Here is a 144,179-nt window from a genome sequence, read left to right as displayed (position 1 = left end):
CCCTCTTTCCTTTCCTCTTTTTCTCTCTCTTTCTGAGAAGAGTTTCACTTTCAGTTAACATTCAGAATGAATCTTGGTGGCTCAGGTCTGGTTTACCCATGCTGGCTGTGAGGTTCATACAGCAGCAGTAATACTCCTTAAAAATATTGCAGGATAATGAGAGGATCAAGTGAACATGAAAGCTGTACTGTCAGGCACTGATGAGCCAAGGTGATAACCTAACTTGAACATTTTAAAAATATGTGCTCCTCATCTGGAAAACATATCTAGCAGGTTTAATGTTATTGGTTATATGTTGGAAGATTTAATGCTTCTTACATATTCTGCTGAGGGAGAATGAAAACCCAAACCAAGTGAAAAGAATAAAAAAATCCGCACTGAATGGGAGAAATGCAGTCTATGCCTATGATCTTTCAACAGAAGCATTTAAGAAGCTATTTCCGAGCTGCATTTTTTTTTTTTAACCCTGACCACTATAATTAAGAGAAAAGTGACATAAAGTGAAAGTGTTAGATTCTCGGTCATGTTCAACTCTTTGCAACTTCATGGACTGCAGCCCGCCAGGCTTCTCTGTCCACGGAATTCTCCATGCAAGAATGCTGGAGTAGGTAGCCATTCTCAGCTCCAGGGGATCTTTCCAACTCAGGAATCGAACCTGGGTCTCCCACATTGCAGCCAGGTTCTTTACCATCTGCACCATCAGCGGCCCCATACTTAAGAGAACCATTCCACAAAGCAGTAGGCCCCCATTTTTATCATATTTTTCACTCTCAGAAAACATCTTATGTTGTTTTAACTTCTTCAATGTCTACCTCCTTCATCTTCAAAGGAAGCTCTCTGAAAGCAGAGATGCTCTCACATTTTCTCCTGTATCCCTGGCACCTAGCACAGGACCTGGCCTGTGGTAGAGACAAACAAGTTAAGGGACTCCTCCAATACCCAATCTGATATCTTCTATCAGAAAACTGAATTGGATGGAGTTTGATATCATCCTTTTTAGGTCTTCAGGAGTGAATAAAGTGAATAGAAATGAGTGAATTAAGAACAACTTATGAGAGTTTTGAAAGTTCATCAGGAAGACATTTTTCATTCAACAGAAGTCAAGACCCAAGATGCTAATTATATATTTCCTGATAGACAAGATTTCAGGATTTAAGAAACTTTGTAAGTGGCAAATGTTTCTTTCCTATTCCTAAAAGCCACCAGATATGTCATAGAGATAAAAGTAAAAAAAAAAGAAAATCTTGACTTGTATATTTTCTGCAAAATCTTTGTAAAAATATTTTCTTCATTCTTAGATACCCAACAGTAGTTCTCATGATGTGTAAAGTACCATGTTAGACTGAGAGATGACACATAACCTCATCCTTCAAAAAGTATGATCTTTTGGAAACACTCATATATGCTTACCTTCTTTATATACATGAACAGTTGACTTCTGTTTGTAGAGGCCCAATAATTAATATGGTACTAAAGATATTCTTTGGAGAGGGAAATGGCAACTCACTCCAGTATTCTTGCCTGGAGAATCCCACGGATGGAGGAGCCTGGAAGGCTACAGTCCATTGGGTCACAAGAGTCAGACACAACTTCGTGACTAAACTGCTAAAGATATTCCTTAGGTTCCATCCATCTCTTTCACCCCATTTCACTCTTGTCAGTTTCTTAAACTCCAAATGCTTCTAATCACCATAGAGCTAGTCTCCCAGAAAGAATATTCTTCCTTTTAATCTCTGCTAGTTAATTCTTGCTCTTTATTCAGATGCTAAATACTCATAAATACCCTGGAGAAGGGATGGCTACCCACTCCAGTATTCTTGCCTGGAGAATTCCATGGACACAGTCTATGGGGTCATAAGAATTGGACATGACTGAGCGACTAACACTAATACTCATAAATTCTTGAGGACAACATTACATGTTCTCCCTTTCAGATCAAAAATGTTCTAAAGTGCTCTTACTTCTCCACACAAATTCTTATTCTAAACACAAAAGCTCTCTTATATTTATTTCTGTGATGATTTGATTAATGTCTTTCTTCACCACTAGTCTGAAAGCTCCATGTGGATATTAAGAGTACTGAAAAATATGTTAAAAGAACGTGTAAATGCAAACCCAACAGGTTATATCTCCTGATTATAAATCTTTTGAATGCTACTGGTTTTTAAATTATAGATTTAGTTTATTTAATAGAAACAATTCAAAGGCAAGCAGAACAAAAACTGAGAACAAATAGATCTTTTATGATAGACACTTCAAATTATATTAATAATCTGACAGTGGACTGTATTTTAATTTAATCATGAATGCTTCATAGTATACACATATGGTGATGATTATTTCGTACGTCCATTATTCAGGTTATCTTTTTTAAAAAAAACTTTTTTTTCCTCTAAATTTGGCCCATTCTTTCCTTTAGTTATGCTAACACCCAGGAATGGAAATTGCAGAAATCAATAATGAGGCATAATTCACTTCTAATATTCAGTTAAAGTCCTTAATTCAATCATTTATTCATCCACAAAACATTCAAAAATCAAATATTTAACACCTAGAATACAAGATACCATATGGGCAACAAGAATGTCTTGATATACCAAATGCATAAAAAGTTCCTTTTCTCCAGCTGTCCTGGATTTAATTTAGAAGTTAAGATAATTGCATAAATAGCTGCAACAAAGGCCAATATGATAAGTCATCCCAGTTGCTTAAACTAAGCATAAGGGAATTTCAGGAAAAGGGTTCATTTTTTTGTAGGGGCTGTGGGGAAAGGAGGGATGTCAAGTGGTAGCACTGTGCCTTAAAAGGAACTGGAAGAATTTTGTTTGATTAAAAGAAAAAATTCAGGCAGAGAGAATGACATTAATGAAAATGAGGAGGTCAGAGGTCTCAGGAGGGAACACAAGGAATCCAGTTAGATATGAAGAACAGGAGAAGGTAAAGCTGGAGAGGAAGAATGAGCTCCTTTGTCAAAAATCTTGAATGAAGGTGACTAAACATTCCATCTTGCCCATGAGATGTTTTCTGTAGCAGCCTCCTATCTAGTTCGTATTTGAAAACAGCATTTCCTAAATAGCTATAAATACAACCACTTTATATGTCTACCAAATGTTAGAACCAATATATTAGTCTGTAAGTTAATACTTTAAAGTGTATTTAATTTTAAAGCTTTGATATCCCGTTTTGTTCATAAACATATCTCAGGTTGGATGATAAATTATATAAAACCCCCAAAAGCAAAGGTGTTCCTATAGTTACATATTAGAAGTGAGACACTGAGAAAATAACCTCTCTAAGCCTCATTTCCGTCATGAATAATATTCTAAAACATATTCTACAGTGTTGGAAATTAAATGTAAAATGTATAGAACATAGCTATACCCAACAAAGGGTAGTTTTCTGATTTCTTTCCATAATTGAAGTAACCTAAATTTCTTATTATCAAATATAATTATTTCAAATTCAAAAATATAATCATTTAATATATACCTTATTTTTCTAAATAACATATACTTGTATTAATAAAGTTGGAATTCCATGGTCAAATAAATTTGGATAAAAACTCATTCTATAACCTTCTTTGCTATAGACTGAATGCTGTGTTCCTATCAATTCATGGGCTTCCTTGGTGGCTCAGATGGTAAACAATCTGCCTGCAATGTGGGAGACCCAGGTTTAATCCCTAGGTTGGGAAGATTCCCTGGAGAAGGGAATGGCAGCCCACTCCAGTATTCTTGCCTGGAGAATTCCATGGACAGAGGAGCTTGGCAAGCTACCATCCATGGAGCTGCAAAGAGTTGGACACAACTAAGTAACTAACACACACACACAGACACACACACACATACACCCCAAATTCATATATTGGAACTTTAACCCCTAGTGCAATGGTACTTGGAGGGAGGGCCTTTGAGAGGTAACTAGGACTAGATGGGGTTCTTCAGGATGGGATCCTCATGATGGACTCTGCCTATGTCCTCACATAGGCAGAGAGGGGAGACATACCCAGAGGAAAAGCATGTGAGCAAATAGTGAGAAGGTAGTTGGCTGTCTATAAGTCAGGAATCTGCCGTCACCTTGACCTTGGATTTCCAAGCCATGAAAACTGTGGGAAATAAATGTCTGCTGCTTAAAACCACTGAGCACAGTCAATGGTATTTTGTTACAGCAGGTAGAGCTGACTAAGACACTTTTGGATAAAGTCTTGGATAAACTTATTAGAATGAATAGTACTCTATTAAAGGCTTTGAGATATTCCTCAGGAAACACATTTATTTAATCTTTTATATCCTTATTTACCAAGTCTTTTGGAGCATAGGACATCCCTTTTTTCCAAGTAATATAAGAAAACATTATGTAGACATCCCAAATTATTGTGGAAACTAGGAAACTATTGGGGATCTTACTTCAGTGTTGATTTCTATTAATGTAAATAAACATTTAATTGGATAAATTAGTAGGTGTCATGAATGTCATTAGCATTTTATTTGTCTACATTCTAAGTAGTTTAGTTTTGGTGGGGGGATGGGATAGATGATCTAATTCACCTCTGGACTTTAGAGATCACAAAACAATGAAGCCAAAATGCATTCAAAGTACATTTTATAACACTTCTTGCTGTCAAGAAGTGAATACCTAAAAATCATCCAGAACTAATAATTCTTTTAATTCCTCTTAGCTATTTAAAGAGACTAAATTTCCAGTTGCCCATTTCAGCCTGTTCTGGTGAATTCAGGGCAGCCCTTGATTGAGATGTTTTTGCTAAAGGTCCAACCCAACTCTGCTGCTTCTCTTTGAGTGTATTCCTTTGTGTTTGGTCTGTCACAGACACTCAGAACAACTGCTGAGCATCCTTCTCATAAATGTTTCATATACTTGACGACAGTATTTATCCCTTGGTTTCCGCATGTTTGGATTTTATTCAATATCTTTTTGGTTAATGTGGAGGAAGGGAGATGGCACTTATGTTTCATATTCCACATTGCTGCCAGCTCTATCTAAAACACAAATTGATAATGTCAGTCCCTGCTGAAAATCCTCTAGTGAGTCTCCACTGCCTCCAAAGTTAAACATAACCCCTATAACATAGGCCACGAGACCCTTCACTTTCTTGCTTCTGCCTGATATTCTTAACACTAATCTACTTCTACTTCAATCCCATCAGAGTAATTTGTGTAATATGCCATGCTGTTTGCAAAGCTATCCTTTTGTTTAGGCTGTTTTCTTTGCCTGCAATGTCCTTTCCTGCCTTCTTCAGGTTAATGCCTACTCATACTGTAAGACTTGGCTTAAATTACAATTAAATTAGATGTCTTTTGTGTCTATCAGGCATAGTTGATCACTATTCCTATGTTGTCCCATGTCTGTGCTGACTTCTTATGTTGATCCTATAACCTTGAAGTGTATTTGTATTTTCACCCACATGTTTCTTTTTTGCACTGTGATGGCATTGGAGATATGGTATGCTAAGTCATAAATTCAATAAATGATAACTTATATAGGTAAAGAGTTTATTTTTTTCATAAAAATAAAAAAAATCCAGGGATAGGTAGCCCAGAGTACATACTGAAGTTCGATGATACCAACTGGAACATGCTTATTCCCTGAGCCTGCAGGCCTCCACCCACATCCTGATCACCTAGAGGTCATAATACGGCTTCTCACCTCCAGTGTCACATCCACAGATGTAGCAAGAAGAAGGAAAGTGAAACAAAAGAAGGAGCTGTGTTTGGCAGCAAATTTTCTTAAAATACCTAGGACATTTCCACTTACATCTCATTGCCAGGATTGCATTACATATTTGTTCACTTTTTATAAGAGAATTTGGTATTTGGGACTGAACATATTTCCCCCTTAAAAAGATACAAGTGTTGGTAGCAAAGAAGAAAGGCAGATGATGTGAGCATCTAGCAGGGTTTGTTATAGAGACTCTCTTCAACACTTTATAATAGGTGTTCAGGAATTCATGTTAGATAAAAGAATGTCAAAATGATCAACATTGAGTCAATAAAACTACATATTTCTAACAATAATTTCTTAACTCATATTTCTGCTTCCTACTAAGGGTTCGTAGTATTGACATAATAGTTTTTGGCTTTTGTTTTTTCCTTTTTATAGAATTTGAGTGATATAAAAGGCATTTTTCTCTTTGTTGCCTTCTCCTTAACCTTTGCAGAGTGAAAGCCATTAAATATATTAAGCTTCTCATTGACAGGATTCATTATTATCACTTAATGAAACACCAATGACACTGTCATATGCATAGAAAACACTGAAGAATGTTGGGTAATAACATTAATTTATAGGATTCTAAGCCATTTTATGCAACATATTTTTCTTTTTTGTTTAATATCACTTATTTTTATCAAAATAAAATGAGAAACTATAGATATACTTTAACACATCCATTTAGTTAAAGCCAATATGGGGTTAGGCCAAAGAACACAGGTGAAGCTCATTTACTCTGTACCCCAGCTCCATTTTCTCTTGTAACTCTCCAAAATCTCATTTATTTAAAAATATATTTTCAAAAGTGTTTTATTATCTATTATGTGACAGATATTATTCTAATTGGAATGCATTAGGATATTTATGAATAAAATATATAAGGTAAAGCTGTATTTTGGATAAACTTCATTTCAACAAACTCTTGTCTGGTTCACTGTGACATTCCCTATTACTTAATTCAAAATTCTGTCCTTATCTTATTTGAACTGTCAGGAATATCTTGACACAATGGTCGAGCACTACCTTCATCCTAAAACACCCTCTGCCTGTAGCTTCCTGGACCCTATTTACTCTTAAAGTCATCTACCTCACTGTCTGTATCTTCTCAGTCTCCTTTGCTATTTTTTTCTTGTCTCCCCAATGCCCTCCAATCCCACTCAAGGTACCTATTTGAGGCCTGCAAGTCTTAAGAGTAAGAGGTTGAGTAAAAGGTTTTTTCCTTTTTTTTTTTTAATGTTGCTTTTGCTTCATTTATTCATTTTTTTAGGTGAGTCCATCATTCAGATAAGTAGATTCCTCTAATTTTATGGCTTTACTCTCTATATGCTAACAATTCAACAAGTTATATTTACTCTCAACTTCAGTCTTATATATTGAACTTGCTATCTAGCATTTCTCTAGGTAGATTTTTAAAATCTAGTGTACATACTATTATAATTCTATCCCAAACCTGCTGTTTCCCTTGTGGCTTTCATGTCAATGAATGATAATTTAATTTTTTTCCAGCTGTTTTAACCTAAATGCATATACTCTTCCTTAATCCTTTATTTTTTTCATACTATTGATAATTTTCATCTACCAGAGAATCCTACTGGCTTTAAATTTAGATACTTCAAATTCCAATCATTTTTATTATGCCTATTACTACCATCCTGGTTAAGTCATGAACATCATTCACCTTCCTATGTGTAGAGGTTTTCCAATTGGTCTAGCTCACGCAAACTTTGCTCATAATAGCCTCATCTCCACAACACAGTAATAATAATCCTATTACTCAATATTTTAAAACAATTTACTTGTCACTCATAGAATAAGCCATAGTCCTTATAATGTCCTACGTTGTTTAATCCTGCTAAGTCTAACTTCACTTGCTGGGATGACTCCAGGGACACTGGTCCTTTTCTTGTTTCCTGGCCCTTGGAAGTCCAGGAGTTCTCACTTAAAGGCCTTTTCACATTTTGGTCCTTCTCCTGGAGTATTAGCTCTCTACCTGGCTCCCTCCTTCATTCTTTTTACAGTTCTCTGCTCAAACGTCATCTTCTCAGTGAGACCCTCTCTGATCATTCTTATAAAATGCTCAGTGACCACACCATGCCGAAGCTGGCACTTCCTATTCTTATTTTGGCTTATTCTTCTTCATTGCATGTATTAAAACCCAATCAACCAAACCAACATATATTTATGATTGCTGTTGTAGCTAAATGTAGATTTCACAATGACAGTAACTGTGTCTGTTTTGCTCACTGCTACATCCTCAGTATCTGAAACAGTGCTCGGCATATAGTAGAAACTCAGTAAACACATTTTGTTTAGCAAGAATAGATGAATAAGTAAAAACAAAATATATGGATAACATTATTGCATTCCTTAACAAACACTCTTCTAAGTTAATGAGTATGTGATTTTTGCCCATAAATAATTTGAATCAAAGATATTAAAAAGTCTTTGAATTAAAATTCTTCATAAAACAGAGTACCTTTCTCTTTTATTAATTCACTAGAACTCAGGTTCACAACAGCATACAAAAATAGAATCTGTATCTATTAACAATTGAAAGAGGACAAGAAAACATGTGCTGACTAAATATGTCTTTCCTCCTCAGAGTGTCTATCACAGCTTAAATACTACTTTAGTTTCAATGGTCTCACAGGTTATAATTTTCTTTTATCACAACAAGAATGTTTTAAATGGGTCCTTTTAAATGATGAGAAGGTATTTGCTGATCATTTAGAACTGCTTACAAAGATAAATATATGTTAAATAGTTTTCTATTTAAAACTTACAGAGAAGTAACCCACAAAGACCAGAAAATAATTACTCTTAATAACAAACTGAACTATTACCTGCTTATTTTCCATTTCTTAGTTCAAAAAAACATGAAAAACTCAGATAAAGCAATATCTTCAAAACTGCCAATTTGCATGTTTTGGTAAAGAGATGTCTTTTTTAACATTTGAGAAATGAAATTGCATTGAATGAAATGAAGTGAAAGTCCTTTATGTCTGTAGTTATTCTATTTAAAATATGGACAGATACCGGCAGTTCCATCTTTCACACAGAAACTTAAGCAAAGGGACAGAAGAACTGTATATGAGGAATTACAGATGACCCCCCCTTTTTTTTTAATTCTCAAATGTGCTTCTCTTCAAACAATTCAACTTACACAGAACTGTGAAAATATGAGTCCAAACCTTTGTCCATTTTTGTAAATTGTTTGCATTTTTGTAAATTTCTTTGGTTTTGTTTTACTTTTAAACTCCCTCCACATTTTTCTCATTGTTTATTGATCACCTTTGTAACACTCCCAATTAGCAGAACAAATGTGACAAGGAAAAAACAATTGTTAGTGCAATCCTACAACTTCCCTTTATGACTGGAGCTGAGTGTGCTAGTGCTGTGTGATTACAGCGTGCTCTCTGAAATGTTCTAAATTATGTTCTCTAATGCAACTAGCAATCACACTGATAACTAGATACATAGACAGATAAAGAGGAGATTCCAATAGTTAATTTATTCTGGATACAAAGTTCAGACATTTTAATAAGTGTTTTCTCTCTACTGCTTTCAACTCTTTCCAAAAATATATCTTGAGCTCATATATCTATAGGCAAAAAAGAATGATCAATTTCAATGTAATATGAACAAATTGTAGGAGATCTATCTGGCTGAAAGATTATTTTACATGAAGATATGAAGGATCTCATCATAATCATATTCCTTGATAGGGTCCCAGTGAGGTACACAGGGAAAGCTGGGAAAAGGGGCAGAAAGATTTATTGACATAGTGAGACCAATAAAGCAAAAGGTTTAAACCACTGAGAGTCCAAAGACCATGACCAACTTGGCTTTATGTGATTTGACAACTGAATTATCAAAATATACACAGACTTCCCCAAGTAGAAATGACCTCTCCTCCTTTCCATTTTAGAAATGAATAAAGCCCTTCCATCTTTGAGAGATGTAACAGTATCAAGCAATAGAAAGGCAAATATCTATTGTATATAAGGAGTCTGAAAGAGATGAGAAAATGTTACCTATGTTATCCATTTCTAAATACCTATACTTTGAGTGAGTGAGTGAGTGAGTGAAGTCACTCAATCGTGTCCGACTCTTTGTGACCCCATGGACTGTAGCCTACCAGGCTACTCGGTCCATGGAATTCTCCAGGCAAAAAACCTGAAGTGGATTTCCATTTCCTTCTCCAGGGGATCTTCCCGACCCAGGGATTGAACCCAGGTCTCCTGTATTGAAGGCAGACCCTTTACCATCTGAGCTACCAGGGAAACCCATACTTTAGAACTGAGTAAAATAAATACATATTGTGTGTGTGTGTTTGTGTGTTAAATTGCTTCAGTCATGTCTGACTCTTTGTGATCCTATGGACTGTAGCCTGCCAGGCTCCAATGTCCATGGGATTCTCCAGGAAAGAATACTAGAGTGGATTACCATGCCCTTCTCCAAGGGATCTTCCTGACCCAGGGATCAAACCCATGCTTCTTATGTCTCCAGCATTTGCATAGGGGTTCTTTACCACTAGCACCACGTGGGAAGATTCCCCCTCCCCCCCAACAGGTATTAGTTAAAATTATTTATTTTGAACATGCTGCTCATCATCGAACTGAGCTATAGTGTCAGGGGCCTTGATGAGTCTCTCAGCTACTGAAATGTATTAAATATAAAGCCAGCTGTGCTCCTTACAGCATTTTAAGCCCCTTTCTACTGTAAGTACACTTTTTTAGAAGGTTTTCCAACAGCTGTGTCTCCTTTACAGACAATATCTCCTACAATAGAGTGTGAATTTAGTCCTAAAAATGCACTCACCGAGACACCGAAAGTCCTGGAAAGTCTGACCTCCCCCATGTCAAAACTAGCCCTGAGAATTAAACTGTCAACTTTCTGAGAACAAGAGCTAAGTTTTATGTTTTACAACCTGTCCCCAATTTACACAGTATGCCACAAACATTCTTGAAAATTGTGATTGGGACCTAATTGACTCTAGGGTAGCCACATAAAACAAAGTTCTCCTAGGACATCCAGAAGACTAGGGTCTGATTTAGAACATATCGAAACCTCTGACATATTGGCACAAATGGAATAAAGCAGAGTCTTGTTTTGTTTTGTTTTGTTTCCAAGTAAGATCTACACCTGCAGAGCTGCAATCAAAAGTCTATAGGAAGTTGGAGTAGATGTTAGGTCTTTTTCTTACTCAAAGTTCTTGAATTTGGATTTACAGGCTGCCTAGAAAATTGATCTTGAACTTGGTATGATATCAAGGAGTCAGAAACACTTCTCAAACATTCTTTCTCCTCCACCTCTCTCTCTGGCTATCCTTTCATACCTAGAGCTATTTAACAAGGTGACACTTTCAGTGATTAAAGATGAGGCTTAAAATAAAAATGTAACTGGGAAAGACTAATGACCTAAAACCATTTTACTCTACAAAAGATACATTAAGCATGTCCTAGGAAAATATCCCCATGGGGGAGAGGGAAAGTCAGCATGTGGATTCTTCATAATGGGCATGTCACAGTATGTGTGGTGTTTTACAATTTTCTTTAACTCAACTGTTATTGCAGCCTTGAACCCCCACTGGATCTTGTTGAAATCACTTTGAATAACCTGCCATAAGAAGAGAGAAAACCCTATAGTCAACTCACTCCTTTAAATTTCAATTCTGTTTTCAAGATTGAGAATGATTTAAAATAATCCAATTCAATCATCTCAACAAATTGAGGGCTTTCTATTATGACTGTTTTGAGGATACAGCAAAATCAGACAGTCCCAATCTTTAAAGAATTTTACCTCTTGAATGGGAATAAGCATTTCAAAAAAGAGCAATCTGGATCATATAATGAGCATAACCTTAACTATGTTTAATTCAATTTTATTTATTTACACACATGGAAACTAAGACTTAGAAAGTTAAATGATTTCTTCAAGAAGCCAAAGAGTTGAGAGAACTCTTCCTAATAGCAGGTAGACCAGAAAGAAAAATACATGATGATGAATAGTGGATTATCTTATTTATTGTGAGCTATTAAAATGCATTTACATAGCCAGTATATTGTCCCTGTATCATAGTGCTTTGGTACAATCACTAAAGAATAATTAATATCTTACAAAATATTTTCTGTATTCTATGAGCTCTAGAAATATCTGTGCTGAATAAATGAATGCATAAATAAAATGAATAAACTTGGGAAAGGAAAGCCATTTTTCCAAACACCAGATCAAATAATTATTATTTTAAACACTGAGCTGCATAAAATGTATTTTAATGGCTAACAATATTGGGCAACAGGACTTGCATTCTCATCATTGTATACAATCTGTTTTGCATGTGCAATATGTTTTCGTGGTCTAAATTATGAAAAGAGTGTGAGTCTAACCTTTTTTATTGTGCGTTTATGCTAAAATGTGGAGAAAAAGCAAATATAATGTCCACTGGCAAATGACAGAATGTTACAAGATAAAGAGGTAAAGTAGTTTTCAGCTTTCTAAAACTATATATATGTATATGCATGCTGCATCACTTCAGTCATATTGGACTCTTTGAGACCCCATGGTCTGTAGCCCTCCAGGCTCCTCTGTCCATGGGATTTTCTAAGCAAGAATACTGGAATGGGTTGCCATTTCCTTCTCTAACCCTAAAAAGTATGTCAAGCTAATTTGTATTGTTTTGTGCTTTCTTCTCTTTAGTTTTACTATGTTGCTTATAAGTTTGATTTTGGATAGAAAAGGAAAAGCTTTCTTCCTAATTTTGAGAGGAAAATAGATGGGAAATAACAGAAGGGCATTTTTCTTTAGTGACTAGACATTCAGTGAACAAGCAGGTTGTTTTGACAGATGAGCTAAAGGTCTGTCCATCACAGACGTGGGAGGTCCTCACTCCTCTGACTGCTGAAAGGAAAAAGCTGAAAAACAGCCAATGTGTAGATTGATCAAGAAAAAAACATAGACAAACTGTTCAAGAAAGTAAAATCTAGGCTAGAGTCTGGTTTTGATAAAAGAAATGATATTATATGTGAATAAATGCATGCATGTGTGTGTGTGTGAGTCTCTCAGTCATGTCTGACTCTCTGCGACCCCATGGACTGTAGCCTGCCAGGCTCCTCTTTCCATGGGATTCTCCAGGCAAGAATACTGGAGTGGGTTGCCATTTCCTCTTCTAATGCACGCATATATAGTTCTATTCGCCTGATCCTTCTTTGGAGAATACTTAACTAAGTTGCTGTCTGCTTGTTCTCACATAAAACATGTTATCTGATAGTAAACTTGGCTGAAGGGTCATGATGATATCTCAAGCCCATGAGATTGTTCTGACCTTTCCTCTCTCTGTAACTTTGGCTACAGCCACTTCCCACACACTTCTGTAGCTTTCCCCATCCCCATACCGTTTTGCTCCAAGTTCTGCTTCTTCAATTCATTATTGAGGCTGAATAAGGCTGAATAATATTCCATTTTTTGTGTGTTTATATCTATATACACATACATATGCTACTTTTTATTGATCCATTCATTTCTCCCCAGAAACCTAAGCTGTTTCCATATCTTGGCTATTGTGAATAATGGTGCTATGAACACAGAAGTACAGCTATCTGTTTGAGATAATATCTCCATTTCCTTTGGATATATATCTAGAAGTGGGATTTCTGGATCATATTGTAGTTCTATTTTTAATTCCTTTAGGAACCTCAATACTGTTTTCTATAGTAGCTGTACCAGTTTGTAATCTCTTTCCTCCATTGCCTGCTAGCATTTGCTATATCTTGTCTCTTTTATAACAGATATTCTAACACTTGCATTCTAATGCACCAATGAAATATCAGAAAAAGAAATTAAGAAAATAATCCCATTTACAATTGCATCAAAATAATAAAATATTTAGGAGTAAATTTAATAACATAGATACAAAATCTGTACACTGAAACTGATCAAAGAATCTGAAGAAGACATAAATAAAGGGAAAGTATTCTGTGTTCATGGATTGGAAGAATTAATATTGAAAAAATGTCCCTATTACCCAAAGTAACCTATATGTTAATGCAAGCTCTATTAAAATTCCAATGGAGCTTTTCACAGAAATAGAACAAACAATGGTAAAATTTGTATGGAGTCACAAAAGATCCCAAATAGTCAAAGCAATCTTGAGAAAAAAGAATGAAGCTGGAGACATTACACATCCTGATTTCAAACTATATTACAAAGCTATGGCAATTAAAACAGTATGATATTGGCATAAAAACAGACATATAAATCAATAGAACAGACTACGGAGTCCAGAAATAAATAGATATTCAGTTAATTTATTATAATACTTATATGCTTAATTTACTACAAAGGAGCAAAGAATCAGCAATGGAGAAAGGATAGTTTCCTCAATAAATGGTACTGGGAAAACTGGACGTATTAAAAAAAAATGAAACTGGACCACTATCTTACATCATACACAAAACTTAACTCAAACTGGATCAAAAAATTGAACATAAAACCTGAAATCATAAAAGTACTAGAAGAAAACATAGGCAGTAAACTCCTTGACAAATAGGTCTTAGCAATGAGTTATTGGATTTTATTAAAAAAGCACAGGCAACAAAAATAAACAAGTAGAACTACATAAAACTAAAAAACTTTTCCACAGCAAAGGAAATAATCAACAAAATGAAAAAACAACCTATGGAATAGGGAGAAATATTTGCAAGCCACATATCTGGTAAGGGGTTAACATCCAAATATACAAGGAACTCACACAACTCAACAGCACACACACACAAAGTTAAAACCAAAAAAGAAATATTGAACAAAGGACCTGAAAGGACATTTATTTTTCCAAAGAAGATACCTAAACTGTCAACAGTCATATGAAAAGATACCCAACATCATTAATCATCAGGGCTTCCCTGGTGGCTCAGATGGTAAAGAATCTGCTTGTAATGCGGGAGACCTGGGTTCAATCTCTGGGTTGGGAAGATTCCCTGGAGAAGGGAAGGGTACTCACTCCAGTATTTTTGCCTGGAGAATTCTATGGACAGAGGAGTCTGGTGGGCTATAGTCCATGGGGTCGCAAAGAGTCAGACATGTCTGAGAGACTAACACTTTCACTTTCAGTCATCAGGGAAATGAAAATAAAAACTATGAGATATTTCACACTTGTAAGAATGTCTATTATCAAAAAGACAAGAAACTGTCTTAAATAACCAAATGTGAAATATCCTGTGGGTCTGGAGATTCCTATAAAAGAATACAGTATTATAGTATAAAAAATACTTGTTCACCTAGTTGGTTATGTAGTAATAGGAAAAGATTATACTGAATCACCATAGCAGATATTTTCAGGCTTATTAAAGTGAAATTTTGCTCTGTGTGAAATGAAGAATCAGAAGTGCAAGAAGTTGCTGGAGGAGAGGAAATGTAATAAGGTTGCACTATGTATCTAGAGTTTGTACTTACTGACTGAAGTGAAGTCGCTCAGTCATGTCCAACTCTTTGCAATCCCCTGGACTGTAGCCTACAAGGCTTCTCCATCCATGGGATTCTCCAGGCAAGAATACTGGAGTGGGTTACCATTTCCTTCTCCAGGGGATCTTCCTGACCCAGGGATCAAACCCGGGTCTCCCATGTTGTAGGCAGACACTTTAACCTCTGAGCCACCAGGGAAGTTCTAGTCAAATAAGTAAGTTGGCAATACAATAAAAGCATCATCAACACCTGTATTTTATGTATAATGTACCAAGAGTAGAGAAGTATGGTGACTTGCTCAAAATTACACAATTGTTTATGAAAGAACCATTATTGTTAAAGCATTTCACTGTGTGTATCATAACAAATTATGTTTGCATATTCAGTCGTGTCCAACTCTCTGCAACACCATGGACTGTAAACGGCCAGGCTCCTCTGTCCATGGGATTCTCCAGGCAAGAATACTGGGTGGGGCACCATTTCCTTCTCCATAACAAACCTTGGAAAGCTCTAAAAGAGATAGGAATACCTGATAATCTTTCAGGTCTTCTGAGAAACTTGTATGCGGGTCAAGAAGCAACTAATTGGTTCAAGATTGAGAAAGGAGTACAACAGGACTGTCTGCTGTCACCCTGTTTGTTAACCTATCCTCTGAGCACATCATGAGAAATGCCAGGCTAGATTAGTTACAACCTGGAATCAAGATAGGCAGGAGAAACATCAACCACCTCAGATATATGGATGTTACCACTCTAATGGCAGAAAGGGAAGAGGAATTAAAGAGCCTCTTGAGCATGAAGGAGGAGAGCAAAAGAACTGGCTTAAAACTAAATATGAAAAAAACTAAAATCATGGCATCCGGCCCCATTACTTCATGGGAAATAGAAAGGGAAAAGGTGAAAGTTGTGACAGATTTCCTCTTCTTGGGCTCTAAAATCACTGTGGATGATGACTGCAGCCATGAAATCAGAAGACAATTGATTCTTGGCAGGAAAGCTATGACAAATCTAGACAGTGTGTTGAAAAGCAGAGACATTACTCTCCTGACAAAAGTTCATGTAGTCAAGGCTATCACGAAAGGTTGTGAGAGCCAGATTGTAAAGAAGGCAGAGTGCCAAAAAATTGATGCCTTCAAACTGTGGTGCTGGAGAAGACTCCTGAAAGTCCCTTGGAGAGCAAGGAGATCAAACCAGTGAATCTTAAGGGAAATCAACCCTGAATACCCATTGGACTGATGCTGAAGCTGAAAGCTCCAGTATTTTGGTTATCTGATGTGAACTGCTGGCTCATTGGAAAAGTCCCTGGTGCTGGGAAAGATTGAGGGCAGAAAGAGGAGAGGGCATCAGAGGATAAGATGGTTGGATGGTATCACCAATGGATATCAACTTGGGCAAACTTTGGGAGATGGTGAAGGACAGAGAGTCCTGGAGTGCTACAGTCCATGGGATCACAAAAACTCAGATGTGACTGGGTGACTAAATGACATTATTGCTACAGAATACTCAAGGGAGTGAAGTGACTAGAAACTTCAATAATGTTTGAAAAGACATGAATGTTAGGCTTTTTTTTTTTTTTGCTGTTGCCCTTATTGGAAGTCCAATTAAAACTGACTTAATTTTTTTGAGGGGGAGGAGTTTGGCCCTTCTAACTGGGTGGTCCTCAAGGTGATTTTATCTAGGTCACTTTTTGTTCAAGGTTTATATTGTCTTATAGGCAACAAAACCTACAAGAAGTTTTAGAATTTGGTTTCCCTAGATAGTTTAGTCTGGATTCCCAGTAATGACTCCAATTGATTGGATTAGGTTATGTGCTCAGTCTTGGACTAATCATGGTGGTCAGGCAATGGCATATCCTGATTGGCTGAGCCAGATTTAAATGCCTATTTCTAGGCCTAGATAGTAAAGGTATCCCACATTAAACACAGAAACTGAGAAAGGGAGACTGGTCTTTCCTAGCAATCTGCTTATCCCTTGTTAACTGCCAAACTGATGACTCCCCAGCCCTTTCTACCACAAGCATCTTTAACTTCCAGGGACACTTCAGTGGAATTTTCATCCTGAAAAGAAGAAAGTAGTATTTAACTTGACCTTGGCGTTTTTCTACCTTGCTCAACAATACCTTTTTAATATTCTCTAATGAAGTCTACTCTATATGAATAAGGAAACCCCCTAAAAGCTGTGCAATTGATTATAAATTCTTTAAATATAAGTCAAAATAATTTAGATGTAATGGATGTTATTAGATACAGTTTCCAATGTGGTCTTTAACAACCCTTAGAACATTCATCCTAGGGTCATACACATAGTAGATATTCAATCAGGGCATGTTAAATTTGATGAGAACATTTTCTTGAGCCATATATCTGCTGGGGATTGTTAGAGCAATAGCTATATGTCTGCCTTATGATCCAGCAATCCCACTGCTGGGCATACACACTAAGGAAACCAGAAGGGAAAGAGACACGTGTACCCCAATGTTCATCACAGCACTGTTTATAACAGCCAGGACATGGAAGCAACCTAGATGCCCATCAGCAGACGAATGGATAAGAAAGCTGTGGTACATATACACAATGGAGTATTACTCAGCCATTAAAAAGAATACATTTGAATCAGTTCTAATGAGGTGGATGAAACTGGAACCTATTATACAGAATGAAGTAAGCTAGAAAGAAAAACACCAATACAGTATACTAACACATATATATGGAGTTTAGAAAGATGGTAACAATAACCCAGTGTACAAGACAGCAAAAGAGACACTGATTTATAGATCAGTCTTATGGACTCTGTGGGAGAGGGAGAGGGTGGGGAGATTTGGGAGAATGGCATTGAAACATGTATAATATCATGTATGAAACAAGTCGCCAGTCCAGGTTCGATGCACGATACTGGATGCTTGGGGCTGGTGCACTGGGACGACCCAGAGGGAGGGTATGGGAAGGGAGGAGGGAGGAGGGTTCAGGATGGGGAGCACGGGTATACCTGTGGCGGATTCATTTTGATGTTTGGCAAAACTAATACAAAATTGTAAAGTTTAAAAATAAAATTAAAAAAAGAAAAAAAAAATCAGTCCTGAATATTCATTGGAAGGACTGATGCTGAAGCTGAGCCTCCAGTACTTTGGTCACCTAATGCAAAGAACTGACTTACAGAAAAGACCCTGATGCTGGGAAACATTAAAGGCAGGAGGAAAAGGGGACGACAGAGGATGAGATGGTAGGATGGCATCACTAACCCAATGGACAATAGTTTGAGCACGCTCCAGGAGTCGGTGATGAACAGGGAAGCCTGGTGTGCTGCAGTCCATGGCGTCCCAAAGAGTTGAACACAAGTGAGTGAACAACAACAAAATGACTCCATGCCATTTGGTCATCATTAGTCACAGAAGCTTGTACTGTCCTAGTGTGCTCTTACTGCGGCTATTACCATAATGTATAGATATTGTAACTACAATTTTGAGCCATGTTGCTTTGTACTAATATGTACAAAGCAGTATGTTATGAAAATAAAATATTTTATAAATGTTTATTTTGAATAAACATTCCAAAAGCTAAAAAAAATAAAATAAAATAAATTAAGAAAAGATAGCTCTTTCCCCCCAAAATCCTATTTAGAAATGAAAGCTCATTCCAAAGGGTGAGAAAGTTTATATCATCCTAAGCCATGAAATTAAAAGATGCTTACTCCTTGGAAGAAAAGTTCTGACCAACCTAGATATCATATTGAAAAGCAGAGGCATTACTTTGCCAAAAAAGGTCTGTCTAGTCAAGGCTATGGTTTTTCCAGTGGTCATGTATGGATGTGAGAGTTGGACTGTGATAAAAGCTGAGCACCGAAGAATTGATGCTTTTGAACTGTGGTGTTGGAGAAGACTCTTGAAAGTCCGTTGGACTGCAAGGAGATCCAACCAGTCCATTCTGAAGGAGATCAGCCCTGGGATTTCTTTGGAAGGAATGATGCTAAAGCTGAAACTCCAGTACTTTGGCCACCTCATGCGAAGAGTTGACTCATTGGAAAAGACTCTGATGCTAGGAGGGACTGGGGGCAGGAGGAGAAGGGGACGACAGAGGATGAGATGGCTGGATGGCATCACTGACTCAATGGACGTGAGTCTCAGTGAACTCCAGGAGTTGGTGATGGACAGGGAAGCCTGGCGTGCTGCGATTCATGTTGTCGCAAAGAGTCAGACACAACTGAGCAACTGAACTGAACTGAACTGAACTGAAGCAGTATATATGTATTGCTGATTCATGTTGATGTTTGGCAGAAACCAACACAATTCTGTAAAGCAATGACCCTGCAATTAAAAAATAAATTTAAAAAATCCATTGCCATGACTCAGTAACATATTACAATTAATTTCACTGGTCATAATGGCAGTTATTAAAATATTTTTTAAAAAATCAATGGACTATAACAGAATAAAATAGAAAGGAGAGAATAAAGCTGAGCACATCAGTCACAACATGGATCAGAATTATTCCTGAGATTTTATTTCATTTGTTGTCTGTGTGTCTGTGCATGTGCTAGGCTGTACTGTAAAATGCGTTTCTTCCATTGCATCACAGCAAAAACAGTGAAAAACACTGCCCTCAGAGTGATGGTATGTGTTTACTTTGTCACTGTTCATGGTTTATGTTGTCAGCTGGTAGCAGAATCAGAGAGCGACATTGACACCTAACATATAACCATATTTGGCAGATGAAGACCTTGGAGAGCTTGTGCCACGTCTGAATCCAGCTTAGGCAGGCTTTCAGTTGGTCCATAATGCGCTCACTGGTTTGGAACTCTGTGGATGTACGTGTCCCTCAGTATGGATGAATTTGTGGGACTTCTTGTCAAATCAATGTTTATTGACAAAAATCTATTTTGTTGTTTTGTCCCAGAAATCTATATTGGCACTGTTCCCTGTGGATATTTGGCTAGTCAGTGGCAACCAGTGATGCCAGCTAGAGTTTTTACTGTTTTTATGGTGCCAGCTGCTTTCTTGGCTTGGGTTTCTTTTGTTCAGATTGTAAATGAGGGCAAGACACCCAAATCCACCCCAGTGTGCTCAGTGGCAAATGACAGGAGCCCAATAGCTTAAGGCTAAGCAGCAGGAGTTTTCATGAATGAGGGGTCAGACATAGTGGTAGCTATAAAAGCTGAACTGTGCTAATGGATGTGATGCATAGAAATACTGGGGAAGTGTGTACATGAAGGTGTGTGTATGCATATGAATGTGTGTGTATGTATATGAATGTGTGTGTGTATGTATATGAATGTGTGTGTGGTGTCTATGTTTGTATGTATCTTAAAAACATTTCTTTTTGTTTGGAATGTCCTTATTTTTAACTAAATGAGATGACTGACTTTGTTTAAATGCATAAGAAAGTAGTCAAAATATAGGAAAAAATCGCACAGTAAGGCTATACATATGTGATTAAAAAAAAAAAGTTCACAAACAGGTCACTCCATTGGTAGAATATTTAAGATTGTGTTCTTTTTCTTCAATTCTTAATGTATAGATTTGGGGCCATTCTAAGATTCTCTAGGATTTGTGCCAAAGATACAGGGGAAACAAAAACATAAAATTTAAATCTCTCAAATGATAGGATTTGTTTCCAGGCCCTTGTAAAATTTGAGGTAGGGTATTGAAGAGTGTGCCTACTATTAAGAGTTGAATTATCTATGTGCTAAATGATATGAGATTTTAAACTCTGATTATTATAAGTAACTGAGAGAGAGATGAATCACAAAGGGTGTCCCCTTGTACTAGAAGTGGTACAAGAAGGTTTCAGGCCATGCCTAAAGAATGGCACCAGAGAAAGGGAGGGTTTGCAGTGTGTCAGAGTGGACAGCCAGGGAGTACCTGCTTCCTCTGGGATGAATGACTAGTTTTCATTTGCAGAGAGTCTATTTACTACGATGCATGGAAAAGGAAGTGGGTTCAGGTTGAGGGGCCATTACAGAAGCCTTTTTTAAGGCCAGACCTTCCAGTGGGATAGAGACTGCAATCATACTACCTTTTAAGAAGAAAAGAAAAATAACAGAAAGAGGAAAAGATCATAATGGCAGTAATTAAATAAGGTCAGTATCTCGTTTTGGACTTATAAAGATATGACTTTCCAAATAAAGTTTTGATCTCTGGCACAGAAATGTTTTCAATTTCACAACTTCTGATAATGCGGCAATTTTGCTTCATACACATGCAAATGACACTAAATATCTCTAAATGTATACTTCTGCAAAAGTAAGTATGAAAAATGATGTATTGTTTCTATAAGGTATATTGCTGGTTAAGGAGGACAAAAAGCAAAATGTACTGGCTTCTGTCTTGATTTCTAAGCCACATTTCCTCTGTCAATGACTTGACCCCAACACCAACACTACCACATTGTTTTGTTTTACAAGCCCAAACTATTTTGGTTCTTGCTTATTCTGGCCACCCAGGTAGTCTATGCAAGAAATGAGTTGAAAGGTTAATGGAGTAGCATGGGGGTCCCCTGAAGTTGTGGCTCCACGTGTAGATATCTAGTGTTAATGCAGAGGCAACCAGACTGGTTCCACATTATCATCCCCTCCCTTCAAACCTCCCATTAAATCCTACCAACTAATACCTTTATTAGTGTCAATTGTGATCTCAAAATCCAGTCTGCCTCCTGAGTCTGACTCTAGAAAAGATTAAAAAAAGAATGTATGCTTGCTCAGGAAAAAAGTTCACAATACGCAAATAATCTCTTGGGTACTTTTTTCCTTGTCTATGTCTAATAAACAAACTTCCTCTGAAAAAAAAATCGACTCCACCAAAAACCAGAAGAGACAGAAGAGACACACCCTGAGCTCCACCCAGCCCTCACATCAGATGAGAACTTTCCATTTTTTTGTAAAAAAGAAATACCACAATAATTGCTTTTCTACTGCCTTGCATGAAATCATGAGACACAGAATGTTTGCCAAATAATTCTAAGCCTCTTAACGTGATCCACTACATGTGAGTAATGAAGAGGGATTCAGGAGGATTCTTTCAGTATTGAGTTCACAGATTTAAAGGAAACTAAGAAATCAGTCTGATACCTTTTAAGAAAACATTTCTAAGAAAATTGGCAAAGAGCAACAGCATGGATCCTTCTAACTTAAATATTTAGGGAAATGTACATTTATGTCCACAGAAACTTACGTAAAAGCAAAAGCGATGTAATATTTAGACAGTAACTAGGACAGGGACATTTGAATCTCTCTCTTTTCTTTTTTCTTTTTTTTTCTTAGCAAATGTCCTGTTTAGCTCATATTTGAATTAAGTGAACCATTCAGAAAAATCTCAAAATAGATGGTAAGGACAGGAATCTATATACAAAATCAGATCACTGGCGTTATTTAAGTGTTCACTACCCTTTCTATTTATCTACAGGCCAAAGTTTAAGCAACACTTGTATATATACGTAAACATACACTCACTCTCCATCTGAGGGCCAAAGGACACAGTGAATGGACACAACTAACGGGTCACAGTTAACCCTCCAATCTCCCCTCAACACCCTCCACATTTAATAAGAAATGGAGAAAGGGCTTATGTTACCATAAGGTCCATACACTGCGATCCAGGCTTCTAGAATTCTGGTTATTGGCCCTGTAAGATGTGAGGCACCAATGTATTATCACCTAGAGGGCAAAACTGGTTATATTGCTCTACATGGCAAGCAAGCCTGTAGCAGTCCCAGGGTACCTCCGAGGTGCATGTAAGACAAGAAGTCTGAACAACATTTCTGGGTCATTCCAATTCACTGGACAACCATGGGGGTCTCAGCTCTCTGGAGCACTCCACTCTCCTGCCTGTTTATTTGGAGAATATGCTTCTTTTAGCTAGGGCTAAGGATCTCTGATTTATCCTTGTTCTGGATCATTAGTAGAGAGAAAATGTATAACCAACACGGAAGGAAACATTTGTCCTGCAAGCATCGAACCAACACATTATGATGCCGTTTTTCTGGAAGTTTTGGGACTCTTTAGCAAACCCCCAAATCAGAGCAGAACTTGTTAGCTATAAACATCCTGAAGAAAAGGCCTGTCAGATTTGAGTGCATCTTGCCTTTTGTGAGTGTGAATTTAATATTAATGGAGACAACAGAGTGCAGTTCAGAAAATAGTGCCACTGAAATTGTCTAAGAAGAAACAGAAACACCAGGGTTACATAAATATACATATATTCCAGTGATACAGCATTTGTAAGAGGGAATTTCCTTCAGCAAGGGATGTGAGTAATGTAATATAAGAAAATGACTGGACAAGCAAAAAAAAAAAAAACTTCCCTGGAAACTGTGTTTAAAGTGACCACAATTTTCTGAAAGAAAAAAGTTGAATTCAGAGGTGATTGCTGTGTTTATATTGCTTCTAATTATAAAACGGTCAGGTAAGGTGTCTGATTTCCTTTTTCTTTCTGATAAAAAGAAGAAGTTAAAAAAATATATATTTTTTCTGTTTAGTAGCAGAGAACACACAAGGAAATCTGCCTGGATTTGAAACCTAATAATCTCTAATTTACACAATAAGTTTATATCAGAGTCCTCTCGACTTGCATTTAGAAATTACTAGTTTATTGTTAAATATTAATTTCCTATTTTTTTTTCTTTCAGAAAGCTGGCACTATACTAAATACAAGTGCTTTTGTATTCTGCTATCCTCTTTGAGTTGGGGAGAATTGCATAATTAAACCTGGCCTGAAATCAACCACATACAAGTTGAATAAACACCAAGTCCAACTGGGGAGGATTTAACATATGAATGTTACTTTCCTAAGACTAAAACACAGGTTAGATTTCCAAGTTTCAGAATGTTGCTCAATGAAAGAAACATGCTGCCCATGAGAAAAAAAATAAATAAATCAAATGGTGGTGTAATACATAATCAAAGGCACTGATGGTCACAAAGCGTTCAGAACAAAGGTTTGCTGAGCAAGCAAAGACATGTACACAGTTTGATACATAATCTCTTCTAAGTAAAAGGTCTTTATTACCTAAAAGAACAGGAATGCTTATTGGTAGTTTGGAGTGGTTTTTGTTATTTTTTTATTGTTGTTTTTGTTTTATTTTATATACCTCTAGACTACCATGAATAGATTAACTCTTTCTGTAAAAAGAATGAGTTCTTAGAATATGAACTCACTTGAGAGATAGGACAGCACCCAATATGCTATTTTTTTATTCTAATTTCACAACTGAAAATACATCATAAAGGGACTTTAAATAAGGTTTTCTTAAATTATCTTTATTTAGGGTGATTAAAACTTTTTGCTTCCCAGGGTGCTCTCATATAAAGAAACAAAAGTTCAACTCTGCTTGTTTGGTACTTGGAATAGCTCCTACATGAAACATTGTCAGAGGGCAAGAGGGTTGTGAAGGAACACAATATCAATATATGCTTATTCCAAACTCTCTACAGTAGGAAACAACAGTGTGTGAAGAAAGAAAAAGAAATGTTTTATATCGCCTTTTATTAACAGGTAGGAGACAAGTGATATTTATATGAAAGCAGATATCCTTGTTTTCATTCCATGGTAAAAACTTTGTTATTCAGCCCTAACACATTTTTTAAAAATGAAAGAAAAAAAAAAGTTAAAAAAAAAAGAAGTGTGTATGCACATGTGGCCTGCATACCAGCATTTGAGTGGGTGGTGAACAGTAAATCTGTGGTATTAACAGTTGGAAGAAAATGGCTAGCGTTCAGATTTAAGGAGGCAATTGAGAAAAGGATGGACAAATTACTGATTATTGTTGACCATGATAAAATCATGCGTATCATTTGTAAAAAAAAAAAAAAAATTCTCTAAGCAACAGAAACAATTAAGTTCCCTCAAAGGAAAACAACATTTTAAATTTTATAAATGGTTTAATATTATAACCCCCAAATCATATTTGACCTTCTAAAGTAGATACCTCAACAATAATACAAAATTTATTTATTCTGTTCTGCAATTTTTATTCCCACTCACATGTTCTACAATGACAAATAGGGCTTAGCAATTCTTCAGGGCAAGGTGTATTTTTATACCTATTTTTATCTAAAAGTTTCTACTCCCCAAATGAGAATTATGCTAAAATAATGATTACTTGAAATGCTCTGAAAATAAAGAGAGTCTGAGCTATTTTAATTTCTGATGTTATCCCTCAAATCCCTATTCTTGCAGTTTTTTTAAAAAAAATTTTTCCCAAGTATCTTTTATTTCCCAGTTAGACAGGGGTCTGTGTTCCAGTCCATGCCTGTTTTTATCCAGCATAGTAATATGAATCAACTAAAACCGCTTCTTCTGTAAAATGAAGGGTGATGATTACTGGAGCTTTAATAGTTTGATCAACTTTTAGAACAAACTATAAATATACTTCAGCATGGAAAATCTTTAGAAGAAAAAGGAATCCTTTGCTGGCAAGTGTGCACCTTGACCATTGCACATGCCTTTACCATGATCGTCAATTTCCTTGTGAAATTAACTGGTGTGATGGTAGAGAGTAGGAGGGATTACAGGGACTGTGTATTGACCCTGGCACCTTTTCAGACAGAGATATGTCTATAGTAAATGAGAGGGCACTTTGCTTCTACAAGCACAATTATCCAAAATAGAACTAATATAGGTATGGAAACACCCATAATAATTTTAGAAAACTGAAATTATGGCATTAAAAGATTTTTATAGTATAAAGTGAAAATGTCAAATATGACAAATAAATGAGTAGAAGCAGGTGGCGGTAAGAAAATCTTAATTTTGATGAGTTTGCTGTTGTTGCTGCTAAGTCGCTCAGTCGTGTCCGACTCTGTGCGACCCCATGGACTGCAGCCTACCAGACTCCTCCATCCATGGGATTTCCAGGCAAGAGTACTGGAGGGGGTTGCCATTGCCTTCTCCATTTGGTGACTTTAGTTCTGTTTATATAAGTAAAAATCTCAAGTATGTATCCAGAGGTGCATTTACAGTTGTTTAGTAAGGCATCTGTAAGGTCTGCTAAGAATGGTGCCAAGGAGCTAGAAGCTTACATCAAAACAGATTCCATATTGAACAATTTTTTTTTTTAATTAGTATTGTAAAAAATGAGCAGGAAATATAGTATGATAGAGCACTACTGTAAGAAACAAGAGATCAAAGTCTAATGTTAATTCAGCTTGTAAGTTTCTTTATCACCTGGACAATTTAATTTCATCTTTTAGAGTTTCAATAACATTGACTAGAAAGAATTCATAATGTCTAAGATTCTATTTCAATAGCCAGTATTTCTATATGTCTAAAGCTAATTCATTAAATGATTATTATAAATCCATAATGATATTAGCTTTGCATCTGTCTTCTCTTTGCATCTGTCTTTTCCACCAAGCAGATAGGAGTAGGGTAGGGGAATGCTTTAATTGATGGTTCAAGGACTCTGGCACAGTGATTTCCAGGTATTAGGGATTTAATGTTCTGTGCTATCTTGGGCTCACACTGGATGCTCTATACATGATGTTAAGTCATTCTTGATGGTGAGAAGAAGCAAACTGTGAATGAAGGCTAAAGATATGAGGTTGAGAAAGCAGAGACCAGGCCCTACAGTTCTTACAGTGGTAAGACTCAAAGCAATAAAACCAGGCATCAGAATGAGGGCAGATAACAGTCAGGGTGGCCATAGCCTGGTGGATTAAAGGTATTGACTTAAAGCAGAAAGGAGCCAGCAGTTTGAGTCACAATAAAGAAAACAAGAAAGAGATAAGACGGACCTCCAGAAATTAGCCTTGACTAGATACTAATTTAAACTTGTCTCACATCCATGATTTTTATATATTTTCTCTTAACATTCAAGGCTTGAACTAGGGTCTTAGGTCAGCAATTTAAATAAGTAGGTGAGGCTGAAGATAGTGTGTACAGAGAGAAGTACCACCTTTATTTACCAGGCTGATTCTGACAAGTGGTTGAGTTTTACTAGGTGGGCCCAGCCTAGTTTTGAACAAACCCAGCCTTAAATTTAGAGCTTCCCCAATGGCTCAGCCAGTAAAAGAATCTGCTTGCAATGCAGGAGACACAGGGGATGCAGGTTCAATCCCTGGGTCGGGATGATCCCCAGAGAAGGAAATGGCACCCCATTCCAGTATTATTGCCTGAAGAATTCCATGGACAGAGGAGCCTGGCAGGCTGCAGTCCATGGGATCACAGAGATAGATACAACTGAGCGCACGCACACACACACACACACAGCCCTAAACTTAGGGAAAGAAAGTAGTAGATTATATACATACAGGTAGTTGAAAAGACTTCACAGAAACCGATAATTTAATCCTAAAAAATAAATCAAATTCCTTCATTTGGAATAATTTCTTTTGGATGTGCAATCATTCTTTAAGGTACAACCTTTTGATAACTCAGCTGGTAAAGAATCTGCCTGAGATGCAGGAGACCCCTGGTTCAATTCCTGGGTTGAGAAGATCTGCTGGATCTCAGGAGTACCTACTCCAGCATTCTTGGGCTTCCCTTGTGGCTCAGCTGGTAAAGAATCAACTGTAATGTGGGAGACCTGGGTTCGATTCCTGGTTTGGGAAGATCCCCTGGAGAAGGGAAAGGCTACCCATTCCAGTATTCTGGCCTGGAGAATTCCATGGAATGTATAGTCTATGGGGTTGCAGAGAGTCAGACATGACTGAGTGATTTTCACTTCACGTCATTTTTTAAGAAACCTAACTACACATGGGATGAGCAGTATCCATCAAGAACACCTTAGTATAAGTGATTTCATTAGACTGTTCTGTGAGAAAGACAGCCTGAGAACACAGAGTACTTGATATTTTGGGGGAAAGAATGTGATAAACGGGAAGAAATGGAACAGAAATGGGGTGCCAGGGAATGTATTTCTAAAGGCAAAAATCTTCTCACTTCATACTTTCCCCTTAAGTGTAAAAATAATCAGGAGTGATTTGGCTTTTCTAAAATGTAATAATGGACACCTAGAGACTTAAGATTTCGTTTAGTTGCTTGCTCCATCCAAAGCCTGCCTGTGTGGCTTTAAACTCTAGAGGGCCTAGTAGTTCCTTTTACCGTCTAGAAGAAAACCAAGCACACCCTTCCCACGTGCTTTCCTTTGTGCTGGAGCAGCTCTCTGGGATCCTTGGAAGAAAGGTGCCGTGAAAACCAGGAGGGTGTGGACTTGGAGCACTGGGGCGGGGAGCCTGTGCGGTCTTGGATGGAGATTTGGTTTCTCCATGTGTATTCAATTTATGATTTTTTTTCACTTCTGGAACCAACTCAGGAGGCGGATGGTGTACGTTATAAGTCTGGAAAAGCACATGCACGAAACAAATAAATAAATAAATAGCTGTCCTCTGCCATAGATGTGTGCTCTTCCTCAGAAATGAGTCAGTGCAAGGCAGAATCACCCAGACTGTGGGTATGCCCCAGCATTCTTGCCTGATTCACCATCTCTCTCAGACTTGCTGGCAAAAGGGCTCACAGGAGAGTGTAAGGGAAGGAATGAAAAGAACGTTTCACTCTTCTGGGGAGGCTTGTGATATGCTGAAAGCTCCTCCAGCTGAAGAGAGGCAAACAGAACCTTCCTCACCTTACCCCAGGCTCATTGGCCCCAAGATTAAACAGTTTGGGGTTGCCTTTTCATTTACTTAGGATTTTGGTCAACCAAATAACCCTCATATTCTGGCTAGAGATTGTTATCTAGACCTGAAACTATTTACTCAATTGCCCTGTGCAATTGCTTGTGTGATTTGGGTTTAAAAAAAAAAAAAAAGAGTTTGGGTGTGTGTGTTTATTGTGATGGTTAAGAGCTCACTCAATGATGAAAATAAAAAACTCAGAATACCATCTGAAATTATCAGTCTTCAGAAGAAAGGGAAAACTTTTAAGATTGATATTTATTTCCTACAATTAAATGTTGTACAATCAGATGTATTTTACAGACATTTAATAGCAGGCTTTCTATTAAAAGATATCTTGAAAAGTTTGAGTCATATTACTAATATGTGTAGAAAGATACATAGAAATATAGAGAAGTGAGAAAAGACATGTATTTTAAAGCCTATATTTATTTTTTAAGGTCCATATTTCTTTAATTTGCAATTTTCACTCTTCATATGAAAAGCCTCAGGCAGAAAGTACACAAAAAGTCCCCGTTCGACCAAATTTAGAGAAATGAGATACAAAATATAAAGAAGAGAGTTGATAGAGAAGAGAGCGACTAATGGTCCACTGAACTGACTTTGGGTCAAATTGTAGTTAAGGCTACAAATTAAGATGACTAACTTTGCTTTTATAGAGGAACCTTAGAAACATTAAGAAGCTGACTATTGAAAATAGCTAAATTACAAAAAACTCTTAGATAACTAAACAGAATAAAAAGATAAACTAGGCATCCCTCTGACTTCAGGAAGACACCCTCAGTTAGAGTAGCTCCATATTCTTAGCCTGACTTGGATCACCTTGTAATCAAATTACGTTCTTACATAAGCACACTTTAGGAATGTTTTCTACTTTTTGCTTTCTAACCCCAAACCCCATGCCTCAGCTGGAAAGCCAGTTTACCTCTATTAAGCAGAAATGGAGAACTCTTACAGAATCCAGTTATGTCCAATGTTTCCCCAAAGTATGTTCTTCAGACTATCAGAATCAGAATCACCTGGCTGCTTGTGAAAATGCAGATTCCCAGAGACTAATCCATACTGTTTGATTCAGACCTTCTGGAATTTGCCTCAAGAATCTACAATTTTGTCAAACTCCATAAGGCAACTTTATGTAAGGCAACGTCTGAGAATCTCTGTTAAGCCAGCAATAGGATATTTGCAGAGAATGTCTCCAACTGTGTTTCCTTTCTTAGCCAAGTGACTGTAATGATTACATCTAAGGTAGAGAAATCCCTCTATTACGACATTTTCCCTGCTGTGAAGCAACCCTGATGCGCCTGGCTTTGGGGAATAAAAGGAGTCTGGGAGAGGAAATGCCATTGGGTTTCCAGACCCACAGAATAAACCCTCTGAGGGAGAAGAGGCCAGGAGGAAAAGTAAAGTTTTAGTGTTTATCACCAACACGTACTGTTGATCCTAGGAGCTTATGCCCTAGAACCTGCGGACACATTTTTTTTCTGTAAAGGACCAGATAGTAATATTTTAGGCTTTATGGGCCATTCAGTTATGGCCACAATGTTTCAGTTCTACAAGAGAAGCTGTGGACAATATGTGAACATGTAGGTTTAGCTGTATTCTAATAAAACTTTGTTTATTGACAGAATTCAAATTTCATAAAATGTGTATGTGTTGTGAAATATTTTTCTTTTAATCTAAAAAATTATTCGAAAAAGTAAAAAGTATTCTTAGCTTCTTGAGCTGTACTAAAGTAAACAGAGGGCAGGCTTTTAGTTTTCCAACCTCTGCCCTAAAACATTTCTCAGAATTTAAAATACCCTGGAAGGTTTAAACACAGATTACTAGGCTGACCTACAGAATTTCTGCTACTGAAAACCTGGGGTGATGTTTTGCATGGCAAAGAAACTCCAAGGTGGATTTAATCCTCTCCAAGTGGTAGTTTCACACGTGCCCCTCATTCTGCTAGCATGAGAATATTTTATTTTATATATTAAGTCTCATATTTGTAAAGAATAAGGATAACCCAAATAAAAAGTGAAGTTTAAAGTGAACACTCTTGTTCAGAGGTTGCTGAGAGATTGGTTTAGACTTAGCGGCAGCAGAGGTGGAGATGTGGACAATTTCTTGGCAAAAGAGACCTGGGAGGAGAAGAAAGTAGAAGAAAAAAGCAGGGTGGAGAGTTCTAGTTAGCATTACATTAAGAACAGGTTCCACTGATTCATGCTGACCTTAAAGTAATCTGAGAGGCTGAAAGTGTTCCATGTGAATCATTTTTTCTGAATCCTAAGACATTATTGTTATGTTTATTATTGAGGAAACAAAAATTATTTTGTGGTCGAGTAAGAACTTTGCTTCAGAGGCTTTAATCTGTGTCCGGAAGTCAAGAAATGAGGGGGAGGAAGTAAAATGAGTTTTCTCCATTCCCTTTGTGTTCTGTTTTATCCCCATTTCTTGCTTCTTCTTCTTTTGGGACCTAGCCCTCTCAAGTGTTCTCTGTATTTCTGTATCTTGCTTTCTCAATTTCTCTCTGTCTCCTCCTCTCTCCCTGTATGCAGTATTTACAATCTTTTCTTTCCATTGACTCCTGCATTTTTTCTTTCAAACAGAGTCCTAAAATTTAACCCTTTACTCAGACATGTTCTTTCCTTGGGTTTACATCCTCATTAATGCATCTCTTTCAATAAAAGCCGGTATGTACAAACATGGAAAGGAACAGTAATAACCCACCAAATGAAAAAGGCAAAGGTGGAGCTCAGTATAGCAAGGGAGTCAGGTACCATTATTTGCATTTTGACTCAAAGGCAGGCAGAGGAGTGGCAAAGCTTATTACTTAGTGGGAAAAAAGGGGAAGGCTTCATGTATGCCATGATAAGAGGCTAATGTCATGGGGAAGCTATAGGCAGGATAACCAGAAGCAGGGCATCCTGTATGATTGTTTAGAGGTATATACAGGTTTTCTCTGGTTGGTCCTAAGTTGGAAGTAGGGACAAAAATTAGGAAAGCTGTCAGCTAGAGAGCAAGTCCTGACCATTTGGGGGCAATTGCTATAGAAGTTATTGTTTAGTTTCCTGGATTGTCACCAGAGATAGTAATCAGGCTTACTGCAAGCCTGACTTATAGCAAGCTAGCTTCCTAGGTTGCTTATTATAGGTAAAGAGCTAATTTCCTGGGCAAGTGGACCATAGGCTGTTTGTATATTCAAGTCTCTCATAAATAAATAGTTCACACAATGAACTCTACTTCACCTTTCCTTCTAGTTTTCCCCTTTTAACTCTCCATAATCTGATTTCTGCGTTAATTATGCTAAGTAAACATTTCCTAAAGTGTGTTCCTTAACATTCTGGCCCCACAGGACACTCAATATAAAAAACAGAGTTCAGTGGCAAATAAGTTAGAGACAGAATTATGTTATTCATTCTGCTTTCTAGATTGTGAACTCCACAATCTATATTGGCATAGCAAAAGCTCTAAGAAAGAGTTCAGAGAGGATATTTTTAGTTTCTCTAAAGTGTTTGATCACTTACTTTGTTTTATACATTTAAGCAACATCAATTATACAGTTATATTTAGTATAGGTAACACTTGATTCACTTAATAAATATTATCCAGTTATAATACTTTTAGTACTTTTTAGAAAATGCTACTCCAGGAAAACTGCCAGTCAAAAGTTGCCATTACCTCTGAACTGTCATATTCAAAGGTCCAAATGTCGCTTCTTAGACTTCTTTCTCCTTCACGTCTGCATCTCATGTCACTGTGGCATAAGCCTCTTGCAGTGTTATCCTTCCCTGACTTCTGGGAACAACACTATACTTCTGCCCGATCACTGATTTCATTGTTGAAATATCTCTGATTTGCACTTACCAGTTTGAGAAACTCATGAAGGGTAAGCTCTCTTGGGCTTTCTCTATATGAGTTGTCTTTAGGGGAATTCAAGCCCCTCCTCACTCTCCCTCTTCTTCTATTCCCCAATGAAGGGGACAGAGGCTAGAGTTGAGAGAATCTACTGCCTTTTCTAGGGGTAAAATTTCCAGAAGGTCAGAATAATAAGGAATTACTTTTCAATGCATTTGAAATGGCAAAGTCTTAGGGCTTGATCTCTATCCCACCCCAAATGTGGACGCTCAGGTCAGCTCTGCCTTTGGCAATGTGGCTAAACTCTCGTATTCTGTGTCTTTGCTTCCCTTCCCTGCAGTTCAGTTCAGTCGCTCAGTTGTGTCCAACTCTTTGCAACCCCATGAACTGCAGCACACCAGGCCTCCCTGTCCATCACCAACTCCCAGAGTCCACCCAAACCCATGTCCATTGAGTCGGTGATCCACCCAACCTCTGTCATCCTCTGTCATCTCATCCTGTCAGCCCCTTGTCCTCCTACCCTCAATGTTTCCCAGCATCAGGGTCTTTTCCAGTGAGTCAGCTGTTCACATCAGGTGGCCAAAGTACTGGAGTTTCAGCTTCACCATCAGTTCTTCCAATGAACACCCAGAACTGATCTCCTTTAGGGTGGACTGGTTGGATCTCCTTGCAGTCCAAGGGACTCTTAAGAGTCTTCTCCAACACCACAGTTCAAAAGCATCAATCCTTTGGTGCTCAGTTTTCTTTATAGTCCAACTCCCATACATGACTACTGGAAAAACCATAGCCTTGACTAGACGGACCTTTGTTGACAAAATAATGTCTCTGCTTTTTAATATGCTGTCTAGGTTGGTCATAACTTTCCTTTGGTACAATAGTAAGACAAGAAGTTCCAGTTTAGAAGCCTAACAAATGGATTACTTAAGACTCTCTAAATCTAATTAACTCTGTTAATTAATGAATGTGTGTATTGGTGAGTGTAGGGGAGTAGGAAGGAACAGATAAAAGGCTAAGCAAAGGTTAGTTTAGGTAAAGTAAAGGTTAGATAAAGGTTTGTTTAAGTACAGTTGTATATTATGGATTCCATTCTAGCTTCTGCATTAGGGTTTGGATTGCAAGTTTCTGTTACTAAGAAAATGTCATTTCACTTTCTTTACCAGTAATCCCCATATATGTCTTCTCTTATATGGAAGAGGAGTGGGGCTAGGGTGAAGACATTACAAGTCTTTGGCCTGATTATATTAGCACCCAATTCCCACCAACAACCTCAATAATATTTACATTCTCTGTTCAACTCTCTAGAGGATACATCTACCAGTACACTCTTCAGGTTCATCTCATCAGACCTTCTTGTATTAAATGTACTATCTTTTTTCTCAAATTGGCTTCCATTCTTAATATACTTCCCTAGATATTTCTGTCGATCATAGTATATTTCCTGGCCAAAGGGCTTCAGCTCTCCATGTTAACTTGCTTCCTTTGTCCTATTCCCCTTCCCTCCCCTATATTTACCGTGTACCCTCATTTGGATCTCTTACAAAGTATAATGATCACTCTTTAATAAAATTATTAACATCCACTCTTCATTCCCCTTGTAAAAAGTCTTAAACCAGAACTCACATCCGAACCTGCATCATTATTAAAGTTTCACAGCAGGCTCCTTGCCTCCAGTTGGCATATGTGGAGATATACAACCTTTTACTGGAACATTTCCCTTTTGCACACATGTGCAATATCACAAATTAAACATGACTTTCAGCACTACAAATTCAAAACACAGCTGAAGAATATTTTTCAATACAATACCTGAGTTAGACAATCAGGACAGATATAATAGTCCATGAAACTTGAAAAAGTCAAGAGCATTTCACAGCAAAGTATGCAGAACTTGGGTGAATGGCTCATAAAAGAAAACCAAGAAGGCCTAGGTAGGACACAGAATTCTCTACAAAAGATTATTTTTACCCTAGTAGTATAGATGAGACAACTGAAAGTTAGAAAGAGTAAATAATTATTTAAAGGTCAGTCAATAAGTGTTTTTCCCTGAAGGCACGGACTTGATTTTTTTTTTTTAATATTTAAATCACTTATGTAACTTTTTTTTGTTGTTGTTTTGTTTTATTTTTAACTTTACAATATTGTTTGTTTGTTTGTTTTGTTTTTTTGCTGCTCTAACTCCAACTTCTAAAATATTCGGAGTATTAAAAAATATTTGTTGAATGACTGAATGAATCTACCTCCTCCCCCTTCACAAAATCGACTTAGCCTCTATGGATTTATCTGTATTCAATCTGTAATTTTCCAGTCAAAGCTCAAGTCTTGTCAACTCCTTTAAGTCTTGACCACTCCAGACATCTGTGATTTCCTATTCTGTTGAATTTGCACTGTGGTAAATTACAGAAATTTGCTCTCTTTTAGAAAAGGAAATGATTTCAAACAACTTCTTTAAAAAACTCGAGAAAAATACTGAAACTTTTGGATTCTCTCTCTTCGACCCAGAATAGTTTCAAGTTTCATTTCTAAAAATATTTCGTGTCAAAGAGCTAGACAAGTTTTGCTGAACACCGTCATGAGTGCTTTAGTAACAATAGTGTAGTATTAGTCGCTCAGGAAGATCATGAGTGTTTTAGGGAAAGCCATAGGCTTAAACAAGACCAGACTTCAAATTTTTAAATATATGGGGATTCATGATTTCCTAGAGTAGATAGTTCAATAAAAATAGACGATATCTTCATCTGAATACAGTCAATATATTGGGATTAGTTAACTGAACTATAAAATTATCATGATATATGGGTAAGAAACACATTATACATTGGAATTTCTAATCCAATGTATTAGTTCTATGGGGCACAGCCTCACCTCCATGTACAGTCATTTACACACACAGCTCCATTATTACAAGTAGGATTTACATGCAAATTCCTGTTAGTAGCAAAAGGAGAACCTAACTCAACAAGATTATTTCAAACTTTTAGACAGAAATCAAAGATTAGACTACCTTAAGCTACAGAATGTCAATATTTCACTTGTCAAGAGACAATGGTTATAGAATGTGTTTGTATCAGGATTTCTTATGTTTAATTCTTAGGGGGGAAAAAGGAAAGAAAGCAATGCAATGAAATAGCTTTATTGAAAATACTTTCTAAAGGCTCTGGTGACCTTCAGCTTATCTTAGGTAGAGTTTTCCTCTTGGTTCATGTGGGACATGCTCAGCCAAAACTTCAGCCAAGGTCATTATTGTTATAGTTTCTATTCAAACACATTTTTAGTCTTTTTACTTAGGAAAAAGACAGAAGGGATTTCTTAGAGGGAAACAACTTGGAAAATAAAGAGAGATCTATAATTTTAGTTTACACAGCTTACAGTAAAGCTTAAGGTTAAAGCAACAAAACATAGCAAAACCCAACTTGCATCAACAGAGGCAATTGCTTTAAGGTTTCATAAATGAAGAAAAAGAAATAATAGAGCTAGGTTTTAAAGTGATCCCAGAACATGCCTGAATCTATTTGTTGGTAGACTATAAAAGAGAAAATATGTAAAATAAAGATTAATTAAAACCTTTCATTTTCTTAAATGTTTGCGAGTCCTCTGTGCACCAGGAAGATCACAGTTCACCCTGAAATTGGCATCCGTGCAGATTCATAAGTGGGCTCCAGTTGGACAGACAGACTCATTAATTCTCTCTTTATCACAAACCCAGAACATCTGGGTATTGCCCTTTAAAACAACATCAGGTTAAGAAAACAAACCATTTCTCAGACCTGACAAAAGGTTTTGAGTTACAGGATAGACAGTCTTAGGGTGAATAAACTAATATGTTTGGGTATCATACACAGGCTATTTAGAAGTTGATTTACAACTTTATGAAATCTTAATCCCATTCTCTGCATTTCCCTGTTTCCATCCTTGTTCCTAGTTTTTGGCCAAAACTGAAAACGATTGTTGTCTCTCAGGAAACAAACAAATGTTGAATAAGTTAAGCTTGATCTCAGAATATTTGGGATAAAATTTAATGATCTCAAATACTTCATGCTGACTCATTCTTGGGGCAAAACTGACTTCTTAATAGAAGGAGGGCTTGATTTGTTCTTGCTGACATGGACTTCACAAGAAATTTTAAAATTTTGAACTATTGTATCTCAAAGATGCAACCAGAAGGTTTTTTATTTCTTTTCTTTTGAAAATTGAAAGATATGTCATGCTTCCTCTTAAAACATCATGGTTTTACAGAGCCAATGAGATGATTTGGCTGTCATACAAATGAACAAATTTGCTCTGAGTACTGTGTATAAGAAAGATGTGTTTTTCATTTAATGTTTATAGTAAAACAAACTTGAGAGACAATCAGTAGATACAATCTTAATGGAAATGCCAGACCTACTTTGTATCTCACATAGAAGTGATATTACTGGCCATAAGAGGGGGAAAATGGTATTATCAGATTTGAATCGACCAGGCTTCAGGAGGGGGTGTGTATCTCTGTATGAATGTGTGTGTTGTTGTTGTTCACTCCACATATGTGAGTTTGAATCAGCTTTCTAAAAGTATAACACACTTTTTAAACATTTTATATAAACAGACCTCCACTCATTACTTTGACAAGATTACAAATTAAAGCTTCCCTTCAGATTGTTAATGACAAGAAGAATCATTCCATTGGACATTTTTAGATTAAATTGTTACCTGAAGTCAATCCAAATTAAAAGCTCCTTGATTTTCCAAAGGTAAATGATGTGTAACAGGAGTTTATTAAAGCATCTATGATCTAAAGTTTTATATTATAGCGATATAATATATCCCTATTTTTGCAAAAAAAAAAAAAAAAATACATGAAATAAAGCCCAGAGTTGCTTTATTGTAAATGTGCTGGTATAAGCACTTTTAAATGCAAAAGGGATATTAATATACACATGTACATCCACATTTAATGTTTTCACTTCACCTCTTCCCATTTTATTCTTTTAATGGCAATGCTACAGAGAGGAACTTTAGATAAGTCTTACCAGCAAAGCCTGGTGTTGCAACAAAGTTAACTACCCCCAAGCTTCTATTTAAGGTTACCTGGCATAGTTAGCTCTGCCAGATGTAGTTTTGCTATTGGATAATTTGATTTGCTGACAATATCCACTGCCTTAAAATAGGAAGTGCCTAGGTGACTGGTGTCCAAATCACACATATTCTTTTGGTTAAAATGAAATGTGAGTCTGAATTTAGCCTTTAATTACATTTCCTTCTCTACCTCCAACAAACAAATTTTTATAACCTTCCCAATGAAAAAAGTCATATTTTGTGAATTACTACTTTGGAAGCAGCCCAGGACCAAACTTTATTTAGGAAATTTTCTATTATTTGTATTAATCAAAGATGTACATCCTCTGTGTTTTCAATGGCTTTCGGATCAGATCAGATCAGATCAGTTGCTCAGTCCTGTCCGACTCTTTGCGACCCCATGAATCACAGCACGCTAGGCCTCCCTGTCCAACACCAACTCCCAGAGTTCACCGAGACTCACGTCCATCGAGTCAGTGATGCCATCCAGCCATCTCATCCTCTGTCGTCCCCTTCTCCTCTTGCCCCCAATCCCTCCCAGCATCAGAGTCTTTTCCAATGAGTCAACTCTTCGCATGAGGTGGCTAAAGTACTGGAGTTTCAGCTTTAGCATCATTCCTTCCAAAGAAATCCCAGGGCTGATCTCCTTCAGAATGGACTGGTTGGATCTCCTTGCAGTCCAAGGGACTCTCAAGAGTCTTCTCCAACACCACAGTTCAAAAGCATCAATTCTTCGGTGCTCAGCCTTCTTCACAGTCCAACTCTCACATCCATACATGACCACAGGAAAAACCATAGCCTTGACTAGACGAACCTTTGTTGGCAAAGTAATGTCTCTGCTTTTGAACATGCTATCCAAGTTCAATGGCTTTATCAAATGGCTAATGCCTGCCTTGGAGGCATGGTTGGCCACAGAATTTAAGACTTCTATCTAAATTGCCAACTGGTAAGTTGAAATTGTTCTTGCAAGATTCTAATGCAGAAAAAAGCAAGCCAGTAAACAAGCAAAGTAATACCAGAGAGCTTCTGCAATATTTCAGGTACTTGAACTGACTCAAAAACATCTTCAGGATTAAGAATTTACTCAAAGCAGGTAAAAATTAAATTCACCATGGGTAAGGAAGGGAGCTTCATGTTAGAAGAGAAATAAAATAGTATTGCTTAAGAGAAGCATTAAAACTAGGCCTTCCTTAAATTATCTCTCCTAATAAGATGTGTCTGTCATTTTTTTCTTCTGGCGTTAGCCCTGTGGAAGCTGCATTGTTCCATCAGAATTGTTCTGTCAAATGAAAAACCTGTCTACATTTTACCATGTGCTTAAACAAGCAAGACTAAGTATTAAATCTGAGGGCTCTGTACTTTAAGAAACATTTTTACAAGTGGAAAGTTATTCAGCTTAGATAGTTCATCCATTTTCCAGAGGCTTTTAAACCTGCATAATATATTGAATGTCAAAAAGCTATAAAATCTCTTTAACTATTGATATCTATTTGTAGATAGCAATATAAATCCTGCCATAAATTCGAACAAGTAAATGACTTTATCTAAACACAGATTTGGAACATCACTCTACTGTTACAGATGCCTACCTTTCTTGTTATATTGTATACCAGCAAGCTTAAAAAATTTTTTTTTGATTACTGCTTTTAAATGATTGCCATAGGAGGTCAATATCAGGTGTTTTTTTTTTTTTTAACAAAAATTGGGTTAACTGTAATATAAAATATCTGCTGCACACTGTGTTTATGTACTTTAGGTATAGGTACCTATAGCTATAGAAATAATACAATAAAAATAAAAAAAAACACCATATCATGGTGGACCTTCTTCAGATATGAACTTATGTGAATTAAGGTATGGTTAGCTGCCTAAACTAACAAACCCAAAAGTTTACTTTTCACTGCTGCTGCTGCTGCTAAGTCGCTTCAGTCGTGTCCGACTCTGTGTGACCTCATAGACAGCAGCCCACCAGGCTCCCCTGTCCCTGGGATTCTCCAGGCAAGAACATGGAGTGGGTTGCCATTTCCTTCTCCAATGCATGAAAGTGAAAAGTGAAAGTGAAGTCACTCAGTCGTGTCCGACTCTTCACGACCCCATGGACTGCAGCCCACCAGGCTCCTCTATCCATGGGATTTTCCAGGCAAGAGTACTGGAGTGGGGTGCCATCGTAAAAAATGAATGTTTCTGATTTGGGGCAGTTCTTTCTCAACTGCTACTTCTGGGGCATAGACACTCTGTCCATCTTGTACTCTTGTGCCTCTTCAATGGTTTCAGTGTCACTTAGACAGTCTTTGTTGCCTCCGCAGGAGGAAAAACAACATGGAAGATACATGGGCTTGGCCTGGAAGGAACTAAAATCACTCTTCGTCAGCCCATTGGCTAGAATTCAGTATAGATTAGATCTCAATGGTCTTATGATTGGAAAGGGAAGAAATAGATTTTGTGACCAGATAGGAAGTCTCTGCTCCAGACCTATTTAGCGTGCCCTTGCATTTTATAACATCCATCTTCTTTATAGTCCTTTCTAGATGATCATTTTGACCATCAAATCCAGTGGTGATGGTGTTTCCATCCCAACTGCCATTGCTTTTGTTTTTGCTCTCTTCACAATAGCCTCTTAGCTAAGCAAGCTGCATCTGGTCTTCCTCTATTTCTAATTTATGCTTCACACAAAGGCTAACATTTAAAAACACCAATATCATCCTTGAATCCTTACCTTGGCCTTTGATGCCCATAATGATACAAGTCTTTTAAATTTTCCATATTCATCTTCTGCCAGTCCCTGCATTTCATTTTAGTGACACCAATCTACTCAAACCTCTTGAAACAAGCTGCATACTTACTTGCATTCATATGTATGCATATTCATTTATTCCATCTAAAGCCTCTCCTTCTTGTTCCATACGGGGAAATTCTGCTTATTCTTTAATATTCAACTCTTCACAAAACTTCTTCCCAGAAGACTTGGTGTTTTCTCTTTTATATATAATCTAAACATTGCACTATTCATAGCACTTACATAAACCGTGACTATTTATTCTTTATCCCTTCCCCAGGATTGGGAGATTCTCAAATTTATGGACTATAAGATATTCTTCTTTGATTTAAAGCATCCGTATAGAGTCTGGCATATACCAGGCTAAAAACTGAACAGAATCCAGTCTTTACCTAGAGTTGGCTAAATTATTTTGAATAAATGAATGACAGTCAAAAGTACAAGGAGGTAGGCTTTCATGTGAATATAAGTGTATTATACTGTGGGAATACAAATAAAAACTCCATAGTTCAGGATTTGAGCTATTTGGTCAAAACAGTTCTGTCTGCCTTGTAAAACCAATCTCAAGTAATTTTAAAGATAACCCCTATTATTTTCAATAACATACTGTCACTTACAAGGGCCTTTTGCCACAAACTTTTCTCTAATCAATAGCCAGCCCTGACAATTTTTCAGACTCAACATTTCTAAGGGGCATTCTCTATATCTGCCCTTACTTTGTATTTTCATTTTGATATTCACTAAAATTATGCTTTAGTGTTTCCTCTATATTATTTCTATTCCAGTGGAGTCATATAGACATGGTCATGAATAGAGAACCTTAACCCTCCCCACTAAAGATATCCTCAGTTTTACCTCACAAAGCCCACAAATAAATATAAAATCTAATTAAGAAACAAACACAGTATTTTTCTTGCTCTATGAGTAACTTTATAGTAAATTTGATTCCCACTTACAACCAAATTTCCATTTGAATAATTCCTATATAGACATTTGGAGCCAACAATGACAAGTTCAAAGACATTATTTATTAACTATTTAAAAGAGTGGAACTTATTTTGTACCCTTCAAAGAGCTTAGTACAAATGTAAGCAAAGGGAAATCAATAATAATAATAACTTATTAAATGATTTTTCAATTACTATAGCATGTATCTAGATATTAGATATTGTCATACTTTGTACTAAGGTTACAATACCAGTTTGTGAATCTGAAGCATTCAATCAGAGGGAAAACAGAAACAAATTTTGCCAATTAATTGACTGATATTACGTGTCATAATGGAGAAGGCAATGGCACTCCATTCCAGTACTCTTGCCTGGAAAATCCCATGGACACAGGAGCCTGGTAGGCTGCAGTCCATGGGGTCGCTAAGAGTCGGACATGACTGAGCGACTTTACTTTCACTTTTTACTTTCATGCATTGGAGAAGGAAATGGCAACCCACTTCAGTGTTCTCGCCTGGAGAATCCCAGGGACGGGGAAGCCTAGTGGGCTGCTGTCTGTGGGGTTGCACAGAGTCGGACACGACTGAAGAGACTTAGCAGCATGTATCATAAAGAGAAAGTTTTGTTTAAATGAACACTTCACATTTTAACCACTTTTGATTTGTTAGAAATTCTCAATTCAGAATAACTTTCCACTCTATGGGACAGTTGGCAGTATCTAAGACATTTGTGAAAACAGTGTCAGACTTTATCTTTTGGGGGCTCCAAAATCACTGCAGATGGTAACTGCAGCCATGAAATTAAAAGATGCTTACTCCTTGGAAGAAAAGTTATGACCAACCTAGATAGCATATTCAAAAGCAGAGACATTACTTTGCCAACAAAGGTCTGTCTAGTCAAGGCTATGGTTTTTTCAGTGGTCATGTATGGGTGTGAGTTGGACCGTGAAGAAAGCTGAGCGCCCAAGAATTGATGCTTTTGAACTGTGGTGTTGGAGAAGACTCCTGAGAGTCACTTGGACTGCAAGGAGATCCAAGGAGTCCATTCTAAAGGAGATCAGCCCTGGGTGTTCTTTGGAAGGAATGATGCTAAAGCTGAAACTCCAGTACTTTGGCCACCTCATGTGAAGAGTTGACTAATTGGAAAAGGCTCTGATGCTGGGAAGGATTGGGGGCATGAGGAAAAGGGGACAACAGAGGATGAGATGGTTGGATGGCATCACCGACTCAATGGACATGGGTTTGGGTGGACTCCGGGTGTTGGTGATGGACAGGGAGGCCTGGCGTGCTGCGATTCATGGGGTCGCAAAGAGTTGGACGTGACTGAGAGACTGAACTGAACTGAACTGACAACATTTTTAATATCACAACAAGTGAGGGGGCTTGTAGGTAGGAGGTGGGTAGGAGACAGAAATACTCTAAACATCCTACAATGCACAGCAGGTAAGTCCCTTACAGCAGAATCATCTGTTCCAAAATGTTAATAGCATCAAAGTTGAGAAACCCTAATATAGCCATAAAATGACATTTAATTTGAACAACATCACTTAAAAAAAAATTCTTCAATATTTCTCTGGGCTTGAATGTTTGCCTTAATATTTACCTTCTTTCACTCACTTAAACAATAAAATTTAAAACTTTAAGTTTTTTGATGAGCACAGAATTATATATATATATATATATATATATATATATTACTTTTTAACATCATATTTACATGCTCGGGCTGAAAACATTTCACATGCAGCTTGTCAAATGGAAACAATGTAAGCATTCCCCAACTCATCTTTAGCTGTTTGAGTTCTCTGCTAGGAAAAAAGATGCCATTGGTTTGTTTGCTTTTCATGAAGTAAAATAAACAAAACAAGAGTGTTTTTCATGGTCCAAAATATTTATGCTGGTTCATGCAATGCTTACTAAAAGATGTTCATAAGTTATCCCTGTTGCATTTGCTGTGTCTAACTCAAGAGGTTATTTTTGATACCTCTCATGTGCTCAAACACCAAATCCAACCAGGAAACAAGTATTAAGAATTCTATCCTTTAAAATCTCTACAGTAAGCTTCTTCCATGAAATTCCTGCTAGCACTGCCCTTGTGTTCAAGCTCTCAGCATATTTTGCCTGACCAAATTCTTCTCTTTTTATTTCCAGATGCAATCTCATGCCTATCACTTCCTTGTAACCCATCAGCTGTATTATTGCCATAGTGATTTTTCTAATCTTCAAAAATCTTTATGTACCTCTCTGTACTGGTTGTCATTTGATCTCCACTAATGGTCATCATTATAAATAGCTGTGAAAAGAAGAGAAGCCAAAAGCAAAGGAGAAAAGGAAAGATATACCCACTTGAATGCAGAGTTCCAAAGAATAGCAAGAAGAGATAAGAAAGCCTTCCTCAGTGATCAGTGCAAAGAAATAGAGGAAAAACAATAGAATGGGAAAGCCTAGAGATCTCTTCAAGAAAATTAGAGATACCAAGGGAACATTTCATGCAAAGATGGGCTCAATAAAGGACAGATATGGCATATGGACCTAACAGAAACAGAAGATATTAGAGGTCACAAGAATACACAGAAGAACTGTACAAAAAAGATCTTCATGACCCAGAAAATCATAATTGTGTGATCACTCACCAAGAGCCAGGCATCCTGGAGTGTGAGGTCAAGAGGGCCTTAGGAAGCATCACTATGAAAAAGCTAGTAGAGATGATGGAATTCCAGTTGAGCTGTTTCAGATCGTAAAAGATGATGCTGTGAAAGTGCTGTACTCTATATGCCAGCAAATCTGGGAAACTCAGCAGTAGCCACAGGACTGGAAAAGGTCAGTTTTCATTCCAATCCCTAAGAAAGGCAATGCCAAGGAATGCTCAAATTATCGCACAATTGCACTCATCTCACATGCTAGCAAAGTAATGCTCAAAATACTCCAACCAGGCTTTAGAAATTCATGGACCATGAACTTCCAGATGTTCAATCTGGTTGTGGAAAAGGCAGAGAAACCAGAGATCAAATTGCCAACATCTATTGGATCATAGAAAAAACAAGAGAATTCCAGAAAAACATCTATTTCTGCTTTACTGACTATGCCAAAGCCTTTGACTGTGTGGATCACAATAAACTGTGGAAAGTTCTGAAAGAGATGGGAATACCAGACCACGTGACTTGCCTCTTAAGAAATATGTATGCAGGTCAGGAAGCAACAGTTAGAACTGGACATAGAACAACAGACTGGTTCCAAATAGGAAAAGGAGTATGTCAAGGCTTTATATTGCCCCCATGCTTATTTAACTTATATGCAGAGTATATAACGAGAAATGCTGGGCTGGATGAAGCACAAGCTAGAATCAAGATTGCTGGGAGAAATATCAATAACCTCAGATATGCAGATGACACCACCCTTATAGTAGAAAGTGACAAAGAACTACAGAGCCTCTTGATGAAAGTGAAAGGGGAGAGTGAAAAATTTGGCTTAAAGCTCAACATTCAGAAAACAAAGATCATGGCATCTGATCCCATCACTTCGTGGCAGATAGATGGGGAAACAGTGGCTGACTTTATTTTCTTGGGCTCCAAAATCACTGGAGATGATGACTGCAGCCATGAAATAAAAAGATACTTACTCCTTGGAAGAAAAGTTATGACCAACCTAGACAGCATATTAAAAAGCAGAGAGATTACTTTGCCGACAAATGTCTGTCTAGTCAAGGCTTTTTCCAGTAGTCATGTATAGATGTGAGAGTTGGACTATAAAAAAAGCTGAGTGCCAAAGAATTGATGCTTTTGAACTGTGGTGTTGGAGAATACTCTTGAGAGTCCCTTGGACTGCAAAGAGATCCAACCAGTCCATTCTAAAGGAAATCAGTCCTAAATGTTCATTAGAAGGATTGATGTTGAAGCTGAAGGTCCAATACTTTGGCCACTTGATGTGAAGAACTGACTCATTTGAAAAGACCCTGATGCTGGTAAAGATTGAGGGCAGGAGGAGAAGGGGACGACAGAGAATGAGATGGTTTGATGACATCACCAACTGAATGGATATGAATGAGTAAACTCCGGGAATTGGTGATGGACAGGGAGGCCTGGCATGCTGCAGTCCATGGGGTTACAAAGAGTCGGATATGACTGAGTGACTGAATTGAACTGAACTGAATGGTCATCATTGAATAATTTTTATATTAAGGATTAGAAATCTAAATATATCTAGACACCTGTGCTCTTATATATGCTACCTACTTTTATTGGGATTGACTCATGGATTAAATTGATCTGAGTCTGAAAGTTTGAATTTACAGCATGACATTTCTCCACTGGGTAAAGCCCAAGCTCTTTAGCCCATAGAGTCCCTTGTGACCTGTTTCCTATGTAATTCTTTAGTATTCTCTCAGATCCCCCATATATGGGGCTTCCCTTGTGGCTCAGAAGGTAAAGAATCTACCTGCAATGCAGGATGAAGTGAAGTGAAGTAGCTCAGTCGTGTCTGACTCTTTGCCACCCTGTGGACTGTAGCTTAGCAGGCTCTTCCCTCCATGGGATTCTCCAGGCAAGAGTACTTGAGTGGGTTGCCATTTCCTTCTCCAGGGTATCTTCCCAACCCAGGGATCAAACCCGGGTCTCCTGCATTGTGGGCAGATGCTTTAACCTCTGAGCCACCAGGGAAGCAATGCAGGATACCAGGGTTCAATCCCTGGGTTGGGAGATCCCTTGGAGAAGGCAATGGCAACCCACTCCAGTATTCTTGCCTGGAAAATTTCATGGACAGAGGAGCCTGGTAGGCTACAGTCTATGGGGTTGCAAAGAGTTGGACATGACTGAGTGACTAACACTTTCACTCTTGATATATACATGTCCTTTGCTGTCACTGCATCAGACAGTCCCCAAGAGTACCATTTTGTGATGCTTTCTCATATTCATTCATGTCATTTTTATATCTCCTTTAGCTTATAAATAGCTACATCAAGAATTCACGTAGAATGTGGAATTATCATATCACCCAGAAATGCAATTCCTAGGAATCTACCCCAAAGAATTGGAAGCATGCATTGAAACAAATTCTAGTACAGTAAGTTAAAGTTTGAAGCAGTGCTATTCACTACAGCCAAAGTATGGAAAAATCCCCAAACACCCATCAATGGATGAATGGATTAAAAAATGTGGTATATCTAAAAAATAGAATCCCACTCAGCTATAAAAAATAAATGAAGTATTGATGCACGTTATACCATGAAGAATCTCAAAAATAAGTAAAAAGAAGCCAGACACAAAAGGTCACATATTATATTATTGCATTTATATAAAATATCCAAAATAGTTAAACCTGTAGAGACAGAGTAGATTAGTGATGACCAGGGGCTAGAAGAGGTGAAAGGGATGGCAGGGGCAGGAAGGGGGTCTGTTTAATAACTACCATGCTTCCTGTGGAAGTGATAAAATATTTTGAAACTAGGAAACTGTGACTTTAGGCTTCCCTGGTAGCTCAGCTGGTAAAGAATCTGCCTGCAATGCAGGAGATCCCAGCTTAATTGCTGGGTCTCTAATATCCCCTGGAGAAGGGATAGGCTACCCACTCCAGTATTCTTGGGTTTCCCTGTACTGGCTCAGACAGTAAAGAATCCACCTGCAGTATTGAAGATCTGGGTTTGATCCCTGATTTGGGAATATCCCCTAGAGGAGAGCATGACAACCCACTCCATTATTCTTGCCTGGAGAATCCCCATGGACAGAGAAGCCTGGTGGGCTACAGTCCATGGAGTCACAGAGAGTCAGACACGACTAAGCAACTAAGCACAGCACAGCACAGCTGTGACTTTTGCACCACATCCTGAACATTCTAAATGCCACTGGGTTATACACTTTAAATGGTTAATTTTATGATATATGAATTTTACTTCAATTAGTGCTTGCTTCGGCAACACATATACTAAAATGAATTTTACTTCAATTAGGAAAAGAAATTAATCTGGTCAACTCAGCCTTGACATTTGATGGAAAGTCACTGCCAACCTTAATTTGATATGAACCGCCCTTCTTGGTTCCAAGAGAAACATATCTCTCTGTGCTCAAATATCAGTCTCATAGAGACCTTCCCTAAAAATCTCATTTAAAAAGGTCCCAAATCCATCATGTAACACTCTATATCTGGACCACTTTTCCTATTTGAATCTGTATTATATAATAGTGCAATTGGCAAAGAATCTACCTGCCAATGCAGGAGCACAAGAGACATGGGTTTGATCCCTGGGTTGGGAAGACCCCTAGAGCAGGAAATGGTAATCCACTTCAGTATTCTTGCCTGGAAAACCCCATGGACAGAGGAGCCTACAGGTTACAGTCCATGAGGTCACAAAGGGTCAGACATGACTGAGTATGACTGAGTGCACACACATAATCTAAAGAACAGGTGTTCACCTTTCACAGTCAAATAGATAAAGAAGCACACAGTTTTTCTTAAGAATAATGAATTAACATTTAATTTCTTCATTGGGACATTATGTTACCTTCATGAGCTTCCAAATCTAAGTTAACACAGATGTCAGGGAAGTATTATTGGCATGTAATCTTAGGGGCCAGAGGTGCTAGAGATCCTAATCTTCAGTTCTGTTAACAAAGAACTGTCTAGTACAACATTAAAATAGCAACCCACTTCTCTTTGAGAAATACTTCTCTGTGAAAGAGTGTTCCATTTGTCAGTGACATTGAATTAACCATGATGGCTAAAAAATTTAAAAGTTAAGGTCGACCCTAGCTATTGCAGCTATGGAGTTACAATGATTTGCTTCACGTTGTCCATTGTTTCCTAATGTGATTGTTCCTTCAGACTTGCATTATAGTATCCCTGTTGGAAAATAAATTTCTCCTTAAATTCAAGCTTACTTGCTAGTGATCTTAGCATCTTTGTATCTGATCTTTGTTGCTGTGTTACAAATAATTTAAACATTTAGTAAGTGAAAATAACATCTATTTATTTAATTTACAATTGCAAAAGCCTATAGTTGAGGCTAGGCCTTGTTGCTCAGTTGTTCCAATCTCCACTGACTGCCTCAGTTATGTTTAGCTAGTGGCTTTGTTTCCAGGGTTGGTCGGGTACCTGTTTTTTTCCATTTATTTCTCACCCTCAAGTAGAGTAGCTCAGGCTGCAGCACATCATGTTGGCAGAGTTCTGGGAGACAGCATGGAAATTTGCACTGTACCAGCCAAAGTACGTCACCAGGCCAACTCAGATACAAACAATGGAACCACAGACTCTACTGTTCAATGAGAAAAGTCACAAAGTCACATTACAAAAGGTGTGGATACAAGGTAAGGTAAATAATGTTTGTGAGTGATCTACCACATTTTTGTGTAGCTCTTTTGAATCCAATAACAACACACACATAAACACACACACACACACTCATACACACTCTTGTCCGCCTTTGCTTATACTCCTACTCACAAATGCAAACTGAGAAGACTCAATATTCAGTTTAACAACTGGTTGGAGACTTCAATTGCCATACCTTATCTCAATATTTTATTACCTTGAATACAGGCAGTGACCAAGCATGGATTGATCCTTCAAGATACCTGGGTTGTGTGATCTCCATCAGAAGATAGTCAAGCTATAGGCGAGTTCTCATATTCCTGCATTCTTATACTTCCATCATCGCCTTCCCTTTCCTTTTCAAACTCTTGCCTGGAAAGCTTGGCAGTTGAACTCCCTCAAGTTACTAGAAGTAAAATTATATCCAAGTCATTAAGAAAATAATAAGAATGATAAAATAAGATTGATGAAAATACCTTGAAAATTCTCAGCTAATGATACTAAATTGCAGTGGTAAGAATTTCAATTAGATACTTGGAAATACTTCTTGATTATTATAATTTGAGATATTGCCAAGTGATTTAAAGGAAAACAATGTTCTCTCTAGAGATTTACAAAAAAATAGCAGACCACTTTATTGGTGAAATGCCTTTAATGAAATACTGCCAAGTTATATTGGGTTACATCAGGTGAATATTTGATAACATGTAGTTCAAAGAGAGAAAAGAAATTTGCCACATATAATATTCTACCTTAAGTAGAAAGACTGTACTTATAAACAAATTATACGATAATACAAAAAATACCTGTCATCATTCCTAATCTAGTGGTAGAAATGGAGCATCTTTAAGTTTACATTCTGGAAGGACATTTGTTAATATGGTCTTCTGACACATTTATGCTGCTACTGCTAAGTCGCTTCAGTCATGTCTGACCCTGTGCGACCCATAGACGGCAGTCCACCGGGCTCCCCAGTCCCTGGGATTCTCAAAGCAAGAACACTGGAGTGGGTTGCCATTTCCTTCTCCAATGCATGAAAGGGAAAAGTGAAAGTGAAGTCGCTCAGTCGTGTCCGGCTCTTAGCGACCCCATGGACTACAGCCTACCAGGCTCCTCCATCCATGGGATTTTCCAGGCAAGAGTACTGGAGTGGGGTGCCATTGCCTTCTCCGGACACGTTTATGGAAATACCTCAAATAACCACCATCAAGTTTATCCAGGTGGGGGGTAATTTCAGCTAAAAGGTTCAGATTTTTCCAACTTAAAATATGTCAGCTGTTCGGTAAGGCTAAAACCTAAATCCTCAAACTTTTTTCCTAACCTTAACATGTTTACTTGGGAACCCAATTTTCCTTTTTGTTCCTCTGTCCCTCATCTCATATCCTTCCCTTTCCCTGCTGAGAAGTGCAATGAACTCACTTATAAAAATAAATGCGAAAACTAAAGGAATGCCATACCATAATCCACTGGTCCAAACTGAACTAGAAAGAAAAAAATGAATTCATTATTTTAAATAACCAAGAGGAAAATTACCTGTAGAATTTCTGTATTTCCTTCATATGAGAACATAAAGGTTTATGTAGGGTTAAAATATAAAGGCTGCTTTTATTTTTATTTTTCTAATGTAAAATCAAACAGGTAAAGTAGACACAATATACCTATGACCCAGCCTTAATAGTTATCAACTCAAGACTACTTTCCTTCTCCTGTAATGGTTTGAAGCAAATCACAGTCATCGTATCATTTCTTTCTTTCTTTCTTTCTTTTTTTTAATTAGTAGTGATAAATTTTATTTATAATAAGGGGAAAATCAATGTGACTATGCCAGACTTAATGGACTTCCCTTTGCCAGTTAAAATTCAAGGCCGAATTACTGCATTTTGGTACCTGCAAAGCACTCTGAACGTAACTTTCCGCCATTGTTTGAAAGAGCAAATGGAAGTCATTTAAACCAGATGAGCAACAGGATGGAGTGTTGGCATACCTACAGCACAGGATACACAGTACCATGCACCTATTTCAAGGGAATGAAGAGTGGGTGGCCGGAAGAAAGAAAGTCTTTTCCCCATTTAACCTGTAATTTGACAACATCTGTGAAGAATTATCCCCAGTGTTGGCATCGTAATTGTTGTATCTACCATCAATCACTGGGGAGGGGAAATTACTTGAAATAGATGTTAACGGCATTATAGTTCAACAACACGAAAGTCAAAAATGAGAGGAATAAGATCTGTAAGACAGTGCCCAAATTAATCAAGGGGCTAGAGAGACAATAAATTGTTTAATGCAAAATGAGGTACTATATATGCTTATATAAGAAGAGCTTAGATTCTAAAAACCATTATGTATTCCATATCAGTGTTAAAAAGTTGAGTATTTTATATCTTTTTACACTACTGCTTCAGTAGTAAGAGCAATATCAATATGAACAATTAAATGTAATTTTTTAAAAAAGCAATGCAAGCAATGATCCTTTTCCAAATGAATATCACTGATAGAATGATATCCTGAACTTTCAACAACCCCAAGTACATAGCTTGTCTAAAATTTGGAACTAACAAATTGGTAGCCTCAAATTACCTACATGTAAAGTATTGAGAAAATATTTGTTAGTTTATTGGATTACTGCTTTACAATTAATTAGTCAAAATTGGTTGTCAATATTTACATTTTTAAGAATATTCTGTAGGTTGCATTTTGAAAAAAAAAAACTCATCTTTTCAAAACACTTTCTTCATTGCCTTTTAAGACATACCCCTTTCCTGGTTTTTCTCCTATCTCTTAGCATGCTTTTTTAAAAGGTGTATTTCTTATTCATCTTCATCCTTAGTACTCTTCAATGTAATAATGTCCCAAATGTGCGTTTCTCACTTTAGACCTATCCCTCAAACTTCATACATATGTACTCTGCTGCTAATGTGTCATCTCCACTCAAATTTAATGCCAAAACTGAGTTCCAGGTCAGTGTTTTCACAAAACCAAACTTTTACAGATACACTCTCAAAAGTGGCATCATCACCTTTCCAATTACTCAATCCCCAAATTTTGAGTAATTTCTGATTCTATTTCACCCATTGTTACAGAATATTCTGCTGGCTCTATCTTCAGAAATATACCCAAAATCTGACTACTTTTCAAAAATTCCACAGCTGTCATCATATTCTGCCCTATGACCTCTTAATTCAATTATTACACTAGCCTCCAAACTGATCTTCCTATTTCTGCCCTTGCCTTCCTGTCTATTCCCAGCGCAGCAATGTGTATATTGCTGCAATGTGTGATCCCTTTAAAACAAAATCAGATCTTGTTACTCCACTGCTCCAAATGACTTCATTTCACTGAGTAAAAGCCAAAGTTCTAATGCTTACAATTCTTCCCCACACTCATACTGTCTCTCCTCACTCCATTCTATACTATTCCTTGGATACAGGAATATACTTTCACTACATGCTCTTTTGTATTGCTATTCTATCTTCCTGAGACTTCCTCTTGATATCTGCAAAGACTACTTTGTCATCTCCTGCAGGTTTGCATCAAAATGATACATTCTTAAGGTAGTCATGTTCACCATTGAAAATTCCACCATGAAAAAAAAATCCCTATTTTTTTTCTTTGCTTAATTTTTTTATTGTAGGACTCATCATCAGCAACCACTACATGCAATCATGCCTTATATTTATTTACTTTATTTACTCTCTGTTTCTCTTCATTTGGCTATAACTTGAAACTCCAGTACTTTGGCCACCTCATGCGAAGAGTTGACTCACTGGAAAAGACTCTGATGCTGGGAGGGATTGGGGGCAGGAGGAGAAGGGGACAACAGAGGATGAGATGGCTGGATGGCATCACTGATTCGATGAACGTGAGTCTCAGTGAACTCAGGGAGTTGATGATGGACAGGGAGGCCTGGCGTGCTGTGATTCGTGGGGTCGCAAAGAGTCGGACATGACTGAGCGACTGATTTGATCTGATCTGTCTTCTTTTATAGCTACATGACTGGCAAAGACCTAAAAAATTTGTATAAAGAAACCATGTGGTACATATATACCATGCAATATTACTCAGCCGTAAAAAGAAATGCATTCGAGTCAGTCCTCATATGAGGTAGATGTACCTAGAGCCTATTATACAGACTGAAGTAAGTCAGAAAGAGAAAAACAATGATCATAAACTAACGCATATGTATGGAATCTAGAAAGATGGTACTGATGAACCTATTTGCAGAGCATCAATGGAGACACAGACATTCAGAACAGACTTATGGACACAGCTGTGGGGGGAAGGAGAGGGTGGGAGGTATGGAGAGAGTAACATGGAAACATACATTACCATATGTAAAATAGATAGCCAATAGGATTTGCTTTATGACTCAGGGTACTCAAACCAGGGCTGGTAACAACCTACAGTGGTGGGATGGGGAGGGAGGCAGGAGAGAGGTTCAGGTGGGAGGGAACGTGAGTAAACCTATGGCTGATTCATGCTGATGTTTGGTTGAAACCAATGCAATACTGTAAAGCAACTATCCATCAATTAAAAATAAAGAAAGAAAGAAAAGATTCAAGGTGGCTTATCATATGTGTGTGCTTTTTTTTAACAGTTAAAAGAGTGAACATTCTTCCTTTGTTACTACTTTTAAAAAATGATTAAGAGAAAGGAGGACTACAAGGCTTTCAAGCACATGCATCTGATAATCTTGTACTTATATATGGTTTCTTGGATATGGATGGAAGTTTATGGAGCTGTATGGGGATAATTACTTCTTTCTTTGTCATATTTATCTCACTTTTCTATGTGCATTACTTTCTTGATTATGCCTTTGGTGGAGCAAACAACATAAATTATTCTTATAATTCTTCCATCAGTCTCATAGCCAACATTTCTTAAAGAACAATTATTCAAACCGTTTTATAGTGATTTAATGCAATTCTCAAATTAACTTATATAAGCTATTTTTGGGCTTCCCTGGTGGCTCAGCTGGTAAAGAATTCACCTGCATTGCGGGAGACCTGGGTTTGATTCCTGGGTTGGGAAGATCCCCTGAAGAAGGGAAAGGCTACACACTCCAGTATTCTAGGCTGGAGAATTCCATGGACTGTTTAGTCCATGGAGTCACAAAGAGTTGGACACGACTGAGAGACTTTCAGTTTTACTTTACTCTATTTTTCGTAAATATATTATTTTAGGCTAGTGAATTTGGTACCTCACAGCCAATATCTTCCTTCTCACTTTAAGACTCAGCATTCTTTTCATTAATTTCCCAAGCTGCCTGGAGTTTTTCCTGATGGTGGATGAAAGCTGAGTCCCACCCCAGAAACTGGCCATCCAAGTACATGCTTTATCCTCAAGAGCTCCTCACATATAATGACTGGGCAGTAGTGTTGTGAGACTATAGAGGCTTGCAACTTTCCCCTCTATTTGGAGCAACTTTAGCTCTAGATATCCTAGCTCTAAGACTCCTCTAAAGATTGACAAAGGCTTTTATTACAAGTGGAAGTGAAAAGGTATTAGTCACTCAGTCATGTCCGACTCTTTGCAACCCCATGAACTGTTGCCTTCCAGGCTCCTCTGTCCATGGAATTCTCTAGGCAAGAACACTAGAATGGATGGTCATTCCCTTCTCCAGAGGATCTTCCCAACCCAGGGAGAGAACCCAGGTCTCTGATATTGCAGGCAAATTCTCTACCATCTGAACCACCAGGGAAGCCCTATTATAAGTCAACTATAGTTCCATGTCTCACTCTGCTCAAAGCTTCTTTCCTTATTCCCTGAATCTGTTGCTTCAGAAGACACTTAGACACAATTCTCTTACTGAACACAACTTTCTGCCTCACAGTCTGTTCCTGGGAACATGACCTAAGACTGTTGGTGAAAGAGGTGGTCCAAGACTCTAAAAAGGAGGTGAAAGAGGTGGTCCAGACTCTAAAAAGGAATTTGGATTTGGAATACCAGCCACCAGACTGGCATTGGGAGACTGGTATCAGACAGGCATCAGTGGTAGGAGATGCAGTACTGATAGTCCCTGGCTTATGGTATGTGCAAATGTTAAAACTTTTACTGAAGCTACACTGAAAGAAAACGTCAGGGGAAGGGAATAGATTAATAGGGTCGGTATTTTAGGTGACTGTAAAGTACAGAAAATGTAGCAATTTTAAAGACTATAGATGCATAAAATTATCACTGGAGACTATCAATGCATTGGAGAAAGACAATAAAGGATGAGATGACTAAGCACAGATTTAAGAGTAATTGTAGAAACAAGAAGGCCTTTAGTTGCTTAAAAAGAGGCTCTGATCTCCCACAGCCAGAATGAAGAAAATGCCAAAGATTACATGTAGGATTCGATGATTAGAATGGTAGAGCTCTAGAGAAGGTGAATTCTCCATGCTGACAAGGCTTTCATATCAAAATCAGAGCTCTAATTGGGTCAGTGAGGGACCTGAAATTTGGTACCAGATATCTGAATGGGTGCAGTCAATAATCTTGAAATCTCAGATTCCCTGAAACCTGTGGAGAATGCAGAAGTGGATCCCTCTTCTCTGCTAAAACTAGTGATAACCCCTTTATTTGAAGATGGTATAGACACTTCTGTCTTGCAAGACAATCTATGATCACTTATGGTGTATCCTTACTTCTCTTTCTAATAAGAGGACCAAGAACTAGAGTTAAGTCATGAAATCAACCAGCCAGCAGTATGGTAGGATACTAAGGGATGAATGAGACTTACCCAGGGGAAATTGCAGGACCTATTCAAAACATATGAGTAAGAGATAGGAGAGTATGCATGGGACTGGATCCTGAAGACCCTGAATCAAGGAGAGCAGAACATAGTTTGATAAAGGAGAGTATCAGTATGGGGGCACTTTCATGATCATAATACAGAACTAATGCCTTGATGGGCTTCTCTACAGGAGGTGCTATACTACTAAAATGAGCACTAGAAACTTGAAATCATAGCCCACTGTAAATGAAGAAAAATGCCAAAACAGTTCTAGAAGAGTGTAAGAAAAGATCAATAAACTTAGAGAAGCAAGTGTAATATACACTAAATATATTGCATGAGGCTGGAAAAACACACCACTGAATGATGTTGCATGGGAGGGAAGGGACTATAGGACACTCCAGCTACAAACACAATAAAGAACACATGGGTGAAAGAGACACAGAATCTCTATGGAACTCAGTAGTGGACGTCCTCTCTAAACCAGGGATGATAATAAAAGATGCATTTATAGTACTGGGCTTCCTTTTAGTAACTGGAATAATGGAATCTTGAAATAACTTAGACTATTATAATAATTGGATAATATTAATAATAATAATAATTGGATACTAACTGTCAGAAGAAAATATGTGGATTTTCATAATGAGCAATAATGTCAGAATGATTACTAGGTCATCCCTACACACAAGGAACTATGGACATGTTTAATAGCACACGGTACCCCTAGACAAAAGACAAATGGGCAGTTAACATGAATTTTGCTTAATTTATTCAATAACCTGTCATCATGGATGGAAGATAAGATTAAGGGTAACCATCCCAATAAGATGATTTTGCACCTTGTTTTCATACTTGAGTCAGTTTTCAGACATGGAAACCTCTAACTACCTAAGAGGTCCCCATAGAGAATGCTACAACAGCCCAAGTAAGAATTATAGTCATTCCTTCAGTCTTTCCTAAAAGAAATTCTTGAGTATTTGAAAATTGTACACTGGTGAAAGGAACTACCCAAAGTTACCAAGAATTGCATGACAACGTGTCTAAGTTGACACTGAAACCCAGAGATCTGCTTAAATGAGGATGTATGGAAGGCAGGTAAATGGAATCCTAGTCTAGTTCCAGCTCACTGTGGGTCCTCTGAGCAAACAGACAAACCTGGTAGTCACTATCAACAGACTGGAAACATAGTTGAAATGTACATAGCTAGCATAACCTTACCATTGTTTTCTTGGCAGGGGCAAAAATTCATCTCAATTAACATCAATAACTATTCTGTGTGTGGTTTGCCTTTAATGCTTGTGGGGCTTTAGCCAGCACTGCTATTGAGGGCCTTCAGATTGAAGGATTCACAGACAACGGATTCCATATAACATTACATCAGGCCAAGGAAACCACTTTACTGCAAAGAAGGTATAGCAGTGGACTTGTGGTCATGGGAGTAACCAAACCAGTAACATATTGTATAACTCAGAATCTACCTGTCTGTAAGAAAAGTGGAAGTCTTCAGAAGGTACAAGCAGATTGGAGATAATAATCTGATGTGATGAGGCACCATACTTCAGGATGTATTATAAATTCCAAGTCAGTTACCATTATATGGTGCTTTGTTCCCAATGGGCTTCCCTGGTGGCTCAGTCAGTATAGAATCCACCTGCAATGTGGGAGACCTGGGTTCGATCCCTGGGTTGGGAAGATCCCCTGGAGGAGGGCATGGTAACCCACTGCAGTATTGTTGCCTGGAGAATCCCTAAGGACAGAGGAGCCTGGCTGGCTACAGTCCATGGGGTCACAAAGAGTCAGGCACGAGTGACTAACAAAGCACAGCACAGAGCTGTTTCCAATAGATATATACATGGGTCCAGGAGCCAGACAGAAGTAAGACTGACTTCGCTTGTCATCATTGCTAGAAACCTACTTGGAGACTGTGATTTCTGCCCCTGTAATTCTGGGATTTGTAGGTTTACAGATGTTATTGCTCAGAAGAGAAATGTTTTCACTAAGGAACACAGCAAGAGTACATTAAACTTCATCTATGACTATTGTTGGAGAAGGCAATGGCACCCCACTCCAGTACTCTTGCCTGGAAAATCCCATGGACGGAGGAGCCTGGTGGGCTGTAGTCCATGGGGTGGCTAAGAGTCGGACACAACTGAGCGACTTCACTTTCATTTTTCACTTTCATGCATTGGAGAAGGAAATGGCAACCCACTCCAGTGTTCTGGCCTGGAGAATCCCAGGGATGGTGGAGCCTGGTGGGCTGCCATCTATGGGGTCGCACAGAGTCAGACACGACTGAAGCGACTTAGCAGCAGTAGCGGCAGTAGCATGACTACTGTAGAGTTACTTTCGGCTTCTCATGCCAACAGACCATGAGTTAAGGAAAGGATTCACCAAGCTGGCAGGGGTAACTTATGGACTCTGATCATCAGGAAAAGGTAGAGCTGGTATTTCTCACTGGAGTCTGGGGAGTATATATTTTGTGTTTAGTGATTCACTGGGTAATTTATTTTGACAAACAAGTATAGCAGTATTGGTCTAATAAGTTTGTGATGATCAGGCATTTGGACCTCTGAAGATGACAATCTAAATCATCCCATTATGTAAGCCTTCTAGATCAGCAGAGCTACCAGCCAGGGTGAGTAACATCTAGAATAGCAGAGTAATGTCAAATATTATTGTAGATCCGAGTCCAGTTGCATTAGCTAGGGCTGTATTTCATGACAGTAACCTTCTTTTTTTGTAAATGTCCACAAGAAAAGTGACTCACTAAAATCTTAACAGACCTGGCCTGTTGAGATGAACTTAAAAGCAGCAAGAGGTCTGACTGGTACAAAAACTGAACTGTGGTGGATACTGTGGTACACTGGCCAGATAAATCCTTAAAAACCAAAGTTCTTATTCCCTCAGAAGCATTGGTTTCTGGGGTCGCACAGTCAAGTCCCTTCCTTCAGGATTATAGTAGGTTTAAGGGAACTGTTCACATTAGGTCAACACGCCTCCTTGGGGACAAGGCCACATTTGATGACTAAGAGGTAATGGTATACAAAAGTCTGGTCTTTTTGCTTCAATTTGAGATAATACTGCAAGGGCATGTAAGGAAGATGGTGTTGATCTATTATCAATTCTTATTATAAATACTAATGTTAATGTATATTAGAAAACCCACAATATATATTAAAATATTTATATCATACATAAAAATACAAATTTATGTGTAACACATTCATTTATTCTAATATACATATATATGTGTTTATATATTCACACACATATACATACATTTACATAAATGTACACAAAAATTTTGCTAATATTGGCAATGGTTTTTATAGTGTTGGGGCTTCCCTGGTGGCTCAGACATTAAAGAATCCGCCTGCAATGCGGGAGACCCAGGTTCAATCCTTGGGCTGGGAAGATCCCTGGGAGAAGGGAATGACTACCCATTTAATATTCTTGCCTGGAGAATCCCATGGACAGAGGAGCCTAATGGGCTACAGTCCATGGAGTCACAAAGAGTTGGACACAACTGAGTGGCATACTTTAACTTTATCACTTTCAAAAAAAAGAGGGCAGTCAACTTTATTTTCTCCAAAAAGTATCCCCATCCAAACTCTCTTGTTACATAGTCAGGATGAGTCATATTTTTTTTAAAAATATGACATTATTATTACTTAGAATAATATTAGTTAACCTTTACCAATTGCTATATATCATGAAGTATACTGATGAATCGTAATGGTGGTAAAAAGGAGAGAACTGAAGCAAATCCCTGCTCCTAAGAGAACATTTTAAGAGAAAACATGACTCTGATCAGCAAAATATAGCTACATATACTCAGAAAATGTACACATACCCTGGGGTCCTATTACAATAAATAGCTTTAGAGTAAAATAAATTCAAATTTGATATTATTGATTTAATATCCAAAGTGTGTTCATGCTTGAAAAATGTGGCAAATATAAAATTCAAGCTCTATATAAAGTCATTTACTTGTAAGCTAATCAATCACACAAAGAAATGCCAAGTCTCAGATACATGAAATCTAAAACACAAAATATTAATTGACCAGATGAAAAAGATTTTGATGTAAAGATACAACATTCTCAAGAAGACCAATAGTCTACTCCACCAGCCTAGAAAAGATGGTGAAGAAAAATGCTAAAGATTCCCCAAAAAACGTCTGAGGAGCCTTTCTCTGATAGAAGTGTGGAAGTAAGAAGTGGTTGGGTTGTATAGGTGGTCTCTAGCAAGCTTTAATTAAATCGAGTAATAAAAAAGCACTGCCCTTTACGGTGAGAAAGAACTCATAAAATTTTTGTACAAATGCCAGGTAATGTTTGCCTTAGTGTCCATGAGGGGTTTCGTTTTTGCTGTTTTCAGCTCTATAAAAGTTCCACCTAAAAAAATAATGAATATCCTAGTCTTCCTTAAATGTTTTTGTGAATCAAAGCTACTTCACAATTCTGTCCACGGTAATTTTGGTAAACTAAATCTATTATATAGCAAAAAAAAGAAAAGTGGGTAACTTTAAAAAATCATACTATCTAGTTACTTTTTCCTTGAAATGAGCCACATTAAAACTTCAGTTGATTAGGGATATTCTAATCAACATTCTCTTTCATGAATGAGACACTCTAAGAAATTTGCTTGTTTTGTCTGTCCCTTCAAACATTCTTCCATCTCTTCAGCCAAATAGGTCCTTCACTAGACATCTGAGTTATTTCTCTGAAACACAAATTTGTCATGTTGCTCTCTCACATAAAACTATTTTCTGGATCCTTATAACTCTTGGCCAAAGTCTTACTCGCCTACCTCTTCTGGATGTTATCATCACCTAGAATTATTTACAGTTCTCCACTTGTTCTCTTTCACTCAGCCTGTTATTTGTATATAAATAACTCTCTACAAAGTGCAATGGGCTCCTGTTGTCCATTGGTATCCTTCTGTTTGTAAACTGTGAAATAAAGTGAAGAGCAAAAGTTTTGGAATTAAGAATTAAAGTCCCAATTTTCTAGAAGTGACCTTGAGGAAAAATTTAATATATCTTAGTCTTACTATTTTCATTGATAAAATGCCGATAAATATTACCTTATAAGATTGTGGAGATTGATGATTAATGTATTTAATGCATCAAGGTATCCTCAGTTCAGTTCAGTTCAGTCCAGTCACTCAGTTGTGTCCAACTTTTGCGAGCCCATGGACTGTGGCATGCCAGCCTTCCCTGTTCATCACCAATTCCCAGAGTCTACTCAAACTCATGTCCATCATGTCAGTGATGACATCCAACTGTCTCATCCTCTGTCATCCCCTTCTCCTCCTGCCTTCAATCTTTCCCAGCATCAGGATCTTTTCCAATGAGTTGATTCTTCACATCAAGTGCCCAAAGTGTTGGTTTCACCTTCAGCGTCAGTCCTTCCAATGAATATTTAGGACTAATTTCCTTTAGGATGGACTGGTTGGATCTCCTTTCAGTCCAAGGGACTCTCAAGAGTCTTCAACAACACAGTTCAAAAGCATCAATTCTTCTGCACTCAGCTTTCTTTATAGTCTAACTCTCACATCCATACATGACTACTGGAAAAACCATAGCTTTGATTAGATGGACCTTTGTTGGCAAAGAAATGTCTCTGCATTTTAATATGCTATCTAGGTTGGTCATGGCTGTTCTTCAAAGGAGCAAGCATCCTTTAATTTCATAGCTGAAGTCCCCATCTGCAGTGGTTTTGGGGTCCCCCAAAATAAAGTCTGTCACCATTTTCATTGTTTCCCCATCTATTTGCCATGAAACGATGGGACTGGATGCCATGGTCTTAATTTTTTGAATGTTGAGCTTTAAGCCAACTTTTTCACTCTCCTCTCTCACTTTTATCAAGAGACTCTCTGCATATCTGAGGTTATTGATATTTTTCCCAGCAATCTTGATTCCAGCTTGTGCTTCATTCAGCCCGGCATGTCACATGATATAATCTGCATATAGATTAAATAAGCAGTTTGACAATATACAGCCTTGACATACCCTTTATCTATTTGGAACCAGTCTGTTGTTCCATGTCCAGTTGTAACTGTTGCTTCTTGACCTGCATACAGATTTCTCAGGAGGGAGGTCAAGTGGTCTGGTGTTTCCATCTCTTTAAGAATTTTCCTGTTCGTTGTGATCTACACAGTCAAAGGCTTTGGCATAGTCAATAAAGCAGAAATAGATGTTTTTCTGGAACTCTCCTGCTTTTTTCATGATCCATCGGATGTTGGCAAATTGATCTCTGGTTCCTCTGCCTTTTCTGGATCCAGCTTGAACATCTGGAAGTTGATGGTTCATGTACTGTTGAAGCCTGGCTTGGAAAATTTTGAGCATTACTTTGCTAATGTGTGGGATGAGTGCAATTGTGTGGTAGTTTGAGCATTCTTTGGCATTGCTTTTCTTTGTGATTGGAATGAAAACTGTTCTGTGGCCACTGCTCAATTTCCCAGATTCGCTGGGATATAGAGAACAGCACTTTCACAGCATCATCTTTTAGGATTTGAAATAACCCAAGTGGAATTCCATCACCTCCACTAGCTTTGTTCATTGTGATGCTTCCTAAGGCCCACTTGACTTCACATTCCAGGATGTCTGGCTCTAGGTGAGTGATCACACCATCAATGGTTATCTGTGTCATTAAGATCTTTTTTGTACAGTTCTTCTGTGTATTCTTGCCATCTCTTCTTAATATCTTTTGTCTTTTGTTAGGTCCATACTGTTTCTGTCCTTTATTGTGCCCATCTTTGCATGAAATGTTCCCTTGGTATCTCTAATTTTCTTGAAGAGATCTGTAGTCTTTCCCATTCTATTGTTTTCCTCTATTTCTTTACATTGATCACTGAGGAAGGCTTTCTTATCTTTCCTTGCTATTCTTTGGAACTCTGCATTCAGATGGATATATCTTTCCTTTTCTCCTTTGCTTATTGCTTCTCTTCTTTTCACAGCTATTTGTAAGGCCTCCTCAGACAACCTTTTTACCTTTTTGCATTTCTTTTTCTTTGGAGTGGTCTTGAACATCTGCCTCCTGTGCAATGTCACAAATCTCCATCCATAGTTCTTCAGGCACTCTGTCTACCAGATCTAATCCCTTGAATCTATTTCTCACTACCACTGTATAATCGTAAGTGATTTGATTTAGGTCATACTTGAATGGTCTAGTGGTTTTCCCTACTTCCTTCAATTTCAGTCTGAATTTGGCAATAAGGAGTTCATGATCTGAGCCACAGTCAGTTCTCAGTCTTGTTTTTGCTGCCTGCATCTTAAACTTAGTATATGCTCAATAAATATTAGCTATTATTATTTCAATCATAAAAATGAAAACCCCTCTGTAAATATTTCCCTGATTCACCCATGCAAAGTTAGATACTCCCAATAGCCTATCAGTGTTCCATTAGCAAGTTATAGAAATTATTACTATGGAATTGGAATTTATTGTAACTTTTGCATGCTCTTCTCTTTTTACTTTGCAGAAAGTTTCTAGATCTGTAGAAATATTTAAATGATTTTCCCCTCCTTCCATTCTACCTTTGCCATAACTCTATTAGTTAAATCATTACATAATAGGCATAATTATCTTGTACATTTGTTTGCCTCAAATTAAGAACTTTGAAGGAAAAGTTTATGGCAGAGGTTGGTGATTGGTAGCCTAACCCTCTTCCTCTTATTCCTTGTCATAAAGCTAGACTGAGTTTTCCAGTCTCACCTACAGTTAAGTGTGGCTCCAGGAATAGGTTCCAGTTAACCCAGTTAACCCAGTTAACCCACTTTGAGCGGAGAAGGCGATGGCACCTAATCCAGTACTCTTGCCTGGAAAATCCCATGGATGGAGGAGCCTGGTGGGCTGCATTCCATGGGGTCATGAAATGACTGAGCACGCACGACTGAGCAGACTTCACTTTCACTTTCACTTTCATGCATTGGCGAAGGAAATGGCAACCCACTCCAGTGTTCTTGCCTGGAGAATCCCAGGGACGGGGAAGCCTGGTGGGCTGTTGTCTATAGAGTCGCACAGAGTTGGACACGACTGAAGCAACTTAGCAGTAGTAGTAGTAACCCACTTTGAGCTGGATCAGTGCATCAGGCCTGGTTCAAAGAAACGACTTATGCATTACATACATACTCTTGTCATTCCAGCATGTTGCAAATAAGCAGAACTCTAGAACATCATGTTAAATATGGCTCCCAGGGATCAGAAATGGAGGGATTCAGGGTCCCTGCATCACTACTTGGAGGTGAGATACTTACAAATCAGGGACAATCTATTAAGGACTCCAGGTTGTAAATCTTTTCAGTTTTGTGCGCCTTATGGTCTTTGTTGCAACTACTTTGTCATTGTAGAGCAAAAGCAGCTAAAGACAATTCATAAATGAATTACTGTGTTCCATTAAACCTTTATTTATGGCACTGAAATTTGAATTTTATATTACTTCCACGTATTATGAAATAGTGTTCTTGCTTTGATGTTTTTCAATTATTTAAAAAAGAAATAACCATTCTTAGCTCAAGGGGCTTAAAACCCAGGTAAGAACCCTTGGGCTGTAATGGGCCCATTCCTGTTAGGCCACTGAAACTTCAGAGCTTACTATTTACAAAAATAGTTAAGTTACAAATATAAGAGTGGTAATTCATTCATTTGTGTATTCCCAGGAAAAAATATGGCACATAGTAGGTAATCAGTACATTGTATAATCAATGAATTAATAAGTGAATGGGTGAGTCTAACTTGACTCCACTTTTGTCTTTGGAAATCATTTAGGGCAGAACATACAACTAAACAAATTGGCATAAATTCCACAGTTTCTCAACATTATGCTGTGTCAAGTACTCTCAATGTTTTACATAAGTATTTGAGAATAACAAAAATGTATTTAAACTTCAACGTATTTATGAAAAATGAGATTTAGATACATATAAAGGCCAAAGTACTGCATGAGTCAATATGAAAACGCTAATGATAAAAATTAGATTTTCCCATAATAACTAATGCACTAAGATAATATTACAATAAAAATTCATTGTCAGTGTTGATTTTAACATTATCTTAGAATCAAAAGCTTGAGAGAAAGTAAGGTTTAGTTAGGATTATTTTCTCTCATCTCATCTTGGCTCTTTCTTTGCAGTACTTATCTTCATTGTAAAACACTCATTATTTGTTTTGTTACTTATTTAATGCATTCTTTCCCAATTAGACTTTAAGCTATTTGGTGGCAAGACCTTGTCTATTTTACTCCTGTGTTCTCATCAATTAACCCAGTTCTTGGCACCTATGAGACATTAAGTACATATTTGTGAGGTGAATGGATAAACCACACATATGATTCCATTTAATTAAATAAAAGACAATAGTTGGAAGACTATTATGAGTGTACTTTACTTGGCATAGTGCCAAGGAACTCCAAAAAGAAAATAGATATCTTCCAATTCAGAAATAAAATCCCTAAGTTAAAAATAAAAAATTGTCATTATGAACAAAATGGTCCTTACATCTTTCTAGTAAAGAAGAAATGGAATTTGTGAGAAGCAATTGTGTGTGTGTGTGTGAGCATGTATGTGCACACACACTCAATTGTGTCTGACTCTTTGCAACCCCATGGACTATAGCCCGCCAGGCTCCTCTGTCCATGGAGTTTTCCAGGTAGGATACTGGAGTGCATTGCCATTTCCTTCTCCAGGGGATCTGACCTAGGGATCAAACTCATGTCTCTTGTGTCTCCTGCATTGGCAGGTGAGTTCTTTACCAGCTGAGCCATCGAGGAAGCTCAAAAAATAACTATGCCCTATTCATTATAAATAAGAGAAAGAAAAACAGCTGTTAATGAACTCACCTGAAGGAAGTGTGAAGCCTTATAACAAATGTAGTGGTCACAGTTGAGTTTGCTCCCTGTTAAGCATGCCAGGGCAATAGAACACATCAGAGGAACTTCAAAAGCCTGAATCACCTAAGCAGGTTGGCAAAGAATGTCATTTTTAATCACCTTAGGTCGTTTTATGAGCCTGGAATGCTCTCAAGCATCAGGCAATTCCCTAAGCTTAATTCAGGTACATATAGTTCCAAGCTCATAAGGTTTTAGACTTGGTGTCATAGAATCAGAACAGAAAATGAAAATACTGCCATATAAACAGAGCTAGTGTTTCAGCCACACATTTCCCTTTTAGGAGAGTATATGGGATGTAGAGAGGAGAACAATTCTCAGATATATAGCCCACCTAGGTAAAGCACTTTCAAATGTACTTCATTTATTTATTTTAGGCCATTTTTGGCTCAAAATTATGCAAAATTACTGTCTCTAGTTTCATTCTGCTCTTTTGAAATACTCCAGATTTTGTGCTAAGAGTTTAAAGCCACAGCAAAGAGCTAGGCCAAGAGGGAAAGCTTTTGAAGAGTTCTCACAGCTGTGAAAACACAGGCCTCAGGCTGTGTGTAGAGTTACTTCAAACAGCTGCTTCAGGTGACTAAACACCTTGAGTCTCATTCATCAAGTGTTGTTTATACTGGCTGACAGACCAGACTTGGAGAATTAACTCAGAGAAAAAAGATGTACTACATACCAAGTATGGGAAAGGAACCTCAGTTCTTTAAATCTGAAGCAAAGAAAAAAAATAATAACGAGTAATTTAAAACCAAGCAGAACAGGAATTATTTTATTTTATATTAATACTCCTTGTGATATCCTTTGCATCTTTACAATCAAAGGGGAAATAAAACCAATGGTTTGCCACTTTTTGATTCTGCAAATAAAACTGAGGAGGAGAGTCCTACACACTGGGAAACACCTTAAATATATGGCCACAAAACTTCTCATTAATTATCAGTGAGCACAATATTGAAAGAGTAGGTAGAAATAATGCATTTTCATTATTTTTAAAAAGGAAAATACGGCTTTCTTCTTGCCTATGTTCACTGCTTTATCGTATACATTGTCTCATGAAAACTTGGCCATAGGGTTCATCACCCAGTATTAAAATATTCTTTCATCTGATCTAGTCAAAAAGGTGACATGATAATATATTTTAAACCATGTAACTATTTGCATGGATCAAAAGAAGAATGAAATAAAATGACATGAGTTGGTGTCAGGCAAAGTGTTACTAGTTAAGTAAGCTTTAAATATTGAAAGCCAGTTTTAATATTTCCTTTTAATCTAGAAATATGTCACTCGGTAATTCTTTCTTTATAACATCAGGTGGTTATGAACAACATCTACCATGGCTCCATTTGGCACTAAGCTGGAAATTCTAGCCTAGCCTCTCTTTTGTCATGACCAATGTTGTTGACTGTCTCTTCTACTGGCAATTAGTCTGTCATTTATACCATGGCAGGTTGCAAAAGTTAGACCTCTTTTTCAGTCCCCCATTTACTAGTTTAAAAGTGATATTTAAATATTGTCTCTATTTTTCTGATTTTTAGTTCAAAAATGACTTTCAATTTTTTAAATCAATGTGCTTTAAAGCATTTCTTTAGCTTTACTGTACACAGAAAGGATCTGAGGAAAGGCAGATTCTGATTCACTACATCTAGGGAGGGCCTGAGATTCTGAATTTTTATAAGCTCTCCTGTGAATACACAAGCAAGGACCACACCCTGAATACTTAAGAAACATCAACAACCTTGGACATGCAGATGATACCACCATAGTGGCAGAAAGTGAAGAGAACTAAAAAGCCTCTTGATGAGAGTAAAAAGGCTAGAGTGAAAAAGATGGCTTAAAACTTATTCAAAAAATAAAGATCATGGCATCTAGTCTCATCACTTCATGGCAAATAGAAGGGGGGAAAGTGAAAAACTGAGACAGATTTCATTTTCTTCGGCTCCAAAATCACTGTGGATGGTGACTGCAGCCATGAAATTAGAAGATGCTTGCTCGTTGGAAGAAAAATTATAACAAACCTAGACAGCATGTTAAAAAGCAGAGACATCACTTTGCTGACAAAGGTCTGTATAGTCAAAGCTATGGTTTTTCCAGTAGTCATGTATGGATGTGAGAACTGGACCATAAAGAAGGCTGAGCACCAAAGAACTGATGCTTTCAAACTGTGGTGCTGGAGAAGATTCTTTAGAGTCCCTTGGACAGCAAGGAGATCAAACCAGTTAATCCTAAAGGAAATCAACCCTGAACATTCCTTGGAAGGACTGATGCTGAAGCTGAAGCTCCAATCCTTTGGCCACCTGATGCAAAGAGCTGACTCACTGGAAAATATTCTTCTACTGGGAAAGATTGAGGGCAGGAGGAGAAGGGGGCAGCAGAGGATGAGATGGTTAGATAGCATCACCAATTCTATAGACATGAATTTGAGCAAACAAACAACAAAGTCAAGAACTACAGAGCAAAAGAAGGTAGGGAAAGCATAAAAAGGGAACATTTACTGAAAATCTACCAATCTACAAATAGAATCCTTTGAGGCAGCCATTGCATCCATTTTATAGATGAAGACATGAGTCCCCATAGGATTAATGAATTATTTATGTAAATATAGGTAATAACTATCAGAGATTTAAATCTAGTACCAGCTAACTTTAAAATCTGTCTGTCTGTCTATCTACCATTGACCTGTCTCTTAAAAATCTGATAAAGGACAATGTAGGTGTTAAAGAAGTAGTTGATATTAACACTGCACTAAGAAAAACTGAGAAATCAAGTAATATTTGGATTTTGAGCAGGGTAACAGAAAGTCAATTTGAGAAGTGTAGTAGGAAATAAAGGTGATCAGGGAATAAGTGATGAGAAGTAGGAAATGGGTGCTGAATGGTAAATGTTCTGCAAAATGGATAACACACACTGGTTACTGAAAATTAATTATATAAGGTATGGTACTGGCTTTTCAGATCTGGGCCATTAGGTATGTTCCCATTTAATCTCAGCTGCTTTATATAAAATATCAGACCAGTCCATTCAAATTATTGAGTACTTATTATCCACCAGTTACTGTATCAGAGACTGAGTTAATGAAACTTTATATGGTTCATCAAAATATATTTGCAAGAAAAAATGGTTGGCAAAGAGATTCTTGATGATATTAAAACAGCTTCACAATGAATGCTTAAATTAATTGAATCATTCTTACAGATCAGTTTAAAGATAAGAGTGTTTCAGAATTACAAAAATACCATATTTCTCTTGCCACTGTCTTGTGAGACAAAGACATAAGTGTTTTATGTACAATACAGAAATACGATTTGTAGGATTAAATTGTAAAGAGAAAGCCATGTATATTTAAGAATGACCTAGACACCCTACATGAAATTTGTCTCCAGGGACATATCTCTTTCTGCCCAGTTACAGATATGAGTAAGTCAATAAAGCACCACAATAATCAGAGTTAATCAGCTTTGATGATTTCACCATATAAAGGTGGGGGTAGCACAGGACACCAAAACCAGACAGACACTTAAACTACTCCTCATTAAGCCATCTCAGGAAATGGCAACACTGCTGAATAGAGAATGCTAGTAGAGGGGTGCTTGCTGCCGCTACCGTGTGAGGCCAGTGGGGCCACCTGCCCGAGATGGCCTCTGCATTTCTGTACTTGTAACATACACAGTAGCCCATATACTTTGGTTCTCTTTGCCAGATGACAGAAAAATAAAATAAAAATCTGAATTGTACTATATCTAATTTCTTTTAAATAGCTCAGCTGGAATTCCATCACCTTAACTCAATGGACATGAGGTTGAGCAAGCTCTGGGAGATGGTGAAGGACAGGGAAGCCTGGCGTGCTGCTGTCCATGGGGTTGCAAAGAGTTGGACACAACTGAGCAACTGAACAACAAATATCTAATTTACTTCTTTAAGGTATGGGTTTCTCCTCTAGAAAAATGAGACTCGTTTTACAAAGTTAAAAAATAACCTTAAAATGAGGATATTCACAAAAATCCTCCTGAGGAGAGTTCCTGAGGATCAGAGGGTACTCAGCCATCATCCACTTTAGTGTACATTAAAAATATGTATACATATATATATATATACTTAAGTATAGTTGAGTTACAATGTTGTGTTAGTTTCAGGTGTAGAGCAAAGTGATTCAGTTAGATAAATATATATATATATATTTTTTTTCCCGATTCTTTTCCATTATAGGTTACTAGAAAATATTGAGTCTAGTTCCCCAGGCTATATAATAGGTCCATTTTGGTTATCTATATTATATATAGAAGTACGCATATGTTGATTCTAGTCTCCAAATTTACTCCCCTACTTTCTCCTTTGGTAGCTGAAAGTTTGTTTTCTGTGTCTGTGGATCTATTTTTGTTTTGTATATAGGTTCATTTGTATCACTTTTTAGACTCCGCATATAAGCAATATCATGGTATTTCTCTTTCTGAGTTACTTAGTATGATCATCTCTAGGTCCATCCATGTTGCTGAAAATTGCCTAATTTCTTTCCTTTTTAAGGTTGAGTAGTATTTCAATGTGTATATACATTTACCACATTTATGCATTCATCTATCAAAGGACATTTAAGTGGCTTCCATGCCTTGGATGTTGTAAATAGCGCTGCAGTGAACATTGGGGTACATCTATCTTTTTGAATTTGGTTTTCTCTAGAAAGATCCCCAGGAATGGGACTGTAGGATCATTTGGTAGCTCATTCTTTTTACCCTTGTTTCAGTTCAACACAGGATTTTCTTTCTGCTTTCCTAACCTTTATATGTGTGTCAGGAGGCAAATTTGAAGCCATGTATTCTTCTCCTCTCCTACTTAAATTCTTACCAAAGGTTAATTTGCTTGTAGAATTTATATTCCACAAGAGAGTAAGTCTCAAGAGAAGCTGTTACGATTACCTGCCATTGAAAATTTCAGGAATTATAGAATAAATAAAGTTAGGAAGGGATATTTCTGAGGGGAGGGAGGGTGTGTTTACATGACTCCTCCACCTAAAAACAACTGCTTAAATCATATGAAAATTTGTACTCAAATCTGCATGCCTACTTTTATTTTATGGCATTTCTTTTCTTTGTTTCATTCTCCCTATGTACATTTTCGTCTGCCTGTGTATCTAAGAATGCCCTGAGTATACCACTGAGTAAATCTTCAAGACTACTTTGAGTATCCTGTAGTCACTGCTTCACAGACAGACTGGCAGCCAGTAGCTTACATGTGCTTCTGATTATGTTAATGAATTAGAGGTCAGGCCCTTTGACTCTTCAGTTAAAGCAATCTGAATCCAGTTAAAGGTAAAATTAAACTAGAAAGAGTTTTGGTTACCTCATAATCTCACCAAAAATAGCTAGTTTAATATGTAGAGAAATCTGGCATAAATGAGAGTCTCTTCTTTGATCTATGCACAACAAAGCTAGAAAATATAATTTCCTCAACTCTAAGAATGATAATAAAATATATATTTTACTCACTGAAGCAAATGCAATTACTCACATTTTCCACCTAATGCATGGTGGTAAATTCCATCACAACTTCACAAGGTGAAAATAGTCAAATATGGACAAACTTGGCTCCAAGTTTCAATCTGCTCCTTTGAAAATTTGGAAAGACAGCTGCCGAGTATTCTAGCCACCTCCTGTTAACATAGAGCAATAAAGCATGGGGTAGAATACTACTTCCCAGAATGGGTTTCTGGGATAAATGGGCTCTACTCACACATCAGGAAGTCAACACTGGGATTATTGGTGGCTCCCAGACTCAATGGAAATATTTTATTTGTGAATATGTATGAATTCAACATAACAGAGAAAAAGAAATAGAATAGAAAATATAGTTTTTAAAAGCCATAGGCAACCAGTGATAAAAGCATTGGCCCCTCTCAATTCTCAGGGCCAAACCTACTTGTCCAAATCCATGAGCTATGGGAAGAGAAGAGGATCATAAGCATCTTAATTTCAGCCATGGGTTTGCAGGTTAAAACAGATGGGAAAGGCCATGTTCTTTAATAAAAGTCATTCTAGAAAGACTTGTCCCACGAGAAAAGAAATGATAAGGTATGGTATGGAAACAGAGATCCATATCCAACATAATATTTTCTTTCAAAGATCAGATTTAAAAAGACAAGGCAGATTAATTTTACTAATCATTAGGACTTGATAAAATATTGTACAACTGATTATTAATTCAAGTAGATTTGTGGTAAAATGTTATTAGTCAAGATTTATTAAGCATGGCAATGGCCTAAGCACTTTATATGTTTGAAATATTAATGCCCACACCTGATGAAGCAGTTCTATTATTATCTGCACTTCACAGATGAGAAACCTGGAGCAGAGAACTTAAGTAACTTTCCCCACAGCATGTAACTGGTAGGAAGAGGTGCCATAGATACACCTAGGCTGATCCGAGTCCACATTCTTAACCAGTGACCACACTCAACTCTAATTATTTCTTGAAACTGTGCTTTTTATATTACTACTACAGTAGAGGAGAATGAGATATTTAAATTAAATAAAATTAGATCCTGAAATTAGGTGCTGGTCTTGCTTTGACACTAACTAAATTTTGGTATCATTTAGGTTTCTATGAGCAGCTCACCAACTTGTCACAAAAAATAGCAGACCCTCTGAAGTCAAGGGAATAGGGAAATGAGACTACCTAAGCATTTCCCAATTTACATTAAGACATGAGAAACTTACTGAAACTATAGTTGCCTTTATCCTGTGTCAACTTAGTTTGAACTACATTTCCAGAATTTCTTTTCCTAAAAGTGACTGAGTTGGCCACAAGAGAAATCTGTGTGAGATTTGCAAGGCAGAAGCAAAGAAACAGGCATATTTATGATTTAAGACATGAACAGGGAAGACCCTATTAGCATTCACTTAAGTAACTGTTTTTTCTCTCACCCGTCTTGTTGGTAGAGACAGCAGCCAGGCGTATTGGATTCCTTCCTTCAATATCCCAGAAACATGGGCAAAGCGCATGTGCAGAAAGGGTGCCGGCACACCCTGCAAATCACCTGCATCATTGATGCTGGAGGCAGAGAGAGACTGATGTGATTCGGCGGTGCCCTCACAGGTTCCAATTATTCCTTGGTCTGTCCTACTTGATTTCTTTCTGCCCTTTGCAGCTGATGCCTTTGCTGATACTAGACCCATCAGCAGATGCGGGTGTGGCAAGCTGATATAGACTACTCTTCCAGACTTGGGTAACAATCACTTTACAAAATTTCTGATTCTGTGTCACTCCTGATGGATCTTCTTTTATTGAACCCTGAACAGTATACCAGTTGTTCCCTGTGGATTGGTCTTAGCCAACTTTTAGAATTTGTGGTTGCAGATGCCATCAGTGATGGCCTATTATGGGGAAAAAAGTCAAAGATCAGAAAAAGGTAACATTTCCTTAAAACTGGAGTGGGGAAAAAAGTACATTTGGGACAAAGAACATGCAATATACAAACAATTAAATAAAATATAGTATATAATATTTATCAAGTGAATTTTACTCCTCCCATCCTGTATCTAGTCATATGTCATATAATGTAAGCATGCCATCATGCTTCATGGCAACACAGCAACATGGAACTTCTGAAGTAGGAACTGTCTTGCTCATAGAAACATGGAGGTAACTCTGATGTTGTCAAGTCACTCAGTTGAGTCTGACTCTGAAACCCCATGGACTGCAGCAAAACAGGCTTCCCTATCCATCACCATCTTCCGAAGCTTGCTCAAACTCATGTCCATAGAGTCAGTGATGCCATCCAACCATCTCATCCTGTGTTATCCCCTTCTCCTTTTATCTTAAATTTGTCCCAGCACCAGGGTCTTTCTAATGAGTCAGCTCTTCTCATCAAGTGGCTGAAGTACTGGAGTTTCAGCATCAGTCTTACCACTGAATATTCAGGATTGATTTCCTTTACGATTGACTGCTTTGATCACCTTGCAGTCCAAGGGACTCTCAAGCATCTTATCCAACACCACAGTTCAAAAGTATCAATTCTTTGGCTCATCCCTCTTTATGGTCCAAATCTCACATCCATAACTGACTATAAGAAAACCATAGGTTTGACTATACAGACCTTTGTTGGCAAAGTAATGGCTCTGCTTTTTAATATGCTGGCTAGGTTGGTCATAGCTTTTCTTCCAAGGAGCAAGTGTCTTTTATTTCATGGCTACAGTTACCATCTGCAGTGATTTCAGAGCCCAAGAAAATAAAGTCTGTCACTGTTTCCACTGTTTTCCCATCTATTTGCCATGAAGTGATAGAACTAGATGTCATGATCTTCATTTTTTGAATGTTAAGCTTTAAGCCAGCTTTTTCACTCTCTTCTTTACTTTTATCAAGAGGCTCTTTAGTTCCTCTTCACTTTCTGCCATAAGGGTATGTCATGTGCATATCTGAGTCTATTGATAATTCTCCCAGCAATCTTGATTCAAGCTTGTGTTTCATCCAGCCCAGCGTTTTTCATGATGCACTCTGCATATAAGTTAAATAGGTGGGGCAACAATATACAGCTTTGATATACTCCTGTCCCAATTTGGAACCAGTCTGTTGTTCCATATCCAGTTTTAACTGTTGCTTCTTGACCTGCATACAGGTTTCTCAGGAGGTACATAAGGTGGTCAGGTAGTCCAATCTTTTTAAGAATTTTCCACAGTTTGTTCTGATCAACACATTCAAAGGCTTTAGTATAGTCAATGAAGCAGAAGTAGATGTTTCTCTGGAATTCTCTTGCTTTTTCTATGATCCAGCGAATGTTGGGAATTTGATCTCTACGTCCCCTGCCTTTCTAAATCCAGCTTGTACATTTAGAAGTTCTCAGTTCATGTAATAGGACCAATGCTGAAGGCTAGCTAGGAGAATTTTGAGCATTACTTTTCTAGTGTGTTAAATGAGTGCAATTGTACGGTAGTTTGAACATTCTTTGGTACTGCCTTTCTTTGGGAATGGACTGAAAACTGATCTTTTCTAGTCCTGTAGCCACTGCTGATCTTTCCAAGTTTGCTGGCATACTGAGTGTAGTACTTTAACAGCATCATCTTTTAGGATTTTAAATAGCTTAGCTGGGATTCCATTACCTCCACTAGCTTTATTCATGGTGATACTTCCTAAGGCCCACTTGACTTCACATTCCAGGATGTCTGGCTCCAGGTGAGTGATCACACCATCGTGGTTATCTGGGTCATGAAGATCTTTTTTGTATAGTTCTTCTGTGTATTCTTGCCCCCTCTTCTTAATATCTTCTGCTTCTGTTAGGTCCATACCATTTCTGTCCTTTACTGTGTCCATCTTTGCATGAAATTTTCCCCTGGTATCTCTAATTTTCTTAAAGAGATCTCTAGTCTTTCCCATTCTATTGTTTTCCTATATTTCTTTGCATTGTTCACTTAGGAAGGCTTTCTTATCTCTCCTTGCTATTCTTGGAACTCTGCACTCAGATGGGTATATCTTTCCTTTTCTCCTTTTCTCCTTTGCCTTTTATTTCTCTTTTTTCTCAGCTGTTTGTAAGACCTCCTCAGACAACCATTTTGCCTTTTTGCATTTCTTTTTCTTGGGGGTGGTTTTGATCACTGCCTCCTGTACAATGTTTCGAACCTCTGTCCATTGTTTTTCAGGCACTCTGTGTATCAGATCTAATCCCATGAATCTATTTGTCACTTCTCCTGTATAATAATAAGGGTCATATGTGAATGGCCCAATGGTTTTCCCTGCTTTCTTCATTTAAGTCTGAATTTTGCAATAAGGAGTTCATGATCTGAGCCACAGTCAGCTCCTGGTCTCCCCCATGCAAACACCCCCTAACCCCCCACCGTCCCGCTCGACTACATAGATAACTCAGTATAGCATTTATTCAGTGATTTTTACTTCGCTGCAGACCTGGCCTCCACATGAGTATAACTACATAATGAATAATGGCAGCAATAAATTGAATTTGATGTCATCAAACTAGCTAAATTCCATCTGAAGTGACCCTTAATAAAAATTAAATTTTCTCTACCACCATCTAAACACCACCTACCCACAAAAAATGAACAAAGACAGCCTAGGGCATTTGTGTCCATACTAGCTGCCAGAATCAAACTACATGTAATGACTAATACTAGTTGGGAAGAAAAAAACCTTCAAAGAGTTAAGAAACTTAATGAATTAAGCACATTCAACTCTGAAAGGTAAAAGGAAATCCACAGCAAATTTAAGTACATCTAGGTTAGCCATCAGAGAAAGCAATGGCACCCCACTCCAGTACTCTTGCCTGGAAAATCCCACGGACGGAGGAGCCTGGAAGGCTGCAGTCCATGGGGTCGCTACGAGTCAGACACGACTGAGCGACTTCCCTTTCACTTTTCACTTTCATGCATTGGAGAAGGAAATGGCAACCCACTCCAGTGTTCTTGCCTGGAGAATCCCAAGGACGGGGGAGCCTGGTGGGCTTCTGACTATGGGGTCGCACAGAGTCGGACACGACTGAAGCGACTTAGCAGCAGCGGTGGCAGGTTAGCCATATCTGCTTCCCTGGTGGCTCAGACGGTAAATATGGCTTGGTTTTCTCTGGACACCCAGGTCTATACTTGATTTACCAGAGAAAACATTTACAAACTTCTCTTTCATTCTCAAATATATCACAGTTTTGACAAAAATTATCTTTTACCCTAGTTTCAAGCCAATTGCATGGAGAGTGAAAATCAGGTGAAATAATAAAAGTAACTAACATGTATTGAGTCCTAGTATATGATAGGTATTGTCCTATGAAATTTAGCATATTCCTTATTTAGTCTTAGCAAAGCCCTCCACCATGAGGAAAGTATCATTAGCACTCTCTTTGTTAAGATGCCTGAGTCACATGGAAATAAGCAACTCATCAAAGCCCACGTGTTTTTTTTTAACCACTAATCATTTATTTATTATTATTATTATTATTTTTAAGGCCTTTGCTGTTATGACAAACTACAATAAGAAGTACAGGGGATGGAAATCTCCTAGGTCTGCATAAAGATGATCTCTCCAGTTTCTGCCCCTCCAAAGGCTTCAGTTTCCCCATACATTTGCTACTGTTCTACAACAAACATTTGATGGTTGATTTTATGTGTCAACCTGGCCAGGCTATGGTGCCCAGTTATTGGGTTACACACTACATGTTGCTCTGAAGGTATTTTGTAGATGTGATTTCAGTTGACTTTCAGTGAAGGAGATTATAGTCCATAAGTAGTTCCTTACTCTGAATAAGGGTAGGCCTTGTTCAATCCTTTGAAGACCTTAAGAGCAAAACCTGAGATTTCCCAGATAAAAAGGAATTTGGCCTCAGGATCATACCACAGACAACCTGCCTGAGTCTCCATTTTTCTGGACTGCCCTATAGACTTGGTGAAGACTGACTTCAGTTCTTGCCTGAGTTTCTAGCCAGTGCATCTGCTCTACAGATTTTGGATGTGCTGGCCTCCACAACTGTGTAAACCAATATCTCTTGAAAATATCTCTTTCACTTTCACATCAGGAGCAATACTACTCTTTTTCCCACTTTACAGGTGAGAAAACTGAGATGTTAAAGATACTGAGTAACTTAGTCAATGTTGCATAGTTACACAGTGATAAAGTGTAATGTTTACCCAAACCTATCTGACCTCAGAGATGTCATCAGTTCAGTTCAGTCACTCAGTCATGTCTGACTCTTTGCGACCCCATGGACTGCAGCATTTCAGGCTTCCCTGTCCATTACCAACTCCCAGAGCCTACTCAGACTCATGTCCATCATGTTGGTGATGCCATCCAACCATCTCATCCTCTGTCATCCCCCTTCTCCTCCTACCTTCAATCTTTCTCAGAATCAGGGTCTGTTACAGTGAGTCAGTTCTTCGCATCAGGTGGCCAAAGTATTGGAATTTCAGCTTCAGCATCAGTCCTTCCAATGAATATTCAGGACTGATTTCCTTTAGGATGGACTGGTTGGATCTCCTTGCAGTCCAAGGGACTCTAAGAGTCTTCTCCAACACCACAGTTCAAAAGTATCAATTCTTCAGTGCTCAGCTTTCTTTATAGTCCAACTCTCACATCCATACATGGCTACTGCCATGCTTAGTCACTAAATTATCTGCAACCAACCCCCAAAAGTCAACAAAACAGGGTGAGAAAAGTTATAACTTGAAGTCAAGGCTCCTAAACTTTAAGTCAAGTTTTAAAATCTACCAACAAAATGCTCTTGAATTCCGTCTTTATGCTCCAAAATTTCTGTCTATAATAGAGTAAAAAAGATGCCAGTAACTTTGATATAAAGATAACAATATGTCAATACATAAAACTTTAAGCATTGTTTGAATTTTATTTTCTAGGTAAGCATTGTATCCTGGACTCTTTCTCCCACTGACCACAAATGGCCTAGGATATTGAACATTAAAATAACTCTTGCCTCAGAAGTCCTAGAACATAGCACCCAGTGTCCACACAATCCATTTTAATTCATTGACATTAAGACAAAGAACACCAGAACATTTTATCAGCATAGAGCTTTTGACGCAGCACTGATTCTTTTCTTAACCCTTTAAATCAGTATGTATGTGTGCAAGTACATATCCAGTTAACATTTTAAAAAGGTAAACATTGAGGATTTTAATTTGTAAAAAGGAAATAAGTAAAAATAGTATGAAATAAGTAAATCAATTAAAGTGAAAAAAAAAACCTGAAAAAGCAATAAATATTAAAAGGTTGATAAAATGTTAGTGTTTGATGAAACAAAATGCCAATTAAAAATCAAAAAGAACACTATGTCAGACATTTTAACACAGCAGAGAAATGAGAAATCTTAACAAAATCAGAAAAAAAAGCCTCCTTAAAGAATAAATTTGCCAAATGTTGTTTTAAAAAATCTTTCATGATGTACTTACTTTATTCAGAATATTTCAAGTTCATGTGAAAGTCAATGTTCACGATACTGCATTTTCATTATTCTTAAAGATGTAATAGTTTCTTTACTTAAATAGTTCAAAGTATTTTTCTTTAAATGAGCAGCAGCAACAGACGTAAGGTGTGTTTATACTCAGCAGGAGGAAAGGTAAAAATCCAAAAGCAAGAATGACCATAGGAGAAATGGTCAAAAACATCAAAGAAAAAAAAAACATAGAGGAAGCCAAAACAATGAGAAGGCAATTTATTTTAGCAATATGGTGAACTGAGAAGAAAAAAATGGACAGTCTAATACGGCAACTTGCAAAGACAGATCCAAGTGAGTTTATTGGGTCATTTTATGTGTAAGTCAAATCGTAACTAGTAAGTTAAAGCACTGAAATCCATTTGGTATATTGTGTATGTTAAATGAAATTGCTTTGCTTCCCTAAGGTCAAGATACTTGGGAGAAGATCAGGTAAATGGCTACATATACCAAAGGGGTTGTTAATTTTTTTATTGGTACATTGAGCCAACGTAGCTAATTCTACAAATTCAGACTCCAGACCCCCTCAATGTATCCTCATTCACTGATGTTAATAGGTAAAGGGTCTGTAAGAGAGACAGATGAGAGTTAAGCTGGGAAAGAAAATTCAGCTGTCTGTCTTTGTTCTCAGGACGGGAGAGAATGATATACTAACTAGTTTCCTCAGCTCATTCTGTAGTCATGTTTTTCAGACCTTAGCTCTTTCCTCCCTTTTCTACTACAAAGAGAGCATATGGCACCACAGCCTTGCACACAGAAAAGGAAACATGGTAGTAAATTATCTTAAATACACCTGAACTTACGATGTCCAGAGTCAAGCTTCCCCTAAAAGGATTTGTTTTTCACATAATTCTAGATTCATTTTGCCATTTGAAAGTTTATTTTGGCTAGAGTCAAAATTTAATTTGTTCTTCAAAGAAACATAACAATGGACATACAAAGAGGAAGCCTTTGTTCACTCCCTGGGAGTTCTGAAAGGTAATAATTATAAAATGATAAGATTCTAAATGAAAATGTCACTTGGAAAGGCTGAGGTTGACAGCAGCACAGACCTATGTGAAAGGAAAAAAGTCACATTATATTCATGAACATAAATATAACCAGATGATGTAATTTTACATCTTTTGATGATTTATTATATAAATGTTTCATACGTTTGAAATAAAATCTTTTCTAAAAATAAATGTTCATTAGAAGTCACAGAAAATCCTTCTTTTGAAGAATAGTCCTTATGAGCTAATATTATTGTTAAGAGAATTAATAGTAGATTGATAAAATAGCATAAACTAAAGAAAATTGATACACACATACACATATTGATTCAGAGAATAAGGCGTTATGACAGATACTTTTACATATTTCCAGTCATGTCATTCAGTCTGTATTGAACAGACCTGATAGCCACTGCATTATGGTTTCACTTGTTCCTCAGAAAGACATACACACACACACACACACACACACACACACACACACATCACATACACACACATACACAACCACCACCATAATGACAGCAACTTTGGAATTAAAAAAAAAAATCAAATGTCTGTTTTATAATTATACACACTGATTAGAAATCAGAAACCAGCTTTGACCAAAGAATATGGCCTGAGGGTCATTATTCACAAGGAGTTTCTATGATATTTTCCGTGTGTGGTGAAGTTAGGCAGGGTTCAGGAGAATGACTAACTTATCAAGACACGTTTCAGTTTTACCTTTCTAGGTTTCTAAAATGTGTGTCACTTGAGTCATATGTTAGAAAACTGGATGATACATTCATCTACACATATGAATAGATGCACACATGTGGGTGCATACACAGATGTGTCTTAGCAACCAAACTGGTCAGTTCCCTGGACATACGAACCTCCACCAAAACTCTACTAAAGGATTTCTGTATGTTTCACAGAGTGCTAATCTGATGTGGAAGCAGCAGCAGGGCTGGTTTCCTAATACTGTCACTGTTTTTTGAGTTGTCACTTGATATCTCTGCATGAAATAACTGACACAGGGATGTTTCTTCCAGTCTGATTAGTGGATAGATTTCCTTATACCACAGAGAGACTCACGTCTCTGTATATTTCTATTGTTTCCCTCATCTGTATACACAGCCTTGACAAATCAAGTGTATATGTCACCGGCTCCATTTTGTCTGTGGCCCTCGGCTTTAATCAAACCCCTCAAACACGAGAGTTCCAGTTAACATTTATTGAAATTCAGTTCAGTTCAGTCATTCAGTCATGTCTGACTCTTTGCGACGCCATAGACTGCAGCATGCCAGGCTTCCCTGTCCATTACCAACTCTCAGAATCTACTCAAACTCATGTCCATTGAGTCAGTGATGTTGTCTAGCCATCTCATCCTCTGTTGTCCCCTTCTCCTCACACCTTTAATCTTTCCCAGCATCAGGGTCTTTTCCAAGGAGTCAGGTTTTCACATCAAGTGGCCAAAGTATTGGAGTTTCAGCTTTAGCATCAGTCTTTCCAATGAATATTCAGGACCCATTTTCTTTAGGATGTACTGGTTGGATCTCCTTGCGTCCAAGGGACTTGCAAGAATCTTCTCCAAAACCACAGTTCAAAAGCATCAATTCTTCAGCATTCAGCTTTCTTTATACTCCAAGTCTCACATCCGTACATGACTACTGGGAAAACCATAGCTTTGACTAGACAGAACTTTGTTGGTAAAGTAATGTCTCTGCTTTTTAATATGTTAGTTGGTATAACTTTCCTTCCAAGGAGTAAGCATCTTTTAATTTCATGGCTGCAGTCACCATCTGCAGTGATTTTGGAGCCCTAAAAAATAAAGTCTGTCGCTGTTTCCACTGTTTCCCCATCTATTTGCCATGAAGAGATGGGATTGGATGCCAAGATCTTAGTTTTCTGAATGTTGAGCTTTAAGCCAACTTTTTCACTCTCCTCTTTCACTTTCATCAAGAGGCTTTTTAGTTCTTCTTCGCTTTCTGCCATAAGGGTGGTGTTATCTGCATATCTGAGGTTATTGATATTTCTCCCAGCAATCTTGATTCCAGCTTGTGCTTCATCCAGCCCAATGTTTCTCATGATGTACTCTGCATGTAAGTTAAATAAGCAGGGTGACAATATACAACCTGACATACTCCTTTCCCTATTGGAACCAGTCTGATGTTCCATGTCCAGTTCTAACTGTTGCTTCTTGACCTGCATATTGATTTCTTAGGAGGCAGGTAAGTTGGTCTGGTATCCCCATAACTTTCAGAATTTTCCACAGTTTGTTGTGATCCACACAGTCAAAGGCTTTAGCATAGTCAATAAAGCAGAAGTAGATGTTTTTTTGGAACTCTTCCTTTTTCGATCATCCATTGGATGTTGGCAATTTTGATCTCTGGTTCCTCTGCCTTTTCTAAATCCAGCTTGAACATGTGGGAATTCCCAGCATGTAGAGTATGAGAAACATTGAAAGGAAGTGTTGTGACTGTTGTGATGGCAAACTTCACATTCTTAAAAAGAATAGACAAGTTGAGATAATATAAAGAGGGATCATCTGCAGTTGCACAGAATTCCCTGATATTTAGGGAGCTAAAACAGACAATTTTCCATTCTGAATAATGTCTATGGAAATTTCATAATTTTATAAGAAGGAACATCATTCTCTAATTTAACCCTGTGGACAATTAACTGAATTTTTCATATTATATGATTTTCAAATTTAAACAAATATCTATGATAGCATTTAGAATCCAGTTAAAACAAAGAGTAGAAGGATCAAATAATTTAATAAATATTTTCACTATATTATTTTAACATCAATCCTAGATTTGCCTCCAAATCAACTATACAAAAAATAATTTTTATGTCAACTTACCAAATACCCAACATCCATATCAGAACCAGTTCAATTTTAGTCAATATCCTTCCCTGTCATGTCAGATATATTTGTTTGACCTAATTTTATTAGTATTACATTAAATATACTTTATTCTTTAGATGTAGGAGGTTTTTTTAAAGAAATTATAGCATCTTAGATATTTAGAACTAAATGTCAGTGATCATGTGATAGTGCTGCCTCTTTTCATTGATGGAGAAGCTCATTACAGAAGATTTAAAGTAATTTCTTTATCCCTACAGCTGATTAATGACAAGACCAAGACTAGAACCTTGGTTTCTGTCTCCCAACTCAAAAGTTCATTATATTACTCCATACTTCCTAACCATCTTTCAAAAATTTTTTGCACTTAGTAGAAATTATAAAACTTACAATGTGAGGAGTAGTGGTTAAATGAAAGGACTAATTTCTTTATTAATAAAAAAAATATGGTTTTCAATTGGCTCTCTATACATGTTGAATGTGTGATTTGGGGCTACTTGTTTATCTATTTCTGTATTTTCCATCTCTAGAAAAATTACATTAAGGCTTTACAGGCTCATTTTAAGAATAAAATCGTATTTTGCATATAGACCGTTTACTACAGTACGTGGCAAGCAACAAGTGCTCAATGAACATAAGCCATTAGTACAGGCCAAGTGTTGGAAACTTTTTTCTATAAAAGGATAAACTGTAGATATTTTAAGTTTTTTGAGGTGTTGTAGGGTGAAAACAGACATAGCATTATGTAAAAAATGGGCTGTGTTTCAATAAAATCTTTTTAAAAACAAGTAACTGCTTAGATTTGGTCCATGGACTACAGTTTGTTGATGTCTTGTATGATCCACAGGTGGGGCTAGTGGTAAAGACCCACCGCCCAATGCAGGAGACATAGGAAACACAGGTTCTGTTCCTGGGTGGGGAAGATCCCCAGGAGAAGAGCATGGCAGCCCACTCCAGTATTCTCGTTCGGAGAATGCCCACAGACAGAGGAGCCTGGCAGGCTACAGTCCATAGGGTTGCAAAGAGTCAGACACGACAAGCAACTTCACACACACACACACACACACACATGATGCACAGCTGTCAAATCAGGCTGCTGAGAATTACAATTCTTCCTTGTTTTTTCACCCCCCCCCCACCCTGCCATGGAAACCCATGTGGAAAAAGATGTATACCTTGACAGTGAGACAGTAAATTCCTAGGCAGGTTGATAAGAAGTCTGGGGATCCCTGAGGAGATAGGGATCTGGAATTCTCAAGGAGGAGGAAAAGCCAATTTTTTTTTCTTTATATTCCTTAGTCTTAGTCACATAAAATGTTTTTTTCTTTAAACCCTGAACTGTGATTACACAAAAAAATCTCAGTTTAAATTCTGTACTAGAGATTATATAACAACAATATATCCTTCTTGAGGACAGTTTCTCCTTCCTGAAAACCTTCTGACTAATCCTGATATTTTAGAATGTATATTATAGAAGGATCTTTCTACTGTTTAGTTCTATCCTGTTATCCTAAAATGTAAAATGTGGGAGTGGGTCTGGTAAAATGTTTACAACCTTGAGATATTCTTTTGATTTATTGTAATAACTAATTAAATATATATATATATATATATATATATAAAAATATATAATTCCTTTCCTAAAGGCTAGTGAGTGGGGCACTCTCCATTCCCCTTCTGATGTCTATATCAGAAACTTTCTCTCTCCCTTTCTATACTTTAATAAAACTCTGCTGCACAAAAGCTCTTGAGTGATCAAGCCTGGTCCCTGGTCCCAAAGCTAAATCTTCTTCAGAGATCGTGAATCCAACACCGTTCATTGTAAGCTATCAACAGGATGCACATCAGATCAGATCAGTCGCTCAGTCGTGTCCAACTCTTTGCGACCTCATGAATCGCAGCACGCCAGGCTTCCCTGTCCATCACCAACTCCCGGAGTTCACTCAGACTCACGTCCATTGAGTCAGTGATGCCATCCAGCCATCTCATCCTCTGTCGTCCCCTTCTCCTCTTGCCCCCAGTCCCTCCCAGCATCAGAGTCTTTTCCAGTGAGTCAACTCTTCGCATGAGGTGGCCAAAGTACAAAGGTCTCAGATCACTTATGTCATTACTCTCAAGGATGCATTTAATTGTGTTTTATGGTTGCTTATTCAACCTGTCAAGATAAATGAACAATGAACAGAAGTTCATATATCTAACCAAATAAAGATGCAAACATGGACCTCAATGAAAACTCCATGTATGTTGCTTGCTGGTTACAGACTTAACAGATAAATGTAATAAGTGACATATGTTCTGAGGACTGGGTTGTTCTCTTTCTGTTGACAAAGGGAAGTTCAAACATGTGAACCCCTAATGTATGTTATGATATGAAGGAGGACTTGAAAGAGAGTCAAAGATTTCACCTTGCAAATTTATGCCACTTGCATCTTCATAGAAAATCACTTAGATAAAGTATACATAAGGAATTCTAAAGGAAATTTACTAAACTCTCTACAACTCATCCATCTTCCTGTTGGAAAAGACACCTCCGGATTCTGGTCTTTTATTTATGCCTTTAATTCATATGGGGTTTATTTTTGCATATGCTGTTAGGAAATGTTCTAATTTAATCCTTTCATTTTCATTCTTTTAAATATATATGTCCGGTTTTCCAAGCACCATTTATTGAAGAGAAGCCACCCTTTACTCTAACGTAAGCAACTCTTACTCCTTATGATAGGAGGTTAGCTTGTACTATGATTGCTCAGTTGTTAAGTCGTGTTTGACTCTTTGTGACCCCATGGACTGCAGCATTCCAGGATTCCCTGTCCTTCACTATCTCTATGCTCAGACTTGTGTCCATTGAGTCGGTGATGCCATCCAACCATCTCATCCTCTGTCATTCCCTTCTCCTCCTGCCCTCAATCTTTCCCAGCATCAGGGTCTTTGACAGTGAGTCTGTTCTTCACCTCAGGTGGACAAAGTTTTGGAGTTTCAGCTTCAGCATCAGTTCTGCTAATGAATATTCAGGGTCGATTTCCTTTAGGATTGACTGGTTTGATCTTGCTATCCAAAGAACTCTCAAAAGTCTTCTCCAGCACCATAATTTGAAAGCATCAATTCTTCAGTGTTTAGCCTTCTTTATGGTCCAATTCTCATATATCCATACATGATTACTGGAAAAACTACAACTTTGACCATATGGATCTTTGTCAGCAAAGTGATGTCTCTGCTTTTTAATATGCTATCTAGGTTTGTCATAGGTATTCTTTCAAGGAGGAAATGTCTTTTGATTTCATGGCTCCAGTTACAATCTGCAGTGATTTTGGAGCCCAAAAAAATAAAACCTGCCATTGTTTCTACATTCTGTCCTTCTACGTGGCATGAAGTAGATGCCATGATCTTAATTTTTGGAATGTTGAGTTTTAAACCAGTTTTCATTGTCCTCTTTCACCTTCATCAAGAGGCTCTTTAGTTCCACTTTGTTTTCTGCCATCAGAGTGATATCATCTGTATATCTGAGGTTGTTGATATTTCTCCCAGCATTATTGATTCCAGCTTATAATTCATCCAGCCTGGCATTTTGCATGATGTACTCTTCATATCAGTTAAATAAGCAGGTGAGAATATACACACCCTTTGCATACTTCTTTCCCAATCTGGACCCAATCCATTGTTCCATGTCTGGTTCTAACTGCTGCTTCTTGACCTGCATACAGGTTTCTCAGGAGACAGGTAAGGTGGTCTGGTATTTCTATCTCTTTAAGAATTTTCCAGAATTTATTGTGATTCACACAGTCAAAAGTTTTAACATAGTCAATGAAGCAGAAGTAGACCTTTTCTGGAATTCCCTTACTTTCTCTATGATCCAAAAGATATTGGCAATTTGAACTCTGGTTCCTCTCTGCCTTTTCTAAATCTAGCGTGTACATCTGGAAGTCCTCAGTTCACATACTATTGTAAACTAGCTTGAAGGAGTTTGAGTGTTAACTTCTAGCATGTTAAATGAGCACAATTGTTTGGTAGTTTGAACATTTTTTGGCATTGCCTTTCCTTGGGATTGGAATGACCTTTTCCAGTCCTATGGCTGTTGCTGAACTTTCCCAAATTGCTAGCATAGTGAGTGCAGCACTTTAACAGCATCATTTTTAAGAATTTTAAAAAGCTCAGCTGGAATTCCACACCTCCACTAGCTTTATTCATAGTAACACTTCCTAAGGCCCACTTGATTAACACACCAGAATGTCTGGCTGTAGATAAGGGACCACCTACAATGGTTATCTGGGACATTAAGACCTTTCTGGTATAGTTTATTTTGTGTATTCTTGCCAACTCTTCTTAACAGCTTCTACTTCTGTTAGGTCCTGATGTTTCTGTCCTTTATTGTGCCCATCTTTGGGTGAAATATTCCCCTAATTAGTATCTCTAATTTTCCTGAGATCTCTAGTCTTTCCCATTCTATTGTTTTCTTTCATATCTTTGCATTTTTCACTTAACAAGCCTTTCTTATCTTTCCAAGCTATTCTCTGGAACTCTGTATTCAGTTGGGCATATTTTTCTCTTTCTTCTTTGCCTTCTTCTCTTCTTATCTCAGCTATTTGTAAGTCCTCCTCAGACAAGCATTTTGCCATCTTGCATGTCTTTTTCTTTGGGATGACTTTGGTTACCACTTCCTCTACAGTGTTACAAACCTCCATCCATAGTTCTTCAGGCACTCTGTCTACCAGATCTAATCCCTTGAATATATCTGTCTCCTTCTCTGTATAATAATAAGGGATTTGATTCAGGTCATATCTGAATGGTCTACTTTCTTTAATTGCTACTTTCTTCAACTTAAGCCTGAATTTTACAATAAAGAGCTCATGATCTGAGCCACAGTCAGCTTTAGGTCTTGCTTCTGCTAACTGTATAGAGCATATCCATCCTCAGATGCAAAGAATATAATAATTCTGTATGATGATTGGGTTAGGTCAGTTGGTAAGGAGTGCTCTCCTAGCCATGGGCATTGGTTCAAAAATGTATAAATTTCCAGCCAGAGGCATTAAGATAAGGTTTCCTGAAATACCTGGGAAGGAAAGAGGTGTCCTTTTCCCTGAAAAAAAAAATATATAACAAATGGGATAGCTGCCATCTTCTTCTTTTCAGATAATGTGAATGGTGGGGACAAGTGCCTGACACCCTAGGGCCAGGCAATAGGGCATGAATGATATAGGACTTTGTGGTGCTGCTAAGTCGCTTCAGTTGTGTCTGACTCTGTGCGACCCCATAGATGGCAGCCCACCAGGTTCCCCCATCCCTGGGATTCTCCAGGCTAGAACACTGGAGTAGGTTACCATTCCCTTCTCCAATGCATGAAAGTGAAAAGTGAAAGTGAAGTCACTCAGTCGTGTCTGACTCTTCGCGACCCCATGGACTGCAGCCTACCAGGCTCCTCTGCCCATGGGGTTTTCCAAGCAAGAGTACTGGAGTGGGTATAGAGACTTTGTAGACAATATTAAAACCTACCAAGTGAATGCTTTTTATTATCATAATTCACTGTAATTCTGAAAATCCTCAATGATAAAATATCCTCTCCATTGAGGGTAGACCACTTCAGAGAGGGCCCCATCATTACCTTTTTGGTACCCACTGCCTTCACACAAAGCAAGAAACTTTCAGACAAAGGCTGAGAATAAAATAAGTCTGATCTAGGTGATATCACAGAGTTCTGGATTTGGTCATGTGAAAGACAAGCCTTTGCCAAAGACAAGCTTCTCAACATTCTGTTGGAAGAGAACCAAGATTTCTTTTCTTCAAACACCCGAATCTTAAAGTTTTTGTTTCTTATTATAAAGTTTTTGTTTCTTATTATAAATCAAAATTTTCAGGTATCAAACTTATCAGTACTTTTATACTTTAATGACTGTTAACCACTTATAGGGCTTCCCAGGGGGCTCAGCAGTAAAGAATCCACCTGCCATGCAATAACTGTGGGTTTGATCCCTGTGGTTGAGAAGATCCTGTGGAGAAGGAAATGGCAACCCACCCCATATTCCTGCATGGGAAATCCCATGGACAGAGGAACCTGGATATAGTCCATGGGGTGGCAAACAATCGGACACAACTGAGTCACTGAGTGCACACACACATACATACACAGCAGTTACTGGAAACATGAAAGTTCAGTGCTAAAACTCACTGTGATGCCTTTCATTAGGAATGTTAGAATTAGCTATGTCCAGAAGACTTTATTTCATATATTGTGGTTTTTTAGTCTTAAAAAAGTAAATAAATAAAATAGCTATTTTAATCCTCTTTATCTCACTGTACAACAAAATAAAGTTATACACAAAGGTACAGTATGAATATGACCAACCTAGACAGCATATTAAAAAACAGAGACATTACTTTTCCAACAAAGTTCTGTCTAGTCAAGGCTATGGTTTTTCCAGTAGTCATGTATGGATGTGAGAGTTGGACTATAAAGACAGCTGAATGCCGAAGAATTGATGCTTGTGAACTGTGGTGTTGGAGAAGACTCTTGAGAGCCTGTTGGACTGCAAGGAGATCCAACCAGTCCATCCTAAAGGAGATCAGTCCTGGGTGTTCATTGGAAGGACTGATGTTGAAGCTGAGACTCCTATACTTTGGCCACCTGATGCGAAGAGCTGACTCATTTGAAAAGATCCTCATGCTGGGAAAGATTGAAGGCGGGGAAGGGGATGACAGAGGATGAGATGGTTGGATGGCATCTCTGACTCAATTGACATGAGTTTGGGTAAACTCCAGGAGTTGATGATGGAAGAAGATGGTCTGGCATGCTGCAGTCCGTGGGGTTCCAAAGAGTTGGACATGACTGAGCAACTGAACTGAAGAGTATAAATATATACACATGCATATATATATATATATATATATATATATATACATTGTATACACACACACACACACACACACACACACACAAATTTGGTTGGTCCAGACTTTTCATCAGCCTCCTCCATAAACTTTTTTAAAACCATACATACTTGCATTTAGGCTTAATCACTACAAATATCCTTGAAACAGAATTATATGTTCTTGTTTTATTTAGGCAGCAAATATAAATATGAGTTCCATTTTTATTTTTAGCTTAAATTTGTAAAGATATTGGGAGAAAATCTGTAATAATTCCCCTCAACCTCTAAAGTGTACTTTTAATGACCTACCCTGAATAGAGAAGGAAGAGTAAAAGATGGTCTGTTCCACCTAACCCCCCTTATAGCATCAGTCTTCTGATAGTTATCTTCATCCTGAGGAAGCTTGGTTTTAAGTTTCCCTTTGAATCTTGTCTGATGCATGACTATTAGCAACATGCCCTTTGCCCATATTTGACTTTCTCTGAAATATATACAACGACAATTAATAACCTTTTCAAAGTGCAATGAAATTAGCTTTCTGATTATGTGATTTAATTGCTACAGTAGTAAGACCAGGTCACTTGCACTGCATCTTCACAGGACAATCTGATCTAATGTACTGAAGGACATAGGATAAGAGGGAACGTGGTGACCTAAACCAGAAAGAGATAATCTGCATTTTAACAAAGTCTGAAATGAAAAAAGTGATTACACATATATCCTAATATTTTTACTACTGATTATTAGATATTCTTCTGATTGTACAATACAGATGGTAAGTTAGAAAACATTTTTATTCAAAGCTTTATTAATGGCAAGGTATATATAGTATGCCTGATTTGCCAAGAACTATTCTAGGCACCTACTTATAATAACTAAGTAAATTACTGTAAGGAAGATACTATTATTATCACTGTTCCCTTTAAAAATATGAGAAAACAGACAGAAAGAGTTTAAAGAATCTGGACATGGTCTACAGTTAGTAAGGAGTAGAATGAGCATTTGAACTAAGGCAGTCTAGGTCAGAAACTAATGTCCATAAAAATCACTCTGCTGTTTCTCAGAAGTATTCAAGGATTGTACAGTGATACAATTGCACTAAGGAAGAATCTATTTGGGTTTCTGTTCCAGGTTAAGGTGGTATAAGCACACTGTCTATGACAGAACAGAAATATAAACCCTGCACAGAAGCTATGATGGCGGTAGTGGTTTAGTTGCTAAGTCGTGTCCGACTCTTGCGACCCCATGGACTACAGCCCTCCAGGCTCCTCTGTCCATGGGATTCTCCAGGCAAGAATACTGGAGTGGGTGGCCATTTCCTTCTCCTTTTATAGTAACTCTAAGAATGTATAGAGTACTAGGGAAGGTTAGTGGAGGGAAAACTGAAGTATCAAATGAGCTGGCAGTGAGTCTGCCATTTTATTTTTTCTCTGGGTCTCCCAACCTGATTTTAATGCACCCAAAACTGGAAGTAGACACTCGGCTGTAGTCAAAAGAGCACCAAGGAAAGTCTTCTAGTTCTGGTTTGGAAGGTAGGAAAGGGAATGCTAATGCTGGGCACAGTGTAGATACCCCTCACGTTCATTTTGATGTATCTTTTTTTTCCATTAAAAAAAAAATGCACCATTTTATTGTCCATGAGCCCCCAAGCAATCCAACAGTGGTGGTAACAGTATGAGCAGTGGAGGCCCAGGGGAACCACAGCTGAGACGAGGGGAATCTTCCTCTCTGCTTAAGAGAGGTGTGCTCCCAAGGAGGCAGCAAGTGTATGATGCTTTCAATATCTCTCTCCCTTGCTCTCTCTTTTCCTATCTCCCTCTGTCTTCCTACCTCTTTGGTCCAGATGTCAGCACCATCCTAAAAGGACACAGCAGAACAAGGCAACTAAATCCTCCAAAACTCACATGCTACTAAATTGGTAATCTTAATGCTTTGAGGACTATTAAAGAAATTAATAAATAATTAAACTCTTAATTAACTATTCATTTAATAGTTCTGCCCACGTCCGAGGTCAGGGGTGGCAGCAAAGAGGAGCTACCCCATGTCCGAGGTCATGGGCAGCAGCCGAGAGTGCCAAGCTGAGACAGCACTATTAATAATAGTTAATTATTAACTATTTAATAATTTAAACTATTAAATAATTGACTTTATTTTGGGGGGGGGCTCCAAAGTCACTGCAGATGGTGATTGCAGCCATGAAATTAATATATGCTTACTCCTTGGAAGGAAAGTTATGACCAACCTAGATAGCATATTCAAAAGCAGAGACATTACTTTGCCAAAAAGGTGATGGATAGGGAGGCCTGGCGTGCTGCAAGTCATGGGGTTGCAAAGAGTCGGATACGACTGAGTGACTGAACTGAACTGAACTGAAAGAAATTGTATTTATAACTTAAAGCTTTCCATAAAAGCTATCACTAAACCTAAACAACTTTTCTGGTGAATTCTACCAGATTTTCAAAATAGAGATAACACAAATTCTACACAATCTCTTCCAGAATATAGAAGACAGAACATTTTCCAAACTGTTTTACAAAATTCCATTACCCTGATATTCAAATTAGAAGGAAACATTTTTTAAAAAGAACTAATCAGGCGGTTCTGGTGGTCCAGTGGTTAACTGCCCTTGCAATTCTGGGGACATTGATTTGATCCCTGGTCTGGGAAGATCCCACCAGGGAAGCCTGATTAGTACTTTTTAAACCCACATGCAGCAGAGCAACTAGGCCGGTGGCAACTAACTAACCCTTGCAAGCCTCAACTACTGAAGCCCACTCTCCCTAGAGCCTGTGCTCTACAAGAGAAGCCACTGCAATGACAAGCCCACACACCACAATGAAGGGCTTTCTGCAACTAGAGAAAGCCCATGTGTAGCAACAAAAATCTATCACAGCCAAAAAATAAAATAAATCAGTCTTTAAAATAAAGTACTCATCAATCCCTCATGAATTTCAGGACATGACCAAGTCATGTTTATCTTGGAAATGCAAGGTGTTGAAAATTTGAATATTCAGATATTAATCAATCTGATACCCCCATATTAATAATCTAAATTAGAATGCCTACATGATCAAATCAATGGATATAAAAATATTTTTAAATTTATGATTCTTTTATGTTTAAAAACTCTCTGTAAATAAGGAGTAGAAGAGGATCCTCAATTAGGAAAGAATATCTACACAAAACAACATGCTGAAAAATGCATGCTTTCTTGCAAAGATGTTCTCTAATTTCACTGTTCCTATTCAACATGATACTGGAAATCCAAGCTAGCACAGAAGGAAAACCAGTCTCAAGATCAAAAGGAAAAAAACAAATCCATTTTTATTCAAAGACAACATTATCATCTACATGTAAAATTCTAAGAAAACTACAAAAACATTCCTAGAACTAGTAAGTGATCTAGCAAGTTTGCAGAATGCAAGGCCAATGCAGAAAAATTCAGTTTTTATACAGGAAGCAATGTACAATCAAAAACCCAGATCAAGTGATCAATACCCCCAAATATTAATATCCACTTATCAAGGTAACAAAATAAATGTATATACCTCTGGTCATATAAAGACTAGACCTGTAAAACAAAAACAGTTTTGTTCTTTTTTCCTCAAAGAATTAGGGGGCCATCTCAATGATATCAAAGGACTGACACAACCATTTACCTATGTTGGAATGTTTTGCTTTCTCTCATTTAGCTTAGGGGAGAAGCCCTCCATCCTAAATTCCTATCATGTAAATATCAGCTATGGTGGGTTTAGTTAGACCCATTTTGGTAATCCATTTACAAACACTTTTGTGGATTATGCTGGGGTTTAAGAAATTCTCTAATTAGGACAATCAGTTGGAACTTTGATCTGAAAAGGTTTCCTACAGCTTCATGCGGTGTCATTTATGAAGGTAACCATGTAATAGTGTCTTCAGAGTGGAAAAGAATTCAGATTACTATGATGAGTACTCAAATAAAGAAAAAGGGAACCAGTAGTTAAAATTTTAGGTACCTTCCATATCATTCATCTTTCACTAGCCTTTTACAACAAACCTTTCAATTGAGGTGATTATGGAATTCTAAAGCCTTTGGAGTTTCTGAATACCAATTAAAATAGGTAAAGTTGTTTAAGATAAAGCTCTTTAAAATTATAACAATTCAGATGCTTCTGGAATTTAAATGATCCATGGAGCTAGCCCTATATGTATTTTTCCCTGCTAATCTAATTTTCAGTTCATTTCAGTTCAGTTCAGTTTCTCAGTCGTGTCCGACTCCTTGCGACCCCATGAATCACAGCACGCCAGATCTCCCTGTCCATCACCAACTCTTGGAGTTCACTCAAACTCATGTCCATTGATCAGTGATGCCATCCAGCCATCTCACCCTCTGTTGTCCCCTTCTCCTCCTGCTCCCAATCCCTCCCAGCATCAGGGTCTTTTCCAATGAGTCAACTCTTCGCATCAGGTGGCCAAAGTATTGGAGTTTCAGCTACAGCATCAGTCCTTCCAATGAACACCCAGGACTGATCTCCTTTAGAATGGACTGGTTGGATCTCCTTGCAGTCCAAGGGATTCTCAAGAGTCTTCTCTAACACCACAGTTCAAAAGCATCAATTCTTCAGCACTCAGCTTCCTTCACAGTCCAACTCTCACACCCATACATGACCACTGGAAAAACACAGCCTTGACTAGACAGACTTTTGTTGGTAGAGTAATGTCTCTGCTTTTGAATATACTATCTAGGTTGGCCATAACTTTCCTTCCAAGGAGTAAGTGTCTTTTAATTTCATGGCTGCAATCACCATCTGCAGTGATTTTGGAGCCCCAAAAAATAAAGTCTGACACTGTTTCCACTGTTTCTCCATCTATCTACCATGAAGTCATGGGACCAGATGCCATGATCTTCGTTTTCTGAATGTTGAGCTTTAAGCCAACTTTTTCACTCTCCTCTTTCACTTTTATCAAGAGGCTTTTTAGTTCCTCTTCACTTTCTGCCATAAGGGTGGTGTCATCTGCATATCTGAGGTTATTGATATTTCTCCTGGCAATCTTGATTCCAGCTTGTGCTTCTTCCAGCCCAGCGTTTCTCATGATGTACTCTGCATATCAGTTAAATAAGCATGGTAACAATATACAGCCTTTTCGTACTCCTTTTCCTATTTGGGACCAGTCTGTTGTTCCATGTCCAGTTCTAACTGTTGCTTCCTGACCAGCATATAGATTTCTCAAGAGGCAGGTCAGGTGGTCTGGTATTCCCATCTCTTTCTGAATTTTCCATAGTTTATTGTGATCCACACAATCAAAGGCTTTGGCATAGTCAGTAAAGTAGAAATAGATGTTTTTCTGGAACTCTCTTGCTTTTTCGATGATCCAGCGGATGTTGGCAATTTGATCTCTGGTTCCTCTGCCTTTTCTAAAACCAGCTTGAACATCTGGAAGTTCACGGTTCACGTACTGCTGAAGCCTGGCTTGCAGAATTTTGAGCATTACTTTACTAGTGTGTGAGATGAGTGCAATTGTGCGGTACTTTGAGCATTCTTTGGCATTGCCTTTCTTGGGATTGGAATGAAAACTGACCTTTTCCAGTGTGGCCACTGCTGAGTTTTCCAAATTTGCTGGCATATTGAGTGCAGCACTTTCACAGCATCATCTTTCAGGATTTGAAATAGCTCAACTGGAATTCCATCACCTCCACTAGTTTTGTTCATAGTGATGCTTTCTAAGGCTCACTTGACTTCACATTCCAGGATGTCTGGCTCTAGGTGAGTGATCACACAATCGTGATTATCTTGGTCATGAAGCTCTTTTTTGTACAGTTCTTCTGTGTATTCTTGCCATCTCTTCTTAATATCTTTTTTCTTTTGTTAGGTCCATACTGTTTCTGTCCTTTATGGAGCCCATCTTTCCATGAAATGTTCCCTTGGTATCTCTAATTTTCTTGAAGAGATCTCTAGTCTTTCCCATTCTGTTGTTTTCCTCTATATCTTTGCATTGATCTCTGAGGAAGGCTTTCTTATCTCTCCTTGCTATTCTTTGGAACTCTGCCTTCAGATACTTGTATCTTTCCTTTTCTGCTTTGCTTTTCGCTTCTCTTCTTTTCACAGCTATTTGTAAGGCCTCCCCAGACAGCCATTTTGCTTTTTTGCATTTCTTTTCCATGGGGATCTTCTTGATCTCTGTCCCCTGTACAATGTCATGAACCTCCGTCCATAGTTTTAGGAAAGAGAAAAATATTTACCATAGTTCTTTTCAAGAGACCTGGCAGGCAGAGGTCCAGAAGACTGTGGTTTAACCCAAGACTCGAAATTATTTTGGAGTGTCAAAAGAACTCCAATTTGGCCATCTCAGGGCCAGAGTTCCTTTCCCTCCCAATTAAATACTAGCAAGCAGTACAAAAACCCATCTGGTAGTCCCATAGGTAGCTCTTTGCAAGTGAGCTCTTTGGCTTTTGAGACACTATTAATACCATAGCCTAATGCAGCATGAGATACGTTCTGAACAACTTTCTGAGGATAGTGCAATGGATCACACAAAGTGATGCTTCTGAGTCTAGTACACCAAGGAGTTACCCTTGGTCCAGTTCCCTTTGACTTCTGTGTGGCTTGGTTTCCCCCTGTGAAAGCCTAAAACCACCCTGGATGCTCAGAACATCAGTTTATCTGCCTGTCTCGGCACAGACTAGAAGACATGCAGGAGTGCATCATCTTGCAAGGACTAATTCTCCGACACTCTGCAAGCTCCTCAGACGCTCAGCGAGGTCCTTTGTCGCCTTTATTTTTCCGTTTATTCTGAGTAACTCAGTCTCTTATGTCACCAGCAATAGTTTTGTTTGGACCATATATCAACTTTTTTTTTTTTTTTTAATGTAAGCCAAATTTAACCAAACAGTCACCCCTGTTTCCCTTGGCCTCTTGTCCTGACCCCTTAGGCCCCCCTAGGATATGCACTGGTGGTACTTTAAGACTCCAAGTCTGAAAAGAAAACCACCTCAGATAAAATTTTTAGGATTATCACCCAAACAGTGAGATCCTGAGATCTGAATACAAGGAAAACTCACGGGAACACCTGAGGAGCCCTGAGAAGCTGTTGGAGCTCAGAGGGCCCACACTGGCACCAAGCATCATCCCAGGTGGACTCCTGGTGACTTCTGACCAGTGTATCTGATATCATACCAGTTGTGCCAAGTACATGTCATTGGAAAATTAATCAGTCGATCTAAGAAAGAAATGTAAGATTTTATTCAGGCTAAATTTGAGGATTATAATCTGGGAAGAGCACCTCAGAAAGCTTCCAGAGCTATTCTTCCCATTAGAAGTGAAGATACAGTGATAATAAGTTTCATGAGACAGAGAGCTGTACATTAAATGGTGTATTATTGACAGTTTGCATGCCTGCGTGCTAAATTGCTTTAGTCCTGTCAGACTCTTTGTGACCCTGTGGACCTTAGCCCACCAGCCTCCTCTGTTCATGGGATTTCCAGGCAAGAATACTGGAATGGGTTGGCATTTCCTCCTCCAGGGGCTCTTCCTACCCTGGAATTGAACTGGTATCTCCTGCACTGCAGGCAGATTCTTTACTGCTGAGCCACCAGGAAGCCCACTGATGCTTTACACAATCCAAATCTAAGCATCATTGGGGCTCTTTACAAGATTTGGAAGGAACATTGTCTTTTAAGGAGTTGTCAATGCTAGGAGTGTGTCGTATTGCTTTTTCTGGTGAGCAGGTGTTCCTGCTGATGGGGAGGTTTGGTCAAATTATAATGCAGGTACAGGGTTCACAGTGGGGGTAGAGAGGAGACCAAAGGGCAGAGAAAAATTTTATATTTAAATTTTTATTGTGTTGACATGAAATATGAATGTTATTTCATAATAATAAAACTACATATATATAATTAGTATATAATACTATATATGATGTATTGTTGTTTAGTCACTAGGCTGTGTCTGACTCTTTGTGATCCGATGACCTGTAGCCCACCAGGCTCCTCTGTCCATAGGATTTTCCAGTCAAGATTACTAGAGTAGGTTGCCATTTCCTTCTCCAGGGCATCTTCTGGACACTGGAATTGAACTGGGATCTCCTGCACTGTAGGCAGATTCTTTACTGATGAGCCATCAGCCCCCATACATAATGTACATTAGTATATCATTTTATACATAACATAAAATTAGTGTTATATAGTAATACTGCATATATATTAATTTCTTATCTTATTGTATTATAAATCTTGTAATAACATTTAAAATCATTTTTGAAAAGTACATTTATTTTCTATAGGCTTCTTTAAAATATTCTATGCCTAAGAAATATAACAATTACATTCAAATATCAACAGTTAGCCAAATCTTATACTAGTATCCATTTGATTGCTTCCAATAGCTCCCGATAAGCCACTCTGAGCCACTGAAGTTTCAGTACTGAAAAATGTGTAAAAAATTCTCACCTAACTGTTTCATTTATATATGAGGAAAATGATGTCTGGAAGTGTTAAGAAACTTTTCCAAATTAGGCCATAAGTCCAGATTGTTTTGCAAGGTTAAATACTCTGACCCTAAAGCAAATATTTCCACTTGAGTTTCTTTTCTCCTATCCTCTATTCTGTAACATACAGCAACATATTTTCTGTTAAAACCAAGTATTCCTTTCCCTGAAATACTTCACAGGCCTGCCTGATTCCTCAGAGTCCAATAAGCACACATTTATATTTATTTCTCTGTCTTAAATTTAAAAATCTGTCACTGAATTATTTAATACAAAATATATCTCAATTTTTTTTTCTTGAGCATATAATATTTTCAAAAGAGATAATAAGCTTCTTGAAGACAGGAGTTAAATTGCATTTGGTTTGTTTACCCTACTGTACATAACATATGGTCTTGAGGACATTATATCAAAAACATTCAATATAAAAAAAGCACTCAGTAATGCTTGTCAATTTTAATGACAAGCAATTAATTTGATGGTAAAAATTGTTTCTTCTTATTAAAAAACATACTCTGGAAAAAGACATTTACAAAAGATATATATGTGAAAATAAGCCATGTAGATAATATATTGTTACATTTATTTAAAAAGAAGCCTTCGGCATTCTCCCACACTTTTCTCACCATTATCTCCATCTGTAATAATAAAACATATCTTCTGATTACAGCTATTTCTGTTATCTCAAGCCTGAATCTAATTTATTTGCTATTCAACCTTACTTTTCCTGTTACAAGAGTTGTTTTTCCTGTAATGCAATCCAAGGTTTTGATTTAAAAGGTAGAAAGCACTTTTTACTCCAAAATGTGATATTTTAAATTAAAAGAGAAAAATAAATTTAAAATAGGTTGGGAGTATCTCACAACCAAAACATCAAACAAATTTTAATTTAAATACAGTAGTTTTTATTTAAATGTGTTTAGAATAGATGAGTCCTTTGGGGAAATACAGTGATATATATTCTGCCAACCGGTAGAAATCTCAAAAATGCTTTCCTAACAAAACTTTTGAAATACTTATTTACAGAGAGCAAAGGATTTCTTAGAAAGCCTGTGTTATTTCTGAAGTTGCATTGTATTTCCAAAGCTATGAAATATGATGTTCCTTCTATGACACCATCATTAAAATTTAAAAGGCTAATTTAGAAACCACAAAACTATCAGGTAGATTTTCTTAGAGACTTTTCTCTGGATACTGTCATTTGCTGGTTTACTTATTAGCGGAAACATGAGTTTAATTTGTTATACCCATATACATGCTAATACCACACACGGCAATAAATCATGCCATTTCCTCACTTACATTTTACCCAGAGGGTGATTTCTCAACATCTACTTTTCCCCTAATAGTAGGAATATTGCTTTTCCTTCTCTACATAAGATACAACCTTGATTACTGGCTTAAATCCTTTGGTGAAATAGTTATACTTTGGGGCAGATACACTAAACTCTGGAATTTGAACACTGATGATGTTTTTACAAGATCTAGATTAAGTTAATTTTTGAAAAGTTAAATGATGTATCATTAAAGGCATTTAAAAACACAAATCAATGTCCTTAAATCAGAAATTTAGCAACTAAATTTATAGCAGATAATTTTTTCTTTTTAATTCTAATGAGAATGAAAAAAATGTGATTCTCAGCCATGCACTGGGCATCCAAGTAGGTGATATACTCATTTTGAGAAAATGAGTTTCTATTTTGAGAAAAAATGAATTTTGTCTATTTTCTATAATACTTTTTTCAAAGTTTATAAATCAAAAACAAAATAGTATTTAAAAAACTTGTAGAAAAATACATTTTTTTCATGAATACTTTTAACATTGAAAAGCCTTTTGATTTCTTTTTCATCAGTTTCAGCATGTTACAGGTTCTTTTTGAGAGTAATGTTGAATTGCATTTGTTTACTCTAATAAATTGTTAAACCTGCATAGGAAACAAATCTGAAAAATTGGCAAGAAAAGTGATCTTTTCCCACTGAATTACCAAGTTGATATATCTAAAATGTTTTCCCTGGAGAGAGCTGGGTTGAAATTTTACCTTAAATAACTGTTCTAAAACCTCAGTACACTCACTTAAAATAACTCTGAATTAGGAAAATAGCCAAAGGCACAAGAAAGTACTTTACAGACTTAGAGAGTTAATCTCATTTAGCAAAAAGAAAGCAAATTAAACAATAAAAAAGAACTAAAGTGTACACATATGAGTTGCACTTTCACCAGAATTCTCCTTTTTCTGTGTCCTATAAATTTGGAAAACAACTAACAGCTCGTTCTCACCATTTTCTTTCTTCTCTCTTTTCTCATTTTCTTCTGATTTATTTAGCTCAAAATGATGCTCTCTTTTTTATCACTATTCACGTCTCTCCATTTGGAATTTAAGTATTTCCCTATGCTGTTCTTATTCCACACTCTCTGAGACAAGATAGCCACTTTCTACCCTTAAACTTACCATAATTCCTTTCTCTAGAGAGTTTTCTGTTAAAATGAATTTGAGATATAACTACTAGAAAATCCCTTTAGAATGTGGAAGTCTATTTACTACGTCCTTGCAAACATGCATTTTTGTGTCTAGGTAGCTTTACCTGGGATGGGAATTTAATATTCATGTATTAAACTATCCAATCTCAAAGAAGCAGTTTATAATATACTTCATGTTGAATAATATACTTCAACATCAACTTTTTAGCTGTCAAAAGTATAAAAGCTTTCTCTGTGAGATCAACTCCCCAGCTACCTCCAGGCTGTTGGTACAGAGACAGGGACTTTTCTGGGGCATGATTCTGACTGTATAAAATATAACACTGATCCCTTTTCAAATTTTAAGTCAATAGTCACATTTAAGAATTCTGAGGTTAACAGATCTTGGAAAATTACACAAGTACAATTTCCTATATATAAGAAAGCTAACTTTCAGTAGAATACCAACTATCAATAACCCAAACAGAAGAAGCTGTAAAAAATTAAACATTCTAGGAAATAGGCTGAACATGTTAGTCACTCAGTCATGACCGACTCTTTGTAACCCCATGGACTGTAGCCTGCCAGGCTCCTCTGTCCGTTGAATTCTCCAGGCAAGAGTACTGGAATGGGTAGCCATTTCTTTTTCCAGGTAATCTTCCTGACCCAGGGATTGAACAGGGATCAAACTCAGGTCTCTCGCATTGCAGGCAGTTTATTTACCACTAAGCCACAAGGAAATGTCAACTAATCCAACTAGGAAATATATGTAAATATCCACATAAATCTCTGTATCTCTATCTCTGTTTCTATCTCTAGATATAAATATAGATGTCAATAGATAACCCATCAGTCTAGTAGAGAGACAGGAATCATATCTACTTTTTTAATAGAGGTTTTCACAGATAAAGCATTGTTGAAAGTGAAAGTGAAGTCACTCAGTTGTGTCCAGCTCTTTGCAACCCCATGGACTGTAGCCTACCACGCTTGGCCGTCCATGGGATTTTCCAGACAAGAGTCCTGGATTGGGTTGCCACTTCCTTCTCCAGAAGATCTTCCCGACCCAGGAATAGAACCTGGGTCTCCTGCATTGTAGGCAGACACTTTACCATCTGAGCCACCAGGGAAGTATTGTTAAATAACTATAAAAGTGTTAACCAGATAGCCAAAAAGCCAAAAACAGTACATGAAGGTAACAGCATGGTAACAACTATAGGAAGCAGCTAAAACTCTGGTATAGTTTGAAAGTTTGCGTCCCCCTAAAATTCATATGTTGAAACCTCATCCCCAATATTATGGTATCTGGAGATGAGGCCTTCGAGAGGTGATTTGGTTCTGAGGGTAGAATCCTCATGAATTGAGTTAGTGCTCTTATCAAAGAAGCTCCAGATAGATCCCTTGCCCCTTTGGCCATTTGAGAACACAGGGAGAGAGGGCTGTGAACCTAAAAGCAGGACTCACCAGATGTCAAATCTTCCAGCACCTTGACCTTGGACTTCCCAGGCTCTGAACCCATAAGGAGAAAATTTATTTTGTTTATAAGCCAACCAGTCTATGGTACTTGTTATAGTACCATAGTACCAACTAACAAACTAAGGTAGACCCTTTTACGTAAGAGCCATGATGACAAAGAAATTAAAACACTTTTCAGGGGGAAAAAAAATGTGTGATTTCCTACAAGCTTTTTAATACTATTTTGTTTCTGATATATGTACTTTTTAAAACGCAGAAGAAAAATGACTCAATTCTCTTATTTCTGTTTTCATGAGCCTTGTAGCAACACTGAAATAGTTCCAATTGTTTCCTGTATCAGCAGCTGAATCCAGTTAAAGAACCCACCTGCCAATGCAGGAGACATAAGAGATATAGAGTCAATCCCTTTGTCAGGGAGACTCCCCTGGAAGAGGACATAGCAACCCACTCCAGTATTCTTGCCTGAAGAATCCCATGGACAGAGGAGCCTGGAGGGCTACAGTCCATAAGGTCTCAAAGAGTTGGACACGACTGAAGTGACTTAGCAAGCAGGCACAAGCAACTAAAATGAAAATAAAAAATAAGCAAAGATAATATCAGAGATAAATGGTGTGAAGCAAATAAAACGGCAATAGTATAAATCACAGAAGGAATGTTACATACATTGATTCTGAAAGGCCTCCTCAAAAAGACAACATATGATGTAAATGAGGGAGAAAGTCAGCTTTGTAAAAATATTTCCAAAAAATGAGTAATCAGTGTAAAGGCTGAGCCCCTGATGTGGCAATTGGAAGGCATGTTTAAAGATGAGTGTGTAGGTCAGTTTGGCTGTTGTAGACTGAGCAAATGGAGACGCCTGTTAAGAGCTGAGATTAGAGAGCTGGGCAAGAGCAAGCTTTGGGGGACCAGGGAGGGTTCTGAAGTGCACTATCATGAGTTGTGGGGTTTGTTTTTGTTTTGGTGGGAGAAAGGGGATGGGTGCGGGGGTGAATCATGGAGAATTTAAGCAATGGGTGATATAGTCAGATTTTCATTTTAATATTTAAAGCCAGCCAGTCCATCAATACATTTTCTGTGCTTTCCATGTTCCAATATGATGTGCGTGCTATGGCAGGTGGCTTCCTAATAACCTAGAGTTACTGACTTGGAATCCAAATTTACTATTGTTAAAGCAGAGCTTTAATGGTGCTACTCAAATGGAAGATCTGTTTTCAAGACTCACTCCGAGAAGGAAGTGAAACTTGTTTCTAAGTGTAATCTCTCCCAAGGTACAAAAGAATTATGAATCTGATAATGATACAAATATTGCTATAGAGAATTCTTATTTTGAAAAGTTATATTTATAGCATCACATGATCAATTTAGACATCATATTAGAATGAAGCAAAGCTTTTCCTGAAAGGCCATAATAAGGTACATCTGAAGCAATTGTTTAAATAAAATCTAATCCTAGTAATGAGAAACTCTGAAGTAAAGAGCAAATGTCACGACATAGTACCACAAATAGCAAAAGGAGAAAACAGGACCATAGTGATTGCTCCCTTATGACCGTGTTGATTACAGGTTATCACAACCATTTCTCCAACGTTCCAGGTAAAACTGGCAGATTAATATATGAATCATCTCTATACAAGACAAAACTCATCAAGAGAACAAACTCTTTATAATAAGTTTTATTCATTTTTACCCACAAAAATATTTATAAAACTTCTTTTATATGCCAGGACCGCTGTGGGTACAGGAAATATACAGGTGAAAAAGACTGTAGAAAGGCCTACATTCATGAACTTTATGGTTTTGTATGTGTTACTTATTGCAAACTAAATTGAGTTATCATAACAAATCGTAATATGTCATTCTCAATAAATTATATGGATATATATCAGAGATGGATTTATGGAGGTGTTGTAAGTTGGGATGAGGAAAGCAGGTAGTGGGAGAGATGAAACTCAGAAATGGAATCATAGCTAGTGTTTATAAGCAAAATGAATCTTTTAAAGTTTAATGTCTATCCAAAATATATTGTTATAGAAGAGATACAAAAGTTATACAGACTCAAATGAAATATTTGATGGCAATGAGCTTGACATTAATAAAAATTATATATATCATAGTTGGGATGAGAATTCACTAGATTCCAAAGCCTTTTTACATATTTTGTTAGTTTAAGAATAAAAGAATGTAATAAGGGAAGGAATGATAAAAGGAAGAATGAGAGAAGGAAAAAATAAGAGAGAGAGAGAGAGTGTGGAGGGAAGGAAGAGAGAAAGGAAGGGAAGTTGGAAAGAAGGAGTGAAACTTATATCCTACTGACTTTCTATTCTTAGGCACAAAAGAATTGTGCCTTGATCCAAGTTGGTCCAAGTTGATGAGACCTGTCCCATATGCTTTTCCCAATATTCCCAAATACTTTGTTACTTATTGTCAAATTAGATTACAGATCTTATTTTTATTTATAAACACTATGCTGTTGTTTAGTTGCTAAGATGTGTCCAACTTTTTACGATCCCATGGGTTGTAGCTCGCCAGGTTTCTCTGTCCATGGGATTTCCCAGGCAAGGAAACTGGAGTGGGTTGCCATTTCCTACTCTAGGACATTTTCCCAACCCAAGGATTGAATCCATATCTCTTGAATTGGCAAGCAGATTCATCGGTTTTCAGTGCAGTTCAGTTCAGTCGCTTAGTCGTGTCTGAATCTTTGTGACCCCATGGACTGCAGCACACCAGGCTTCTCTGTCCAGCACCAACTCCCAGTTTACTCAAACACATGTCCATTGAGTCAGTGATGCCATCCAACCATTTCATCCTCTGTCATCCCCTTTTACTCCCACCTTCAATCTTTCCCAGAATCAGGGTCTTTTCAAATGAGTCAGTACTTGGCATCAGGTGGCCAAAGTCTTGGAGTTTCAGCTTCAGCATCAGTCCTTCACATGAATATTCAGAACTGATTTCCTTTAGGGTGGACTGGTTGGATTGCCTTGCTGTCCAAGAGGCTCTCAAGAGTCTGCTCCAAGACCACAGTTCAAAAGCATCAGTTCTTCAATGCTCAGTTTTCTTTATACTCCAACTTTCACAACCATACATGATTACTGGAAAAACCATAGCTTTGACTGGATGGACCTTTGTTGGCAAAGTAACGTCTCTGCTTTTTAATATGCTGTCTAGGTTGGTCAAAACTTTTATTCCAAGGAGCAAGCATCTTTTAATTTCTTGGCTGGAGTCACCATCTGCTGTGATTTTGGAGCACAAGAAAATAAGGTCTGTCACTGTTTCCATTGTTTCCCCATCTATTTGCCATCAAGTAATGGGACCAGATGCCATGATCTTAGTTTTCTGAATACTGAGTTTTAAGCCAACTTTTTCACTCTCCTCTTTCACTTTCATCAAGAGGCTCTTTAGTTCTTCAGTTTCTGCCATAAGGGTCATGTCAATTCTATATCTGAGGTTGTTGATATTTCTCCCGGCAAACTTGATTCCAGCTTGTGCTTCCTCCAGCCCAGCATTACTCATGGTGTACTCTGCATGTAAGTTAAATAAGCAGGGTGATAATATACAGCCTTGACATACTCCTTTTCCTATTTGGAACCAGTCTGTTGTTCCATGTCCAGTTCTAACTGTTGCTTCCTGAGCTGCCTAACAGATTTCTCAAGAGGCAGGTCAGGTGGTCTGGTATTTCCATGTCTTGAAGAATTTTTCACAGTTTGTTGTGATCCACACAAAAGCTTTGGCATAGCCAGTAAAGCAGAAGAAGATTTTTTTTTTTTTTTCTGGAACTCTCTTGCTTTTTCAATGATCCAACAGATGTTGGCAATTTGATCTCTCATTCCTCTGCCTTTTCTAAATTCAGCTTGAACATCTGGAAGTTCCAGGAGTATACAGTGGAGGTGTGGGTCAGTGGTGGCCTGCTGCAGGGTTGGGGGTATAGAGTGTAGCAATGCATGCATGAGTCCTTTTGAAGGAGGCTATCTTCATTACCTGCACCACAGTTTGGCCTCAGGTCAAATAACGGAGGGAACACAACCCTACCCATGGACAGAAAGTTGGATTAAAGATTTACTGAGCATGGCTCACATTCAAGGTCAGGAGGGGTGGTGGTGAGGAGATACCCCTCGTCCAAGATAAGGAGCAGTGGCTACGCTTTGCTGGAGCAGCCGTGAAGAGATACCCCACATCCAAGGTAAGAGAAACCCAAGTAAGATGGTAAGTGTTGCAAGAGGGCATCAGACGGCAGACACACTGAAACCATAATCACAGAAAACTAGTCAATCTAATCACACGGACCACAGCCTGGTCTAACTCAATGAAACTAAGCCATGCCCTGTGGGGCCACCCAAGATGGCCGGGTAATGGTGGAGAGCTCTGACAGAATGTGGTCTACTGGAGAAGGGAATGGCAAACCACTTCAGTATTTTTGCCTGGAGAACCCCACGAACAGTATGAAAAGGCAAAATGATAGGATACTGAAAGAGGAACTCCCCAGGTCAGTAGGTGCTCAATATGCTACTGGAGATCAGTGGAGAAATAATTCCAGAAAGAATGATGGGATGGAACCAAAGCAAAAAGAATACCCAGTTGTGGATGTGACTGGTGATAGAAGCAAGGTCCGATACTGTAAAGACCAATATTGCATAGGAAACTGGAATGTTAGGTCCATGAATCAAGGCAAATTGGAAGTGGTCAAACAGGAGATGGCAAGAGTGAACATTGACATTCTAGGAATCAGTGAGCTAAAATGGACTGGAATGGGTGAATTTAACTCAGATGACCATTATATCTACTACTGTGGGCAGGAATCCCTTAGAAGAAATGGAGTAGCCATCATGGTCAACAAAAGAGTCTGAAATGCAGTACTTGGATGCAATCTCAAAAATGACAGAATGATCTCTGTTTATTTCCAAGGCAAACCATTCAATATCACAGTAATTCAAGTCTATGCCCTAACCAGTAATGTTGAAGAAGCTGAAGTTGAATGGTTTTATGAAGACCTACAAGACCTTTTAGAAATAACACCAAAAAAAAGATGTCCTTTTCATTATAGGGGGCTGGAATGCAAAAGTAGGAAGTCAAGACACACCTGGAGTAACAGGCAAATTTTGCCTTGGAATACTGAATGAAGCAGGGCAAAGGCTAATAGAGTTTTGCCAAGAGAACACACTGGTCATAGCAAACACCCTCTTCCAACAATACAAGAGAAGACTCTACACATGGACATCACCAGATGGTCAACACCGAATTCAGATTGATTATATTCTTTGCAGCCAAAGATGGAGAAGCTCTATACAGTCAACAAAAACAAGACCGGGAGCTGACTGTGGCTCAGATCATGAACTCTTTATTGTCAAATTTAGACTTAAATTGAAGAAAATAGGGAAAATCACTAGACCATTCAGGTATGACCTAAATCAAATCCCTTATGATTATACAGTGGAAGTGAGAAATAGACTTAAGGTACTAGATCTGATAGAGTGATGAATTATGGACTGAGGTTCGTGACATTGTACAGGAGACAGGAATCAAGACCATCCCCATGGAAAAGAAATACACAAAAGCAAAATGGCTGTCTGGGGAGGCCTTACAAATAGCTGTGAAAAGAAGAGAAGCAAAAAGCAAAGGAGGAAAGGAAAGATACAAGCATCTGAATGCAGAGATCCAAAGAATAGCAAGAAGAGATAAGAAAGCCTTCCTCAGTGACCAATGAAAAGAAATAGAGGAAAACAGTTGAATGGGAAAGACTAGAGATCTCTTCAAGAAAATTAGAGATACCAAAGGAACATTTCATGCAAAGATGGGCTCAATAAAGGACAGAAATGGTAGGGACTTAACAGAAGCAGAAGATATTAAGAAGAGATGGCAAGAATACACAGAACAACTGTACAAAAAAGATCTCATGACCAAGATAATCACGATGGTGTGATCACTCACCTAGAGCCAGACATCCTGGATTGTGAAGTCAAGTGGGCTTTAGAAAGCATCACTATGAACAAAGCTAGTGGAGGTGATGGAATTCCAGTTGAGCTATTTCAAATCCTGAAAGATGATGCTGTGCAAGTGCTGCTCTCAATGTGCCAGCAAATTTGGAAAACTCAGCAGTGGCCACAGGACTGGAAAATGTCAGTTTTAATTCCAATCCCAAAGAAAGGCAATGCCAAAAAATGCTCAAACTACTGCACAATTCCACTCATCTCATATGCTAATAAAGTAATGCTCAAAATTCTCCAAGCCAGGCTTCAGCAATATGTGAACCATGAACTTCCAGATGTTTAAGCTGGTTTTAGAAAAGGCAGAGGAACCAGAGATTAAATTGCCAACATCCATTGGATCATCAAAAAAGCAAGAGAGTTTCAGAACAACATCTATTTCTGCTTTGACTATGCCAAAGCCTTTGACTGTGTGGCTCACAGTAAACTGTGGAAAATTCTGAAAGCAGACCACCTGACCTGCCTCTTGAGAAACCTATATGCAGGTCAGGAAGCAACAGTTAGAACTGGACATGGAACATCAGACTGGTTCCAAATAGGAAAAGGAGTACGTCAAGGTTGTGTATTATCACCCTGCTTATTTAACTTATATGCAGAGTACTTCATGAGAAACTCTGGGCTGGAAGAAGCACAAGCTGGAATCAAGATTGCCAGGAGAAATATCAATAATCTCAGATATGCAGATGACACCACCTTTATGGCAGAAAGTGAAGAGGAACTAAAAAGCCTCTTGATAAAAGTGAAAGAGGAGAGTGAAAAAGTTGGCTTAAAGCTCAACATTCAGAAAATGAAGATCATGGCATCCGGTCCCATCACTTCATGGCAAATAGATGGAGAAACAGTGGAAACAGTGTCAGACTTTATTTTTGGGGGCTCAAAAATCACTGCAGATGGTGACTGCAGCCATGAAATTAAAAGACGCTTACTCCTTGGAAGGAAAATTATGACCAACCTAGACAGCATATTCAAAAGCAGAGACATTACTTTATCAACAAAGGTCCGTCTAATCAAGGTTATTGTTTTTCCAGTGGTCATGTACAGATGGGAGAGTTGGACTGTGAGAAAGCGAGTGCCGAAGAATTGATGCTTTGAACTGTGGTGTTGGAGAAGACTCTTGAGAGTCCCTTGGACTGCAAGGAGATCCAACCAGTCCATTCTAAAGGAGATCAGTCCTGGGTGTTCTTTGGAAGGAATGATGCTAAAGCTGAACCTCCAGTACTTTGGCCACCTCATGCGAAGAGCTGCCTCACTGGAAAAGACTCTGATGCTGGGAGGGATTGGGGGCAAGAGGAGAAGGGTACGACAGAGGATGAGATGGCTGGATGGCATCACCGACTCGATGGATGTGAGTTTGAGTGAACTCCGGGAGTTGGTGATGGACAGGGAGGCCTGGCGTGCTGCAATTCATGGGGTCGCAGATAGTCGGGCACAACTGAGCGACTTAACTGATCTGAGCATGGCTCCACCCATCAGAACAAGATAGTTTCCCCCTCAGGTAGTCTCTTTCATCAGGAAGCTTCCATAAACATCTTATTTTTCTCCATTAGAGGGCAGACTGAAAACCACAATCCTAGAAAACTAATCTTATCACATGGACCACAGCCTTGTCTAACTCAATGAAACTATGAGCCATGCTTTGTAAGGCCACCCAAGATGGATGCCTCATGGTGGAGAGTTCTGACAAAATGCGGTCCACTGGAGAAGGAAATGGGAAACCACTTCATTATTCTTTCCTTGAAAACCCCATGAACAGTGTGAAAAGGCAAAAAGATAGGACAGTGAAAGATGAACTGCCCAGGTCGGTAGGTGTCCAATATGCTACTGGAGACCAGTGGAGAACTAACTCCAGAAAGAATGAAGAGATGGAGCCAAAGCAAAAACAACCAGTTGTGGATATGACGGGTGGTGGAAGTAAATTCTGATGCTATAAAGAGCGATAGTGCATAGACACCTGAAATGTTAGGTCCATGAATCAAGGCAATTTGGAAGTGATCAAACAGAAGATGGCAAGAGTGAACATCGACATTTTAGAAATCAGCAAAATAAAATGGATGGAATGGTGACTTTAACTCAGATGACCATTATATCTACTACTTTGGGCAAGAATCCCTTAGAAGAAATGGAATAGCCATCGTAGTCAACAAAAGAATCTGAAATGCAGTACTTGGATGCAATCTCAGAAACGACAGAATGATCTCTGTTCATTTCCAAGACAAACTATTTAATATCACGGTAATCCAAGTCTATGCCCCAACCAGTAATGCTGAAGAAGCTGAGGTTGAATGGTTCTATGAAGATCTACAAAACCTTCTAGAAGTAACACCCCAAAAACATGCTATTTTCTCATACGGGGCTGGAATGCAAAAGTAGGAAGTCAAGAAATACTTGGAATAACAGGCAAATTTGGCCTTGCAGTATGAATGAACCAGGGAAAAGGCTAATAGAGATTTGCCAAGAGAACGCACTGATCATAGCAAACACCCTCTTCCAACAATACAAGAGAAGACTCTACATGTGGACATCACCAGATGGTCAACACCGAATTCAGATTGATCATAGTCTTTGCAGCCAAAGATGGAGAAGCTCTATACAGTCAGCAAAAACAAGACCAGGAGCTGACTGTGGCTCAGATCATGAACTCTTTATTGCCAAATTCAGACTTAAATTGAAGAAAGTAGGGAAAACCACAGACCATTCAGGTATGACCTAAATCAAATTCCTTATGATTTTACAGTGGAAGTGAGAAATAGATTCAAGGGATTAGATCTGAGAGACAGAGTGCCTGAAGAACTATGGACAGAGGTTTGTGACATTGTACAGGAGGCAGGGATCAAGACCATCCCCAAGAAAAAGAAATGCAAAAAGGCAAAATGGTTGTCTGAGGAGGCCTTACAGATAGCTGTGAAAAGAAGAGAAGCTAAAGGCAAAGGAGAAAAGGAAAGATATACCTATTTGAATGCAGAGTTCCGAAGAATAGCAAGGAGAGATAAGAAAGCCTTCCTCAGTGATCAGTGCAAAGAAATAGAGGAAAACAGCTGAATGGGAAAGACTAGAGATCTCTTCAAGAAAATTAGAGGTACCAAGGGAAAATTTCATGCAAAGATGGGCTCAATAAAGCACAGAAATTTGCTTTATAAAGGGACATATGCTCCAGATATGCAATCACAGCCATTCCGAGACAGGCAGGTGTTTTAAGGATACACAGATCACTGCCCTACCATTTTTTGTATGAAAAAAAGATTAGTAGAGCTATGCATCTTTGTTCCCTTGACTAGAATGTTCCCTTGATATGCATTGTTTTACCATGTCAACTTTATGATTATTTATGTTTTATATCTGTTATAATTTTTATTAATTGAAAACCTGGAAAAGTTTTGGATTAAGTATATTCAGTTTGCAAAGCTTTCATATTCACTGTACCCATATATTATATACATTGGATGAGGACATGAAATGAAAAATACATTACATGTTGTGGAAATGGTGTTTCACAGCAGATTATATAAAGAATAATGCAAATTATTATATACAATCATGATAACAAGCTCAGTTTAGAACTGTGGAGTCCTATTTTTTGAACCTTATTTCCTTCAGAGAACAAGGTTAGTGTCCATTTTTATAGAAATGCAGATGTAAGGTATCATTGAAACCCAGTACTTACATTTGTGGAAAGGTTCACTTTTAATTTTCTAACTTACATACAAAAGATAAAGTCAGAGTGAAAGTATAGTTTATGCATAATGTATTCTGAGTCAAAAATAAAGACTCAAATTCTTAAATTTACTTTAATCTAAGCCAGGATCATATGTTACTAATGATTTTTAGGATTCAAGTAATTAAGAAGCAAAAACAAAGTAAAGTGAGGTCTGGAACAGCTCCTGTGGCTCTTCAAAAATATTTCTCTCTACATTGTACATGTACTCTGTATATAAAACCTACAACATATTTATTGTATAATAGATGAAGCCTCTGCAAATTGTGTTTGTTATCTCACTCAACAAAGAGCACTGAAGTTATGAAACATATCCATTTTAACTCTATTATATAATCTTAGTTCTGTACAGCTTTATCACATTCTCCAGAAAGCCATGTCTTATAAGTACATAGATGTGTAAGGTTGTTGTTATTATTGCTGTTGCAATAAGCAGCTCTCAACCAGGGATATCCTGCTCAAAGTATTCCATAGGTAAGGATTCTGTTCTTAAGAAGTGCCCAGAGTCCATGTCACCTGCCTTCATTTTTTCACTTCTGGAAGCACCTCCTCACAATATTGCTGTTGTTGTTTAGTTGCTGAGTCTCTTCTGACTCTTTGTGACCCCATGGACTGTAGCCAGCCAAGCTCCTCTGTTCATGGGGTTTCCCAGGCAAGAATATTGTAGTGGGTTGCTATTTCCTCTGTCAGGGGATCTTCCCTACCCAGGGGTCGAACTTGCATCTCCTGTATTGTTAGGGGTATTCTTTACCTCTGAGCCAGTGAGGCTTCCTCCTCCCCCCAATAACTAAGAATAAATTAATCACACACAGATTAGTTGTTTTAATTTCTCTCTCCACATATTTAGACAATAGTACTTTACAAAAGAGAAAAGGGAGAACAAGCTATGCTTATTAGAAGGAAATTTGTAATCCCATTAAAAAGTAAAGGATAGAGTTAACCATTGGATTGTCACCATAAGTTGCCTGCTGATTAAACAAATTTCCTGGATATCAGGCAGATTTTGCCTTCCTTAATGGAGACAGTGTTGCTGTGGAAGTATGGTTTACATTCATTGGGTAAAATAGCTTTACTTTTAGAAAGGACACAAACAGCTGCTCAAAGATATCTATCTGGTTTTAAGAGAGACAACATTTTTCCCAAATTTGGATAAAACTTGCCACTTTAAAAAAGCTTGTAAAATTAGGGAGCAGGTATTTTAATTTTAATAAACATAATTGAAGATAAAATATATTGGCCACCATTTTGATGATGTCAAATATAACAGCCTTACTGAGTACATCATTTTTTGTCAGAATTAACTTGAATTTATTTTATCCTAAATCCTGAGGATAAATTGAGGATTCCTGGTAGACAATCTTTTTTCTATTTTTAATATTTTGAATCTCTCAGTATTCAATAATTAATATTTGAATATTTGAAGTTAAAAGAACTCAGAAAAGCAATTTGTACATATAGCTATGTTCAAAACAATTGTAATATTATTATACCCATTTCACATCCAAATTAAACATAGCTGAAAGAAACTAACAGATATGGCTGCCAACATAAAGCTAGTTGTTAGAGGCAAGGTGGGCAGAATACAGTTCTTTCTTTCCTAGTGTTGGAAGAAAAATATAAATTTGCCTAGCACTTTCTGTGATCCAGGGACTGTGCTAAGTACATTTTCCATAACCTTAAGCCTTTAATATTATTATTCTTTATTTACAGAGTAAAAATCTTTGAACCTCAGAGAAGTTAAAATAAAAAGTTCATGATCACATAGCTATTAAGTTATACCTGGAGAAGGGAACAGCTACCCACTCCAGTATTCTGGCCTGGAGAATTCCATGAACTGTATAGTCCATGGTCTCACAAAGAGTCAGACATGACTAAGCATATTGCATTGGCCAAACTAAAGCCCAGACCAATAATGTTCTAATACAACTGTCCAATAGAAATATGATAAAATGAAAAATACTAGCGAATATGTAACTTTAAGATTCTAGTAGTCATATTTAAAAAGCAAACACAAACAGTTCAACTTAATTTTTAAATTATATTTTATTTAAAATGTAATTTTACATGTATTGATGTAAAATTGTTAAAGAGCTATTTTATACTCTTGGTTTTGTATGTAATCTTCTAAATGAGGTGTGCATTTTACACTTACAGAATGCCTCCATTCAGACTAGCCACATTTCAAGAGTTGCAATAGTTAGGTTTAAAATAAATAAATCTGTGACTAGTGGATACTGTTTTGGACAATGCAATTTTAATACATATGGGAATGTTTACTTTCAATTTAAAACTATGCTTTTCCTTTTTATTATTCGTTAGGGCTTCTGCCTTTATGTATACATTTAATACATCTTACTGGACAGGGCCAGAGGATCAGAGTAGGCGGGTGCTGTGCCAGTTTCATTATGCAGTTCTGCTGAAGTAGTTAGAACTTTTTTTTTTTTTTTTAAGTAATTAGAATTTAGTGGGCCACCATCCTTAATCCCATTCCTGTCCTCACCTAAGCGGTCCACTAAAATAAAATATGATTATTACCACATCTGAAAACCAGAAATCCGATAAAGGTGTTTCAGAAATAGTAGCCTTTCTATGGTAGGGGAGAGAACCAGTATATAAGCTGGAGTTTTCAAACATTATTCGAAACTTCTCTCCATGATATGTATAGTTCTAATTTACCTAAAGTAGTTATTTATATGTCATTTTATGATGAAATAGCGAATTTTATCATTTTCTGTTATTTTTTTCATACTCATAATATGTATGCTATATCTATTGTTGTTGTTCAGTCACTAAGTCGTGTCTGACCCCTGTGACCCCATGAACTGCAGTACACCAGGTTTCCCTCCCCTTCACTATCTTCTGAGTTTGCTCAAAATCATGTCTGTTGAGTCAGTGAGTCCATCCAACCATCTCATCCTCTGTCGCCCCTTCTACTCCTGCTCTCAATATCTTCCAGCCTCAGAGTCTTTTCCAGTGTGTCAGTTCTTCACATCAGATTGCCGAAGTATCAGAGTTTCAGCTTCAGCACCAGCCCTTACAACAAATATTCAGGGTTGATTTCCCTTAGGGTTGACAAGTTTGATCTCCCTGCTGTCCAAGGGACTCTCAAAAGTCTTCTCCAGCACCACAGTTCAAAAGCATCAATCTTCAGCACTCAGCTTTCTTTATGGTCCAACTCTCACACCCATACATGACTACTTGAAAAACCAAAGCTTTGACTATACAGACCTTTGTTGGCAAAATGATGTCTCTGCTTTTTAATACACTGTCAAGTTTTGTCACAGCTGTTCTCCCAAGGAGCAAGCATCTTTTAATTTCATGGCTGCAGTTACCTCCGCATTGATTTTGAAGTTCAAGAAAATGAAATCTGACACTGTTTCCACATTTTCCTCAAATATTTGCCATGAAGTGATAGGACCAGATGCCACGATCATAGTTTTTTGAATATGAGTTTTAAGCCAGTTTTTTCACTCTCCTCTTTCACCTTCACTGAGTCTCTTTAGTTCCTCCTCACTTTCTTCCATTAAAGTAGTATCATCTGTGTATCTCAGGTTGTTGATATTTCTCCAGGAAATCTTGATTCCAGCTTGTACTTCATCCAGCTGGCATTTTGCATGAAGTATTCTCCATGTAAATTAAATAAGTTTTAAAATCTTTTTTGAATCTTCCTACTCAACTTGCTTCCCTATGTATAGAGTCTCCTGCCTAGTTGTCATCATATATTTAAATAGCATGGTTATTAAATAAGCACGTGCTTGTGTCTTTGCCTTCACTGAGCTTTGCTAAGTATTTGCTTAGATCTATTTCAATAATTTTCCCTTATGCCTGGGAAGGTCTCTGAACTGTGTGATATGTGCTCAGTCACATCTGACTCTTGCGACCCCTTGGACTGTAGCCCACCAGGCTCCTCTGTCCTTGAAATTTTCTAGGCAAGTTTTCTTGCCTGGAAAGTATTTTCCTTATGCTGACTCTTTTGTGGGGCTGATTCCTGACTCTGATGCTGGGAAATATTGAAGGCAAGTAGTGTTTCTTACTACAGGGAATCTTCCAGACTAAGGGATCAAACTCAGTCTCATCTCCTGAATTTGCAGGCAGGTTCTTTTCCACTACACCACCTGGGAGCTTCACAATACTGTAAAACGGAGATTTTTCTATTTTCCAAATGAAAATAAACTCTAATTCTTCGACTAACTTCAGATAGTAAATGTTTTGTTTCCCCACCTACACCATGCTGTTCTCTATCTGTATGTTGCAGAGACAATAATGACAAAAGTTGACCTCTGAATATTTCTTCTTTAATGAGGACCATGTGTAACTACCATTGTGTGTGGCCACACATGATTATTGGACCAAAAGGAAAATGGAATTTCTGGCAGTGGTGCAGACTCTATGTGAAACAGATTCATAAATCCACTCTTACGCCTAATGGAATTGTCCTGTCTAAATCCTGGGTCCTGAAAATACTACCGTGTCCACAAAAGGCAAGGGCTGGGGCTTAAACTCTTTCATTCTTTTGTAATACCTAAGAATACACAGAAGAATTATACAAAAAAGATCTTCCCAACCCAGATAATAATGATGATGTGATCACCAACCTAGAGCCAGACATTCTGGAACGCAAAGTCAAGTGGGCCTTAGGAAGCATCACAATGAACAAAGATAATGGAGGTGATGGAATTCCAGTTGAGCTATTTCAAATCCTAAAAGATGATGCTGTGAAAGTGCTGCATTCAATATACCAGTAAATTCAGAAAACTCAGCAGTGGCCACAAAACTGGAAAAGGTCAGTTTTCATTCCAATCCCAAAGAAAGGCAATGCCAAAAAAATGCTAAAACTACCACACAATTGCACTCATCTCACATGCTAGTGAAGTGATGCTCAAAATTCTCCAAGCCAGCTTTCAACAGTACGTGAACCGTGAAATTCCTGATGTTCAAGTAGTTTTTAGAAAAGGCAGAGGAACCAGAGACCAAATTGCCAACATCCATTGGATCATGGAAAAAGCAAGAGTTCCAGAAAAACATCTACTTCTGCTTTATTGACTATGCCAAAGCCTTTGACTATGTGGATCACAACAAACTGTGGAAAATTCTGAAAGTGATGGGAATACCAGACCAACTTACCTGTCTCCTGAGAAATCTGTATGCAGATCAAGAAGCAACAGTTAGAATTGGACATGGAACATCAGACTGGTTCCAAATAGGGAAAGGAGTATGTCAAGGCTGTATATTGTCACCTTGCTTATTTAACTTATATGCAGAGTACATCATGAGAAACACTGGGCTGGATGAAGCACAAGCTGGAATCAAGATTGCTGGGAGAAATATCAATACCTTCAGACATGCAGATGACACCACCCTTATGGAAGAAAGCGAAGAATAACTAAAGAATCTCTTGATGAAAGTGAAAGAGGAGAGTTAAAAAGTTGGCTTAAAACTCAACATTGAGAAAACTAAAATCATGGCATCTGGTCCCATTATTTCATGGCAAATAGATGGAGAAATAGTGGAAACAGTGACAGACTTTATTATTTGGGGCTCCAAAAATCACTGCAGATGGTGACTGCAGCCATGAAATTAAAAGACACTTGGTCCTTGGAAGAAAAGTTATGACCAACCTAGGCAGCATATTAAAAAGCAGAGAGATTACTTTACCAACAAAGGTCTGTCTAGTCAAAGCTATGTTTTTTCATTAGTCATGTATGGATGTGAGAATTGGACTATAAAGAAATCTGAGCGCTGAAGAATTGATGCTTTTGAACTGCAGTGTTGAAGACTCTTGAGAGTCCCTTGGACGGCAAGGAGATCCAATCAGTCCATCCTAAAGGAAAACAGTCCTTCATTGGACTTCATCAGTCCTTCAAATATACATTGGAAGGACTGATGCTGAGGCTGAGACTCCAGTACTTTGGCCACCTGATGCGAAGAGCTGACTCATTTGAAAAGACCCTGATTCTGGGAAAGATTGAAGGCGGGAGGAGAAGAGGATGACAGAAGATGAGATGGTTGGATGGCATCACTGACTCAATGGACATGAGTTTGAGTAAACTCTGGGAGTTGGCGATGGACAGCGAGGCCTGGCATACTGTAGTCCATGAGGTCACAAAGATTCAGACACGACTGAGCAACTAAACTGAACTTCCAGCAGCCATTATCATGTTTACCTCTCCCTGCTTTTAGATCTCTGTTCAGATGTCCTCTGTTCACCATAGCTGAAGTGAGATTTCCTATCTCTTCCACCTCTGCTTTTTCTTCAGAGTAAAAATCATTATCAGATGTATTGTATACTATAAATGCATTTGTCTATATTTTGCTGTCTGTTTACCAAAAGCTCACTATAATGGAGGCACCATGCATAGGAGTTGTTTGAAAATGTGCTTTCTAGTAATGTATGACTCATTTCCCATAATGAAGATAATAAGTACTGCCATGTATCAAATGCTTATTTGAACAAGATACTTTATTATGTCATATACTGGAATTTGAAAATGTATATTGCTTTGACAATGCTATGAGCAGATAGTATAATCTCTATTTTATAGAGGAGGAATTGAGACCAGATGCAAACCTTATATCTCCTTTATTTCTGTACAATATAAGACCTTAAAAAATTGTTTTACCTTTTTTCATACTCATGGAGATAAAGGAGGCCTGTATGCAATTCTGTAGTAGTGATTTAGGCGCCATGATAGGCACACAGAAAACATATTTTTAGACTGGGGTGTCTTTAATCATCCAACAAATAGTATCATTTACATGACTACTTTCTTAGCCTGCCACCTGTAACAGTGCCTTCTGAGAAAAGAGTCATTTTTTTTTTTCTGTAATCGTACCATTTTTGTTTTAAGAAGCTTGTGTTTTGAATCTATGTCCTTTTGCTCCTGCCTCTCAGTCATTATTCTAAAATTTGTTCCCTTTGTCTTATTGTGGCTGTCATTCTTACCTCATGGTTTTAAAGGAACGCAGTTGCTCAGGCTAAGACCTGCATTAATCCTGCCACCTAGATTAGCCATGTTAAACTATGTTCTCAACTCACGGGTTGTATCATCAGTCCTCACCCATGGAACACAGCCCCCTTGACAACAAGCTTCATCTACAAATATATTTAGAAAAGGGTGAGGACGTCAAATATTTATTCCTTTTAAAAGGTTTAATATGTTCTCTTGGGGCCTGATTACAGAATATCTTAATGCTTACAAATTTCTTCAGAGGAACAGTACTAGTTTGTCTCCTAGGAAACAAATGCACTTATACTGCAATGCACACATCTTTAATCACTAAATTCTGTCATTTCTTTGTGAGTGTATAACTGCTTAAAAAATTGTTTGTCTTTATAGGAGTTACCAGCTACAATATCACTGAGGGTAAATCTACAAATACATTATCAGTTAAAGATTATTTCAGTTTATCCTAAAATATGAGAGAGAAGTTCAATGAAGTAAGCTTAAAATAAAAATGCACATTCTTTTATGGCTGAGTTACATGGATAACTCTGAAGTGAGTTTGAAAGACATATATACTTGCCTCTCTTGTCATCCCCAGTCTCATTCTTTTTTGCACAGAAAAGATAGGTTAGTAATTTCTCCATTCAAGAAACTGGCTTGGATTGGGATGTCTTTCTCTGCTAACCAAATATTAACTGAAAGCTATTAGGAGCCCACAGAAGGGACAATGCATTTTTAAAGTGACATTTTAGCATTCAAGCCATTCATATTTCTCGATGTGAATATAATTTTTATCTAAATGATTTCAGAGGAAAATGGATTCATTTGACTACAGTGCTTCTAAGACCAGTAGGAAGCTCATCATCTTAATATTGAATCTGTAAATCCTTTCCACTAGGGATGATTAACAGCTTTGTCAAGTGTTTATTTTACTTTAAGAAGAATATGTAATTTCCTGGTATAATGCAGACAGATTTCAGTCTATTTCTCCCTTCACATGTCACATTCATACCATGGACTGACACGATCTAGCTTACCTCTATTAGACTTCTATTTTGCACAGTAAGATGATAGCCTAACAAGTTTTTATAGTTTAATGGACATACATCAGTCTGTTCTATGATTCATTTTTACTTGATAAAAAAAAGGAAATCCTCAACAATCCTGACAAGAAGCAATAATTGTGAATAACTTCCAGATGGCACTTTTGCTGTGCTACACATGAGGTCCAAGCTACCCATGGGATAAAAACTTCTATTAGTGCAGACATGGAACCAGTCATATTAATTTTTGTATTCAAAGCCTTGGTGACCTGTACTCAGTATAGCTCCAGCCATTAAGCACATTGGAAATAAGCAGCTCTAAGAAATTTGCATTCTTGGTTTATTCACATGGTACCAAACCAACAGCAAACAAAAGCAAAAATGGGGAACAATTCACTGTACACAGGCTCTTTAAGAAGACATGATATAGATGCCTTCCCTGGAGCATCAGACTGTTAACAGATCCATAATCAAATGGAACCAGCCAGGAAGAAGTCAGTGAAAAATCTTAGTGTTCAATCTATTTTCTGAAGTAGCAGTGAAATTAACCACATTGCTTGGCTTTGTAAAAAAGGGAGAATCTAGAACATTACTGTATTTAATCATAATATATCCATTTTTTTCATTAAATATTGAGTAAAGAAATTTCAAATAATCAGAACCCTCAGATAATAAGATTAAAAATTTTTTTTCTAAACTTTTTGTGAGGAGGAAACCAATAATTAGGGAAAGGAAGCTGATTGAGCAGTTGGTCCAAAAGTAGCTTCTCAATGTCCTTGAGTTACTGCTTTTACAGCTTAATCTTTTTCATCTAGTTCTTAGCAATTGTAACTCCTGTTCAGGGTGGTGATCTTGAGGTACGATAAAAAGAATGAACTACAGACATTGGATCGAATTAAATTCAATATATTAAGTTAGAAAAACAAATATGTTTTTTAAAATTTTGTGACTAAGATTCAATTGTGTCCTCATCCTAGTTTAATCAGAAATTCAGTTAACCAGAACACAACCCAGAAACTGAGAATTCTTTTTATTGAGATTTAATATGTTTTAAATCTTGTACTGAAAAAGGAAATATATGTACATTTCAATTTAACCGTTCTCTTCATGAAAAATGAGAGAAAATAGAAGCCAAAACCATAGCCAAAAGAGTTTATTTTCTCATATCAAAATGATCTTTTTTAATATAATTTTATTTATTTATTTTTGGCTCTGCTGGGTTTTTGTTGATGTGCAGGCTTTCTTCCAGTTGCCATGTGTGAGCTTCTTATTGTGGTGGCCTCTGCTGTTGCCAACCAGGGGATTTAGGGCATCTAGGCTTCAGTAGTTAAGGCTTCCAGGCTCTCGAGCACAAGTTCAATAGTTGTGGCACATGGGCTTAGTCGCTCAATGGCATGTGGGATCTTTCTGGATCAGGAATCAAACCTGTGTCTCCCACATTGGCAGGCAGATTCTTTACCACTGAGCCACTAGGGAAGCCCCAAGTGATTATATTTTCTAACTGAAATTTTTAAAGTTGCATGCCTATGTCCAACATCACCTGGTTTCAAAATCTAAACCTCCTAATACACATCTATATGGAAAGATCACCTAAGTATTGGAAAATAACATACATTTACTGTATCACAATTTTCAAAATGACATTGAATTAGTGACAAATCATGTTGAATTATCTTTCTTTATAAATATATGGTGAGGACACAAGTGTCTTAATAATCCAAGATCCGTGACTCTATTCAGCTTTTGAAATAGTATCAAGTATTTTCAGAGAGTAATACATGTTATTTATTTTTAATTTCCTGGTCAAAGTCTAAGATATAAATTGCAAATTAGAAAATCCTTTGAGGATAGAGTTCAGCAAAGGAACTGTTTCAAGGTAAGTTTTATATTAGTTTCGCTCAATTTAATGAGCCTTTGTTAGAAACCAAGCAAGCAAATACTCTACGATTGAAGAGTTACATGCAAGCTATCTTTAAAAGAAACCATCATAAATCAGAACCTCTAACTGTATGCTTATATTACCAGGTTGACACAACAAAAGCATAAACTGATAGCTAGATGAGATAGCTTTTATTAAGAAAGAAAATGAGGCTTCAAATTTGAATATCAGCTTAAATATCAGGTTTGAAATAGGCTAGAGACACCCCAATTGACAATACATTTCTATTGAAATTAAAAATTGATACTGTTCTTCAATATATGATATATAAAATGGATTGAGGAAAATTTATTTTTAAATATGGACATAAGTTGATAAAAAAGCATACACATGAGTGCACATATATACACACACAAGACAATGGTAGAAGAATATTTCATTAATCAGTGAGAATTAGATGAGCCACTTTAATCCCTAGGAAGCTTGAAGGTAAAAAAAAATTTTTTTGTATTCAAGGGGCTAATTTTTCTCAGTACTTGCTAACCTTGGGCTGTCTGCTTATAACTACAAGTTGTCCTTAGCTTGAAAAGAGCCTTTTAATATTTAAAATTATTGGTCTATAGTATCCATGTAATTTCTTCAGCTATGGGGCTTCATTTCCTTTGATGTGTATCAAGGTTCCAGCTGATATTACCACTATTCCCGCTGTCTCTTAGCCCTGAGAAATGTTTCTATCTCTCTAAAACTGATAGCAATGTTTGGTCTCCACTCTGAGAGGGACTTTTATCCATTTGTATAATACTGAGGCTCAGATAGACATGGTACTCTTCTGAGTAAGTTTGATCATTATTTTATCACTTTTAGCTTGTTTTTTTTTTGTTTTCCTCCAGGATTAAAGGTACCCACAACAACTGTCTCTAAAAATAAAATCACATTAAGTCTGGAAATACTAGTCTAGGCAGATTTAGGATCTCCTTTATAGTTATATAGATCTTATATACACACAGAAGATAAAGTGGCAGAACACATTTTATTCTCTGTTGATCTATTATTACTCAAATATATTTCCAAGAAAACAAACAAAAATTAAGAAAACCTCCAGCTTAACCAGAAAAAGAGCACTATATGCAAAAATGTAGTAGTTTGGTAATGTCACAAGTACTCACCTTCAACTGGGTTTTAAATGTGGTAATAAAAAATCAATTGGATTTTAATAGATCCAAAATGATACTGATATATAAGACTAAAGCAGCTGCTCTGTTACCTTTATTTTTTCAAACATAAACTATTTTCAAATTTCCACTTCTTGAAGCTGCATTATGATGAAAACATTTGTTTTTCTCCACTACTGATAGCTAAAATTATCTTTTAAAATCATCTGTTCCTGACTAGTAGCTGAAAGTTGTTAGAGTGCAATGAAAACATTTGTTTTATAGAACTCTTGTATGTAGACATTTTCCAATATCTTTAACATTCATCTCGATGAAAGCGAAATACACCAAACACCTAAAAAGTCAATATACTATAAACTGAGATTAAAATAATTTTAAAACAGATTTTGAATAAAATATTAAAAAAAACAGAAACAGATTGATAAATGGATTCCTGAGGTTAGAGCCATAAAGTAAAGGCACTTTTATTCCACCTGATCATCAGGTGAATTTTGGCACCTCTAATAATACCGTGTCCCAAGAATGAAGAATTGGTGGTAATTGCTTTCATCAAATACAAGGAAACAAAGCCTTCAATCTCATAATCCAAATAAGACCCTGAAGACTCAAAGATGCCTTGAAGTCAATCCTTTAGCTGACGAGAAATCAATGGATGAATAAGATTTCTGTGATAACTCTGGTGCCACTTCATTTTGAGTTGGAAAAGGACTGGAACGTTTTGCACCATGTAATGAATGAAATGATTGTTGGCAGGGTCAGCAGTGAAGATTTAAATAATTAGTGTTTGGGGGACAAAATGAATTAGTCATTCTTCATAGCAAGTCAAGTAATAACATAATATGACTAACATTAAAATTTCTATACTACAACTTCTTTAATATGGAGATAGAGGATAAAGAGGAAGGTATAATTAACAATATACAGATGCAATCAATTGTTTTATTTATACCTGTTATTTTTTTTTAATATATATATTGAAAAATATTAATACTTCATGTGTGTGTGTGCTAAGTTGTGTCAGTTATGTCTGGCTTTTTGCAACCCCGTGGACTGTAGCCTGCCAGACTCCTCTGTTCATGGAATTCTCAAGGCAAGAATACTGGAGTGGTTTACCATGCCCTTCTCCAGGGGAATCTTTTGGACCCAGGAATCAAACCCACATCTCTTATGTCTCCTGCATTGGCACGCATCACTTGGGAAGCCCTATGTGTGTGTGCATGCTCAGTCACTTCAATAGTGTCTGGCTCTTTGTGACCCTATAGACTGTAGCCATCCAGGCTCCTCTGTCCGTGGTATTTTCCTAGGCAAGAATATTGGAGTGGCTTGCCACTTCCTCCTCCAGGGAATTTCCCAACCCAGGGATCAAACCTGCATCTCCTGTGTCTCTTGAATTGTAGGCAGAATCTTTACCTATTGAGCCACCTGTGAAGCCCACAAACACACACATACACACACACACACACATATATATATACACATACATAATCTGGAGAAGGAAATGGCAAACCACTCCAGTATTCTTGCCTGGAGAATCCTGTGGATGGAGGACCCTGGTGGGCTGCCATCTATGGGGTCGCACAGAGTCGGACACAACTGAAGTGACTTAGCATGCATGCATACATACATAAAATGAAAATACCCTACAATCAAAAACTTGTTTTAAGTTCTGTTTATTATTTGGCCTCAATCTTGTCATCAGTCTTAACCTATAAATTGGCCATTACATTTTCACTTTGTCAGCCACACTTTGAAGAAAACAGATCTTGAATGTTGTTTCATTACTCATTCTGAAAGCGAATATCTGCAGTGTGCTAATAAATATTTATCAACCAGCTTTGGAGAAAAAGAAAGAGCTTTGATGTACAGCATTTGCCAATTTTCATGGTGTAAATACTACCAACATTACTAAATTCAAACTACCAATAGTTTAACATATGCCTTGAAAACTACTTCAAAATGTAATAATCAGTCCTTGAGATAGTACAAGCCTGTTCTGTGCACCACTAGCTGGTCTTTCGCATACACACACACACACACACACACATATATATATAACATCTTTAGTTATATAATGAAAAGTGAAAGTGAAAGTCACTCAGTCATGCCTGACTCTTTGCGACCCAATGGACTGGAGCCTGCCAGGCTCCTCTGTTTGTGGAATTCTCCAGGCCAGAATACTGGAGTGGGTAGCCATTCCCTTCTCCAGGGGATCTTCCCAAACCAGGGATCAAACCCAGATTTCCCACATTGCAGGTAGGTCCTTTAGTGTCTGAGCCACCAGGGAAGCTGGTTGATAAATATTTATTAGCACACTACAGATATTCACTTTCAGAATGAGGAGTAACAAAACAATATTTAAGATCTGTTTTCTTCAAAATGTGGCTGACAAAGTGAAATTTTTTTTTTTCTTTTATTCACTTTTATTCTGCTGTTCCTTTGCCATTATCTTCATTACCTCCACCATAGTTTGGCTTCCGGTCAAACAACAGGGAGGGGACACAGCCCCGCCCTTCAACAGAAAATTGGATAAAGATTTACTAAGCATGGCCCCGCCCTTCAGAACAAGACCCAGTTTCCGCCTCAGTCAGTCTCTCCTCTCATCAGGAAGCTTCCATAAGCCTCTTATCCTTATCCATCAGAGGGCAGAAAGAATGAAAACCACAATCACAGAAAACTAACCAATCTGTTCACATGGACCAGCCTTGTCTAACTCAATGAACTATGAGCCAGGCCATGTGGGGCCACCCAAGACAGACAGGTCATGGTGGAGAGTTCTGACAAAACGTGGTTCACTGGAGAAGGAAATGGCAAACTGCTTCAGTATTCTTGTCTTAGAACACCATGAACAGTATGAAAAGGCAAAAAGACAGGACACTGAAAGAGGAATTCCCCAGGTCAGTAGGTGCCCAATATGATACTGGAGATCAGTGGAGAAATAACGCCAGAAAGAATGAAGAGATAGAGCCGAAGCAAAAACAACACCCAGTTGTGGATGTGACTGGTAATGGAAGTAAAGTCAGATGCTGTAAAGAGCAATATTGCATACAAACCTGGAATGTTAGGTCCATGAGTCAAGGCAAATTGGAAGTGGTCAAATGGGAGGTGGCAAGAGTGAATGTCGACATTTTAGGAAATCAGTAAACTAAAATAGATTGGAATGGGTAAAATTAACTCAGATGAACATTATATCTACTACTGTGGGCAAGAAACCCTTAGAAGAAACGGAGTAGCCATCATAGTCAATAAGAGTCTGAAATGCAGTACTTGGATGCAATCTCAAAAACGATAGAATTGTCACGCGAGTGTATGTTCCTCGGTTCTTTGTCTCATCACAACAAAGGTTTGGAGCAACGGACATTAAAGCCCTCGGCCCATCACAGCTCTCGGGTCTTGAACAAACCGTGTTACGGCTCTTAGGCAAATCAGTGTTACAGCTCCATTTTATTTAGAAGATAGCAAGAGGGAGAGAGAGAGAGAGAGAGAAAAGAGCGCACGCACGCGGGAGAGAGAGTCGGAGAGAAAGCGCTTTGGCTCCTCCTTTTATATGTTTTTTTCCTCCACCTGGGCCTGCCCTATGCAAATTGGGCTTAGCCAGGAGTGCTGTTAGTTCTGTTTGTTCTGCCTGAAGTCTTCACTCTGGTCCTCGGACCTTCCTTGTCTTTTAGCCACCGCCATTTTGGATTCCTTTTCCCTATTCTTAAAAATATGTATATTTACTTTCATCTCTCCATCTGCAATGTACACATTTGTATTCCTGGAAGCCCTAAATTTTATCTTTTTTTCCATCTATTTTTTTTTCCCAAACGCCCACACCCACAATTGATGAGCTATATCTTCTCCATTGTGAGGGAAAACCTCGTCTGTGATTACATGACAATTCCAAAAACCACTGTAGATGACTATTCCATTATTACGATTTGCATCTTTCTTTGCCCACGTTTTTTTTCTTAATTTAATTTACACTACCCAAGTAACATCACTACGATAATCCTTGCCCTAGTTTCTGCTTTCCAGAAATCCTAAACTAGAGACATGTGGTTATAAAATACATTCCACTGTAAGTGTTGTGATGGAAAGATAATCATTCATTATAAAAATAATGTTAATATTTCTAAATCTCTGATGTCCTGTTATATTTTTGAAATTAAAGAAGTTTGGGATAAATAAGATGGATGTATTTTTAAACCATTTTTTAACATATCAACATTTTGTTTTTCTTGGAGCTTTATTATTAATAATATGTGATTTATGTATCATAATATTAACTCTTTTAAAGTATACAATTCTATGGCATTTAGTTTATTCACAGAGTTGTGTAATTATCACTGCTATCCAATTTTAGAGCATTTTCATCACCCCCAAGGGAAATCCCATAGTTGTTAGCAATCACTCTCAGCTCCCTCCTCTTTCTAGGCCCCAAGAATCGCTAATCTGCTTTCTCAGCCTATGGGATTGCTTATTCCAGACATTTTATATTGATGCCATCATATAGTACATTGCTGTTCGGACTGACTTATATGACTAAACATACTGTTTCTAAGGTTCATCCATGTTGTAGAATGTGCTGCTACTTCATTCTTTTCATGGTCAAATAATGTTTCATATGAATACAGAACATTTTTATCTATTCATTAGTTGATAAACATTATGGTTTGCTTACTTTTTGGTTATTATGAATGCTTCTGCAATTAATATTTGTATACAATTTTATTTTGTAGGGATGTATAGTTCATTTCTCTTGTGTATAACTAGGATTATAATTGTGTCAAATGGCTTACATTTAACATTTTGAGGTGTTACCATTCTGTTTTCTAAGCACTGTACCATTTTACAATATCAACAAGGAATGAGGATTCCAATTTCTAGTCATCTGCATCAATATTTGTTATTGTTGTTGTTGTTCTATTTTACTCATTCTGCTGCTGCTACTGCTAAGTCGCTTCAGTCATGTCCAACTCTGGGCGACCCCATGGACTGCAGCCTACCAGGCTCCTCCGTCCATGGGATTTTCCAGGCAAGACTACTGGAGTGGGTTGCCATTGCCTTCTCCTTTTACTCATTCTAGCAGGTATAAATCAGCTTCTCATGGATTTCTTTCACATTTTCCAAATAATTTGTGATTCTGATTGTATTTTCTTGTGTTTGTTGGTCAGATACATATCTTTTTGAGGGAAAGATCTTTAAAAAAAAATATCCAATTTTAGATTGATTATTTGATTTTTTATCATTGAGTTTTAGGAATATTTTGTATATTCTGTGTGAAATTTCTTTAAATGATTTATAAATATTTTCCTCTATTGTGGATTTCTTTTATATTTTTTATTTGAAGCAAAGTTTTAAATTTTGATTTAATCAATGTATTTATGTTCTTAATATTTTATTTTATATTGGACTATAGTTGATTAACAATGTTACGTTGGTTTCACATATTCAACAAAGTGATTCAGTTATACATTTATATGTATATATTCTTATTTTTTTACTGGAGTGTATTTGCTTTATAATTTTGTGTTGGTTACTACTATACAATGAAATGAATTAGCTATATATATATAGCACACAGACAGACAGACACACACACACACACGCACACACACACACACACATATATATATATATATATATATATATCCTCCCTTCGTTTTAGACCTCCTTCTCACACCACTCCCATCCCACCCATCAAGGTCACTAAAAGGCACTGAGCTGAGCTCCTTGTGCTGTATAGCAGGTTCTCACTAGCTAGCTATTTTACACGTTAGTGTATATATGTCAACCACAATTTCTGAATTAATCTCATTCCTTATTTCCCCCAAGCTGTGTCCAGATGTCTGGTCTGTACATCTGTGTCTCTATACCTGCCTTACAAAAAGGTCATCTGTACCATTTTCTAGACTCTACATATATGGATTAATATACAATATTTGTTTTTCTCTTTCTGACTTACTTTATTCTGTATGACAGTCTCTAGGCATATCTACTATACAAATGACCCAATTTCATTCCTTTTAAGTGGCTGAGTAATATTCCGTTGTGGATACATACCATATCTTTTTTATCTGTTCATTTGTCAATGGACATTTAAGTTGCTTCCATGTCCTGGCTATTGTAAATAGACCTAGAGTGAACATTGGGGTGCACGTGTCTTTTTGAATATGGTTTTCTAAGGATATATGCTCAGTAGTGGGATTTCTAGATCATATGGTAATTTTATTTTTAATTTTTTGAGGAAACTCCATACTGTTCTCCACAGTGACTGTATCAATTTACACTCCCATCAACAGTGCCAGAGGTTCTCTTTTCTTGACACACTCTCCAGCATTTACTGTTTGTAGAGTTTTTGATGATGGCCATTCTGACTAGTGTGAGGTGATACCTCTTTGTAGGCTTCACTTGCATTTCTCTAATAATTAGTGATATTGAACATCTTTTCATGTACCTCTTGGCCATCTTTATGTCTTCCTTGGAGAAATGGCTTTTTAGGTCTTCCAAACATTTGTTGATTGCCTTGTTTGTTTTTTGGATATTGAGCTGCATGTACTATTTTATATTTTGGAGATTAATCCTTTGTAACTTTCTACAATGACAAATATTTTCTCACATTTCAGAGCTATATTTTTGTGTTGTTTATGGTTACTTTTTCTGTGCAAAAGCTTTTAAATTATGCCCCATTTTTTTATTTTTGGTTTTGTTTATGTTAGTTTGGGAGTTGGGTTAAAAAATTTTTGCAGTGATTTATGGCAGAGTGTTCTCCCTATGTTTTGATCTAAGAGTTTTATAGTGTCCAGTTTTACATTTAAGTCTAGGAACATACATATCAATAATTACCTTAAATGTAAATGGATTAAATGCTCCAAACAATAGACACAGACTAGCTGAATGAATACAAAACAAAACCCAGAAGCAGAAGGCAAAAGAGAATGGGAAAGATATACTCAAATGAGTGCAGAGTTCCAGAGAATAGCAAGGAAAGATAAGAAGGCCTTCTTCAATAAACAGTGGAATGCAATAGAAGAAAACAACAAAATGGGAAAGACTAGAGATCTCTTCAAGAAAATTGGAGATACCAAGGGAATATTTCATGCAAAGATGGGCACAATAAAGGACAGAAACATTAAAGACCTAACAGAGGCTGAAGATATTCAGAAGAGGTGGAAGAATACACACAAGAACTATACCAAAAAGGTCTTAATGACCTGGATAACCATGATGGTGTGGTCACTCCCCTAGAGATGGACATATTGGAGTGTGAGGTCAAGTGGGCCTTAGGAACATTACTACCATCAAAGCTAGTGGAGGGGATGGAATTCCAGCTATTTAAAAACCTAAAAGATGATATTGTTAAAGTATTGCACTTAATGTGCCAGCAAATTTGGAAAACTGAACAGTAGCCACAAGCCTGGAACACATCTGTTTTCATTCAATCCCCAAAAATGGCAATGCCAAAGAATATTCAAACTATGGAACAATTGCTTTCATTTCATACACTAGCAAGGTAATGCTCTGAATCCTTCAAACTAGGTTTCAGCAGTACGTTAACCGAGAACTTCCTGATGTACAAGCTTTGTTTAGAAAATGCAGAGGAATCAGAGGTCAAATTGCCAACCTCTGTTGGATCATAGAAAAAGCAAGGGAATTCCAGAAAAAACTTCTAGTTCTGTTTCATTGGCTATGGTAAGGCCTTTGACTGTGTGGATCACAACAAACTGTGGAAAAGTATTCAAGAGATGGGAATACCAGACAACATTACATGCCTCCTGAGAATTCTGTATACAGGTCAAGAAGCAATAGCTAGAACCAGACATGGAATGACAGACTGGTTCAAAATTGGGAGAGGAGTATGATAAGGTGATATATTGTCACCCTGCTTATTTAACTTATATGCAGAGTACATCATGCAAAATGCCATAATTAATGAATTACAAGCTGGAATCAAGATTGCCAGGAGAAATAACAATAACTTCAGATATGCAGATGATACCACTGTAATGGCAGAAAGTGAAGAGGAACTAAAGAGCCTCTTCCTGAAGATGAAGGACGAGAATAAAAAACCTGGCTTAAAACTCAACATTCAAAAAACTAAGAAATGGCATTTAGTCTCATCATTTCATGGCAAATAAAAGGGGGGAAAGTGGAAGCAGTGACAGATTTTACTTTCTTGGTCTCCAAAATCATTGCAGACAGTGACTGCAGCCATGGAATTCAAAGATACTTGCTCCTTGGAAGAAAAGCTATGACAAACCTAGACAGCATAATAAAAAGCAGATACATCACTTTGCTGACAAGTCCATATACCCAGAGCTATGGTTTTTCCAGTAGTCCTGTACGGATGTGAGAAATGGACATTAAGTAGCTGAGTGCCAAAGAATCAATGCTTTCAAATTGTGGTGCTGGAGAGGACTCCTGAGATTCCTTTGGACTGCAAAGAGATCAAAGTAGTCAGTCATAAAGGAAATCAACCCTGAATATTCATTGGATGAACTAATGCCAAAGTTCCAATAATTAGACCGCCTAATGGGAAGAGCTGACTCATTGGAAAAGACTCTGGTCTTGCAGAGACTGAAGGCAAAAGGAGGAGGATGTGGCAGAGGATGAGGTGGTTAGATAGCATGACTGACACAGTGGACATGAATTTGAGCAAAGTGTGGGAGATAGTGAAGGACAGGGGAGGCTGACATGCTTCGGTCCTTGAGGTTGCAGAGTCAGACATGTTTAGCGACTGAACAACAGCAAATATATATGCTGTCTATAATAAAAGAGACCTAGGGTCACATACATACTGAATACGAGGTGATGGAAAATATATTTCATACAAATGGAAATCAAAAGAAAACTGGAGTAGCAATACTCACATCAGATATACTAGACTTTAAAATAAAGACTGTTACAGGAGACAGGAAGTACGCTATATAATGATTGAAAGATCAATCCAAGAAGGCATAACAATTTTAAATATTTATGCACTTGACATAGGAGCACCTCAATACATAATGCAAGAGCTAATGGCCATAAAAGTGGTAATTGATAGTAATATAATAATAATGAAGGACTTTAACACCCCACTTACACCAATGGACAGAACATCCAGACAGAAAATTAATAAGAAAATTCAAGCTTTAAATGACTCAATAGACCAGATAGATTTAATGGATATTTATAAGACATTGCACACAAAAACAGCAGAATAAATTTTCTTCAAAAAAGCACATGAAACGTTCTCCAGGATTGATCACATCTTGGTTCACAAATAAAGTCTCAGTAAATTTAAGAAAATTGAAATTATACCAGATATGTCTCTGACCACAATGCTTTGAGATTAGACATAAAAAAATTCTAAAAAAGCACAGACACATGGAGACTAAACATTATGCTACTAAACAGCCAAGAGATCACGGAAGAAATTAAAAAAGAAATAAAAACTACATAGAAACTAATGACAGCAAGATCACAAAGACTCAAATCTTATGGGATGCAGCAAAAGCAATTCAATGAAGGAAATTTGTAGCAATACAATCCTACCTCAAGAAACAAGAAAAATCTCAAATAAACAACCTAATCTTGCACCTAAAGTGACTAGAAAAAGAGGAACAAACAAAACCCAAAGTTAGGAGAAGGAAATACATCATAAAAATCAGAGCAGAAATAAATAAATTATAAATGAAGAAAACAATAGCAAAAATCAATGAAACTAAAAGCTGGTTCTTTGAGAAGATAAACAAAATTCATAAACCTTTAGCCAGATTCATTAAGAAAAATACAGAGATGATTCAACTCAATAAAATTAGAAATGAATAAGGAGAAATTACAACAGACACCACATAAATACAAAGGATTATACTAGACTAATACAAACAAGTATTATATATGCCAATAAAATGGACAATCTGGAAGAAATGGCCAAATTCTTGAAAATGTACAGCCTCCTTAAGACTGAACCAAGAAGAAACAGAATATAAGCAGACCAATCACAAGTAATGAAATTGAAACTGTGATTAAAAGTCTTCCAACAAGCAAAAGTCCAGGACCAGATAGCTTCACAGGCAAAATTTATCAAGCATTTAGAGAAGAGCAAACACCCCTCCTTGTCAAACTCTTCAAAAAAACTGCAGAGGAAGGAAAACTTCCAAGCTCATTCTATGAGGCCACCATCACCCTGATTCCAAAACCAGACAAAGATATTACATTTATCTATTCTTTTTCAAAGTCTTTCCCCAATTAGCTTGTTATAACATATTGAGCTGGAGAAGGCAATGGCACCCCACTCCAGTACTCTTGCCTGGAAAATCCCATGGGCGGAGGAGCCTGGTGGGCTGCAGTCCATGGGGTCACGAAGAGTAGGACACGACTGACTTCACTTTCACTTTTCACTTTCATGCATTAGAGAAGGAAATGGCAACCCACTCCAGTGTTCTTGCCTGGAGAATCCCAGGGGCGGGGAAGTCTGGTGGGCTGCCGTCTATGGGGTCACACAGAGTCGGACACGACTGAAGCGACTTAGCAGCAGCAGCATATTGAGCAGAATTCCCTGTGCTCTGCAGTAGGTCCCTATTTTTTTATCTTGTTACTTATGGTTTTGAAATCATCACCAAGAAACCATTAAATAATATAAAGTCATGAAAATTTACTCATATGATTTATTCTAAGAATTTACAGTTTGGGCTATTACATTTATGTCTACAATGCATTTCAAATTATGTTTTTGTATTATGTGAGCTAATAGTTCAAATATTTTTCTTTTGAATGTAGACATCCATTTGGGTCCCATCTCCGTTTATTCAAAACACTATTCTTTACCCACTGAATAATCCCTTCATCAAAATAAATTGACTAGATTTATTTCTGGTCTTATAGCAGGGACTCTCAAGAGTCTTCTCCAACACCACAGTTCAAAAGCATCAATTCTTCAGTGTTTAGCTTTCTATAAAGAATGGACTATAAAGTCCATCTCTCACATCCATACATGACTACTGGAAAAACCATAGCCTTGACTAGATGGACCTTTGTTGACAAAGTAATATCTCTGCTTTTTAATATGCTGTCCGGGTTGGTCATAACTTTCCTTCCAAGGAGTAAGTGTCTTTTAATTGCATGCCTGCAATCACCATCTGCAGTGATTTGGGAGCCCAGAAAAATAAAGTCAGCCACTGTTTCCACTGTTTCCCCATCTATTTGCCATGAAGTGATGGGACGGGATGCCATGATCTCAGTTTTCTGGATGTTGAGCTTTATAACAACATTTTCACTCTCCTCTTTCACTTTCATCAAGAGGCTCTTTAGTTCTTCTTCCCTTTCTGCCATAAGGATGGTGTCATCTGCGTATCTGAGGTTATTGATATTTCTCGGCAATCTTGATTCCAGCTTGTGCTTCCTCCAGCCCAGTGTTTCTCATGATGTACTCTGCATATAAGTTAAATAAACAGGGTGACAATATACAGCCTTGACGTACTCCTTTTCCTATTTGGAACCAGTCTGTTGTTCCATGTCCATTTCTAACTGTTGCTTCCTGACCTGCATACAGGTTTCTCAAGAAGCATGTCAGGTGGTCTGGTATGACCTTCTCTTTCAGAATTTTCCACAGTTTATTGTGATCCACAGAGTCAAAGGCTTTGGCATAGTCAATAAAGCAGAAATAGATGTTGTTCTGGAACTCTTGCTTTTTCGATGATCCAGCAGATGTTGGCAATTTGATCTCTGGTTCCTCTGCCTTTTCTCAAACCAGATTGAATATCTGGAAGTTCACTGTTCACATATTGCTGTTGCCTGGCTTGGAGTATTTTGAGCATTATTTTACTAGCATGTGAGATGAGTGCAATTGTGTGGTAGTTTGAGCACTCTTTGGCGTTGCCTTTCTTTGGGATTGCAATGAAAACTGACCTTTTACAGTCCTATGGCCACTGCTGAGTTTTCCAAATTTGCTGATATATTGAGTGCAGCACTTTCACAGCATTATCTTTTAGGATTTGAAATAGCTCAAATGGAATTCCATCACCTCCACTAGCTTTGTTCATCGTATTGCTTCCTAAGGTCCACTTGACTTCACATTCCAGGATGTCTGACTCTAGGTGAGTGATCACTCCATCATGATTATCTGGGTCATGAAGATCTTTTTTGTACAGTTCTTCTGTGTATTCTTGCCACCTCTTCTTAATATCTTCTGCTTCTGTTAGGTCCATACCATTTCTGTCCTTTGCATCTTTGCATGAAATGTTCCCTTGGTATCTCTAATTTTCTTGAAGAGATCTCTAGTCTTTCCCATTCTATTGTTTTCCTCTATTTCTTTGCATTGATCACTGAGGAAGGCTTTCTTATCTCTCCTTGTTATTCTTTGGAATTCTGCATTCAAATGAGTGTATCTTTATTTTTCTCCTTTGCTTTTTGCTTCTCTTCTTAAAAAATAAAAATAAAAACAATATTCATACTCAGAAGTAAAGAGTAGAGTGGTAGTATCCAAGGGCTGCTAGGAGGGAGAAATAATGAGTTGTTCAATGGATGTAAAGTTGACAGGAATCAAGACCATCCCCAAGAAAAATAAATGCAAGAAAAAAAAGAAAAGAAAGAAAAGCAGATCAGTAGAACTTACTTATTTTAACTGAAATTTTACATCCATTGAACAACTCCTTATTTCTCCCTCCTAGCAGTCCCCAGAAACTACCACTCTACTCTTTACTTCTGAGTTTGAATACCATTTTTATTTTATTTTTTTATTTTTTTCTGTAAGATCAGCATATTAACCTTACAAAATTTCTAAACCTTACTTTGAAATTTCCAAATTTTATTTTGTATTGTTTATTTTTCTCAACTTATTGTCAGTGTTTGCTTTATTTGCTTGAGATATCTTCCTAATGTCTTAGTGCTTTAATCATTTTATCATTGTAAAATGTTCTTAAGATTAATTTTTTTTTTTTAGGTCATGCTATGTGGCATTCAAGATCTTAGTTCCTTTACCATATCAAATCCAGGCTCCCTGCATTGGGACCATGGAGTCTCAATCACTGAACTGCCAGTGACTAATAACCTTAATAATCTTATTATATATAATAATTATTCCCCTATAGCTCAATGAGGTCATAAGAGGTTTATTTTTTTTTTACATTATTTCATATTTAAGTTTATACTGTTGTTGTGCTGTGCTCGGTTGTGTTCAACTGTTTTTGACCCCATGAACTGTAGCCCTCCAGGCTTCTCTGTCCATGGGATTTCCCAAGCTAAAATACTGGAGTGTGCTGCCATTTCCTCTTCCAAGGGATCTTCCTGACCCAGGGATCAAACCTGTGTCTCCCGTGTTGCCTGAACTGGCAGGCAGATTCTTTACCATGAGCCAACTGGAAAGGTTAACTCTGCAATTTTCACATCTCCAGAGGGTGCTTTACAAGTTGTATTCTGTGGAGAGGCTGCTGCTTGGAATCTATGCAATATTCTATCTACATGTCCTCTTTTGTTAATTCTGCCAACTATATATATCCTTGATGAAGTAGCATACTTTCTTTGAGCATTAGCTTTCTAGTAAATAATATCAGTTGTTTAGACTGGATTATCTCAAAAGCCTTAGGACTCTGCCATTTCTGATTTCTAGAAAGCTCTTTTAATGCTGTTTAGAAGTGGAAAACCTGTAGAGGACAGTTTTATATAGACACATCTCATTACCATGTCCTGAAATAGCATCAGTTTCAAAAAGCTACCTAAAATCAATGAGGTAAAACTGTACATTTTAAATAAAAATTTTTCAAGATCTATTTATATCACAGAGGCCATTAAGATACTTTTCAATTTCCCTGGACACCCTAAACTGCTTATTAATGGCCACAACCCAGATTTATTGATGACATCTAATGTCCCTGTGTGATCAAAGACTCTAAGTATTTCAGTTGCTATTCTGGTTGTCTGTTACATATACTCCCAGTTTTGTATCACATGTTCAGGTGACACTACCGGTTTTTAGTGCCTGCTGGATTACATTGTTTAATAACTTACATGGAAACCGTGTATGCCAGTTCTAGCTGTTTCATATTAATAAATGTTTTCAAGGCCATTTAGTTATATTATGCTAAAAAAGAAAGTTGGCTCCTTGTGATAATTCATGAGTTTTTCACATGTTAAAAATGACTTATCCAGATGTTTAAGCATCTTTCCTTTTTCTATTGAAAATTGGCAGAAGATACACACACACACCCTTCTGTAAAATTTACAATTCCTCATCTCCTAGCTTGAAGATAGAAACTCTGTTATTTAATTCACTGTCACTTTTTGTCTGTATAACTTATTAGCAGAGATTCATGCACAATTAATTGCTAAATAAATGCCTAATGCAATTTTTTTTTAAATTAAAAGAATGGCCCAGCCATTATATTATAGCAAAGTGTCTCCTCATTGTTGGGATTGCTAGCAGAAGTTGAATATGAAATGTCAGAACAGTATTGGGCGTGTCTTAGGTTAATGGCGTTCTCTAGTCTTCAAAGTAGTCTTATCAAGGATTGTGAAATATATGTTTAAATATCAAAAAAATATTCACTCCAATGAAAAATAGTCTTATTAAACAGACCCAATATGTCTACCTAATTCTTAACCTCTTTATTCTTTCTCCACTATCCAGATTTTGCTTACTTTTCAAAATGGATTCTGTATGTAACAAATATTCCTGACAGTTTAAATAGTGTAAAAATGTTGATTTCATGTTTGCAAGCTTTGTCATTGGGAATTTTATACTGAATAGACCTTGTATATATACATACATAATCTACAGATGAAGATATATGTAATTGATTTATATTCACATAGCTACAGAGGTCTTCTGCCTTTATGTGGCCAATCCTAGCACCTTAGAATGGTGGGCATGCAGTTAACACACACGGTTCCATGTTGTTTCAAGTAGTCTAAAGGCAACAAAAACAAACTGATGGAGGCAGAAACAGGAGAATCCCACCCTGTCAGAAGATGAACGAGCTGAACTTGCCAGACGCAAACCGTGGCTGACACAAGCAAGGTAAAATCAAAGACTGGGCAACTTTTGACAACACATGCTTCACAGTCCTGACCACTGTGGATGGCCATGATTATCTCCAGACAAAATGACTGTGAGTAAAAGGCTTACATACACTTAAATTAAACACAGCAGGGTTTTAGCAATCTCTGTTTGAATTTTACTTTCCGTTAAGAAGGAAATTGCTTGGACTTGGAACATTTCATTTAATGGCATTTTTAGTTACCTTTTGTATTTCTAATGCCATGGTCTAAATTCACTCCAAATTACCCAGTAAGACATGGGAAACTTTTGTCCTTTTCTGTTTATTTATTTTTTTAATTGCAGTAGCTTCCTTACCAATTTTACTAAATTAAATGTGTTTTAAAGCATCTCAGTTCTTGAAACTTAATTATTCCAATCTCTGGGTGAAGTATAGTAAACAATGCAAACCCCATTTATGTAATTTATTTTGCAAAAGACAATAATGGAATGCAGTTGTGCTAATGATATATGTATTTCTGTATTTTTTCCTTTTCAACAACAACTTATCAAAACCATGTCATTTTGAAACAAAAGCTGTAAGGGCTTTTGGGGCTTTAGGTTTGTCCATACATGGCTTTTTAGAGAAGGAGAAAACTGCAAAATATGTGCCATTGGAATATTATGAAAGACTGTGTTCTGTTTCCTTCATTTTATTTTTCCATCAATGAGTATTATTGACAGTCACTCATAATAAACTATGAATAAAGATCATGGCTTGTAATTGCAATGTGTAAATAAGAAGAAAAATACATAGGTACTTCAGTAGCTGAAGCACCATTTTTTATGTCCCAGCAGAGATAAAAATTAATTGTTAGGCCACATATGGTCTTGGAAACTTTGGTTTAAACTCAAGCATAATAAGAAACTGTATCATTCTCCTTCTTGTTTAATATGAGTGTTTTGAAATCCCTGAGTCCATGATTATTTATTATTTAATTCTGATATTCTTAATGCAATCAGTTAATTGTTCTAATTTGCTGAATTTCACCTGCTGCATTACTTAAAACCTAATTAATCAGTTTATGTTGTACTCTTAGGAGGTGGATAACTAGACTATGGTCCCAAGATTGTATTGCTGGATGAGCCAGTGAGTGGTTGAAGGATGCAGCCATTTGGATAGTTGAGGTGCTGAATCCCATTTAGCTCAAGCCCAAACAAAGCAAATATAAAAACTGCTTTTTCTGTGAAATAAATCCACAAACAAAAAAAAAAGTAAAAATAAAAAAGTAATAAAAAACTTCAAGCAAGCCAAGTACAGGTAAACATGCAGATGTATATGCTTTATATATACACATCTTTCAGCCTGCATATAAATATATTTACATAAGAATAAATGTTTTACATACAGAAATATATGTAGCTAGACAGATAAGTAAGTCAAATGAGAGAATTTTGATTTATTCAAAAGGAAGAGATCTTACCGCCTTATAGATTGAGTATAAGTTGTGGTGGAAGCAAACCAAGTGTCCCCTTTCTGCAAGACAGTGGAGGGACCTGTTAGGTCACCATGGGGCAGAGCTGTGGTCCCAAGTTTCAAACCACCTAATGATTTGATGACAATGTGAGTGGGAGCTCTCTCCCTCCTGTCTCCATGCCCCTTACTGCTAACTTCCACCTGTCCTTGGTGACCCAGTCTCATGGCTTGACTGCTTAGATTCCACGCTGAGGGAGCTGCAGTCATGATCTGATTGTTAACTGCCTGTTGGATAGCCTCATTCTAGAAGTTTGAGATATTTAAAGTTCCTTACTGCTTCCTAACTACAGTTAACTTACTTTGACCATTGAAGATTGATGGTAGAATTATTTTAATATTGATTTGAATATACCCTTTATTCCCTGACATGCCCTCTAATTTTTAAACCTAATTTGTTGAGAGTTAATTATATATGCTATCCCCCTATCAATATTTTAATTGTTACCAAGGAAATGTAGATGCCCTCATACTACACTTAGGAAGCAGATTTTTTTTAATTATTATTGATTTCACAAGGATGAAACACTTTTTGGTAAGAAAAGGCAGTGCACCTTGTATCCCAAGCCTTTTGTTTCTTTAGAGATAAATGTGTCTACAATATCAATAGGGAAAAAATAAATAATTTGTCTACTTCACAATTTCATTACTATGTTCTTCTGTGATTGTAAACGAGGTGACATTCACCATACTAGATACATATATTTTTTTAAATGCTGATCTTTCCTGAGGTAGTCAAAGAAGGAGATCTAGGTGACAAAGACTTAAGACCTCTTTAGTGTATCATGCTGAGCAGTGGACACAGTTCCTCCAGGCTATTTACGCCTTAGTGATGTCTTCCTGATAATGATACTTAACTTGACACATTTACATACAGTGTCATCTTGTGAGATTTCACTTAAAATTTCACTCTTACCTAGTTTCATAAGTGAAATCACAATTGAACCATGAGATTTAAAATAAAAAACTTTATGTATTGGCTAAACAAAGTACAAATTGTTAAATGTGAAGATTGACATATGATTGTGCATCCAAAAACATATGAAAAAAACAATATGTATGTGTTTTATATATATATATATATATATACACATACACACACCTACATACATGTATATTTTATATATATATATATATATTTTTTTTTTTTTTTTTTCCCCAGGTGGCTCAGTGGTGACAAATCTGCCTGCCAAGCAGGAGATGTGAGTTCAATCCCTGGGTTGGGAAGATCCCCTGGAGAAGCAAATGCCAATCCACTCCAGTATTCTTGCCTTAGAAATCCAATGGACAGAGGAGCCTGGTGGGCTACAGTCCAGGGGGTCACAAAGAGTTTGACACAATTGAGTGACTAACATTTTATATGCAGCATGTCTATGTATACACATATATAAAACACAAATAAAATTATACATAGCATACTAAATTAAAGTTAGTTTCCCCATTACCTAGCACATGTTTATTTATGCAGAACTCAGAAGATCTGAATTTCAACTTATCCTCTCAGGTTTACAGACATTTAAGCACATTAATAGGAACTGTGATTATTCAGCACACCAACACTCAGGTATCACCCAACTTCATTATTACCTGATTAATTAACCTGTTTAAAGTGTGAAAGTTGGCACCTTGTCATTAGAATCCATGGGAATAACTAATGAGAAACTATGAAATAATTTGTTCCTCAATTAAAAAACCTGAAAGAAGAGGTTTTATCTCATTATTCTTCTTTCCTGTTATCACCTATACAAAGCCAAGAAGATTTTGCAAAACTTACTCTTTAAAGAGAACAGGCTATGTAACATCTCGGGGAACATTTCAGACATTTAATAAAATGTGGTGTTATTCAGCAGCAAAAGGTAACCCAAAAAGGTTCTTGGGATAATATATTCATTGTAGAGCATCAATGAGAAAATGAGGTACATTTATCTCATACCTGGTGTTCAGGTTTAAATGAGGTTTCTAGATAAGAAGAGAGAGAAGTAAAGATAATCTAGTTCAACTTAGGTCTGTCTAAAGAGACTTCAGAAAAAATATCAAGAGAGGTAATTAGTATTAGGGAATTATTAAATTACAACTTTTCCATATATTAAAAAACACTTACTTGAGCCCCAGTTTCCTTCAGTGTGACTGAATTCATTCAGTTGCCACATTGCACTACCATTCAGATAGGGGAAAAGGTAATGAAGATATTCATTTCAATTGCTTGCCCTTATCTACTTTCATAAAATCATGCATATCATAAAATAATACTGAAGTACTAAAGGTACTTTCCTAGCTTATCTTTTTTTTAATATTTATAGATTTGTCCTCCTCCACACAAGTTGTTCATAGAGTTCACAAATGCCAATCAAAGAAATGTCTATTGTTTAAAGTAGAGAAGCCAAAGTTTTTCTTGGAGGTGAAGTGAGCAATCTTTCTTGTACTGATTATTTTACATACATCTTTCCAGTTAGAAAGAGTTCCGTGCTCTGAACCATGGCAGGATATAGACTATAGAATCTATCCAATGTAAAGCTAGGCATAAATGAATACAGATGTTAATTAATTGGATATCCTTATTTAAATTCCTTTAAATATATTCTGGATCATGTCTCCTGCTTCCTCATATAAATCTTTAAGCTGAGGCCACCCACATTTAGTGAAGGAAATAGTAAAATTTTTTTAAACCACATGCATAATTTTCCAAAATCAAGATTTTCTGAAGATAATGACAAAGTTTGAAATAACAAAATTTAATTAATCAACTTTAGAAAAAAAGATTCATATCTGTTTAAGCTTTATAATTTTATTCGGTTGCAAAATGTCCTGGAAGGAAAAAAAAAAATGCTGTGGATTGGTAACACACTCTAAATATCTCTATTTTTTTTTTTTCTGAAAGCATTTCCATTACCATAAAATGAAAAATTTAGAGTCAAGTCTGGCATATATTTAATGATAATAGCTGCTATTTTTTGAACATCAAAGGCATAAACTGAATGTTAGGCATTTCATATGCAAACTGTATTTCTATTTCAGCATTATCAAAGTGTATTAGTCACTCAGTGATGTCCAACCCTTTGTGACCCATTTACTGTAGCCCACCAGGCTCCTCTGTCCATGGAATTCTCCAGGCAATACTAGAATGGGTTGTCATTTCCAACTCCAGAGGATCTTCCTGACCCAGATATTGAAGCCGGGTGTCCCTCATTGCAGGCAGAGTCTTTACTGACTGAGACACCTGGGAAGCCCCAGCATTATAAAAAGTTTATATAATTACACCCATTCACAGGACTGGAAAAGGTCAGTTTTCATTCCAATCCCAAAGAACGGCAGTGTCAAAGAATGCTCAAACTACCACACAATTGCACTCATCTCACACGCTAGTAAAGTAATGCTCAAAATTCTGCAAGCTAGGCTTCAGCAATACATGAACTGTGAAATTCCAGATATTCAAGCTGGTTTTAGAAAAGGCAGAGGAACCAGAGATCAAATTGCCAACATCCACTGGATCATCGAAAAAGCAAGAGAGTTCCAGAAAAACATCTATTTCTGCTTTATTGACTATGCCAAAGCCTTTGACTGTGTGGATCACAGTAAACTGTGGAAAATTCTGAAAGAGATGGAGTGGATTCATTTTGATATTTGGCAAAACTAATACAATTATGTAAAGTTTAAAAATAAAATAAAATTTAAAATAAGAAGTTATTAAGAAAAAAAAAAAGAATATAAAAAAAAAAAAAAGAGAGAGATGGGAATACCAGACCACCTGACCTGCCTTTTGAGAAACCTGTGTGCAGGTCAGGAAGCAACAGTTAGAACTGAACATGGAACAACAGACTGGTTCCAAATAGGAAAAGGAGTACGTCAAGGCTGTATATTGTCACCCTGCTTATTTAACTTATATGCAGAGTACATTATGAGAAATGCTGGGCTAGAAGAAGCACAAACTGGAATCAAGATTGCCGAGAAATATCAATAACCTCAGATATGCAGATGACACTGCCCTTATGGCAGAAAGTGAAGAGGAACTAAAAAGTCTCCTGATGAAAGTGAAAGAGGAGAGTCAAAAAGTTGGCTTAAAGCTCAACATTCAGAAAACGAAGATTATGGCATCTGGTCCCATCACTTCATGGGAAATAGATGGGGAAACAGTGGAAACAGTGTCAGACATTATTTATTGGGGCTCCCAAATCACTGCAGATGGTGATTGCAGCCATGAAATTAAAAGACACTTGCTCCTTGGAGTGTCCATCTAGTCAAGGCTATGGTTTTTCCAGTAGTCATATATGGATGTGAGAGTTGGACTATAAACAAAGCTGAGCACTGAACAATTGATGCTTTTGAACTGTGTTGTTGGAGAAGACTCTTGAGAGTCCCTTGGGCTGCAAGGAGATCCAACCAGTCCATCCTAAAGGAGATCAGTCCTGAGTGTTCATCTGAAGGACTGATGCTGAAGCTGAGACTCCAATACTTTGGCCACCTGTTGTGAAGAACTGACTAATTTGAAAGACCCTGATGCTGGGAAAGATTCAGGGCAGGAGGAAGAGGGGATGACAGAGGATGAGACAGTTGGATGGCATCACCAATTCAATGAACATAAGATTGGATGAACTCCGGGAGTTGGTGATGGACGGGAGGCCTGGCGTGCTGTGGTTGATAGGGTCGCAGAGAGTCAGACACGACTGAGCGACTGAACTCAACTGAACTATATTATTTAAGAAACAGTCACTTCAGATCAGTTGCTCAGTCATGTCTGACTCTTTGTGACCCCATGGACTACAGCAGGCCAGGCCTCTCCATCCGTCTCCAGTATCCGGAGCTTACTCAAACTCATGTCCATTGAATTGGTACTGCCATCCAGCCATCTCATCATCTGTTGTCCCCTTTTCTTCCTGCCTTCAATCTTTACCAGCACCAGGGTCTTTCAAATGAGTCACACCTGTGCATCACGTGGCCAAAGTATTGGAGTTTCAGCCTCAGCCTCAGTCCTTTCAATGAATACTCAGGACTGATTTCCTTTAGGATGGACTATTGGATCTCCCTTCTGTCCAAGGGACTGTCAAGAGTCTTCTCCAACAGCATGGTTCAAAAGCATCAATTCTTCAGTGCTCAGATTTCTTTATAGTCCAACTCTCACATCCGTACATGACTACTGGAAAAACCATAGCTTTGACTAGACGGACCTTTGTTGGCAAAGTAATGTCTCTGTTTTTTAATATGCTGTCTTGGTCCATCATAGCTTTTCTTACAAGTAGCTAGCTTGTTTTAATTTCATGGCTGCAGTCACCATCTGCAGTAACTATGGAGCTCCAAAAAATAAAGTCTGTCACTGTTTCCATCATTTCCCCATCTATTTGCCATGAAGTGATAGGCCCAGATATCATGATCTCAGTTTTCTGAATGTTAAGTTTTAAGCCAACTTTTTCACTCTCCTCTTTCACTTTCATCAAGGGGCTCTTTAGTTCTTCTTCCCTTTCTGCCATAGGGTGGTGTCATCTGCATATCTGAAGTTATTGATATTTCTCCCAGCAATCTTGATTCCTGCTTGTGCTTCTTCTAGCCTGGCATTTCACATGATGTACTCTCCATATAAGTTAAATAAGCAGGGTGACAATATACCCCTTTGACTTCCTGCTTTCCCCATTTGGAACCAATCTGTTGTTCCATGT

This window comes from Bos grunniens, chromosome 2, assembly GCF_055505025.1.
Source record: "Bos grunniens cultivar Pamir isolate PY7600 chromosome 2, Bosgru_T2T1.0, whole genome shotgun sequence".
In the NCBI taxonomy this organism is placed as follows: domain Eukaryota; kingdom Metazoa; phylum Chordata; class Mammalia; order Artiodactyla; family Bovidae; genus Bos; species Bos grunniens.
Note: the sequence above shows the minus strand (reverse complement) of the source record.